This window comes from Lontra canadensis, unplaced genomic scaffold (genome assembly GCF_010015895.1).
Source record: "Lontra canadensis isolate GAN:19392208 unplaced genomic scaffold, GSC_riverotter_1.0 scaffold20, whole genome shotgun sequence".
Classification (NCBI taxonomy): domain Eukaryota; kingdom Metazoa; phylum Chordata; class Mammalia; order Carnivora; family Mustelidae; genus Lontra; species Lontra canadensis.
Genome location: NW_022631014.1, coordinates 18,090,107 through 18,219,999, shown reverse-complemented (window position 1 = coordinate 18,219,999; position 129,893 = coordinate 18,090,107). Strand labels below are relative to the sequence as shown.

Here is a 129,893-nt window from a genome sequence, read left to right as displayed (position 1 = left end):
GGAAGTGCTCAGACGCTTCCTTTGTGAGATCTGGTACCTTATGAACATAGAAGTAATGCTATGGCTTTGATTTGTTCTGGTTCTGATCTTGTGAGGAAACTAAGATTTTGCTTGATGAAGGACTAGGTAGTTTTCAAGAAGACAGATTAACTTCCTAGCAGCAGGACTGGGTTTGATCATGACCTGGCACAAGTATTTCTCCCTCACAGGATTGGTCCCTTCAGTTGCCTTCTTGTTGCAACTCCTAGAGGGATAAGAGAATTGTCCTTCATCTTTATTTCGATTCTTGACTGCCTAGGAAAGGAGAAGCAACAGAACTGTGTTCTCTTAGCTACATTCAAATATATGCCTATAAGTTTCAGAGGCTTCTCTTTTCAAACTGCCACAGCCTGGAAGTGTCCAGTTGAGCCAGAGGTTGCTGGGTGAGTCAGGAACACTTAGCTCTCCCTCATTTTGTCAAATAGTCACAAATTCTTTCATTCTCAGTAATTGTTGAGGGCTTACTGTGAATTTAGCACTACTAGATGTTGTGGAAGATGGTGTGGTGTAGAAAGAAGAGCAGTGGGCAGAAGTCAAAAGACTGGAGTCCTAGCCACCAGCCTGTAATAAACCATGTTTAGTCTTTGGGTATTTTCCATCTCTGGACTTCAGTTTGTTCATCTGTACAAGGAGGGGATTGGTCTAGCAGTATATTGAGGTCCTTTCATTTTGACAAGAAACCAAGTTTCTTGTTTTGGAGGCCTTTGAGTCTTCTCAGGGAGAAAAGAAACGTTGAGAGAGCTGCCTTTATGAGAGAGGCAGTCGGTTAAATGTCCAACTCTTGATTTCAGCTCAGATCATCATCTCAGGGTCATGAGATGAGATGAGATTGAGCCCCGTGTTGGACTCTGTGCTGGGCATGAAGCCTGCTTGAGATTCTCTCTCCGGCTCTCATTGTCCCTCCACCATGCCCATGCATGCCTGTGCATGTTCTCTCTCTCTCCAAAAAAAAAAAAAAAAAAAAAAAAAAAAGGAAAGGAAATAATTAGAAAAATAAATAAGGGTTCCAATGGGTGGTTCTGGCCATGGGGTTTTAAAAAGATAGACAAATGCCTTAAAGTTTTAAAGAAGGGAGGGGCCAAAATAGGCAAGAGAAGCTCAGTGAAGGCTTCCTGGAGGAAGTTATTTGTAGAGCATCTTTATGTTGCTCATATGTTTCACAATATGAATCTCCATGTTCTAGCTTAAGAGGCGTTAAGTATGCGCTGGGTCTGGAATCCTGAAGAATATGCAAATGCTTACCCACTGGGTGTGCTGAATGCTCCCTCTGGGGCACTTTCTGGCCTTGGCTAAACACCTTTTAAAAGCAGAGGCACCTGTATGAGACTTCTTTTCATGAAGAAATTCTATGGCTGTTAATCTTCTTAAACATTAATTATTTTAGAGCCAAATATGTTTCTCATGAACAATAAGCCTCCTTTTTCTTTGCTAAATTTCTAAAGAAAAAATATGCAAATTCTGACAGGTAGAAATGGGTTTTGGACAAGGTTCTAAGGCAAGAGCACTGTGAATATTATGTAAATGCCAACCAATATAATGCAGCCCATCAGTTTATTCCAGGGAAGCAAAGGGTACTCAGAAAATCCATTGCTGCTGCCCAGCTCCTGACATTGAAGGAATTCGTCTTTTGTCCACAAATCACATTGTGATTTGGTCCTCAATTGCTGCTTCCAAATGGCAAATTCTGACAAAAATAGTTTAGCTCATTTTAGGCTGCCACGTAAATGTCACTTCCTCAGAGAGGCCTTCCTTGATCTTGCCTTTCTAAATTAGGAGCCTTTAAGATGATCTCCCAAAGAATCCTGGTCTTTCCTGACCCTTGTCGCAGTTTATAATTATATTTATTTGTGTGTTTATTTAATATGTGTGTGCACCACTAGACTGTCAGTTCTGTGAGGGCAGAAACAACTTTCTTCTGCCCATAAATCTGTGTCCCCAGTGTTTGGCACCATACACAGCATGAAATGTTGTCTTTAGGTAAAAGTGGGGTCTCAGTGAAATGTTTCATGATCATGTAGCCAATGCTTGTGTTTCAGACCTTTCAAAATGCGTTGTGTGATTGCATCTAATATTTGCGTCCTCTACATTTTTTTTACACATTTTTACACTTATCGTATCTCTAACCCAATATAACAAACTACTTTCCACTGGCTAAGAAATCAAAATGTATAGTGGCAACAGAGTGTAATGGTTAAGTTCTTGGATTCTGGATCTGGGCTTAAATCACCACTGTGCACATTACTAGCTGTGGGACGTTGGGAAGTTTATGTAACTTCTCTGTCCTCGATCTTCTCATCCATAAAATAGGCATAATAATAGTACTATGAGGTGGTCATCAGAAAGAAATGAGTGCTTTGAACAATGCCTACAACTTTAGAAACGTTATATTAATTTTGTTGCTAATGTTATTTTTCCCCAAGGGAATGTGATAGTTTTAAGAAGCTGACGCAGAGGTGTCACACAATCAGGCTGATTTCACATCATACAGTTTTCCTGGACTACAACCATCTCCACCAATAAAGAATCTATGACCCAGGTGGATAATGGATCTTATTCAAGGACTTTAGCTAGAAAAAGGCAGAGTTGGGACAACAACCCAGATTTCCTAGTGCTTTCCATATTCCGATATCAATGCTATCAGTTGTCTCGAGATTCCCTTTCTCCTGCCCTCATCCTGATTTCCCACAAAGCTTGAACAGAATCCACTGGAGCAGGACAGACAGTGCAGTGTCTGGATGAGCACTGAGCCAGTGGGCCAAGCAGGACATGGTGAGTCCCTCCTCTCCCCTCACTCGGTTACAGCTGGGCACTGAGCCAAGAATCAGCTAATATTTTCTGAGCACCCTGATCTGTGCATGCCTGTCTGCCAACAAGCTCTGAGGCACCCTGAATGCAGCCTCTGAATGACGCTGACCCACACTTGACCTGTGATCACCCACTGAGCCAGCCAGTACTTAAAAAAAATTTAATCACAACTTCATTTGTTCAAAAATTGAACAAAAAAATGATGGTCTTATTAATAAACATGTTTTCTTGTTTACTTTGTATATGTGGGGCTCAGTGCTGGGTATTTCACATACATTGTATCATTTAATCCTCACAGGATCACAGATGGTCTACCCTATTATTAACCCATTTCCACAGACTAAGCACTAAAGCCTTGAGGCTGGCTTAGCCAAGGTCATAGCCTAAGTCATTATTCTTCTCTCTTCTGTCCAGAAGGTAAGCAATATAAATATGAACACAGATTACTCTTGGGGAGTAGAATTATTGCTGATTTTTTTAAATAAAGGGAGAATATATGTCTACAAAATAAATGAAGTGCACTAATCTTAAATTTGGAGTTTGATGCCTTTCCAGTGGCTGCTCTGGCTCTGCCTGAGATGATCATTATCGTGACTGCTGCCGTCAGAGTCAGCACTTTCTAGGTGTCTCTGAGCCTTTGCCCATGTCACCACACCCAGGGCACAACAACCTCCCCTCTCTTCTCCATCTCTCTAAAGCCCATGCTCAAGTCTTCCCTGAAGGATCCTCTGATTTGTCCTATTGGTCGTCTCTGAAACGACCTCAAAGTAATCATGATAATTAATAATAATCCTAATATCACAATTCACTCCACTTGCTTTCACCTAGGACTGTGTCTAATGCAAGGTCAAGTTCATAGCTGACACATTCGTGCAGGGCTTCTGTGTCTTGGCCCCTCCCTACAGAATGTGAACAAGGCATCTTCAACAGCTAGGAACAAGGTAAAAAGAATGACCATGGGCTCTAATGAGCAAAATGGAACAGAGTAACATCTTGACTCAGAGGAGCCTCCCAGAATTGTTGCCAGTGAGGAAGGGAGGTGAAAGAAGGTGTTGTCTGTCATATCTGAAACTCTTTCCCATATGATCCAAGACAAAAAACCATGATTTTTACTTAGGAAGCACTTAGTGAACTGCTAATATGTACAAAGTTTTGATGGAGGTATAAAAATCAAGGAGGCTGAGACTCTGTCACTCATAAATTCAGTTTGGTGGGGGCAGACACCAGCAGAAGCACCACTCTAATTGGAGATGTGCTCATACACACAAACATAGATGAAAAGGTGGTGCCAGGGCAAAGAAGGGAGAGGGGGCATGAGGTCTTGTGGAAGAATGAGGTCTCTTCAGGACTTTGAAGGACAGGTAAGGTCTGGGCAGGAAATGACTATGCAGAAAAGGTGAGCCCAGTGGATGAAGGATGTATGAAAAAGGATACAGCAGCCCCAGAGGGTGATGGGAAAGTGTGTCTTTCATGGGTTCAAGAGGCATGGACTCTAAGCTCATGGTATTTGTTTGTATATGGGACCCTGGGCTCAGGGACTCTGGGAGGGAAGGAGAGAGAATGGGAAGCATGGGGCTGCTGCTCTTGAAGGAGCTATGGTCCCAGGAATCTTTTGGACCTGATAGGCTTCTGATATAGGGAATGCATGGCCGGACACCTGCCTAGAGTCAGTGGTCACTGGTTTTCCTCCTCCTAGAACTGCATTACCTTGGCAATATTTAATTATGAAAGACTCTTTCTCCACCATTTATGATTACAAATATCCTCAGGGTCTTTTTCCATTTCCTTCTGATGAAGATTTTCTCAAAACCATCTTTTTGCATGTATGTTCTTTCATGTGACAGTGCTTACTTTCAGTGCCCATTCATTATTTTTATTATTATTATTATCAATATTAGCTGACTACTAAGTGAGTGAACAGGAAACTAGGAAATTGCTTTTTAAGACCACTCTAAAATCTTCCTAACATTTCAAACCAAGTTTATGCCATTTCAAAGCAAATTTTTCCATCAGACTAAAAGCAATTCATTTCTCTGCGTCATTTCCACCTTCTTTCCACACCATGTGGCTAGAAAGTCCAACTTTTGGCATCTACTGTACAAAAATACATAAGTGCAGTTGACTCTTCCTGCTTCATTTTGCAAGTCCAGGGAAGGTGACTAAATCTACATTTAAAAAATCATAGCATACTTTCTTTTTTCTGGCACTGATCCAGTCAGGTAATCTCAAAGAGCAAAATCATGATCAGGAATCAATTTCTACTAAGTGCACTTGAGTTATGGGGGAAAAGCCAGAACCACAGAAATCTCATCTCTCAACCAATCATTCTTTTGGATTTCAGAGTTAGGCTAAAAACAAAGGATAGATGACTTTGGCCCTACCTGTTGTCACCTTTCTGGACATGTATCAATGCTCCCTGCAGGAGGAAAATACCCTTGGTCACCTGGATTTCTCTTGTTTCATCACAATATCTTTATAAACAGGTGTCCCTCAAGCTTGTTGCCCATTGGAGTTTTTGGGAAACCATTGAAAAAACATAAGTTCTTGGCTGTCAGCTCTGGACATTTAGATTTAGGTCGAGACCTAGAGTAGGGTCCAAGAGTCTGGGTCTCTAAAAGCTTCTCCAATATATTCTAATGTGTAATCCAGAGTGGGAACCACTGCACTCACTCTTATCCACACTTTTCTAACGAGAGTACTTTTTCCTTGAGTTTGAAGCAAAACTTATCTCTGAAGGAGTGTATCACCTCCTACCTGCAGACTATGCGGACTACCACAGACCGTACCTGTGTTTTCTGTGTCCATTTTTACTTAGATATAACATTTTCGTCAATACTTTTAGGATATTTGGCCTCTGTTACCACAGCTTTGGTAAACTATCTGAAATAGCAACTGCTAATAAAACATTTCTTTGTATCAATATGACTCTTTGAAGAACATAAACTTGACATTGATTTGGCATGTAGAGATTGCTAGTTTTTGGATTTGACTATAATTTTCCCCCTTATCTTTCAGAGGATGGGAAATAATGGGAGTCTTCTATAAAAATAGATTAACAATACTAGTTTTCTAAGAACTGTGGGTGTTTCGGGAAGGTCATATATTCAAAACAGCCCACAACCGTGCTTTGTTTTGGCTCACAGGTAAAACCTCTAATTCTTCCCATATAACCCCAAGCATATATCTTTACACCGTTAGCCATGATTGGCCCCCAAGTCCCGCAGCCAAACCTTTGCTTGTTCAATCTTGCTTGTCTTCCAGGTAAGAGATCCTCTCTTCTATCCCAGCTCTCCTCCACTGGAATCCATGAACTCCTAGAACACACATTCAGCTTAACATTCAGGCAGAGCAAGAAGAAACTCCATCTGTCCCCTCTTCTGCCGGAGAGGCTAGTGAGTAGTTCTGGTAGGGGAGGTCAGTCGGAGACCAACCCCCACACCCCAGCTCTGCAAAGACTTACACTTGTTTGTGCCTTCAGTGAACGCGCTCCGGCCTGTCTGATAAGAACCTCCCTGGTGTTCAGGGAACTGCAAAGACTCATGCTTCCTTGGGTGCCATTCCCATTTCCCGTCACGAGTCCCACCCTGGCTGCTGGTGCTCCAGAAAAGTGCACTCCTTGGACGGAAGCAGGGCGGGGGTGGGGGAGGGGGTGTGGGGAGAAGCTTATGTGTGATTAGATGGTAAAGTAACAAATGTGATTTTAAATGGTCTCGTGGGAAACGCTGAAACCCGAGGAAGCAAAGAGGCTGCACTTAGATAAGGATGCCTCCAGCATGCACAATAGACTACCAGCCCAGAGCAGGGCTGCCTAAGAGAGCTGGATGGGCTGTTTCCCACCATTGACCCGAGAGAGAGCGCAGAGCTGCACCCATTCATACAGTGCCTTCCTTGTCTCTGGGTCCTTGTTCCAAACACTCACGTCTATTAAAACTGTTTTTCCCTTTCCCTAACAGAAACCTGAAAAAAATACATTTTTTTTGCATTTTGGAAAAATTTAATTTAAAAAAGCTTGAGTAATTTTCATATTCTTCATGCATACTCAGTAATAGACCAGGTCATATGAAACAATAGTTTGAAATGAAATTGTAGAAAAGGTCTCAAACCCCAGATCTGATAGAAGAAAAGAGCAGAGGAAAATGACCTGTACACATGGCCATGGGACCAGGAGGGAGGGAAGGTCTGCAAAGGGTCACCGCCTGTCCTGACCCTCTGTGTCTGCGTGAGACAATGTGGGCTGGCACAGGAAGTGTCCCTCAATGCCTTTGTATCACAGAATGCTAACTCACTGGATGCTTTATTGTATTACAACTCTATTTATTCAAAATCTCCCAAATCAAACCAAAAGCAGCTTCTTCAGTTCAGGATTCAGATCATATGAAATGTTGACCTCTCTCTGCAGGGACCACAACTTTCAAAGGGTCAGGCCAAGAAGAGCCAGCACGCCTGCTCCAAGGTAGAGCTCGGTAGAAAGGGTGGAGGCTGGAGGGTTTGGGCACTGAGACAACATCATGGGAGGGAGAGGAAGGACGATGGTGCTTCCTTGCCAACTGCTCAGTGCAATAACCTCAAGACGCCTCTTCATGTGGTCCACCCAAGCAATGGAATCTGCAGTGCCCCCAAAGAGGATGCTTCTGAAATACAGTTATCCTTGAACAATGCAAAGCGTTAAAGGTGCTTGACAACCCCTCTTGAAGTGGAAAGCTAGGTGCAAATTTTGACTCCCCCAAAACTTAACTATTAATAGCCTGACTTGAAGCCTTCCCAATAGCATAAACAGATCATTAACACATATTTCATAGTTATATGTGTCCTATACTATATTCTTACAATAAAGTAATCTAGAGAAAAGCAAATTTTATTAAGAAAGTCATAAGGAAAAGAAAAATACATTTATAGTACTGTATTGTATTTCTTTTTTTAAAAATTCCGTGTGTAAGTGGACACACGCAGTTCAAACCTGTGTTGATCAAGTGTCAGCTGTATTTATGGAAGGAATGAAATGCTATCTGGGATTTGCTGCAAAATAATCTAAGGGGAGTGGGTACAGTGGGGTGAAAAGGAAACAAGATTGGCCATGCGTAAATAATTGGGAAATGGAGGAGGTAGGGACTTACCACACTATTCTCACCAGTTTGGTATGTGTTTAAATTTCTACAAAAAAAAATTTGTTTTTTTTTTTTTTTTAAGATTTTATTTATTTATTTGACAGACAGAGATCACAAGTAGGCAGAGTGGCAGGCAGAGTGGCAGGCAGAGAGAGAGGGGGGGAAGCAGGCTCCCCCCACAGCAGAGAGCCCGATATGGAACCTGGTCCCGGACCTGATCCCAGGACCCTGAGACCATGACCTGAGCCGAAGGCAGAGGCTTAACCCACTGAGCCACCCAGGAACCCCTACAAAAAAACACAAAAGGTTTTAAAGCCAATGCTCATGCAAAGGCATTAACTCTAAGCTCCTATGTGAAAAGTGGATTATGATACTATAGTTATCCTAAACTTTATGAACAAATACTCTAGCTATCCGCAAAAAATATTGTCTGGAAGGAAAGACACCAAAAGTTTATTTATTTGGATATATGTATACTCGTACACACACACACACACACACACACACAGTGGAATTAGGAGTGATTTAAGCTTTTCCTTTTTTAAACCTCTCTTTGTATAATTTTTCCTCAATAAATAATGGTAATTAAAGACAATATTTAAAGAACATGGTTAGGGTTCCAGCTCCCAGGGTCTCTATTCTGCAAGTCCTGGTCTGGCAGGTAGGAGGGAGGGGCTGCTGGGAACGCTGGCTGGAAGAAGGAGGTCCTTGCACTTAGGGGGTGTTCCCTGAGCACCCCAGGGTGTTTGTTAAACCTTGTCATCACTATGGGAGAGCATCTTCAGCTCTCTCAAGGGTGTCATCGTTAAGGGGAACAGCCCTGGGGTTGATGTCAGGGATGTTTTGTGTCCTTAGACAAGTCACCCAATTTCTCTGAGCCTCATTTTCTCCACTACTTCTTCCCACCCTCCAGTACACTCTCCACACAGTAGCTAGAATGTTTTCTGTAATAGACATCTGATCAGAAATCACCTCCGCAGGAAACCCCTGAAGGCAGGCCACGGCTGTTACAATGAAGTCGCAGATCCCAGACATAGCTTGTGAGCTCTCTGCATTCTCTTGGCTTAGTGGCAACAGCTAAGTGGCCCGCCCACCGCATCTCCGTGCCCCAATGATGCTGGGTTGCCTTCAGATGCTTGAACACAACACTGCCTTTGAGCTCAGGAGTCCCAGCTGATGCTGTTCTCTCTTGTTTCCTTGCATTTAATTTCCTCCCCTTTCCTTCACTTACCAATATCTGGTTATCTTTCAGTCCTCAGACTAGACATCCGTCTCTGGAGGATACATTGCCTGATCCTCCAAAGTTGGTACGCATAAGTAGATACTCATCTTATACCTTCCCATGAATTCATTCTTTCAGTCATTCAACACATTTTTATTGAGAGCCATCTAGGTGTGCCAACAGCCCACAGTCCAGGGTGGGAAAGAAATATTGAACAAATAGTTCTGATAATGACCATGACAATGCGTCCTGTGATGACATATCCATAATTACGCAAATTCAGACAGCAATGGGGGGTTGGCTCTCATTCTTAGCAGCTGGCTCATGAGCCTCATGATAATGCATCACACATCTGACCCGAATGGACTTTTGAAGCCTCACTTAAGTCATTATGGCGGGATTCTACTGTGCAACCAGTTGTAATAGGAAAAAGCCAAGGGAACGAGCTGCTTAAACGACTGAGGATATAAAACACTTTCAAGCCATTTGTTTAATGTCTATCTTCCCTACTATTTACTTACTTAACCAGGGCTTAGGAGAACCTACTCCATGTCTATGCTGAGTGCTGAGTATACCAAAAGGAAAGGATGAAGTTCCCCTCTCATGCAGCTTACATTCTAGAAAGGGAAGTAGAAAATAAGCAATTTAAAAATTAACGAATGCAGAGTCAAAACACTACGTTGTTTGTGTCAGACAACTACCACAGTTATTTCAATCATTAACAGGAGGCTCAAAAAATTTAAAAATTGTATTCAGAAAAAAATTAATGAACACATGCATGATGTGGTTTAGAATAAATACATACATGGCCTTCCCCTGTTTCTGGCACAGAGCTCCTGAAAGGCTTGGAGTTTCCAGTGATGAGCTGTTACCATGTCTTTTGGAACTCCCCAAGGGTGGGAGCTGGTTGCTGGGAGAACCTGCCAATGAGTGGAGGGTGGCAATTTCTGTCCCTGACCTCTGGGGAGGGGGTGGTGGATCTGGAGGTCGAACCAGTTGCCAGTGATTTAATGGCCAGTGATTTGGTCAGTCATGCCTGTGTAATGAAGTCTCCATAAAACCCAAGGGGTGAGGTTGAAAGGCTTTTGGATTGGCAAACATGTAGAGATTTGGGGAGAGTAGTGTGCTAGGAGAGCATATGGGAGCTCCATGCTTTTTTCTGCTTCCATGTACTCTGCCTTATGCACTTCTTCCTTCTGGCTGTTCCTGAGTAATAGCCTTTTATAATAAGCTGGTAATCTAAAAAGTAAACAGTTCTGTGAGTTCTGTGAGCCACTCTAAAAAGAAGGGGTTTGTAGGAACCTTGGATTTATAGCTGGTCCATCAGAAGGACAGATGACAACCTGGGCTCACGATTGGCATCTGAAGCAGAAGACAGTGTTAATAAGGAGAAGGGAGGTCCACAATGGAGTCATTTTTGTTAAACCCCACATCAGCGAGCCGAGACTTACCACCTGACCTCGCTGCAGCTTCAACCCCTCGGGAGTGCAACTTTTAGCCAGTCAACATGGAGTTACCTGGTCAGCACTAGTGAGGAATTTGCCAAGTAGAACCTTTCTGTTCCCCTTAGGAAATTGACCTTGCCTGAAGCAGTGCATTCTTTGCTAATAATTTCCATTTCCTGTGCCCCTTGTTACCTTTAAAAACCTTTCTGGTGGAGGAAGTGTGGTGGTGGCAGGATAGGGCAGTGGAGATCCTTTCTGTCTGTGAGATGGGATGCCGCAGTACTCATTGTAAGGACCTACTTAGCAAGAGGCTTTCATTAAAGTTAAACTGTCCTGGAAACCAGCTCCAGGTAACAAAGCCCAGATACAAGGGTGGGTCAGGCCAGGTGGAGACATCCCATCAGTGGGGGGATGCATACTATCTCCCTGGTTACCAAGGAGTATGGGCCCCACCCTTTGGGATCCTTTTGGGCGCCAATCCTAACCAAGGTGTGATAGATTAAATCAAATGTCTACTAGGGTAAATTGTAACTCAATTGGTCACCTAGCATCACTGTGGAGTTTCCTGTGTATGTCACAATCTCATTGGTCACCTGTGCGTGGCCAGGCCCGACCACATGGCCTTTGCCCTTAAAAGCCAGTCTATGAAACAGAGAAGGGTCACACTCTCTTGTAAGAGGTGCGTCCCCGAACGTTCGGTTAGATGCTTGATGCTTGGAGCAAAATAAAGCTTTGCTTGACCTTCGCTTTATATCAGTCTCGTTCCTTTAATCACGGACCCGTTATTGGGGCATAACACTCATGAACTGTTGAATAAAGCCAATTAGATCTTTAAATTGACTGAGTTGAACTTTTGTCCTTTAAAATCAGTCTTGGAGGTCTGACCCCTGAGCTGTGGAATCTGCTGCCAACCCCAGCTACTGTTGAACTGAGCTGAACTGTGGGACACCCAGCTAGTGTTGAAGGCTTGCCTTTTGGACGTAAGGGAGCCCCCCAACACACCCACACCCAGTTGTTGGAATCGGGAGCTCAGGACACTCTTAGCATATTAAAGGAAGAGAGTAATTTTCCAGAAAGCAACATATTTTGAGAAGATTTCTTCTGCCCCAGACAACAAAGAATTATTTGGTGATGCAGACCCATTTTACTTCCTTTTACCCAAACTTCTCTACCTGTGCTTCAGCCTAGGGACTTTCCTGTCCCTAGTAAAGACACCCCTGAAAGTCTTCTCCCCAGTAAGTTACAACTGCCCTCTGTGTCTTGTAGGTGTGATAAGTTCTTTTCGTGCTTCTTGAGAAAAGCGTGTCCATGCCTATTCTGGCACACCTCATAGTGCTAGGTACACAGTGCACCAAGAAGGAAACCTGTGCTGCTGGGACTTCCTCCCAGGAAGGACCCATGACTTACCTGGGTCACCAGCACCTGGCACCATGCTTGTCTAGAGAGGCACCAAGCTAACACTTAAAAGGAATTGTTCTTTTTAATCCATCAACTATTTGCCATGAATGCATTTATCTCATTCTCTTGAATACAGTAGTTATGGTCTTAGAATGTTGTAGCAACAATCCCTTATCTGTAAAAGGGCTTTAAAGCTTACACTTCACTTTTGCATAATGATACCTGATAATGTCTGGTGGGGGAAATGGTCCTCATTTTATATTATGTGGGGAAACTGGGATGAGAGTGGTTGAGAAGCTTCAGCCATGCAGTATGAAGACAAGGAGGAGAACTCAAAGTCTCCTGCTCCAAGGCTCTTGGCAACATAGATATCCCTGATGTGACTCTTGTCTCCTTTGATTACTACTCCTGGGGCAAGCCAACTCTTTTCAGGCAGTAACTGTCCCCTGGAATCATGGCAGTGGTCAGATGAGTGGAAGGGAGATAATCATTGCCAAGCTCTTGGTTCCTCTGCTTTCCCTGCTCCTCTGAGCTCCTGTCATCCATCTCTGTGCCTGTGATGTGCCCTGGACACAGGCTGTGTGGGCGAGGGGGAGCCTGGGGCGAGGGTGCTCTGTGGAGTCTGGCCTCCTTGTCAGAACTCCAGGCACCAGGAAAGGCGAGCAGCTTGGTTTCCATGGCAACCTGCCCACCCGGTCCCTGCAGTTGCAGCCCCTCTCCAGCCCTTGAGGGGGGGGCTGTGGGTGGCCCAGGCAAGCCCTGTGCCCACATCAGCCCCCACTGGGTTCAGGCCCCAGGCAGGCTGTTCATTCTGAGCTGGAGCTTTGCCTGACATGGTTCCCATGGGGACGGCTGTGGGCACATGCTGCCTGTGGTCAGATCCCCAGATCCAAACTGCCTTGCAGTTCAAGCAGCTCCTGCTCAGAGCCTTTGGAAGAAAGACTGAGTTTCAGGTGCCCTTGTCCCCCAAACACAGGTAGATAGACTTAAGAAGATGGCACAATGGGGCTTTCTCTGCCATGCATGGGGCATTCCCCCATGCCAGGACCTAGGGGCACCAAGATGGCAGTGGCATAGTCCCCACCTTTAGGAAGGAAGGACAATGGCCCATGGGGCTGGTGAGTACAATGCATCTTGGCCCGGCGACAGTGGAACTAGGAACAAGAGACAGGAGGGACTGATCAACTCTGGGGAAGCTTCAGAGGAGAAGCAGTAGGCATTCCAAGCACAGAAAGAATATGCTCTACGGGATAACAAAATTTGCATGCTGTAGAAAGAGGGGAAGGTGGAGGTGGGGCTGGAGGAATGTGCAGGCCTCCCCTGTGGAAGGCTGCAGAGGCTGGTTGTGTCCTGTGGTAAAAGAGGAGGCATTCCACACAGGAAGTAGAGTGTCTGGTCTCTCGCATCTGGGTCTCTGGGTTTCTTGATGCAAAAATACCAGAAGGATAGGAAGGGTGGGGAAAGATGAGATAGGATGGTTTAGAACAGTGGTGCTCAGACTTCAGTGTGCATTAGCGTCACCTGGAGAGCTTGTTAAAACAGATTCCTGGACCCATGCAGTGATCCTGTCTCCAGACATTGGAGGAGGGGCTGGGTGAGGGTCCTCATTCCTAACAAGTGAAGCAGATGCTGATGCTGTAGATCCTGACTCTACTGTGAGGAACACAGGTGTGGTGGCCTCTGTGGGGTCCTGCTAACTCTGCCCTCCCAGCTTCCTAAAACTCTGCAATGAGCTTCCCCAGTAGCTTCCCTCTCCCTAAGGATGGCTGCTGCTGCCTCAGGCAGGGAAGAAGGGGCCCCTGTTGCTTCAGGAGTCTTGATTGAGAGTGGCTGCTATTGAGTAGATGCTTTTGATGCTGACTTACAGGTAGTAAGCCTGGAGTTCAGAGAGGTGATCCCAGAGTTTACATAGCCTGCAAGTGTTAGAGCCAATATTAAATCCTGGAGCTTAGCTGAGACCTGAAGGCATAAGGCATAGACAGGGACTCATCCGAGACCTACCATGACCTAGAATGCCCATTGCACTCAGGAAGGATATAAAAAGACATTTGTTCGAGAGGCCTGGGGCTCTGTAGGCATGAGATTCATTGAACCACCTCCCAACCCGAACTCCTGACGGTCACTAGAGTGAAAAAGGAACTCTGCACAGTGGTCAAGGGGCCATCCGGAAAGAGATGGAGTGATACCATGGCTTTTCCTCCTTGTGGTTCTAACTTACCAATATACGAATGGACCAAGTATAATAAACATCATGGAACTGTGCATGAACAGGCAGCACTATGGAAGAACGACATTCTTACAGGAAACAGAATGGGGCTTGCAGAGTTATGTGAATTTGAATATTAAAAGAGATGTGATTTTTATTTTCTACCTCAAGCTCCTTGTTACAATAGGACTGAATGCGGGTGGTGCAGGAAAGAGGCACTATTACTCACATTATCTTTGAAATAGATTCACATTTGTTTAAATGACAATTGTTTTAGAGTCATAATGATACCCGTATTCATAACTTCAAAGTGAGAGAAAAAAAAAGATGGAAGAAAAGTTGCCTAAATCAGCAGTGGCAGAGAGACCCGAAGGTGCCATGGTGAGATGATAGCATCTCATTGGACAGAGAGCCATTCAAAGGGAAATGCATTGCCTGGTGTGGGTTCAGGAGAAGTTGGCCAAAGAGATATTTAGAAGAAGAGAAAACATGTGGGATCTCAACTATCTTAGCCCTTGACTGGAGCAAAAATTCAGAGATGGGCTGGAAGGAGCAGGGTGCACTCTAAGAGCTATGCCATGCCCAGGAGAATCAGGAGCTTGGAATACAACCTCATCTAAATGGACAAAGGAAATATGGAATGGCTGTTAATGGAAATCTCAATCCAAGACGAAATAGGAGTCCAAGAAGCATTTCAATATGATATATATTTAATTGAAATGAACTACATATCTTAAAATGATGTTAGCAATTCCACGCAGAATAGGAATTGCTCTGTGACCTTTATTTTCTCCCTCTCGAATGCTTATTTTGGGCGAGAACACTTAGCTCAAGTATTGGCTGAATGAAGGATTGATTAAATGAATGAATGAAGTTGAAATCGTCAGAGGTTCTTGAAAATGAACTATAATAATGCAGTTAATTTCCTGTGCTTTCCAAGATTTCTACGGTGAGAAGATATTAGCTTGATCATTAGAATAAGGTTAGAATCGGGGATGGGAGGCTGGTCAAGAGCCTGTTCTCTTAGGTAAGAGTTTCCTGAGAGGGTTGGGGGGATGTCTGCCCTCCCAGGCCCTTCTCTCCCATGAACCAACACGGGGTGAAAGATGAACGCAGACACTGGGCAGCAAGACTGGGGCAGTGAACCAGCTGGGCCCGAATCTGTGGGTGTCAGGAGTTGTGTGCAGAATTGGCATTTCAGGGGAGGACACTCAGATGGCCCATCCCTCAGTAAGCCCACGGTTTGGGCTGTGGAGGTTCATGCACTGGGCACATGTAATTCTAGAACAATCTGTGCTTGGGGCCACTAAAGATGGCAGTGCCGTCTGAAGCTGAAGAAGGATGCCTAGCAGGTGGTAGAGACTGTGTGTACTCAGAAACTACTATTAATGCAAAGGAGAAGTGTGCATCCTGGCCCATGACTTCTTTCTCTGGTCAGAAAAGACTACAACATGGTAAACCATTTTAGGTCTCCCAAGGCTGTGCTTCCTGGCACTCAGAGCAGAAACTTCATCTGAGCATTTCACTGGAGGTGGGTCAGGGTGGGCTGGAGCCTACGTGGAAGGGGCAGGGCTCCTCCATACAGAGAGGGTGGACAGGTAGGATGGGAGCAGAGCAGAGGGAGACCCAACAATGTTCGGGCAGAGGGTGGCCAAGTGTCAGTGGCAGGAGAATCCTGTCCAGAAGCCCCTGTCAACCTTAGGAATTGCTTTGGGTGATCCTAAATGCATAGTCCAGAGCCCCATTCCTAGAGATATTTTCTTTTCCTTTCTTTTTCCTTTTTTCTCCCTTTCTCCCTTTCTCTTCCTTTTCTTTTCTTTGTAGGTTTGGAGTAGATTCCAAGAATCTGCATTTTCCCCAAGTACTCTGGATGATTCTGGAGCAGGATGTGGACATTACATCTCGGGTAGTGTATTAGTGTGGGCTGTCATAAAATACCACAAACCGGGTGGCATAAACGACAGAAATGTATTTTCTTGTAGTTCTGGAGGCTGGTAGGTCCCAGATTACGTCTGGCAGGGTTGAGCTGCTGGTGAGACCTCTCTTCCTGGCTTTTCCACAGCCACCTTGTCACAGTGTCTTTACACGGCCTTTCCGCTCTACACACAACCTCTGGTGCTCTATGCACCAGATCCAGTCCTATCAGGTGAGGGCCCCATCCTTATGACCTCATTTTACTTTAATTATCTTCTTAATTACCTTCTATCTCTAAACACAGTCACATGGGAAGTCAGAGTTTCAGACTATGAATCGGGGGGTGGGGTAGGGCACGATTTGGTCCATAGCAGATGCCACTCCATAGAATAGTGGGGCCTGACTACCTGGTAGAGGGTGGTGGAGGACACTCAGTGACAGGGGCCAAGACTCTGGCGAAGGATCTTGTGTAAGTGAGAGACCGATGCCAAGGCTTCCTGTCTCAGATCACTGGAAAAACTGTGTGCAGCAAGCAGGGCTCTTAGTGCGCCACAATGCTTGGGACAAGTAATGCTACATTAATTTAGTTTTCTAGAATTTTCTAGGATTAAATGCCCTGTGAGCCCCCATCCACCCAGGAAATGAGAACCCCATCTCAGTCATTCCTGGGGCTCTTCCTCTCTCTCTACATCCTCCCAGGACAGAGTGAAGTTCTCCAGGCCTCCTTACAATGTCTGAAACACCTGGGGAACGTTCTCCAGCCTTGGTGACACACCTGTCACAGCAGCCATGCTTATCATCTAAACCGCATGGTCTTTTAGAGGTGATAGGTGGTTGCTTGGTGCCCTGCCTGTTGGGACATCTTCTGCCAGGGCTGAGGCACCCAGGGCTTGGAATGCAGCTTCCCTGTGGTATCATGGCTAGTTTGCTCTGGTTCTGTCATCTTTCCTGGACACCAGCACTACTCCTAGCTCAAAACTTCTCCCTACGGGGCGCCTGGGTGGTTCAGTGGGTTAAAGCCTCTGCTTTCAGCTCAAGTCATGGTCTTGGGATCCTGAGATCAAGACCCACATCAGGCTCTCCCTGCTCAGCAGGGAGCCTGCTTCCCCTCTCTCTCTCTCTCTCTCTCTGCCTACTACTCTGCCTACTTGTGACCTCTCCCTTTCTTTGTCAAATAAATAAGTAAAATATTAAAAAAAAAAAAACAACCACACAAAAACCCTTATCCCTAGCCAAAGTGAATTAAAAGGCCCAAAGTGTTGAGTTTCTGGCAGGCAAGAAAATCCTCTTCCTAGTTCCAAGCAATGCCTACTTCATCCCTAGACCCAGGCAGTGGGTGTACCGCCCTATGCCTTCCTGCTGTGGGAGAGGCCCAGCAGGCCTGAGATGGAGCAAAGCTGATCCTCCTTTTGGAATCGGGTGGGGAAGAACAGGGGAAAGCTGATGACTTGGTACCCTGCAGTGTTTAACGGCCCATCCCTAGCAGATTCCTTGGAGAGTTCAGGGTGTCTGGAATCTGGAGCACAATACGCAGATCAACCAGGCCTGGAATACAGGGAAGATCAGGGGGTATATCTCCTGTCTGAAAAGTAATGTGGCCAAAAGAGATCCACAAGAATGTCTCCCCAAGAGTGAGCACATCATAGAACATCAGTGCCCAGAGAGGACTGAGAGTTTGCCTCATCAGTCTCCTTGTTTTGCAAATGAGGAACAGAGATCCAAAGAAGGGAAGGGACCTGCCTAAGTTCCAGGGAAGGAGCAGATCCCTGAGACCACCTTCACTCTGGCCCAGCTCTTCTTCTCATCTGGTGTGGGCCTGATTCCTCTGCTCCAGCTTAGTCTTATAATTTACATAGTTCTGCTAACCATAACATTGCCAGGAACTTCATCAGAAAACCCGTCGTACTTCTAGAAATCCTAGGGACACATGCATTCATGCCCATGCAGGCACACATGTAATATGCACTCACATACACATACTCTCCATACTCCAAGGCAATCCCCGTTAGCACAAGAACACTTGTTTTCCCAGAACATGGGCAAAACACCCAGCTCAGAGCTCTGGCAGGCAGCTAGGGGAGAGAGCTTTCACATTTGCTCCCCACGCTAATGAAGTGTGGAGGTTGCAGCCAGATTTCACTGAGCTCAGAATGGGAACGGGTGTCCGTAAAGGGACACGGTCCCTACGGACATGGTCCATAAAAGGCCACCAGACCACAGAGGGTGTGGAGAAGATCCGGAGACTCCCTTTGAGGAGTGCAGAACCCACTATGCTTGGCCGAGAGTCCATGAGCCATCAGGAAAGTGGGGAGCCCCTTACTGCCTTTGAGATCCTGATCTGGGCATGCTGCCACTGTGGCAGGGTGGGAAGGGGGCCTGGGTGCAGCTCCGCATTCCTTAATCAGCACTGACCCTCTGCAGCAAGCTTTTCTGACTACGAAGGAAGGTGAGAGCAAGGGAGGACCGCACTAACACTATAGCAATGCCATGGGCTGACCCTTGCTGGTGCTTATTAAGGGCCTCATACGGATCATCTCAGTTCAGTCCCAGAATGAGTGTGGACAAGGTGGGGGAGCAGCAGATGAAGAGAGGGGGCTAGATGAGTGCCTTTGGGAAGGCTGGATTGCCAGGGCTTGCTGTGGGATCAAGTAGAGCACAAGTGAGAGGGAGGATCCAAAGCCCCTCTGATAAAATATGCTAAGTAAGTTCTGGGTCTTCCCCTGAACTTGGCCCTGAACTCTTCAGCCACTACCCGGCAGTGACCCCTGGTAAAGAAAGCAAGTGCGTCCGTGTCCTTCCAGTCGCAGCTCTGCAGCAAGCGTGGAAAGGGAGCAAGCAAAGGGCGCTGTTCTTGGGACCCCCACCCTGTCTAATTCTGGCCCCTGGAACCATGTTCTCCCTCCTCCTGGTATCCACTGGCTTCTTTCTGACCTGCTGCTGCCAGGAGAGGCTGCCTGTGGGAGGCGGGAGACAGAAGGAGGCAGCTCTCGGAGAAGAGGGGAAGAAAGGCTCACTCCGTCCGGTTGTTTCTCTGGAGTACAGCTCGTGTTAGTCAGACAGACCTAGGAGACTCAGATGTCAGAGGCAGCCGTTGCCTTCGCTGCCTTGCAGAGCATAAACTCCCTTAGTGGTGTCAGTGTCCGTTTGTTATAATTACTTAGACAGCTCCCCCTCTTCATGCTCCCCCAGAACTCTGGTCCAGCACCAGGGGCCTACTCCCGTTCTCCATGGCCAGCCTGCAGGGAAGCAGCTGGTGGGGCTGGCAGGCGGACCCTTCAGACAGAGAGGAGTAGAGAAGGAGATCCAAGTGGGGCCACACTCCGCAGACGGAGGATGGACACAGACCAACCTCTTCACCTACAAGTCTCATTGAGCTCTGACAGTAGCCTGAGAGCCTAGAGGTTTCATCTTTCCCATTTTAATGCCACTCACTCAACCTGGCTGAGTTAGGGGCAAATTTTTCCAAGTCACAAAGAGAGAGTTCAGGCAGGATAACTAAGGTGGCCACTTCCTTGAAGATCTCTGCACTGTCGGGGCAGTGGAGAAACCCATTTAGAACTCACCCTTCAGAGTCCCAAGGGACCGCTGGCTACAGAATCTGGGAGTCTGGAGGCTTGGGGGACCAGGCGCCAGGATACAGGCTCCCCCAGGGGGTCACCTCTTGGGCAGCATCTGAATGATTTCTTAACAATCAAAGACGTACAACAATTCTCTTCAAGGCATGAGATTGGGAATTCCTTGAGGGAAACGGGACTACCCTTTTGTCACCTTTGTACCCACATTCTGACTCTTTAAAATCTAGCAAATACACATGCAATGAATATAATATGTAGTAATAATAATAAAAATTGAGCCATACCCATCTAAGGATCACAAATATCTCACTAAGTAGGTGTGGTCATTATCAGCCCCATTTTTTAGATGATTGCAGCTTCAAAGAGATTGTAGAATGGATCCGAGCTCACCCCAGCTATTTGGTGCCTGGATATGAGACCCAAGCAGCCTCCAGGGTCTGCCATGTTTGGGGCCAAAGAGAAAACAGAGTCCTCGCAATGAGGATGGCGTAGGGTTGGGGGAAGACTGTACTCGCAGACCCAGTGGCACCCTATCTATCTCCCACCACCTACATTTAACCATCTGTGGTCATTTTATTTTTTATTTTTTTAAAATATTTTATTTATTCATTTGACAGAGAGAGAGATCACAAGTAGGCAGAGCAGCAGGCAGAGTAAGAGGGGGAAACAGGCTCCCTGCTGAGCAGAGAGCCTGATGCAGGACTCGATTCCAAGAAATCTCGATCCTGAGATCATGACCTGAGCTGAAGGCAGAGGCTTAACCCACTGAGCCACCCAGGTGCCCTTAAGTTTTTGTTTTAATTCCAGTTTGTTAGCAGTGCTCATCATAATAAGTGCGCTCCTTAGACTCCATCACAGACTTCCCCCGTCCCCCAGGCTCCCCTCTCCGCTGACCATCAGTTTGTTCTCTATAATTAAGAGTCTGTTTCTTGATTTGTCTCTATTTTTTTTCTCTGCTTGTTGGTTTTGTTTCTTAAATTCCACATATGAGTGAGATCATATGGCATTTGTCCCTCTCTGACTGGCAATTTGCTTAGCGTTATGCTCTCCATCTCCATCCATGTTGTTGCAAATGGCAAGATTTCATTATTTTTTATGGCTGAGTAATACTCCGCTGTATGTATTTTCTTTATCCATTCATTTTCTTTATCCATTCATCTATCAATGGACACTTGAGCTGCTTCCATATCTTGCTATTGTAAATAATGCTGCTCTAAACAGGGGGATGTGTGTACACCTTTGAATTAGGGTTCTTGTATTCTTTGGGTAACTATCTAGTAGTGAAATTGCTGGATCATAAAGTTCTATTTTTAACTTCTTGAGGAAACTCCCTACTGTTTTCCACAGTGGCTACACCAGTTTGCTTTCCCACCAACAGTACAAGAGGGTTCCTTTTTTTCCACATCCTTGCCAACACTTGTTATTTCTTGTGTTTTTGACTTTAGCCATTCTGACAGGTATGAGGTGGTATCTCATTGTAGTTTGGATTTGTGTTTCCCTGATGATGAGTGATGTTGAGCATCCTTTCATGTACCTGTTGACCATCTGGATTTTTTTTTGGAGAAGTGTCTGTTCATGTCTTCTGACCATTTTTTTTTTTTTTTTTAGTACTTTGAATACAGTTTTACACTATCTTTTGGGATGTTAATTTCTTTTTTTTTAATTTTTAAATTTATTTTCAGCATAACAGTATTCATTGTTTTTGCACCACACCCAGTGCTCCATGCAATCCATGCCCTCTGCAATACCCACCACCTGACCATTTTTTAATTGCAGTATTTGCTTTTTGGGCATTGAGTTTTATAAGCTCTTTGTATATTTTAGATATCAACCCCTTGTCAGATGTGTCATTTGCAAATATCTTCTCCCATTCCGTAGGTTGCCTTTTAGTTTTGTTGGTTATTTCCTTCACTGTGCAGGAGCTTTTTATTGTGATGTAGCCCCAATAGTTTATGTTTTCTTTTGTTTCCCTTGCCTCAGGATCTGGTCATTTTAAATCCAATTTAAGCTCCATTATTTTGTTCTGGGAATGGAATACATAGGAAATGTTGTATTACCCTTCAAGGCTGATGACAGAACCATTGTATCAGTTAGAAAATTCCCACAGTTGCTTGAAGCAGAGATTCACTAAAGAGCGGTTTGAAGAATGTGTGGATCCTTTTCTCTATTGTAATGGGATGTGCAGAAGTAGGTGATTCTGAGCCAGCACAGCAGACGAATGAGTCCACTGGGCCTCACATTTTTTGCATCTTTCTGCTCTACCATCCTTAGGGTTCCATTCTTTAGCATGCCTCAAGGTCACAAGATGGCTATTAGAGCCACACCATCACATCTGTATTCCAGGCAGGAAGAAGGAGGAAGTGGGAAAGGATAAAAAAAATTACATATCAACTGAGTTAACCCCCTTTTAAGGGAGCTTTTCTAAAAGCCTCATCCAGTATTGGTCACTTATACCTCAGTGGCCAGAACTTAGTGCAAGTCCACTCTTAGCTTAAGGGTGGGTTGGAACTGTATTTGTTTTAAGGTGGGCAGTTCGGTGCCAGTAATAAGATCTGATTTCTTTTACTAAGGAAAGGAGATAGTGGACACTGGGTGAGCCCCTTACACCATTGGCTATAACTTTACTTTGTCTTGGCCTGATTCAGGTCACAATGGTCAAGGACAGCCATCAGAAGCCTTTTTAAAGAGATTAAACTTTAAGTGACTTGACCATCAGAAACTTTGAGATGAGCGTGGCCAGTTCTAAACTCTTTCCAGCAGCGTCCTCAATAGCATAGGTTGTCTGTGGCCTGGCCTCAGGTAGGAAAGCACCTAGGTATGGGGGGAAAATATGTTTGGGGGGCACCTGGGTGGCTCAGTCGGTCAAGCATCTCCCTTCGGCTAAGGTCATGATCCTGGAGTCCCAAAAGTGAGCCCTGCATCAGGCTCCCAGCTCATCAGAGTCTGCTTCTCCCTCTGCTCCTCCTACACACTCATGTTCTCTCCCCTGCCAAATAAATAAATAAAAATCTTTTAAAAAGGAAAAAATACGTTTGGTTTGGCTAAGTCCTGTCTGCTATGAGTCTCAGGGGAGCTAATGCACATAACAGCACCTCATAGAATATGGTACTGCCATTGTCCAGGACTGCACTACTAAATGGGGTCTAAGAACCAATAGCATTGGCATACCAAGAGCTTGCCAGAAATGAAAATTTTCAGCCCCATGCCAGCCCTAATGGCCAGAATCTGCATTTTAACAAGGTTCCAGGTGATCCAGGTGCATATTTAAGCTTAAGAAGCACTTCTCTGAAGAGCTGAGTGTTTGTCTCCTAAGGGAGGCCAGGTGACCAGAGACAAGTCAGCTCGCCCAGGACACTTCCTCAAGCCTAGTTAACTATCTTGAGAGATATCTGAGCTCAGTCCTCCTGCCTGTTTTAACAGCAGTACACATCAGACCTTTGCTCTGTGAGGCGTGGTCTTGTACCAAGAGCATCACCTTCGCTATGCAGAATGCAGAATCTCTGGTCCCACGCCAAAGTGGGTCATCCGCATTTTGGGCTGAGCACAGATAAACTCCCTCTGAAAGCTCAGTGACCAGCAGATCACAGGGTCAGGGAGTGTAGGGAGCCCCACCACTGGTACTGTAGATAGATGCCTAGGCTATGTCAGGAGCAGGCTCAGCCGGGGGTTCCTCATCTGGCGCTTCTCCTCTGGAGCTGGATGGGTACCTGGAGATTGTGGCAGGAGCTGCAGGTAGGGCTCTGGAGATGGCTCTGAACCATGACTCCCTCTTCCCTTTCTCTCTTCCAGGGTAGGTGGGCACAGCCGAGGGGCATGGATGTGAAGCGTGCACACCACTGAGTCAATGCCACTGGCTTTCAGCAGCAGAAGGAAGTGGAGCCTACCTTGCCAGTCTTCTTGCCACTCAACACTTGGTTATTAAAAAGAATCCTTTAGGGCTGTTTGGTGTTTGGGACTAAATAAAGCTGTGTTCCCACTCCAATTGAGCTTATAATGGAGTCTAATTTTATAAAGAAGCCGATTAATGGCTTTGTAAATATAAAAGAAAGGATCCCTGCTTTTTTTCTTGACCAGAAGGCCCCAGAAGTTAGTGCTGTAAAAATGTCAAATCTTGCTTTAAAGAATGGCAGGACTTCTCCGAGGAGAATAACAGGAAATGACTCACAGAGGGCACCCCGAGGCAGCTTCACTCTATAAAGGGGCCCCCTGCACAGTAATGTGAGGCTGCTCGCAGCTGCAGGAAGAAGGTGCCCCGCCCGCCCACGGGGGTGTGTGTGTGTGTGTGTGTGTGTCCATGCCCATGCTGTCTTCTGTAGGCTGTGTCTGTCTGTGGCGCCTGGGAACTGCTGGCATGCTGATCCACAGAGACAGAGCAGCGTGTGAGGCTGACAGCCCCCACACACAGCATTTGTTGGTTCAAGAAAACTCACCTAGAAATAATGCTGTAATAACCACATCAAGCTGCCAGCCCACACTCTTACCTGTAGTAGACTCTCTTTGGCTGTCACCTTGATCCTATTTGATGAGCAGGTGGAGACAGGGAGATGACTCTCCTGGTTTCTTGTGGATTAACTCAGGCCTGAATCTTCTATTCTGTCATCTACCCGTCCCTCATCATTCTTTCTTGCCCTTGTCCTATTGCTGCCTCAATCCCTAGGCTTGCCTTGTCCAACATCCTCACTGAGGACCACGGCTCCACCCCAGACTTCCGGGTCTCAGGTGGTGGGTGGAGAGAAAGATATTCAGATGGAACATGCTGGTACAACAACAGCATTGTTAAGATATTGAATTTTGGGGCACCTGGGTGGCTCAGTGGGTTAAAGCCTCTGCCTTCAGCTCAGGTCATGATCTCAGGGTCCTGGGATCGAGCCCCATATAGGGCTCTCTGCTCAGCGGGGAGCCTGCTTTCTCCCCCTCTCTCTGCCTACTTGTGATCTCTGCCTGTCAAATAAATAAATAAAATCTAAAAAAAAAAAAAGATACTGAATTTTTTCCATGCCAGTTGTTAAGTGGCTACTGGCTTGAGCCTCTCTATTATCCAGAAAGCAGAATCCACCTCAGATGGTTCAGGAAACATGATTAGAGCAACCATTTATGGAGGTATGGATGCCTTTGTATTAGTTATCTACTGCTGTGTAACAAATTACCCCAACATTTTCCAGCTTAAGCCAATGAACATTCATGATCTCACAGAGTCTCTGAAGGATGAGAACCTGGGAGTGGCTTAGCTGGGAGGTTCTGGCTCAGGGTGTCCCATGAGAGGGCAGTCAAGCTGTTTGCAAGGCCTACGTCATCTCAACACTTGCCTGGGCTGCAGGGCCCATGGCTAGGCTCCCTCATGGGATTGTCTGTCGCCAAGCCACAGTTCCTTGCTGGCTATTAGTTAGATGTGGGCCTCTCCCTGGGGTTGCTCATGACCTGGTGGCCTACTACCCACCGAATGAGTGACCCAAAGAGTGCAAGCCAGAGGGTACCCAAGACAGAAGGCTGCAGTCTTTCACGGTCTATTCCCCAAAGAGGCATAACATCACTTCTGCTTATTCTGTTGCCCATACAACACAAACATGGCACAGGGTGGGTGGGGGGTACTCAAGGCAATGAGTCCCAGAAGGGAAAGGTCCCTGGGGCCATCCTGGAGGCTGGGTCTGCAGGCATTAACGATGTTGAAGCACTCAGAGCCCCGCAATGGCAGGAAGCTTTTCTACCCCCAGACCCAAAGGGGTAAAGAGGAGCTAGATCTGTGGAAGGAGCATATAGCAGGACACAGCCACTGCTGGCAACATAGCCTGGAGCAAGCAGGAAGCAGGGGAAATAGCCTGACTTCTTCCTCTCCCTTCCCCTCGGTCTCCTTCAGGTACTTTGATGAAGTGAACCCAGCTGGAAGTCAGGCGGCAAGTGAGTCCAACTGATGCATCCTGAAAGGACCAAAGAAGGATGGCAGAGAGTGATCTAAGGTTAACATGTGGATAAATGGATTCTAACCATCACCCCCCAAGTGTTTTCTGGCTACCCCCTCTGCCCCAGCTTCTTCCCTGTGACCCCCAACCCCAGTTATGTCCTGTGATCCAACAGTTCAAGGGTTATGCTGGCCAAACCTCTAATCCCTACACTCACTGCCCGCACACTGACCATTCTCAAGGACCCTCTAGGACTTTGTGAGATCCACTCTGTCTGGTCAGTGCCCAAGTCTTACTGGTGTAAATATTTTGAATACCGCCTCTGATCAGGACAGACAGCAAAGGAAATAACTGGAACCAAAGCAGAGAATGATGGCCCAAGGAGAGTTCAATGAGGGAGTTCTGTCTAGAGGAGGGGGAGCCTCTGGTTCACACACTGTCCCACATTTCTGAAGCAGCCTGAACCCAGAGCTGAATCAGGCTGTTGAATCCCATGGGGAAGGGCTCCCCCGGCTCAAAAGAGCTGCTTTAAATACATAGAGTGAATCTCTCAGGACCACCAGGGCATTTTACCCATTGTGGGGCCCCAGAGATGTGATGGAAGAGCAGAAAAAGCCTCTGCTTCTGGACAGAGCCTCCTCCACACTGTGTCCGAGCTGTTTCCTGCAGAGTGATGGCATACATAGAGTGTAAGGATAGGAATCTTCTAAGGCATCTTGAAGTTAGGCAGAGAGGTTTTCTGAGGTGGAGCCCAGAGCTGCTTTGGAAGGGAACAAGAAGGGGAGGGTATTCCAGTGCAGAGGATGAAGGGGAAGAGGATGTGTGGGGCAGGAACCACCAGGATTACACAAAGGCCAGCTGAGGGATGGCAGGGCACAAACAGGACGTAATGAGTGGGTAGATGAGAGGTAAATTCCTCATCATGGTCTGCACAGGAAGACCCAGGCCCTGGGGACTGCCTGAGAGTAGCCCATGCCGGAAACCAGCTGTGGCACACCTGGGGCCAGCTGATAAGATGTCTGGGATGGCACAGGGAGTTAAATGCCATAGAGGAAAGGTGGCCAGATCACTGTAACCTGGACTGTGCTTTGCATACATCTCTGCATGTTAGTTGTAATGTGTTTATCCTCGAAAAGAACAGAAACCCATCCAGAATTTCTCCCCATTTCCCAACACTTCTGTTTTGTGGCATTTCTGCCCCTCGCCATTCCCTTCCTGATCTCTAACCAGATGGGTCTTCCCTTTCTTCTCTGCTCACCCAGTGATGGGGGACTGTGAGAATGACCAGGTGAGCACACGTCTCAGAGAGCATCCAAGGCAGCCCTTCGTTTTTACTCACATCAAAGTTAGGCCCACAAAGTTACTTGCTCAAGTTCACATAGTGATTTGGCGGCAAAGCAGAGGTCAGGACCCTGCTGCATTGTGAAGAAGGGCAGGGAAGTTTTCTCAGCATCGTGTAGAGGGAGCGGGAAAGCAGCTGCAAGCCCCAGTGGCTCTGAGAAAAGGCTGCCGTGGGGCTCATCAGAGCATTCTTAAGTGTAATTGACTTTTAGGCATTAAATTTTTACCAGAATGATCTCACAAGGTCTTTAGGGAGAAGGAAAGTGCCTGGCATTTCCTGCCTCTTGGGGCAGCGTCTGGGGTGCAGAAAAGCTCATGCTCAGGGCTGCAGTATGGAGCCGTCCCCTGGGAGGGAGAAAAGGGGTGAGGACCCAGGAGAGAATGTAGACCAGGATATAGGGTCAGTGGCCAACTGGTTCTCATTAACTCCAGGGGCGGGAGGGAGCATGGGAACTAAATGTCCACCCAACAGCCCTCTAACAGTCGTGCCTGTGCAATGGGTGCCTACGGCAGGGGTAGGGGAGAAGAAACAGGTAACTCGGCTCCTGCTCATGGGGAGAATCCCTCCCTCCCTGACCATGCTCACCCACCATTTCTTCCCTAAACCTGTCCCACCATCAGTCATGGACCTTGAGTTGGATCACTACCAATCTCAGGATAATGACCTTTTCTGATCTACACATAGTAATGACCAGTTTGTCAAGATGATGTCCGGAAGTTTTTTGAGCTTTGTCATTCCTTAACGAGGGGTTATCCCTGCTCTTATCCCAAGAGCTTCTTTCCAGGTATTGAGGCAGCCGCTCCTCCCCCCCGCAGTCAGGGTGTCACTTCCGATGAGCGGGCGCCAAGGCTTAGCAGCCACCGCTGGAAGAGCAGCAGCCACTCCCTTCAGGCTTTAGTGCTAAAATAAAGATCCAGAGGCCTATGGAGATTTATTTCCACTTAGATTCAAAAAACTCAGCTGTGTTTTTTTTTAAACAGACTTATTGACATATCATTGACATACCATGAATTGCATTTTTAGAGTGTACAATTTGATAAATTTGATATGAATTATTCACTTGTACAACCATCACCACAATCAAGATAGTGAACATATCTATGATCCCCCAAAAGTTTCCTCATGAGCCTTTATCCACCCTTTTACCAACCCTTCCTTCCCCCAGTCCCAGGTTGCTACTGATTTACTTTCTGTCACCACTGTTCAGTTTCCGTTTCTTAGAGTTTTATATAAATGGACACATACAGTGCATATCTGCTTTTATCCAGTTTCTTTTGCCTAGAATAATCCTTGGAGCATCATTCATGTCCTCACTTGTATAAATAGTTCACTCCTTTGAATCGAGTAGTACAGCTTTGGATGGATGTACCACAATTTATTTATCCATTCGCCTGTGAATGGACATTTGACTTTCCCCATTCCTTTCTCTTTTCATTTTTCTAATAAATGCGAGGTGGTATCTCACTGAGATTTTAATTTGCATTTGCCTATTGACTAATGACACTGAACATCTTTTCATGTTCTTCCTTATCCGTCCTTCAAAATCACTCACACATTTTTATTAGATTGCTTTTCTTCTTATTATTGAGTTGCAAGAATCCTTTGCATATTCTAGGTGCAAGTCGTTTGTCTGGTATATGTTTTTCAGGTACCTTCTCCCAGTCTGTGGCTTGCCTTTTCATTTCCTTTTTTTTTTTTTTAAATAAGTTTCTTCATAGCATTTTTTGTTTGCCTTTTCATTTTCCTAACAGTGTCTTTTAAGAACAAATGTGTTTAAGTCTGAAGTCCAGAAATACTATATCCAGCAAAACTGTTCTTCAGAAATGAAGGAGAGATAAAGGCATAAACAAAAGTTAGAGGAGTTCATCCCTAGACCTGCCATAAGAAATGCTAAATGGAGTTCTCAGGTTGAAATGGAGGAATGCTAAGGGCCAACAGGAAAACATTTGAAAGTTTAAAATTCACTGGTAAAGGTACATATATAGTCAAATTCAGAACAGCCTAACACTAACGGTAGTGCATATATCACTTTTATTTCCAGTATAAAAGTTAAAAGTCTGCAGCAGCTTTCTGTCTAAAGGTCCTGTTCCTATGCTTTAATAAAATCACCTTTTTTACACCAAAAAAAGTTAAAACTCAGTACTATTAAAAATAATGTAGCTATACTGGGGCGCCTGGGTGGCTCAGTGGGTTAAAGCCTCTGCCTTTGGCTCACGTCATGATCCCAGGGTCCTAGGATCCAGCCCCGCGTCGGGCTCTCTGCTTAGCAGGGAGCCTGCTTCCTCCTCTCTCTCTGCCTGCCTCTCTGCTTACCTGTGATCTATGTCAAATTAAAAAAAAATCTTAAAAAAATGATGTAGCTATACTATTGGGTATTTACCCCAAAAATAACAAATGTAGTGGTCTGAAGGGGCACGTGCACCCCAATGTTTACAGCAGCAATGTCCACAATAGCCAAACAATGGAAAGAGCCCAGATGACCATTGACAGATGAACAGTTAAAGAAGATGTGATATATATACATATATATATATATATACATATATGTATATATATATGTGTGTATATATATATATTAGTTAGCCTTCAAAAAAGAAAAAGAAAAAGAAATCTTGCCATTTGTGATGCCATGGCTGGAAATAGAGGGTATTATGCTAAGCAAAATAAGTCAATCAGGGAAAGACAATTATCATATGATCTCACTGACATGTGGAATTTGAGAAATAAAACAGAGGTTCTTAGGGGAAGAGAGGAAAAAATAAAACAAGATGAAACCAGAGAGGGAGGGATGCCTGGGATGCTCAGTCAGTTAACCATCTGCCTTCAGCTCAGGTTATGATCCCAGGGTCCTGGGATTGAGTCCCTCATCAGGCTCCTTGCTCAGGAGGATCCTGCTTCTCCTTCTGCCTGCACATCCTCTGCTTGTGTTCTCTCTCTTTCTCTGACAAAGAAAGAAAGGAAGAAAGAAAGAAAGGAAGAAAGAAAGAAAGAAAGAAAGAAAGGAAGGAAGAAAGAAAGAAAGAAACCAGAGAGGGAGACAAACCATAAGAGGCTCTTAATCATAGAAAACAAACTGAGGGTTGCTGGAGGAGAGAGGGTGGAGGGATGGGGTAACTGGGTGATGGACATTGGGGAGGGTATGTGATGTAATGAGCACTGGGTATTATATAAGACTGATGAATCACAAACCTGTGCCCCTGAAACAAATAATACATTATATGTTAATTAATTGAATTAAAATTTTTTAAATGATTAAAAAAACAAAAACAAACAATATATTGGATGTATACTCAGATACAGTGAGTCGGAGATTAGTGTGGTATTTGTCATTTATTTTATTATAATGAACAATTTAATAAGCATCTTTTAAAAAATGTGAATAGGCTATCATTTGGAATGGTAATGGAATACCATGTAGCCATGAAAAAGAAGGAAATCTTGCCATTTGTGACAACATGGAAGAAACCGGAGGGCATTATGCTAACTGAAATAAGCCAGACACAGAAAGACAAATACTGCATGACCTCACTTATATATGAAATCTAAAATATGTCCAACTCATAATTATCCTTAGGTCACAAATAACTACTACCCCACATACAACTAAGCTTCAGAGTTGATATTAATAGAAATTATTCCAAAATTATCCTTAGAATATGTCCAACTCATACAACCAGAAAGTAGAAAGGTGGTTGGTTACCAGGAGCTGGGGGCGTGGGGGAGTGAGGGAAACAGATGGTATATAAAGGTATAAGATGAATAAGTTCTAGGAATTGAATGTACAGCAAGGTGACTATAGCTAATAATACTGTATTGTATACTACAAATTTGCTAAGAAAATAGATCTTACATTTTTCTCAGCATGCCAAAAAAAAGGGGGTTGGAAACTAAGGTGTTGGATGTGCAAATTATCTTGATTGTGTTAATCATTTCACCATGTATACATAGATCATATCATCATGTTGTACACCTTAAATATATACAATTTTTATACCTCAGTAAAGCTGGGGGGAAAACAGAGTACGCATCCTCATTGTGATTTGGATCCAGAAGAGATTTTTAATATAGAAAGAGCTTAGAGGAGGTGAAGTCACCTGAACTAGCAACCGCTCAGCAGACACAGTGGTTTCGTCGGACCGTATGCTCCTTCTGGGTGGTTTAGGGTGGGGGACTGACAGAGACTATGGCAGACTAAATCCGCAGGGCCCCCTTACATCTCATGTCACCGCTCATGTCACCACTATTACATTAGCACACTTGAAGCCTGCCTTAATAGCTGTACCTATATTGTCCGAAAAGAGGGGAGATTCTGCTCCTGCCCCCTGCTAGAAGGGACCCATGTTCTACTCTCTTTCTACCAGCTGTGAGAGGGGTTTGCCTGGAGGAGGCAGAGAATGATAAAAGGATGGAAACTAGGTCAAAATAGTAGGGAACTGAGTACACTGGCAGAACTGAGGATGCAGAATTTGCAGAGGGGCGCCCCATCTGCATCTCCCCATGTAGTGGATGTTTCCACAGTGGTAGAACTTCGAAAACATGCATCATCTCCAGAGGAGAGGAGATGGATGGTGAGACAGTCACAGAACGTTACCAGGGGAACTAGATGTCCTCCTTCAATGGCAGTCACTCTAGCCTCTGGTGTCTGGCCAGTGGGGTGTCGTGGTTGATAGCTTGAGCTCTGTGTCCAGACTGCTTGGGTTTGAACTAGCCTCTTACTTCCTCCACATGCCTTGGTGTTCTCAACAGAGCAATGAAGATTAAAAATAGTTTATGTCTAATAAAGCTGTTGTGCAGATTAAGGGGGGTAGTCCTGCTCAAGTGGTAGCTGAGTCCAGAGTAAGTGCTCAATAAATGTTAGCAACTGTTTTCTCACTGCCTTTATGATTACTCCTTGTGCAGCAATGGACAGGATTGCCCAATGAATGACCCTGGAGCTTCTCTCTGGGTTGCCAGGCAACAAGCTATCTGGGACCGGTGGCTTCCTCTCCTTGAGCAGGAGGAGATGTACAGGATTTCAACTTTCCCAAGGGCGCTGAGCACTAGTAGCTGACATTCCAAGACAGCTCCCCAGAACAGCTGGCTCCTACGCCTGGGTTGTTTATAAGGCAAACTCTCATGCTTGCTCAATAAAAAGGCAGAAGATCTGCTCCCTAGCAGGATCCTTTCCTAGAACACAACTACACTGTGTCCTGGCTCCTTGCTGCTTCTTGGTGGAAGGGATGAAAAGGTGGGACCATGTCACTTATCTTGCTGGCTGTGATTTCTCATGAAGTCTGCTCCATGCCCAAACTACATGTCATGGTATGTACCTTCACCTATCTCCCCACACCCTTCCCTGAACTGTCTCTTCTCCTCATCTTTACTCTCTGAATGCATGCCCCCAGGAGAAGTCCTCTCCTTCTAGATCTGGGTATGCTGCATTCCCCCATAATTTCATCTGCTCCTGCTGTTTCAAATGTCATCCCTGTGCTGAGGATTCCTGTTCCTGTCGTATCCTCAAGTTCTTGGCTGGATACTGTCACTTGGACCTGGCATCTTAAACCTTCAAAATGTTCCAAACTGAAATTTTAAAATTTTCTTCTGCTATAACCATGGAAACAAATAAACTCTTGCCTTCCTATACTCATTAACTTGGTAACTTGTACTGCTATCTACCTTGTCACCCTGACAAAAATCCCAAGGCTTCCCCAGACCCTTCTGCCATGGCACAAACATCCTAGGGTCACACTTCATTGTCCCTGCCTCTCTCCTCACTCAGTGCCTCTTCCCCTCTAGGACCAGTATTCTGCTCTCTTTCCAGCGCATTCCACCCTACATATTCTGATTAATTTTTCTCCCCCTTTCAAATACCTTCGATGCCTCCCTATTACCTAAATATATAACTTCTCACTCTGGCATTTAAGGTTCTCCATAAAACAGCCCATTTCTAAGATTCTGTTGGGGCTGCTCCACTAACTGTACTTTTAAGTCCCAATTTGGAGAGCTGGTACCTCTTTACACTTTCTCCACTCTCTCCTTATACTCCTTACACTCTGCCATCCCCTCTACTTCAAACCTCTCAAACAACCCCTCTCCCAGTCACATTCCTGCACATCTATCTCTCTCATCTGAGGTATCCCACTTTCTTCCATGAAGCCTTCCCAGGAGCCTACCTACAGTGACACTCAGAGCAGAGGGGTATCCCCGGTTTACTGTACCTGTTATGTTGCATTGTGTTATCATCACATGATTGCTTATCTAATACTCTTCCCAATCAGCATATATGCTCTTAGGTTAAGGACCATTGATTGTAAGGGGTTTATACTCAGCATGGGACTGCACCAGCCCTCAAGAACATGTCTGTTGATTGAATTAAGCAGGGGCTGATTTGCCTGGAAATAAGACTCTGAAGACAAGACAGCTGGTTTCTTATGCCTGTAGGGCTCTTTGCCCTGGACATTCAGTGTGGCCCCAGGAGGATGCAGCTCAGTCTATCATCTCTGAGTCTTGGGGGGACGCTGGATCCTCGCACAGGAGGAGTGAGAGCTTTCTCAGACGAGGGAGATTTCTTGCACCCATCCATGATTTAGGTAATTCACCACTTCCTGCCTTGGCTTTCCTCCCTTAGCCCTCTCTTTGAGGGCCAGGCTCACACACAGATGCTGTGCAGTACTCAGAAAAGAGCATGTTGAGCATTTGCTGCCATCTAGTGAAGGGAGTGTGGCTCAGTTTCTTGCTAAAGCTAAGAGGATCCTGTGCTCTCCCTGAGAGCTGGCTTCGGGAGCGCAGTCTCAGCAAAAAGGGACCATCTGGGGATGCACAGGTGTGTATGGGAGAGACAAAGCTTCTGCACAGAACAGATCACACCCAGGCCCCTAAACTGTAACCTGGGATGGGCAAGACCATATCCTTCCAGAGCCTCCCCTGCCTCCAGCTGGAAGGTATCCCTACTGGAATGATGGCCAGCCACTTTGCTTAGAAAACTTGGTAAGCATCTGTAAAACATCCAGTGTTCATAATCAGAGGCATCTTTTAGGGAACTAATCAGTCATCCGAAGTGCCTCATGTGGAACTGGTCATGACTTTGGAACTGGTGATTTTTACAAGGCCTTCGCAGCCCTGCTGGAGAGCCCCTATGGCCCTGTCTCAAAGGTTTCTTGGCTCTGGGACCACCCATTCCTCTTCCCCAGCATGGCACAAAGGCTCAGGCTCCACCAGGTGAGTGACCGCATGTTCACTGGGTTACTGTGAGGTACAACTGAGAATATTCATGACAAATGCTCAGCCAATGCCCAATGCACAGCAACCACTAAGTAAAAATTAGGTATTGAATATGATTGGATAATGACAGTATTGCTATTTTGCCAATGCTCCAGAGCATAAGGCTGCCTACAAAACTCATAAAAATTCAAATCCTGGACTGGACATGAATACACACTGAAAATAATCACCAGTTCAGTGCACCGGAGCACCCAGTGCTGGGCAAAGAGGAGCAGGTCAGAGGTTCAGAGGCTCAGAGCTCAGACGTTGGGCTCCTGATGGCATGCCAGCCCCTCCAGCCTATCTGCGGGACTGGTTCGCACAGGGTTTTCCTCCACACTACAATTATCATGATGTAGGTTCTCCACCCCCAGTGCAGCCTCTTGCCAGGCCTGATGTCTTGTTTGGTCTCTGGGCATCTCCAGTTTTTAGGGAAGTCCTAGGTCTTTTGATAGGCCTGGGTTGTTCTCTGGACTGCATTTCACGCAGACATTCAGCCAGAATTGAAAGGGTCATCAAGCTAAGGTTGCTGGCTAACCAGTACATTCTCTGGCTCTCCAACCACAAGGTTCAGGTGTAGCTAAGAAGGTGCTCTCTCAGTCCAAGGTGGCCAACACAGATCTTTTAAGTGAGGCTTTCTTACTGTTTCCAGCCCGTGGTGGGCTGGAGCCAGCTAGGGCCAGCTCACAAGAACTAATTGGGCATCTCTTCCCAACTTCACATTCAGGAATATCATGGTGGTAGCCTGAACTCAGTCCTGATGGGAGTATTCACCATAGAAATCGATGCATGTTACAAATCATGGCACTTTTTTTTTTTTTCTGAAGAACCAGTTGTTATACACTTATCCCCATATGATGGGCTCCCATCTTAATTCCAAGCAAAGCACCACTTTTGAATGGCTACTCATGCAGCCACCAAAGAAGATTTTTTGAAAGAAAGGTACCGTCTGCATGAAATACATCTGAATGAATGTACCATCTGAATGAAAATATAAACTGAAAGTCTCATTTATTTATTTTTTTCCAAATGTATATAACAGAGGTTGTAGCTGGTGAAAGGGTGATAAATGACAAGCCAAGATCATGCCTTTTGTTTGAAATACACCCAAAATACTAATGTTGGTAAAAATATCTGTAATAAGCTATTTATTTATTAGCAGGTTTTGAATTTTTACTCAGCATGCAAGAGAGTTACATGTGATAAGCCACATATGTGCATTGGGGAAAACATTGAGCAAAGGTATTAAACAATGTACCTAGAAACAATATGGAAAAACACTATTTAAATTTTTAACAAGTTTTTTGTTTCTTATTCTTTTTTTTTTTTTTTATGTGACTTGAACTGTGTTTCAATCCTAACATTGGTGTGTCCTCTATAGCCCTTCTGGTGTCCTTCTCCTTGCTAAAACAGTACCAGTGATTCATAGTGAGGCAGCCTTATTTTCTAACCCTGTAAGACCTGTTTGAAATATACACTTGAAATACCACTTCTTTTAGGCAGAAAAAAATGGGATGGCCAGTTTGAGGAGTCGACTGCTTATTCACACACTGAGCTGTGGACCCCTGGAGCTCAGACGCCAGAGGCCAGGTGATGAGCCTGTGAGTGTGAGGTAGGAGTGGAAGTAGGGGCTTAGTCATAGTGGACCTTGCCCTCAGCCCCAGAGGCAGACAGGTCTCCATTGCAGAGTGTGTGGAGTGGTGAACAGGGCCTGTCTCCCAAGGCACTCATGGACATCCTCAGCCTGTATTTTCGAAAGGCCTTTTGAATAACAGCAGCACATCTTTCCTCTTCCTTCCTCTTGGTGGTGGTGACTATGGGTTCATATAACTTCTTGGAAGGGTTGGCTTCCATGAACTTCTCCTCCATCATCACTTTCATGCTGTCCAGGCCATCGGAGTCACCAAGTACCCTAGTGGTGAATGCGAAGAGTATATCCAGGCAGTGGAGACGATCTCCACTCACCATGGGCAAGTCCATCATGAGAAACTGAAATTTATTGGGCTTTGCCACCCGCAAAGGCTCAGGAAGGGCATCAGCAAAGTCAGAAAGGGCAGAATATTTGATGAACTGTGTTGCTTCTGGGTCAAACTTTTCCCAGACTTCATAGAATATCTCAAAGTCATCTTCACCCAAAGGGTCCTCACTTTCTTCAGTGGCTATGTTGAAGTTCTCTAAAATCACAGCAATGTACATGTTGACAACAATGAGAAAGGAGATGATGATGTAACTGACAAAGTAGGTGATGGCTATGGCATGGAAGTAACGGTTGTCTAAATTGGGGTTTCCTGAATCCTTTGATTGCAACATGGGCTTGAGGAGGTCATCCCAGCCTGCTGAGGTGGTGATCTGGAAGAGACACAGTATGCTGCCAACAAAAGTTTTAAAGTTGAATATGTCATCAATTCCATGTTCTTCCTTCACTCTGCAAAAATAGCTCATACCAAAAATGGCATAAATAAACATAACCAGAAAAAGTAGAAGACCAATATTGAACAGAGAAGGAAGAGACATCATCAGAGCGAAAAGGAGAGTCCTAATTCCTCGTGCTGCCCGAACAAGTCTCAGGATCCGACCAATCCGAGCCAAACGGACAATCCTGAAGAGTGTTGGAGGAAAAGGAATGTGCTGCTGGTTCTCCAAGGCAGAAATCATTGCACCTTAGGAGAAGGAGATAGAGAAATTAATTTCCAGTAGACACCCTGCTTTCAGATCTAGCCTGTCTCTCCTGCCTTGAACTCTTACTGGGACCAATTTTTAATCAGTACTTTGTAATCTATGTGCCGCACAAATTAAGAACTTTCTTTATCAATATCAGGGAAAATGTCTATGTGTGCCTTAACTTAGAAAATAAGTTCCAAGCACCATACAACTTTAGATGGGACTTCATATAAAATAGGATGTCTATAATATTGAAGACACCCAAGGAAAGGAAAGAAAATGCCATTTATGAAAGGCTATTTTGTGACCTATCTCGTACACTTGAAGTGTGTTATCTGTGTTGGGTATTGAAAGTCACTGATGGGATAACAAATGTAATAGTTTTCCATATTTACTGGATACAAAGAACGGAAAGCAGATTAACTATATGGTCCTTCAAGTTAACGGAAGGAGAAACTTCTGACACTGATTGATGGTTGGCTTGAGCCTGAGCTGTCAGTGGAAATTGTGAATGTCTAACCCCAAAACTCCTTAAAAAGGGAGGTTTTTATGTATATAGGGGAATTTGAACACAGCTTGCTATAGGCAAGGACAGGGCAGGGCTGGAGGGAGATGGTGTTTTGGGGATGTTCAACTCTATGTGGAAGCTGCCACAGAGCTCTCATACTTGTCAATGTGCTCATCCCGAGGAAGGACTCCTGAGGTCCACTCAGAAGGCTTAAGGGACTAAGTTGGAAATACTTTCCTTATTGTTATAGACACCTCCAAAAATGGGATCTCAAGCAGAGGTCTCTGCAAACAGCTAAATATTTGACCTAAAATGTCATCCTGTTCTCTCATTGCCTATTCTGTAAGCAAGTGATAAAAGATTTGAAACTATTCACATTTTGGCCCAAATATTATAGAATGGCTGGAACATGTTTGTCTTGTGTAGACATGGCCTTGCTCTTCCTCTGGGTGGGGGTGGGGGGTCCTCAAAGGCATTACGGGAGATGGGCAGCCAGAATTATTGGCTATCACCTAATGACTAATGACTAAGAGAACTAATTCATAATCTATTTCACCAACTGCCCAACTGTGCCCATGAAGTAAAATTCACATGTTAATTGGGCAGCCAACAGTAGTGAGGTGTGGAATTTATTCAGTTCCAACTTAATAACACTTGGAGGAGGTCCACCCTTTAAGGCTACCTCCTTCACAAGTATTTCTTTGACTAAGGGAACCCACAGTAATCTATCTGTTATCTGAGCTCAGTTTTTCTGTGTACCATGGGATTTGGTGTGCAGTTAATTTTTCTATCTTTTTCTGACTCTTTAAGTACTTAAAAGTTAAATTTAATACTTTAGTACTTAATACTTAAACTACATAGTTAACTCCTAGAGAAGGATTCACTTTGACTCACACTCATTTTGTATTTCTCTAAAAGCTTAGTAAAGAGCTTGGGAAAGGGTAGAGGCTTAGCGTTGGGTGGCAGATCTACTGGCAAAGGCATATAAAATGCTGCCTACATTGGTGAGTAGGACTTGGCTCAAGGTGTGGATTTTCTCATCCACTGGAGCAAAATACTATGCAGTGCTCTGCTGTGTAACTGCAATTGCCTAGCAGTTGTTCAAAGGACAGAAATAAGAAATATTTCCACAACCTGCATGATGGCTGGCACTGCCTGGAAGGAGTTCAGTAAGTGGTAGAATAAATGAGTTGCTCTTTGCATATTGGAGGAAGGGGTTATTCAAGTTCTCAGAGGGCTGTGCCAGAGTCATTCTACCATCATTTTCTAAGCTTAATACTGCTGTCAGTTTCACCAGGACTTGAAATTAGAATTGACTGATAAAGTTTAACAATCTGTTTCACTGGAGGTGTGTGGAAGGATCTATTGCTAAACTTTATCTACATCAAATTCATGGCTTAGAAACCAGAACAGACTATGAGCTGTACCCTTTTCTTGTTCTTGGAAACATCTGCATTGCTGCTGTAGTGATAGGAACAAAATATTTTGATCTCACATATCTGTTTAACACATCCTTTCTGAAATAGTACAAAAGCTTCCACTTGTGAAATCAGTTTTCATTGTCTCCATTGCTTTTTTTTTCCTTCCATTGCTTTTTGAACTATGAGAATGACCCCTGAGTGGTTGCACACAATTATTAACAACAACAACAAAAAAAAGCAGACTGCAAAAACCCAAGGTGTAAACTCTCATGGCTTAGCCTTGAAGAATTTAATTTCAGAGTTGGAGTGTGTGAGTCTGTGTGTTATAAAAATGTAAATGGAAACAACCCTTTTTTTCTCTATTCTTCTTCCACAAATCTTATCCTGCCTATGTTAAGAAAAATATAGTGATTATGGAATAAGACTGGTTGGTGAATGGGGTCCAAGCAGTTGAGACAAGCAAAGTTCATGCTGTGGTTTAAGTTAACATGGGATACAGAATAAAAAGAAAGCACTGCTTGTCCTCATGACACACTCTTGGAAGTACAGTCTAGGCTGGGCCATGGAGGTCCTGCATAAGAGGTGAGAGAAGGCCTAGCAGTGTCACAGGGGTGCAATAACTGTGATCTGATAGCCACATGGATTCTGAACTAAGGAAAAACAAGGGAACTAAGCATCAAATCCTTAAGACTAAAGACATTCATGAGAGCTTATAGTTGCACAGGAAAGGTAGAACTCTGACTCAGTTATGGATATCCCAGATATCCCCATAGACACTTTAAGGTCATCTTAATTTTGTCTATCTCCATTGAATAAATGGATTCACATAGTTATTTAACTCTCTATTTCAGTTATGTAAACAGTCAAAGGAATGAAAATTGCTCTGTATCTCCTAGCAACTTCCCAGTAGAGAATGGCAGCAGTACACCTGTCTTTTTTTTTTTTTTTCCAGAAACCACATTAAACCCAATTTGTTGCTTTGTGGATAGTTTGGACATAGTTCCAAATGCTAAGATTTACTTCTAGCTCTCAGATTAAAGCCCCTCAGGCTTCTGATATTACTTACTAACAATAGAAAGAACCACGATCACACAATCAAATAAATTCCAGCCGATGGTGAAGTAGTATTGCCTCAAAGCAAAGATTTTGATGAGACATTCAATTGTAAAGATGACCACAAAGGCCAGGTTGAGACGTTCAAGGATGACTTTCGTGGCCACAGACTGGTCATCTGATTCAGCCATCATGCAAAGCATGTTGAGCAAAATGAGGATGACAATGATGATGTCAAAGACCTGACTTGTGACTACATCAAACACGAGACCCTGGCATTTATTCTGAGAGGGAAAAGAAAACAGGAATCTTAGATCATTTTGCATTGTCAGAATGAAATCACATACATAAAAAAGGCACATACAACAGAATTTGTCCTCTCTAACAATTGAAGCAGTTTCTTGAAAAATGCATACCCTTTTTAAACAACAAGAAATTCTTGTATTTACATTTTCATTTAAATTCAATTACATAAGTGTTTTGAAGTTGTAGGCTTATAGCTTTAATTCCATTTTAAAACAAAAAAATGTTTGGTAATGACATAACTTTGATATGATGGATGATGTTTTGCTGAAATAAAACAGCTCGTGTTGGATTTAATAATAAAAAGATGAACTTCAGTTTCTATATTTCATCTGTTTCTTTATTTGAGCTTCAATAATATTAATGCTGAGAATTCCTACTCACATAATTATGTTGGACAAAATGGAATTAACATCCCCAAGCCTCCATTTGTTAATTCAGAATAATGAGGCCTAAGTATACTTAACCAAAACTCTGTATTCAAGCACTTCTTAAATGCCAATTTTCTAAATCCTGTTCACTTGAAAATAAGGTTAGATAAATGGGACTGTGATGTAATGATTACTAAAAACAGAAAAATTGATTATTTCATTTTATTATTGATGGTGAACTTACATATTGGTTGGTACATAGATAGTCATACTGCTCACAAAGTAAGTATATGGTAATTGCTCTGGTACAGGCTCTAGCTCAAGTTCGCATGCCTAATCTACCATGTACAGTGAAATGACTCAGCCATCTCACTGTATTTTCTATAATTTAACAGCTATGAAGCACTACTTTACTTACTTAGTGGAAAATTATTCTTACACACAAACTCAGACACTAATATCGTATGACATTCTTGACTATTAATTGATTGTTTTACAATATAAGTATACATTAAGGTATTTTATATTATATTATCCTCTAATCAAAATATACATACAGTAGTCTATTTAGAAAACGCCTAAACTCCTGAGAACCACTTTTAGAACCCCAGCTATCTGTAATGGTAATCGGGCAAAAGATGATGTTGGTTTGTGGTGATAATAGTGGAGAGAAATGTAAACTTTTAGATTTAAGAGCTAATGTGGAAGTAGATGCAGAAGTCAGAGACTGTTTGAATGGAGGTGGCTATGGGAAAATGATGGCCTGAGGCTATAGTTTCTGGCTGGTAGGGCCTTTCAAGAGAACAGAGAATGAGGCATTGTGGAGGAACACGATTAAGATCTGCCTTGAGAACACTGAGTTCGAGGGGCCACTGGGGAATCTGAGGGCCTTGGGCAGGTAAAGGTATGGGTTTGGAGCTCAGGTGCAGAGCTGGAATGCCGATGTGGAGTTCAATGGCACCAATACCGACTTGAATTAAAACCATGAGAAAGGACGGTATCAGTCAGTGAGAGCAAAAGCAGTGAGAGAGGGTAGGGACAGCACTGGAGGGATACTACATTTAAGTTTGTGTTTTTCAAATTTTGTCCCACAATCATTAAAACTTTTAGGAATCTGGAGAAGAAACTTGCAAGTCAATTGCATTTGCTGTGTGAGAATGCATCTAGGAAGTCAGAAAGGACCTGAAGAAAAGATACTTTTAAGGGTGCTCTCCAGGAAATCACAGTGAGTGGCAAGAATAACAGTGAGGGAGAGTAAGCCTAGGCCTGATAGTTTAATATTTAGAGAAACAGAGGAGATCAAGAATACAAGTTCCCTAAACTGAGAGATATCAAAAAACATTGGGTATCACTTTAGAATGTACAGTGAGCAATGAATCTTGGAACACTACATCAAAAACTAGTGATATACTGTATGGAGACTAACATAACATAATATAAAAAATAACATTACATAATAAAAAATGTAAATAGGGCGCCTGGGTGGCTCAGTGGGTTAAGCCGCTGCCTCCGGCTCAGGTCATGATCTCAGGGTCCTGGGATCGAGTCCCGCATCGGGCTCTCTGCTCAACAGGGAGCCTGCTTCCCTTCCTCTCTCTCTGCCTGCCTCTCTGCCTACTTGTGATCTCTGTCTGTCAAATAAATAAATAAAATCTTTAAAAAAAAAAATGTAAATAAATGTAAATGTAAAATGTAAATGTAAAAAATGTAAAAATGTAAAAAAAGAGAATGTACAGTGAATTCTACCCAGTATCATTTTTAAATCAGTAATGAAGCCCTCCATGTGGACGGTTCAGAAAGAATCAGAAATGGTTCCAGATCCCTTCCTCTACTGTTAAAAATAAAATATATCACTGCTCAGGTTAGGACAGCTAGATTCCCCCTGTCCCCATGTAGCTGCTATTCATTTTTTCCAAAGGTCAAAAATCATATTTAGATTTTAGAGATTAAAAAAAGTCTGTGGGGAGGTAAAGTTGTGAGTTAAGGGCTAACAGCTGATTTAAAAGTCTTAAGCTCAGGGACATCTGGAATATGTGTTTATCTCATGCAACACTGCTCCCTGGAATATAGAAGTTAAGGTAAATGTGATGCATTAACTGGGGAGATTATACCTGTTTGTTGGAATTCTTCCTTGTGAAGCCCTGACTGGTAAGCTGTAGCTACACAGGGAGGGCTACAGCATGACACCTATTCCCGGATGAACCATGTGATGAACATGCCAGAAGACATAGTTAAAGCATGGAGTTGGAGGCTTGCTTCAGGTAAAGTAGTCTTTGCCCACATGAAGCTCATCCCTTGCAGCTTAGCATGCTCAGGGCGGGGGAGAGACCTAGAAGCTGCAGCTATGTCATTGCAACTTCTCTTTGGCTATGTGCTGCCTTGCTTGGTTCATATTATGAAATAAATGGGTAAATGTGTGGGAACCTATTGTGTCTCATGATTCTTTTAGTTAATTTCAAATCTAGGACCAACTGGTATTGAGTCAGTGGTTGCACAGCATGCACATGTAAATAAAAATTCTCTTTGTCTTTTTTGTTGGCTCAAATTCAAATAAGAGCTCTCCAAATATAGTTGCATCATTAACCTCTTGGTAAAAAATTCTTCATTGTTTAAATTCTAAACACTTTGTCCTAACGTTCCCAGATATTTTTACTGCAACACAAATATTCAATCCTAGTGGGATGGACTCTGAGTGTACCCTAAAACATACTCTTTCATTCAACTAATAATTACTGAGAATACACTTTAGGCTCTTTTCTGAGTTATGGGAATAGCAGTAGACTAAACATACCTTTGATAATTTGGGGTCTCATGTTCAAATGAAAATCTCTAAATCCTATAAATGCTTTGGATATCAAGCTCCTCTTCCATACCGCTTTCCCGAACTTCCCCACTGAACCTTCCTGCCTTGAAAACCTTCGAAATTACTTGTCAGAGCAACCAACTATGCCTAGTGTATTACTTTATAATCTGATGTGATCAAGTTCCAGCTCTTCAATTAGACCGCAAACACGAAGCAGCTCTGGAGTACTTGATAAGCAAGATTCATTGAGAGTAAGGGTCAGCCAACTATATCCTGTAGGCCAGATCTGGCCCACTACCGGTTTTTTGTATAATCTGTGAGCTCAGAATGGGTTTTACATTTTTTAATGTCTGGGAAAAAACTCAAAAGGAAAATAAAATTTTGACATGTGAAAATTAAAGAAATCCAAGTTTTAGTGACTATAAATCAAGTTGCACTAGAACACAGCCATGCACATTTGTTCTGTACGATCTATGGCTGCTTTTGTGTTACATGGCAGAGCTGAACAGTGGCAGCAGAGACCATGTGGCCTGCAAAGCCTGCGATGTTTACTATTTGACCCTTTTTTTGGGTCAACTCCTGATACAGGAATTTTATCATAAATACTGGTGAAATGGAAGCCAGTATGCATGACTTAAGACTTCATACCAGAAAGGTTGGTAAAAGATATTAGATATACATTTTAAATTGGTCAATATTTAGTCAAAACTATAATGAGATATCACCTCACACCTGTCAGAATGACTAAAATCAACAACTTAAGAAACAACAGGTGTGGGTGAGGATGTGGAGAAAAAGGACCACTCATGTACTGTTGGTGGGAATGCAAACTGGTGGAAAACAGTATGGAGTTTCCTCAAAAACTCAAAAATAGAACTACCTTAAGATCCAACAGTCACACTACTGGGTATTTACCCAAATAATACAAAAATACTAATCCAGAGGGATATATTCACCGTGATATATACATCAGCATTATCTACAATAGCCAAGTTATGGAAAAGGCCCAGGTGTCCATCAGCTGATGAATGGGTACAGAAGCTGTGGTAGATATAAGATGGAATATTATTCAACCATAAAAAAGAATGATATTTTGCCATTTGCAATGACGTGGATGGAGCTAGAGAGAATAATGCTAAGTGAAATAAGTCAGAGAAAGGCAAATGGCATATGATTTCACTCATATAGGGAATTTAAGACACAAAACAAATGAACAAAGGGGGTGGAGAGAGAGGCAAACCAAGAGAGAGAGGCAAACCAAGAGAGAGACTCTTAACTATAGAGAATTGATGGTTACCATAAGGGAGGTGGTTGGGGGGGATTGAGGAGTGCACCTGTCATGATGAGTACTGGGTTATGTATGGAAGTGCTGAATCACTACATTATACACCTGAAACTAATATTCTACTGTATGTTAACTATATTGTAGGACTTTAAAAATAAGAAAAAAAATTTAGTTAAAACAAACTAGTAAGTTTACGTCATTACAATGAGTATATACTAAGCACCTATTGTGCGCTCACTAGAAAGCAAATGAAAGCTGTTGCTCAAGTTCTTTTTATTGAATTCAAATGTCTTATTTTCCTAAGGACTTGAGCCAGACACCGGTGTGTCTGGGTCTTTGTTGATTTCTTAGATAGTGTCTGTAAACTTAAAGAATAAAGAACAGCACTGCAAACATCTGAGCTCAAGACCACTTAATGGATCTACGTATTTAGAATGAATCAATTGCTCTCACCAGAGGTCTTGGAATGGGCTTTTGAGGTTTTTTGGATCCTAATTTTTTCATTGCATTATAGTATTTCTTCTGTTCTTCTGTCATAAAAATGTCTTCGCCACCTAAGTATATGGAGAAGATGAGAGCTAATTATTATTAGCAGTTTTTTTGGAAACAAGATCTGAACTTTCAGAAGTAGTTTCAAAGTTATATTACATTCTATCAACAACTCCTAAAATTCCAATTGGAAGCAAAAGAGACTGGACTCTCTATAGGAGGGCTGAAATAAGATTTAAATTAAAGAAAAGAGAAAAAATGTAACTTTTATCAGCTATATATTAGTTTTTAGAATATGAACAAAGATTACACACTCTTTGCAAACACCCACCATTCCTTTAAAAAAACTATATTTTAGTTGCATAAATCAAACCACAATGCAAGAAAAATAGATATTAGTAACAAAAATTTAAACAAAAATATCACCAAATGGCAATTAAAACTCTCCTAAATAAATGAATTAAGGCATATATCATTATTAATAAAATTTCATAAAATTTTCCAGACCCACTCTTATGAAAAAGAAAAAAAACCCAGAGAGCTTTAAATGTTTTCATTATTGAACAAGAACAAAAAGACATATGAATAAGAATTTTCATTTCTGGAAATTTTAGGAGGAAGTAAAATATCTAGAAATGCTGGGCAAGTTAGAACAGAATTCTTTTAAAATGTACAGCTAAACTTGCACAAAAGTAAGGAAGATCTCTGGAGTCTGGAAATCAACAGTGATCAAAGAGTAGTAAATTATCCTGAAGCCACTGCTAGACTAAGAGCATTTGCTAATTTCTGTAAAAACTAGAATCTTGGGACTTAATAATAACTACAACGGAGTCATGAGGAAAAGTCTGTGGGCTTATGCCAAGGTCCCACATGAATCTGAGACTCCTTCTTAAGTGCTGTCAATGAAAGGGTGAAGAAGAAAACAGAATCGGTCAATAGGCAGTGGAAGACAGGAAGGAAACTGTCTTAGTCTGGCCTATGGGTAAACACCCAGTCTTTCCTGACAGTCTGTAAATCCAGGCCTGCCTTGATGACAGTGTGGGATTTGAATTTTCACCACTACCAGTATAGACCAAAAATATTCAGCCCTAGGACAGACAGTCTTTTCAACAATGGTGCTGGGAAACTGGATATCCACATGCAAAAGAATGAAGTTAAATTCTTACTTAACATCATACACAAAAAATAGCTCAAAATACATCAAAGACATAAATGTAAGCTCTAAAACAACAAAACTCAGAAGAAAACATAGAGCAAAACTTCACAACACTAGATCTGGCAATGATCTCTTTCATATAACACCAAAGGCATAGATAACAAAAGAAAAAATAGATAAATTGGACTTCATGAAAATTTTTAAATTATGTGCATCAAAAGATACTATCAATGGAGTAAAAAGGCAATCCACAGAATGGGGAAACATATCTATATATCATATATCTGATAAGGGATTAATCAGAATATATGGAAAACTCTTAAAATTTAACAACAACAAAAAACCCAAACAGCCAATGTCAGAGAAATTACTACCTGTGTTCTCTTCTAGAATGTTTATGGTTTCAGGTTTCACACTTAGGTCTTTAATCCATTTTTAGTTTATTTTTGTATGTGGTGTTAGAAAGTGGTTCAGTTTCATTCTTTTACATGCAGTTAGCCAGTTTTCCCAGAACCATTTATTGAAGACACTGTTCTTTACCCATTACATATTCTCGCCTCCTTTGTCATAGATTAATTCACTATATGAGTTTGTTTCTGGCCTCTCTATTCTGTTCCATTGACTTATGTGTCTATTTTTGTGCCAGTACCATACTGTTTTGATTATTACAGCCTTGAAGTGTATCTTAAAATCTGGAACTATGATTCCTCCAGCTTTGTTCTTCTTTTCTTAAGATTGCTTTGATTATTCAGGGTCTTTTGTGGTTCCATACAAAGTTTAGTGTTATGTTCTAGCTTGGTGAAAAATGTTGCTGGTATTTTTGTAGGGATTGCATTGAATCTGTAGATTGCTTTGGGTAGTATGGACATTTAAACAATTTTAAGCCTTCTAATGTACAAGCATAGAATATCTTTCCATTTGTTTGTGTCATCGTCAATTTCTTTCATTAGTGTTTTTGTTTTCAGGATATAGGTCTTCCACCTCTTTGGCTAAATTTATTCCTAGGTATTTTATTCTTTTAAGTGCAATTGTAAATGGAATTGTTTGCATAGTTTCTCTTTCTGCTACTTCATTGTTAGTGTACAGAAATGCTATCAATTTTTGCATATTAATTTTGTGTCCTACAGCTTTACTGAACTCCTTTGTTACTTCTAGTAGTATTTGGTGGAGTCTTTAGGATTTTGTGTGTATAGTATCATGTCATCTGCAAATAATGGTGGTGTAACTTCTTCTTTAACAAAATGGATGACTCTTTTATTTTTCTTGTCTGATTGTTGTGGCTAGGACTTCCATTACTGTGTTGAATAAAAGTACCAAGAGTGAACATCCTTCTCTTGTCCCTGATCGTGGAGGAAAGGCTCTAGATGAATGTATGAGTATGATATTAGCTATGGATTTTTCATATACGGCCTTTATTGTGTTGAGGTATATTCCCTTTAAACTCACTTTGGTAAGAGTTTTATCATGAATGAGTATTGGAATTTGTCAACATTTCTCCAGATATGTCTCCTGAGGTAAGAGAAACAAAAGCAAAAGCAAGTTATCAGGACTACATCAAAATAAAAAGTTTTTGCACAGCAAAGGAAATGATCAACAAAACAAAAGGCAACTTACTAAATGGGAGAAGATATTTGTGAATGATATATCTAGTAAGAGGTAAATATCCAAAATATATAATGTATACAATTCAACAATCTAATTAAAAAATGGGCAGAGGACCTGAAGATACAGATACATGAAAAGGTGTTCAACATCACTAATCATCAGGGAAATACAGATCAAAACTGCAATGAGATGTCACCTCACACCTGCCAGAATGGCTAAAATCAAAACCACAAAAGCAAGTGTTGGCAAGAACATGGAGAATGCACTATTAGTAGGAATGTAAAATGATTCAGTCACTGTGGAAAACAATATGGAAGTTCTTCATACGATCCAATAATTCTTCTACTGGGTATTTACCCAAAGAAAATGAAAACACTGATCTGAAAAGATATATGTGCCCCTTTATTTATAGTTAGCCTTATTTATCATAGCTACAACATGAAAGAAGTGTCCACTGATGGATGAATGGGTAAGGAATATGTGGTACACATGTGTGTGCACATGCATGTGCACACATGTACACACACACACACACTCACAGAAGAATATTATGCAACCATAAAAAGGATGAATTCATTTCTTTTGAGACATGGATGGACCTAGAGGGTATTATGTTAAATGAAATAAGTCAGACTGAAAAAGACAAATACCATATGATTTCACTCATATGTGGATCTAAAAAGAAATAAATAAACAGACAAAAAGCAGAACCAGACCTACAAATACAGAGAACAATAGATGGTTGCCAGAGGGGAAGGAGGTCAGGGATGGGTAAAAGGGGTGAAGCGGTGGAGGAGGTATAGTCTTCCAGTCATGGAATGAATAAGTCATGGGAACAAAAGGCACAGTACAGAGGTGCCTGGGTGGCTCAGAGGGTTAAAGCCTCTGCCTTCGGCTTGGGTCATGACTCCAGGGTCCTGGGATCGAGCCCTACATCAGGCTCTCTGCTCCACAGGGAGCCTGCTTCCTCCTCTCTCTCTCTCTGCCTGCCTCTCTGCCTACTTGTGATCTCTGTCTGTCAAATAAATAAACAAAATCTTAAAAAAAAAGTATAAGGAATATCATCAGTGATAGTGTAATGGTGTTGCATGGTGACAGATGGTAACTACACTTATGATGAACATACTAGAACATATAACCTTGTCAAATCACTATGTGTACATCTGAAATTAATATTATGTCAGTTATAGTCTAAATAAATAAATAAGCAAATAAATAAGTAAAACAATCTGATTCAAAAATTGACAAAGGACTTGAGTAGACACCTCTCTAAAAAAGATAAACAAATAGCCAACAAACACATGAAAAAACACTCAACATCATTAGTCATTAGGGAAATACAAATAAAAACCAAAATGAGATACCACCTCACATCTATTAGGTTGGCTACGACCAGAAAAAGACAAGACAAGCATTGATGAGCATGAAGAGAATCAGAATTACACTGTTGATGGGAATGTATGTTTTCTATGGAAAACAGTACAGTGGTTCCTCAAAAAATTTAAAAAATGGTATTACCATATGATCCAGCAATTCTACTTCTAGATGTATATCTGAAAGAATTGAAATCAGGGTTTCAAAGAGATATTTGCACACTTGTGTTCACAGGAGCTTTAGTCACAATAGCTAAAATGTGGAAGCAAACCAAGTTCCATCAACAGATGAGCAAAATGTGGTAAGGAAGGAAATTAAAAAATATGCTACAACATGGGTGAAACTTGAGGACATTATGCTAAGTGAAATAACTTGATCACAAAAAAATAAATACTATATGATTCCACTTATAGGAGGTACTTAAAACAGTCAAATTCATAGCAACAGAAGTAGAATGGTGACTGCCAAGTGGGAAGGAAAGTGGGGAATTATTGTCTAATAAGTATAGAGTTTCAGTTTCACAAGATGAAAGAATTATGGGGATTGATAGTGGTGATCGTTGGATAACATTATGAATGTATTTATTATCATTGAAATGTATACAAAAAATGATTAAGGTGGCAAATTTCATGTTATATATATTGTACCACAGTAAAATTAATTTTGTGATTAAAAAAAATGCATCCCTAGAAGTTAACCAGGTTGTTTCAGGATGCTGGCAGATGCAAGTGTCTTCAGTAATTACTTTGCTCATGGTAGTACATATTAATATTATTATTCTGATACTGTTCTATGTGTGTGCTGGGGGATAAAACAAAAAGGAGTAATTATGAAAAATTCTAATTCTATTATTTCTCGTGCCCATGAGAATCAGTTTTCTCAGAGTGGAAAAGAGGAGATACAGATCATTATTAAAGAAGAAGTTAAGTGAAAATCTTGTAGATCTGAACTTGAATGACCAGTATTCATATTTTCATATACATTTCTTTGAAGTCATAAATTTGAAGTAGCTCTGTCCACTGAAAAAGCATTGAAGCAAAGACAATGAGCATTTCAGGGTGTGATCTCGGAATACCACCTCCCCAAAAAACAGAACCCCTTAGAGAAACAGCTGATTCTTGATCTGGCACAAAAGTGGTATGATTTAGACCTGGAGTATCTTGTCATTCCAGAGAGCAAGGAATTTGTCAAATGGGAGAACCTGATTTTAATCCCGACTTAAAAAGAATATCAATCAATCAAAGAATGAATAAATGTATAAATATTTTAAGAAAATGAAAGAGTCAAGGAAATTTGAATGTTGACCTGGTATTTGACAAATCTAGAGAATTCTTGTTAAACTTTTTGGGTGTGGTAATGGAATTGTGGTTACCTTTAAAAAGAGATATGTTTTGAAATATCTGTGGGTAAAACAGTGTCATGTCACTTGTTTTCTTAAAAAAATCTGGTGGCAGGATTGGATAAGGGCATAGGTGCCATGAAGATGTTCTTAAGTCAATAAACGTGTTGGGTGATGGGTCTTGTAGGTTCATTTTAGTATACTCTTGTGCATGATGAAGATTTTCTGTAATAAAAAGTAAAGCAAAACAAAACAAAGTGCCACAGCCTGATCAAAACAGTGATTTCAAATGTAAGCTTCACATCGAAAATCAGAAGGCCTGACATCCAAATTGCAGGGACTGATTGCAATCAAGCTGTGTATTACAGAGGTGACTCTACACAGCACACTTCCAAATGACAGCAGCAATGTAGTTACAGAAGGACAATGAGGGACTTGCCCAGCAGATACTAAGAAGGCTGATCAGTATCAGGATACATTTTGGATAGATTGCAAGAGTTTAAGAAAAATTTAAAAGAGCCATAAAAACAATTAGGAAAACCAAAGGTGGATATTTAGTTACCCCATTTTAGGATTCTGAGATTTAGTTCTTAAATGTAAGAGAAGAAGCCAAAAAGGACAAGATTGGGAATCTGACTCCATAAAACCCCTAATGTCTATAAATTAAAATGTCATTATAGAAATACAAGAAGTCACAAAGTAGACTTAATATTTGAAAACATAAGAAAAGTTGACAATCTCAACTTTAAAAAAAGAGACAAGGGGAGAAATACAGCTATCAATCTATGAAAAAGTGTATAACCTCACAAATGACCAAATAAATGAATTTAAAACAATGAGATAACACTTTTACCATCAAGCTGGAGAAGATCATTAAAATTATAAAAATAAGAATGTTGAGAACAGAGCAAATGTGCATATTTACATCTTGCAAAAGGAGAGTACCTAGCACAGCATTTCTGAAAGGTTATTTGACAATATTTATCTTTAATGCCTCAAATTCTAGAAACTTATCCTAAGGAAATAACCACAGATACAGAGAGAATTTCAAGCATGTTCATGATTGTTTTAGAAAAGCAAGGAATTTGGAAATGATCTAAATGTCCAAAAAGAAGGGAATGATTCTTATAACAAAGATGACTTCATCACACAGACTCATAACTAATGGGGAAGGGTGAAAACTACAAAATTAAAAGTATCATGTAATCTCAATCATGTACAAGGAATACATACATATTTAGTGAGAAAGTAACTGTAAGAGAGTATGTCAAAATGATGAAGCTTAATCTAAAATTGTTACCATTTTGTGGTCACCTTATGGGTGGTTAAAATCTTTTATAATCTTTCTTTGTTTCCACATTTACTATAAATCCCCTATGAATTACAGAATCAGAAAAAAATAAATATGTTTTTACAATGAATGAAGAAAAAAAATCTCCCTAAAAAAACCTGCTGCTTCCTCAAACATCTTCTTTCCAAGTTCAATAAATCTGTTGAGACTTACATGCTGGAAGCCAGGACACAAGTTTGCTGGAAGAAGATAATTTTTCTTTTTATCCTGGATAACAAGGTATACTTGAAAGGTTACTAAAATGTGACTCTAGAGTCATAAATACTAATCCTTGTACTTGTTTTTCTGTTGGGTTTAACAATGCCTTCCATTTAAAAGAGTAGAATGGAAAGTAAAAACAATGATTTAATAAAACCCAGCTGTTCTCAGTCTCTTTCCAGGCATATCTTCAAGAATCTTCTCCAGGTGACTTTGTTCCCATGCAGATGATAAGGTTATTTTGCACAATAATCTAGGTTAGAACTGTGTTCCATCCATTAAAACTGTGTTCCCTTTGGAAAAGAGAGGTAAAAATACCTAATCAGGGCAACCCCCATACTTATCTTTTTCTGCTGTTGGTTGAAGTTGTCAATAATAACACCAATAAAAAGATTCAGAGTAAAGAATGAACCAAAGATGATAAAAGCCACGAAGAAAAGATAGTTTTCTGGTTTCTCCTCAAACCCTGGCTGTAGATCTTCCTGTTAGGGATTTTTTAAACAAGAAAAGAAAACAATTACTGGAGAAAAGTATAAGCCATCTTAACTGCCTTATCTGGAAGACCAAAGTGTTTCTCAGCAGTAGCATTAACTACTCAGGGTCCTGAACAGCCATGGCTCCTTCAGGGAAACCTTCTTTTAGTTTCCCCTAGAGGAGCTTGACTGGTACCATGCAATAGGGAGGACATGTGACAAGAGGGTTAGACTTTTTCTTCTACGCAATGGAGAATCATAAAAGGGTTGTAAGAGAGGGGAATGGCGTGAATGCATGTCTCCTTTGAGAGACTGTCTAGGATGTCTATATGGACACATAACTGGAGGGAGCCAGACTGGAGATGAGGCCACGGGAGAAGGGGTACAGTCCCATCAGGCACAGGTGACTGACTACCAACTCTTGATGAATGATAATGTCCTTCATATTAGAGCCCACTGTTGTATTTGGTCTATGCTTGTGTCCTGTCACTCTTTAATTCTTAGGGCCTAGTATACTTTGTGAACATGCAGATTCTCAATACACATTGAATGAATGTTTGGGTGGATGGATGGATGGATGGATGAGTGAATGAATAGTCAAACTGTATAACAGACACAAAAATGGACTACAACCAAGTTCCCCCAACTCAAAGTATGACCAAAAGCATCCAAAATTCTTTTCATCCAAATTCTTCACATTATCATTGGCTTTTTGCAGGTGGGGCAGAAGGGACAGGACAATTTCTCTTTTCTTTCTCCAGATCACATTCAAAGATAAAGCTATGAGTGTTGATGGCTCTGTCACCTGTTGAATATTTTTATGATATTTGTTATTCAACACCCACCATATGGACTAATGCAATGAAGGTAATATTTGAAAATATTTTTGTCTTTTGCCTTGAAGAGTACATGACCTTAGTCCCAGTTGGCTTGAGATGTCCATTTGTTTGCATTAGGGGAGGCATTAGTACAAAAACAATACAATGGAAAGAATCACTATCAGCATCTGACATTTAAAACAAGATTACATAGCAGGCTAACATTCCTGCAAAGAGAGGTTCAGATAGTAAGAGGAAAGGACAAAAGATCATCCCTCTTGTACCTAGGGAGTTGTCAGAAAAAAAAAAAAAAAAAAAAAAGAAACAGAGACAGAGAACATCAGAGCCACGAGATGTGTATCTTGATTCACCCTCTTTGGGTTTGGAGAATGGACTTGGGACCCAGTAAAATGAAGGGAACATGGGGGTACAAAAGGATATTCTTGCTCAAATTCTGGATTTTTCTAAGAGGAAGCTGCACTGGGAAGGCCTCGAAAATACTGCACAGGCAGGATGACTTAAGAGGCTAAAGACAGAGAGAACCTCTCAAATTTTTCAGTTTTCATGAGGCTTGTACATGGAGTCAATAGCCATAGGCCTGCCATGATAGGCTTTTGGCAAGAGATGGGAGTAGACTGCTGGCCAGGGGACTATGTAGAGGACATGGCAGCAAGTCAGTGCTTGAGGCCAGGAGGAATTGAGTGGGGAGAAAGGCCCATGGTTTCACCAATATTTGAGACCAGCAAGAATCTCTGTGACTACACAGACAAGGGCAACATCATGCTAGAAGTCAGTACATACACACCAGCTATAATGTGCCAGGACCAGCAACAGGAGGGGCATCCCTCCACACACCTCCATCCACCTACCATTCATTCAGGGAACATGTGAGCCACACACTTCTTCCTGAATACATCTGCATAAGATTTCCTCCCCATCTCCACCTCAAGGCACATTGATGCCTAAGTTAAACTAAGGTGAAGGTCATATATTCAAAAGACAACAACAGAAAAAACACATAAATATTTAAAATACTGTCTTTGTTATAAAATGTCTCTACTATTACTATTATAACATTTCTTGGCATGCATGGGTGGCTCAGTCAGTTAAGCAGCTGATTCTTGATCTCAGCTCAGGTCTTAATCTCAGGGTCATTAGTTCAAGCCCCACGTTGGGCTGCACACTGGGCATGGAGCTTATGTTAAAAAAAATAACCCACTTCTCATACCACCTCCACTGCCACTATAAGCTCACATACCTACTATGCGCCAGGCATCAACTCTGCAGACTCTCAAACAGAACAGCATCATGCGTGTGATTACAGGAAAAAAATAAACAATGCTGATTCAATTCTTCATTCAACCATTTGCTTACTCCATGGTTTTGGGCAACACTCTTCCTTTCCAATTCTCAATTTTCCCAACTGGGACACAGAAATGGACCAGATGGTTGAGTACTCTTCCAACTTTCAGAATCCATGATTACTTCTTACTTAACTAGAATTTATTGTTGGCAACCACCAGAAACCCATTTAGTCTCTCAGCCTGGAGCCATCGGAAGGTATCTCTTATCAGACCCAGTCTAGCTGTAAGGTTTTCACATGGTTCAGGACTAGTACTGTTTGAAATTTGGTTTCTGCCTGATATCCATTTGGAAAAGAAGTAAGTGAGGAAAATCAAGGCATTCTGTGATTCTGTTGTTTTTGGCTGCATCTCCTCCATAAGAGGTTACTCCTTGGTCACTATGGAGAAACAGGACTGGACTTTGGAGCAAGATAGGATGCAATACTCATGGAAGGATGAATAGGAACCTCTTTTATCCCTGTTTCACAGTCACTGTCCCAAGGAAAACAAAGCAAAGAACATTGGCTGGTGGAACTATGATATGGGAAGTTCTATACTGTCTATGCAGTCATGATATCCCTGATTTGACCCTAGCACTCTAGAACATGGTAGAACAAAATCTCACCCCTCTGGAATCAACAGCTGCATACATAATATCCATCCAGCCCTTAAATGTTGCCTGTAACAAAAGCAAATAAACATGAACATAATTACAGACTTGCTATCAACAGACAAGTGCCCTCTAACAGCAAGCAAGGCCCAGGACAGAATGTCCAGATAAAAGAACTGTAGAAGGGAATTAAAAAACAGGTGTCTTGGGGTTTTTTTCTTCTTCCTTTGCACAAGATGAAAAGCTTTTCTTAAAAGGAAACTTCTGCTTTAAAAATTTCTAAAGAAGCTGTGTAACAACTGCCAGAAAGAGCATGGCTGAGGCTCTTCTGATACCAGATGTTTGCACTGTCTGTCTAAGACCTAGCAACTGTGGTTTGACCAGGGGATTGAATTCTAAAAGAGAACTACTGCTAATGGTATGGGCTTTGCATCTGAGGCTCCAGTTCTCTCTGGCTGGAGCTCTGGACGGTGTTACCATATAGGACAGGGTAAGATGGAAAGGGGCATTGTTTGGAGGTTGAGGTTGCTTGGAGGTAAAGCTGGAGATGCTTAATGGGGATCAATTCCAAAGGGCACTGGCTTCCACATGGGGAATTGGGATTTGATTCTACTATCTCAATGGAGTCACTGTTTTTATTAAACTGAGAAATGATTTATGCTTCTTTTAAGGTTTCTGTCCTCACAGTGAAAAACATACAAACAGCACTTACCACTTGCAGCAGGGCAAGGTAAGCCATTCCCACATTGTCAAAGTTGACTGGAAGGGTGACCCAAGATAAATTTCCACTTTCACACTGAGTTTTGCTTTCAATAGTGCTGTAATTTATAACTGAGTTTATATCTGTTCTATTAACGCATCTTCCAAAACTTCCAGAAAAGAAGTTTATTCCCAGGATACAAAATATCAGCCAGAAAATGAGGCAGACAAGCAAAACATTCAGAATGGCGGGTATGGCACCTATGAGAGCGTTGACTACCACCTTAAAAAAACAAAACAGAAGAAATACATAACACATGCATGGGATTCATCAAGCTCTGGATCTCAGGGTGGGCCTAACATGTGGGGACTGGATCTCTTGGAGCTCTGTCTTTACTTTCTACCTCCAACCCACCCCAACCCTGCTTCCTATGATAAGCCTTGCTCTTAGCTCCTTACATAATGGGTCCTTTCTGTTGTCACCAAGGATCACTTGAGAAGTGTACTTTGATGACAGTATTACCAATATGGGACACCTGCCCTAGGATTGAAAGGAAACCAGAGCCCACCTTGGCTACCACAGAATGGATGTTATATCTTAAATTTTTCTCCATCTCTGAAATTCTAAGCAGTGGACTGGATGCGAAGGAGCCCAGGAAATGCTTGGCAATTTAAGGGAAGCCCAGCCCAAGAAGAGCAGTTGGTTTTCCACCTCTCCCTGACAGCTGACCTTCCTCCCATCTGCCTGAAGAAGGTACCTTCATTCCTTCGAACTGGGACAATGCTCGCAGGGGTCTCAGGGCTCTTAGGGTCCGGAAGGACTTCAAGCTCGTTAAGTCACTGAGACTGGTCACAGAGACCTGGTGGGAAGAGAAGCCACAGGTAGTGTACCTGACTTGGTTTCCAGGAAAGCCAGTGGGGGACTGGCAGCCCTCATTCTGAGAGCCAGACACACGGTGCCTTCAGTGGATTATCCAGAAACAGAAAGCAGCAAGCCCCTGCAGGAAGTGGGATGGCAACAGAAGATGCTATTTTTCTCCTTGTTTGTCAAACCTATAGCCCATACAAGTAAGGACAATGCATTTACTTTATTTGTTTAATGAAAGACAAATAAAAGCTGAGAAATTGTTGTGAGTTAAAGGAAACCAAAGGGACATGACAATGATATGTCACTTGGAGTCCTGAATTGGATCCTGGATTGGGGGGAGGAGAGGGGAGGCCACTGTAGATGGATGGGAAGGATTAACCATAAAGGACCTTGTTGAAACAACTAATGAAATTTGAAAATGGAGATGGGTTTTGCTATTGAGTCATGTTAAATATCCTAACTTTGATAATTGTGCTGTGACTGTGTAAGACAATATCCTTTTTCTTAGGAAACACACACTGGAATGTTTAGGGGTAAAGGGGTATAGTGACTGCAACTAATCTCAAGCAATTTAGATGAAAAATGGAGAGAAAATTACAAGCAGATGGGGTAAAATGTTAATAACTAATGAAATGAACCTGGAGAAAGAGTATATAGATTATTTCTTGCAACTTTTCTGTAAGTTTGAAATGATAATAATAAAAAGTTACAACAAAATAATAAACTATTTGCTAATAGTTCCCCTCACTCAGATGCCCCTTTTTGGAGGAATTAAATTTTCTCTCCCAGCATATTTCTTCCCAGTGGGTCAGGACTAAGGATGGAAAACTCTACAAATACACTAAATTGAAACTTAAACATGAGCTTAAGTTGAAGACCACTATTTGCAGATTCTAGTCATTCTTACTGATTATGCAGAGCCTGCAGAGGTTCAATTTGAAAGAAGGGTTGTTCAGCAGGACAGGAAGTGAATTATCATATGACTGACTATGCTGATATCAGAGTTCACTATTATCTAAAATCATACCCTTGCCAATCTCATCATAGTGGTAAAATACTAGCAAATTGAGAGAAATTGAGTTAATATGGCAGAATAATAAAATTTTTAAATGTATAATTAATTTTTAAAAAATCACCATCATTTCAAAACATACAAACAGCATTTTTGTTTATAAAGGTTTTCCAGGGGTGCCTGGGTGGCTCAGTTAAGCAGCTGTCTTTGGCTCAAGTCATGATCTCAGGGTCCTGGGACCGAGCCCCACGTTGGGCTTTCTGCTCAGCGGGGAGCCTGCTTCTTCCTCTCCCTCTTCCTGCCTCTCTGCCTGCTTGTGCTCTCTGTCAAATAAATAAATAAGTAAATAAATAAATGAATAAATGATTTTTTTACAAAGGTTTTCTAAAATAGGCTTTTTGTTTATAATAGCATTATCTGTTGGGAGTTATTTCAGCAGCTTTTCCACAAATATCTCCTTCTACCTAGTTCCTAGCCAGAGGGAAAACGATGGCGCAGTTTAGCAGTTCTTCTGGCTTTACCAAATAACTCTTATCACAGGTGGGGAAGAAGGTCCCTAGAGGGACACTGTATACCTTTTCACCTGATAAGGTTATCCTCAGTTTCTATTCCACCAAATTGGGAAACACTAATGAGACATGCAGACATAAAAGTACCCACATTTTTTTCCACTTTATAGTACTCTTAAGGTAGGAAGTCTTCTGCTGATTTTATCTTTTTTCTATCTAACTTGCATTTATTACTCTGTACTATTTTGACATTCACCATTTTGATATATTCTTGTGTTTTGTTCCTTTTAACTTTAAAAATATTACAGCATAGAAATATTCATATTTTATGGATCCATTCCCCCTTGGTGAGTATCTAGGTTATTTCCAATTTTTTACTATTATGAACAACAGACTGGACAGATGTGTGCACTTTCCCTGCATACATACACAAGAATTTTCCATAGATGTATAACTAGAAGTGGTATTTCTGGATAATAAATTGGGCACATTTGTAATTTTACTTAATGTGCAAAATTTTCCCTAAAATAACTGTTAACCAAAGTTGTTAGCAGTGATTAGAGATTCCATTTTCTTATGTCTTTCTCAATATTAGAAATTATCTAACTTTAAAATTTTTGTCAGTCTGATGAATAACACAAAGCCTCTCATTTTAATATGTACTTCTATGCTAACTGGTGATAAATCTAGTTTGTATTTCTTCATATATTTATTAGTAACTTGTGTTTCTTTGCCTGTTTGCATCCTTTTTCCCATTCTTTTTTCTTAAGATTTTATTTATTTATTTGAAAGAGAGAGAATGAGGGAGACAGCATGAGACGGGGGAGGGTCAGAGGGAGAAGCAGACGCCCCACTGAGCAGGGAGCTGGATGAGGGACTCGATCCTGGGACTCCAGGATCATGACCTGAGCCGAAGCAACTGAGCCACCCAGGCACCCCGTCTTTCTCCCATTCTTACACTAAGTTGTCTTTTTCTTATTGATCTGTAGAGAGTTTTTATAGACTATAGATAATCATTTTGTGTTATGCATGTGGCAAGTACTGTCTCCAAGTTCTAGCCTGTCTTTATAATTATAATTCTATTGAATTAAAAAAACCCGAAGGTTTTACAATTTGGAATAGTTGAATTTAGATACATATTTTTTGTGGCTGTGTTTCTATTTTTCTACTTCAAAACTATAAAGATCATTTTATATAATGTTGATTAACAAGCAACATAAAAGGATTATTCACAGGGTGCCTGGGTGGCTCAGTCCATTGAGCATCTGACTCTTGACTCTGGCTCAGGTCCTGATCTCAGGGTTGTAAGATTAAGACCCATGGCAGGCTCTGTGCTGAATGTGGAGTCTGCTTAGGATTCTCTTTCTCCCTTTGTCCCTCCTTGGCACCTCCACTCACATACTTTCTCTAAGATTTTTTTTTTAATTTTTAAAAATCTGCACAATAATGTTCTGAATTAAGTAGCATGATTTATCACTTACTGTGTTACAGACAAAGAAAGCGGAAGCTCAGAGGATTAGCAATTTGTTTCAGGTGGAACTGGGATTCACACCTTGGTCTATATGATACTAATGTTAATAATAGTAACAGTGGACCATACTTATCAAGTGCTTTCTCTGGGATTTGTAAAAATAAATAATTACAAGATTGTTTCTTTTCTTGTTCTACTCATTTTTGTTCCATTCAGTTTATTACCAAGATTATATTTGTCTCATCAAATAAAGTGTACAAGTTTCCTCCTTTTTTATTCTTTGTAACAATTTAAATAAGGTTGCAACTAGCTGTTTATCTTAGTTCAGGAGGCTATAACAGAATATCAAAGCCTGGGTTGCTTATAAATAACAGAAATTAATTTCTCACAGTCTAGAGGCTGGGTATTCCAAGATCAAGGTGCCAGCAGATTCAGTGTCTGGTGAAAGATCACATCCTGACTCATAGATAATTTTCTTCTCCCTGTGTCCTCATATGGCAGAAGGGGTGAGGAAGCTCTGTGGGGTCTCTTTTATAACATCACTAGCCCCATTCATGAGGGCTCTGCCCTCATAACCTAATCATCTCCCAAATGTACCACTTCCAAATACAAACACATTGGTGGTTAGGTTTCAACATATGAATTTTCAGGGGATGCAAACATTCAGTATATAGCACTATTCCTTGAAAGTTTGGTAAAACTTGCCTGCAAAACCATCTGGGCCTGGTGTCCTTTTTTGACAGTGTGGTGTTGAACTACTGTTTTGATATTTTAAATGGCTATTGTTAGATTCATGTTTTCCATTTGTATCTGGTCTAATTTGGGCACTTTGTAGCCTATACTTTCAGTTTTATTAAGGTGAAGACTTATCAAAAGGAGGAAGTATTTTGTCTAAGGTACACAGAAAGAGAGCAGACAAGATAATTTTAGGATCAGTTTCCTGAGTTTAGGTTAGTAGACCACAGTTTCTTAGAATGTAGATACCAATCATCTGTCCACTATTTTATGGGTTCTTCACTATACTATAAGATAACTCTGGAAACTGATAGGGTTTATAGACATGTGGTTATTTTTATTCTTTTTTATTATTTCTGTTGGAGCTCCCATAGCACTGATGCCTTTCTAAAATGCTCGAACCACCTGCCTACTTATGTCCACCAACAACATTAACAACATTAGGGTTCTCTAGTTGCTATGTTGACCACATGGCTTATGCTTATGCATCTGTCATGTCTACTTCTTTAAATAGCAGGGACAAAGTCTAACTAATTAGCACATGGTAGAAAGAATACAGAGGTTAAAATCAAGGGCTTCAGAGAGAGGCTTACTGGGTCTGAGTTTCATCTCCACTACTTCTAGCTGGCCAATTTTTGACACGTTTCTTAACCTCTCTGTTACTTAGTTTCTCCCTGTGTTTATGAGAAAAAGTAGTAGCACCTACCACATGGAGTGGTTGTGATAACAAAGAAAGAATGCTTATGAAGCATACAGCAGAATACCTGGCATAGAGAAAGCACTGAATAAATGTGGTGTACTGTTATCAGCCTTAACATCACACAGACCAAGGTATGAATTCCAGTTTCGTCTGAAACAAGTTGCTGACCATCTGAGCTTCAAGTTTCCTTATCTGTAATGTGGTAAGTAATGTACAACTCTGGTGGGAACATCGTTGTGCAGATTAAATGAAAGAATGTATGTGAATAATCCTCTTATGTTGCTTGACAATTAAGATGGAGGCCAGCCTAGTCTGCTGGCCGCTGACCTGCTTTGAGAAGTCTCGAGAGAAAATAGAAAGTTGGAAGGAGAAGGTTGGGACATTCAGAATTATTCTAGGTACACATTAGACATAAGCAGTGTTTATGGAGAGAAGTGGATGAGTGCCATCACGGAAAGTATTGGGGTAGTGGGAATATGAAGTGCAGTGTGAGGAATGGGACTTAGGACGAGCAGGACGGCTGACAGATAAATGACAACTACTTACAAGTACGGTGAAGAAAAGTATTTTGGAGAGGCACCCAAACAAGGCACACAGGAAAAGCATATTCCCCTCCCTGCCCCCAACCCCTGCTTGCGTGGAAAACAGAGATGGTAAACTTACAATCACAATGACGAAATCAAGCCAGCACCAGACACTGGTGAAATACTTCCTAAATCCAAAGGCCACCCATTTTAGACCCATCTCCAGGATAAAAATGTATGTGAAAATATGGTCAGTACAATTAAGTAGTTCTTTGATATTGGGTCTTTTCTCAAGGTCAACATCTTCAAATACCTGAAATGATAAAGCATAGCCATAGGCCAGGTTGAATATTTGCTTAGAACTACTGGCTGACCTTACTTTTTAAATTTTTCTTCCTTATCTGAATAAACTAGCGTCTCTTTTGGTGACAAGGTTTTGCTCAAAAGGTATTAAGAAGGAAATTTCCCAGTGGAATAAATTCCTTGAGTAAGTAAAACTGGAAGAAGGAAAATCCTATTTCTAGACTTCTATTGCCACAATATCTCCCTAGGCTCTCATCACTGATCCCTGGAATATGAAAATATCTTCCTAACAGATCACCACATAATTTCCTGGTCTTCCTGACCCTTTCAACTCTTGCTAACAATATCATGCCAACTTTTCCAGAATCACCCAGTGGCATATTCCATCTCTATCATCCTCCTAGTTACCTTAGTGGCTCTATTCAGTGGCTCTCCATTGCTCAAAACACCTTAGTTCCAAACACCTTAGTCTACAGTTAGATTTTACCAACCCTGAGGCCAAAAATCTACAACAAACAGCCTTACAACTTACTCCAGTGCTCCCTAAGTATGAGCCCATTTTTGGGGTACCTAGACACACAAAATTTGGGGATGCTCTGGGCTAGGGTTAAATTACTTTGAATATTAAACATTTGTTGAGTGTAATCATGAAAGTGAGACATTCTAGCTTCTGGAGAGACACTTTTTCATGTTACATCCAAACATCCACCTCACCTTAAATGTTTATATGATTCTAGGGGTCTATATAACTAGAGTAGAAGCTGTCCTTTTGGCCTCTACAGAGTTACTGAGAATGGGGGGAAAAAAAAAAAAAGAAGAAGAAGAAGATAAGGGTCCTTGGTACTGAACCTGTCAAGACATTTGGGCAAAAACTGAAGGCAAGAACGAAATTGGTCCTACTGTTGGATATTTAGGTAATCTCATAGCCCCATGGCCCTGGAGGGAAAAAATGCAAAAGAATAAAACAGTCTGACTCCCAGCTCCTAAGTGAACTTTTGATTGGAGAAGGCTCTCTACCTCTTCCTGTCCTCTGCCGGCTCCTCATCACTGTTAAAGTTTCATTTCAGTTAATATTTTCTTTGGAAACTTTCCTTCTTCCACCAAAACAATTAGGTGCCTGCTTTGCATGGCCCCATGTCATCCACTGCTTTTCTGAGTGTACCACTATGGCCCTTGTCCATAATTGTTTGGACCCCATCTGTCATCCCTACTAGACTCCACGCTCCTGGAAGTCAGGGACTTGTCTGTGTGCCTGCTTGAAGAGAGACAAATCTGAATGGTATTAGAATCTCATTTCCCTTCTCATTCTGGAAGCTGAGCAACAACCTGGCTCAGCAGATCTCACTTTGTTCAACTGAAGAGTAGGTCAATATCAGCCACTAAACTTTGGAGGCTCCCACATTATAATGAGACTATTTCCTTGTCCAGAAAGTTCCCATTTTTACTCAGTTGCTCAGATTTTGCTTCCCAAACTCTAATGAGTCCCAAAGCACTTAGGTTCTGATTCAGCAGGTCTGGGGTGGGCCCAAGACTGCATTTCTAACAAGCTTGCAAGTGATATTGAGACTGCTGATCAATATACCACATACAGTGGCAAGGGATTAGATGTTTCTTGTTTCCATTTGTCTACAACTATGTAAAGTGAAATAGGACCTGAGTCCTTCTCCTAGAACCCTCTGCATTGTGTGCTCTGTATTCCTCTGCCCAACCTACACTTTGCCTCATCAAATCGCAGATGACAACTAGGAGGATGGTACCATGTGCCCCTGACCTTCTGACAACACTATTTTCCCCCACTGACTAGCACAGGGCTTGATCATTTGTGGAATAAATGAAAGAACGCTATTACTTGAATAAGAGTAAACATCCAGTGAAAATACAAGTACCCGAAGGCTACATGGAATCCTAGACCAAGGATTAGCAATAAAAATTAATTAAGAGAGTTCTCTGGCATGGTTTAGAGATTTACTTTTTTTATTTTTTATTTTTTGCATGAGAAGTAATTTACCTGCAGTAAGTAGATAAATGAAGATGTGTGCTGATCATAGGATCTAGCAGCTCACGGTATGTGCTCCTCTCCGTTCACCCAGAGATCACACGAGTGTAAAGCACGAACCAGGAAGGCAATGGTAAAGAAGCAAGACATTTCTTTGTCCCTTCTAATTGTTAGTGACTTACTGTGAAATGCCCTGTGATTCTAAATCAGTAAGGGAGAATCTAAGACTCCACTTACTTACACAACAAATAGTTTAGTTCTACATTATGGCCATTTTAAGGGAAAACACAAGATAGAAGGGGAGAGAGGGAAAAAGAGAGAAACATGTAGGTGATAAGAAAGAAGATGCTACCACTCAAGTAAGGGAGGCAAGAAGGACCAAGAAGTGAGGAGAGAGAGTAGGAAGGAGTTTATGACTATATGCTATGGAGGCATGGATTTAGAGTTATTTCCAAAACTCACTGGGACCACTACCCCTTGATCTGGAAGGATTTGCTATGTAAAATAAAGCAGTATCTGTTTGTCTCTCCTCTCAAGGGACCATGACTGATGGAAAATACCAAGACAGAATATTAAATCAAAATCTGGTCCCTGTAGCCTTCTCCTCCTAATGTTCTACCTTTAGGAAAGCAGCATTATGGTTTTCCAGAAAAGAGAGGTAGGAACATTGCTATCTAGAAAAAGAGACATATAGGATACAGCGAAAATCTCTAGAAATTCTCCAAGAATGAGGGATAGGCATAAGGTTCAGGGAGAGACTCCAGTAGCCACTTTAAAGTGTTGATTTGAATCATGCTTCCCCATAAGTAAAATGTCTTTGGCTTGGGACTTCCTAGTTGGAGCAGGACTCCAGAAGTTGTGCAAAATCCTGCCCTTAAGGGAAACCAGCAGCAAAGATCCCCCTTCTGGTCTCCCCATATTCACAGCCCCATATCAGAATGTAACCTAGACACCCAATGCCCAATGTCCTCACAAGACTGTGTTAATTTACCAGTGCCCCACTGCTCAGCAGAATCACAAAGATAATAAAGCTCTCAAACCAGCTGTGTTTCACTATTTGGTAGCAAGTTTTCCTCAGGTTCCACCAAATGACCCAGGGGGACTTTCTCTTGTCCATGGCACAGCATGGGAAGCAGTCACCCAGGCCTGCAAGGAATGAACAGTAGCATTATTCTCAGTGTCTGTAATGAGCTGAATTAATAACCCTAACTCTTCACCCTTCCCTTTATGCACGTCCCTTACTTCGGCAATTCTTCCCACTGAAGTGGTAGAGTCATTTTCCAACCCCTTGAATCTGGGCTCAGCCATGTGGCTTGATTTGGCCAATAGAACAGAGTGGGAATCAGACACACCAGTTCTGAGCTTTGGCCTTGAGAGGCCTTGCATGTTTCTACTTGCTCTCTGGCACCATCTCCATAAAGAAAGGAATATTTGGGCCAGCCACTGGTTTCAGAAGAAGGAGAAAGGACATGTGGTACAGAGACAAGGGGCCCAGTTAAGCCCAGGCCAGACTGGCCAACTCCCAATCATTACCACTCATATGAATAAAGCCCTCCAAAATCAGCAGAAATAATGAGGCTAGATGAGTGGAGTATTGTATATGCATGTTTATTATTGTGTGCCACTGAGGCTTCCTGGCTGTTTTTCATGCAGCAATTTCTTTTGGCAACAGTAAACAGTTTCCTAAGGACTGAGGGGAATGAAGTAAAGATGGGCACAGGCTCCATGAACCACCCAAACCACACGATCTGATCAATTGTCAAGGTGTTTACACATAGCTAAGCATTTAACCTCAACAAGCACCAGCCTTCAGCTGAATTACATCACCCCATCCCCTCATCACCATCCTCCAAGTTCCATGGAGGTTAATTTCACGGTGATTACAACATTACACTCCTTTCCTCATCATCTTCCTAAGCTACTGTGAGGTGTCCTCAGTCAGCCTCTGCCCTCCTCCATTATTCAGAACATCAATAGGTTAATCTCCCTAAAAGGCTTTTTTTCTTTTATGCCATTCCTCCTTCTTCTAGAAACCAGCCTTTCTATTTTTAAAAAAAATTTTTTAAATTTATTTTCAGCGTAACAGTATTCATTGTTTTTGGACCACACCCAGTGCTCCATACAATCTGTGCCCTCTCCAATACCCACCACCTGGTTCCCCCAACCTCCCACCCCCCACCCCTTCAAAACCCTCAGATTGTTTTTCAGAGTCCATAGTCTCTCATGGTTCACCTCCCCTTCCAATTTCCCCCAACTCCCTCCTCCTCTCTAACTCCCCTTGTCCTCCATGCTATTTGTTATGCTCCACAAATAAGTGAAACCATATGATAATTGACTCTCTCTGCTTGACTTATTTCACTCAGCATAATCTCTTCCAGTGCCGTCCATGTTGCTACAAAAGTTGGGTATTCATCCTTTCTGATGGAGGCATAATACTCCATAGTGTATATGGACCACATCTTCTTTATCCATTTGTCTGTTGAAGGGCATCTTGGTTCTTTCCACAGTTTGGCGACCGTGGCCATTGCTGCTATAAACATTGGGGTACAGATGGCCCTTCTTTTCACTACATCTGTATCTTTGGGGTAAATTCCCAGTAGTGCAATTGCAGGGTCATAGGGAAGCTCTATTTTTAATTTCTTGAGGAATCTCCACACTGTTCTCCAAAGAGGCTGCACCAACTTGCATTCCCACCAACAGTGTAAGAGGGTTCCCCTTTCTCCACATCCCCTCCAACACATGTTGTTTCCTGTCTTGCTAATTTTGGCCATTCTAAGTGGCGTAAGGTGGTATCTCAATGTGGTTTTAATTTGAATCTCCCTGATGGCTAGTGATGATGAACACTTTTTCATATGTCTGATAGCCATTTGTATGTCTTCATTGGAGAAGTGTCTGTTCCTATCTTCTGCCCATTTTTTGATATGATTGTCTGTTTTGTGTGTGTTGAGTTTGAGGAGTTCTTTATAGATCCTGGATATCAATCTTTTGTCTGTACTGTCATTTGCAAATATCTTCTCCCATTCCGTTGGTTGCCTCTTTGTTTACTGTTTCCTTTGCTGTGCAGAAGCTTTTGATTTTGATGAAGTCCCAAAAGTTCATTTTCGCTTTTGTTTCCTTTGCCTTTGGAGATATATCTTGAAAGAAGTTGCTGTGGCTGATATCGAAGAGGTTACTGCCTATATTCTCCTCTAGGATTCTGATGGATTCCTGTCTCACTTTGAGGTCTTTTATCCATTTTGAGTTTATTTTTGTGTACGGTGTAAGAGAATGGTCGAGTTTCATTCTTCTACATATAGCTGTCCAGTTTTCCCAGCACCATTTATTGAAGAGACTGTCTTTTTTCCACTGTATATTTTTTCCTGTTTTGTCAAAGATTATTTGACCATAGAGTTGAGGGTCCATATCTGGGCTCTCTACTCTGTTTCTTCTCCAACTTCACTGTTGACATCCTGTATACACCTCAAGCAACAGTCCAAATATAAGTCAGGATAACTAACAGTAATCTATATCTAGGCTGACCTCTGACCCCATGGGCAGTCTGGGGGCTGTCAGACAACCTGGAATTAGTTTGAAGCTCATTCTTGGTGTCCGTTCTGAGACCAGTCTAGTGTCAAACTTATGAAAAAATTTTTAATTTTAGATTCATTCATTCATTTAAGTCTACCTATCTATCTATCTACATTTGTTGAGCCCATAATCTGGGCAATAGGAAAGTTTCTTAGAGCTTCTACCCTCATTGTTAGGCTGTGTTAGTTGAGCTGACCTAAATCAAGAATTTCCTGAAATCTCCTTTGCTTGGATCTGATAATGGCCCCAAAAATCTATGGATGCCCTCTCTTCACTTCTGTTTCCAGTAGAAGTAGAAATAACACATATAACAAAATCCCAGAGCGTCAAAGAATAAGAGAAACTCATCCAAATATTCTGTAAACTGGATGCAGGAATACTGACACTTACCTTTGGGAAAACATCTCTCTGGTTCTTTTTTGGGAATAATTTTATGTATCTGCCCAAAGGGATCCTGTGGATCAATGGTGCTACATTCTGAGAGCACACTGGTAGTATCACACTTCTGCATATCAGAACAAAGGAAAAGGGGAATCATTTACCAAGACTGACTTTCACAATGGTAGCACCTAATACCTTAGTGTATAACTTTTTAGGAATGAAGCTAGCTAGACAAAGCATTCTAGGTATAGGTATAGCTAGAACGTGCCCCTCTCTTTGGGTGCTTTTTAAAATGCTCTGACTAGCTCTGGCTTTAGGAGAGAATTCTCTAACTGCTCTCCCCTGGCTGAAAAAAGGTGAGGTATATAAAGACACAGTATCTCAACCTTTTCCTCCCTACAAATCATCTCTCTGATAATATCAGAGGCTGTGTGATGAGGTGAAAGCTATTTTACTGAGACTGATTTTTAGCTCTTTCAGATCCTGGAATAATAAGTCTAGACTGGTGATTCTCATTGATTTTGCCCTCAAGTAGACATGCTAACAATATCTAAAGACACTTTCAATTTCACAACTATTGACATCTAGTGGGTAGATGCCATGAATGCTGCTAAACATCCTACAACAGACAGAACAGCCTAGCACAAGGAGGAATTATCATGCCCCAGATGTACTGGTGGAGAGGTTATAAAACCTTGGCCTTTGCTTAAGATCTAATTCTGGCAGTTTGTTCTGCATTAATCCTGATATTTTATTCTTGATAGCCACAGTGGCTATGATGGAGAGTGTATATGGACAAGCTACATGTTCCTTCTGGAACACTCTGGGAAAATTACCTTTTTGGGATCCTGTTCTGACAAACATATATCGTCTTCAGAGAACACATCAATTTCCACACTTTGAGCTCCTGGGCTGATGGACCTCTTGGTCGCCTGATGGAGTTCAAAGGCCTGACACCAAAAAGCCCAGAGTAGAATTAATAGTCTTCCTGGAAATCTCACTTAAGATAAAACAAGTTCAGGGGTGCCTGGGTGGCTCAGTGGGTTAAGACCTCTGCCTTTAGCTCAGGTCATGATCCCGGGGTCCTGGGATCGAGCCCCATGTCAGATTCTCTGCTTTGCAGGGAGCCTGCTTCCCCCTCTCTCTCTGCTTGCCTCTCTGCCTACTTGTGATCTCTGTCTGTCAAATAAGTAAATAAAATCTTAAAAAAAAAAAAGATAAAACAAGTTTAAATTATGACATTATTACTTTTGTTTCTGTTTACTTTTTAAAACTGCTCCTGGAGAAAGTCAACATAAAATAATTCTGGGGAAACTACTATAGGAAACAGGTAATAAAACTTATTCAAAAGTCATATAATCAAACAATATGGTTTTGGTAAAAAAAAATTCACCAGATAATGCAGAGGTAAAATTTACTGTATCCTTTCACTTCAACAGCTAAATAATAAATTATTTAATAAGTCATATAATTAGTTATCCCTGAAAATATAATGCCAGAATATAGTAAAAACAAAATCCATAATGATTTGATACACCGATATAAAAACAGATGAGTAAAAATGTTAAAAGAATAATATGGAAAATAATTTTTTTATTCTTTGGGGTATAGAGGTTTGGCTTAGTGAAATAGAAAAGGGCATAAAGAGAAAAATGAAAATGTATTACTATGTAAAAATAAAAAATAAATTTTGTCTGAGGACTTGCAGGTATATCCAAGAAAGATGTGCAAAGTCATGCCTTAGGTGAAGGTTTCATCTTAAAATCTATGTGAGTGTTCCTGCAACTCTGACAGTGTAAGATCATAATTTAAGAACACTTCTCCCATTTGAACACATGCTTTGATATATTACACACACACACACAAGAAACAAGTGAATATAGCTATGGACCAGACACAGAACAGAAATATAAAGCAGTGACAATCTAAAGCATGTAGCAGGTAATGATGACTAGAACATGCCCCATGTGAGGAAGGGAACCACAGCTATATTCAAGGCTTGAAACTATGGACTGGGCTGAAGTTCTTGCAATTAGGAGAGAAAGCCAAAACAAGTTGTGGCCAATGCTTGGAATTAAAATTATACACAGCTGCATGTCTATGGAGGCAGGAGGAGGTACAGACTCAGAAATAGGCCTGGGTAAAAGAACCCACTGGATCTGAAGTACACCTCGTATCACGAATAGACAAGAATCCTAAATTGTCAACGAAAGACTTGGTTCTGTAGTGGCTGCCTTAGGAAGGTCTATTAAAGACATCACAGAACCTAGACTGCAGAGAGAGTGACAGATCCTCTCACTAAAGAGAAATTTAAACTAACATTCCAAAATGTAGGAAGAGCTAAACAAATTCAGTAGCCCTAAAAATTAACTAGGGGAGGTGACTTTACTTGAGAAAAAAATTAAATTAATATAATAATCTGAGAGTGTCATTAAAATGAGTAAATTTAGGAATTAATGGAAAAGATATATATAGTTTACTTCCTCGATGACAGTATAAGGAGCTCCAAGGACATGATCTCCAGGGAAATAGGCATAAGTGATGAAAAATATTTCTAAAAAGTCATTTAAAGTCTCTGGATATTGTCCTAAGGCATATAGCAAGTGAAGAAACATGTATTCAAAAAAATCTTCAGAATTCAGTAATAGTAGCAGGAGTCAACGGAAACTGAAACATGAGCTTCCCTCTCTCTCCCCATCCTCCAGCTCAGTTTGATAGAAGCCCTACTCAAGCAGCTGCGACTAAGAAGATGAGGCATCCTCTACCCTCAGCCCCCAATCAAGAGATATGTATCTTGGTAGGAGGTATAGATCACCAGCTTTTCTCATCTTCTCCAACTCTGAGTTGAAGAGGCTACATTACTCTTGAATATGGCCAAGAAATTGGACTCTTCTTCCATCCAGCCTCTACTCATAGGACAGAGACTCTATTCCAGATTCAACAGCTTGAAAATACTGGGATCCTGATTACCCTCACCCCAGCTAGTTTTTAGGAAAGAGGTTCCATGCAGAAAGAAGGAAGCTGAGAAGATGAGAGGCTACTGCCCCTTCAAGAACTTGGATTCTTAGCTAAGAGATTTTCTCTATGGTAGGAGGCATTCCATAAGAAATAAGAACTCTGAAGTTCTCCTGAAAAAGAACTGACTTTATACTGGAATAATGTGGGGGTTCAAGCCTAAGGGTATTCTTGAAAACAATGGAGACTTTGATGGTAAACAAATAATAAGAGACTAGTAGTTCTTCTTCATTAAAAGCAACAAATTAAATCACAGGTCAGCAAGTTCACTACAGAAAAACATGGAAAGAGACAGCTAAAATAAATCTCCCTGGGGTCAGAACAAATCTCGAAGACTGGCCTTAAAAGTGTCCCTCCCTGAAATTAATTAGATCAGACTGTGGAGGAATTAATGCCCTGTGGTATTGTCAAAAACAAAAGAGCAATTAGCCAGCAATTAGTTCAGCCCCAAATCTGGGTGTGATACCAAATAAGGCAGACAGATTAATAGGAGACCCTGGAAAGAGATAGTCAAAGAGGGCCCTGCTAAAATAACGATCACCCTGCAGTGACTGTCTGCCAACCCAAGGGTGTGCCCTCTAAGAAGCAACACCAAAGACTTCACATTTGTGTGTGTGTGTGGTGAGGGGAGGTGGGGGAAAAAAGGAACAGACTTCACTAGAATAGTCTAGCCAAGTCACCAAACAAGCCCTAGAGAGGAGAAAAGAGAATCGGTTCCAGATCTGCTACAATATATTACTTAAAATGTCCAATTTTAAACAAAAATGATAAAACATGGGAAAAAACTAGGGAAGTGTGACCTACACATAGGAAGAAAGCAGGCAACATAAGCTTCCTGTGAGAGGATCTGGATACCAGAGTTAATAAACAAAGAATGCAAAGCAGTCATAAGTATATTAAAAGTATTAAAAATATTTAATAAATAAAGGATGCTAGATAACAATGTATAATCAAATACAGAGTATCAATGAAGAGACAGAGACTATTTAAAAAACAAATAAAAGTTCTGGAGTTGAAATGTATGATAACTGAAATGAAAAATCCACTAAGTGGAGCAACAGTAAATCTGAACTGGCAGAAGAATGAATCAGTGAACTTGAAGAGGGATCGGGAAAGATTATGCAATCCAAAGCGCACAGGAAAGAAGGAAGAATGTAAACTTAAAGGAAGCTCAAAGGAATGTAAAACACCATGAAGCATACCAATACTCATTACCCTGAGATTACAAACCATGTGCTCTATCGGCTGAACCATAGAGGCACCCCAACAACTAACTTATTATTAGAAACAGTGAAGACTAGAAAACAATGGAATGAGATACCATGAGTGCTGAAATTAAAAAACAAATGTGAACCAAGATTTTATTATCCTGCAAAACTATCTTTCAAAAATGAAAGTAAATAAAATAGTACATAAACAACAATGGAAAATTCTTTGCTAGCTGACCCACTTTACAAAAAATACTGAAGAAGATCCTTCAGGCTAAAAGTAAATGATCCTAAATGGTAATAAAAATCCACACAAAAGAGCAAAGAGCACAGGTAAAGATAAGTCCATAATTATAAAAGATGAGAAAAATTCATATTTATTTTCCTTTCTTCTCTATAGCTGACTTCAAATGAAGTTGTCTAAAACAGTTTAAAATTGATGCCTTGTTGGACATGTAACATAAAAACATAAAATATATGTGGTAACAACAGCACCAAAGAAGTGAATGGGAACAAAGTTCTAGTAAGTAAATGACACTTGAAGTTACCTCAAATTCACAGAAACAAATGGAGACAGCTGGAAATGGTAAATAAGAAAATTAATAAAATGAACTCTATAAATATAATCTTGCTTTCTTTTCTCAGCTTCATTAGTAAGCATATAAAGATATGAAGCAATGATAAAAACACATTGTTGGGATTTTAACATATGTGGATGCAATATGTATAATAAAGAATAGTACGAAAATGTGGTAGAGGGAATAGAACTATACATAAGTGATGTTTGTTTCTATATTTCACTAGAATTAAGTTAACTTAACAGACATCAATTCTGATAAGTTAGATGGATGTGGCATCCCCTAGAGCAATCAATAAGAAAATGACTAAAAATATATTGTGAAAAACTATTAGAGGAATTAAGATGTTAAATTAGAAAATATTTAAATAGGGGCACCTGGGTGGCTCAGTAGGCTAAAGCCTCTGCCTTCAGCTCAGGTCATGATCTCAGGGTCTTGGTATTGAGCCCTGCATCAGGCTCTATGCTCAGCAGGGAGCCTGCTTCCCGCCCCCCACCACCCCTCTGCCCGCCTCTATGCCTACTTGTGATCTCTGTCTAATAAATAAATAAAATCTTAAAAAAAAAAAAGAAAATATTCAAATAATGCAAAGTAAGGCAATGAAGAGGAATAAAAACACATAAAACACATAAAAACAAAAAGTAAAATACTAGAAATAGATAAACTAGATCAATAATAATGGAAATTTTTATGGGAAGTAAACAGTTAAACAATCTAACAAAAAGGCAGAAACTGTCAAACTGGATAAAAAAACAAGATCCAATTATGTACTATTTTAGGAAACACATTTAAGATTCAAAGATACAAACAGTTTGAAAGTAAAAGAATGGAAGAAGCTACCATTCAAGCAGAAACCATAAGAAAGCTAGAATGACTATATTAATATCAGAAAAAATAGACTTTGTGTTTTCTTGTTTGTTTGTTTGTTTTGTTTTGTCTTTTAGAGAGAAAGAGAGCACACAAGTGCAGGACTCTTAAGCAGGCTTCATGCCTTGGGCAGATCTTGAGACGGGGCTCCATCTCATGACCCAGAGATCACGACCTGAGGCAAAATCAAGAGTTGGATGCTTAACCTACTGAGCCACCCAGGTGTCCCAGACAAAATAGATTTTGAAACAAAAAAATTTACTAGAAATAAAGAGGGACATTTCACAATGACAAAAACATCAATATATCAGAAAGAACATTTATAAACATATATGCACCTAACATCAGAGCCACAAAATATATGAAACAAAAACTGGCAGAATTAAAGGGAGAAATAGACAATTCAGCAATAATAGTTGGAGGCTTCAATCATGCACTTTCAAAAATGAACCTAACAACTAAGTAGAAGATACAAATAGAAGGCTTGAGCAACATTATCTATCAATTATACCTAAAAGACACCTGCAGAACTCTCAACTCCAAACAGCAGAATATACATATGTGAATTGAAACTGTACAGAGTGTGTTGTCTGATCATAATGAAATAAAATTAGAAGTACAAAAAGTCATTTGAAGAACTCACAAATAGGTGGAAATTAAACAAAACATTCTTAAATGCCAAATAAGTCAAGAATAAATCACATATAAAAGAATAAATCACAAAAGAAATTAGAAAAGACTTTAAGATAAATGGAAATAAAAATATAATATGCCAAAATTTGTTGGATACATGTAGATAAAGTAGTGCTTAGAGGGAAATTTATAGCTATAAATACCTATAATTTAAAAAGTTTCAAATCAATAACCTACACTTCTATGTTAAGGCATTAGGAGAGGAAGAGAAAATGAAATTCAAAACAAGCAGAAATAAGGATACAGTAAGTATATGAACAGAGATTAATAAAATAATAGGATCAACAAAATCAAAATCTGATTATTTTAAAAGGACATCAAAATTACAAAATACAAAAATACAACTTGTTGTATACCTTAAACTTATACAATGTTATATACCAATTATATCATAAAGCTAAGGGTAAAGAGAATAGAAATAGAAACTTTAACAGGACTGACCAAGAGAAAATGAAAGATCAAATTACTAAAATCAGGAAAGAGGGGACATTGCTATCAACCTTGCAGAAATCAAAAGAATTCCAAAGAAATACTACAAATAACTGTATGTCAACAAATTAGACAGCTTCAGTAAAATTGACCTATTTCTAGAAATACAAAAACTGCCAAAACAGACTCAAGAAAAAAGAGAAAAATCTGAATAGTCCTGTAATCTTTATAATAAGTAAACAGATGGAATTTGTAATTTAAAAACTTCCCATAAAAATTTCCAGCTTCTGGTCTGACATGTAAGAAGCCTGGAAGTCTCTACTCCATCCCAACATGTACAAAGCTAAACAAACTGGAAAACCAATTAACACTTCTTAGAGCCATAAGAGCAATGAGGTCCAGGGCAAACTGCTTCCCCCCCAAATTGGAGAGGAAGACAGGCTAATACTGAGAACTACAGTTTAGCAAAGCAGAAACCCAGGAGCAAAAAGCTCCATGGGAACCAATTCCAGAGTAAGGAAACCTGAACTATAATTGACAAACTCCTGGACGCCCAGTGTGGACAAGTCTAAGAGATAAAAGGGCCGCCCCAAGGGTACCCCCCAGGCTGGGGGGAACCGACTCAACAGGGGCCCCCACAGTTTTTTGAGTTTTACTTCTTGGAGCTCTACCAGGTTCTCACAGTGAGTATGGCAGGAAAATCCCCAGTTTCTTCCAGCTGGGGGAGAATAAAAGGAACCATTTTGAAACATGCACATGCATTCTGTTCTTCACAAGACCTTCCCTCAAGAGAAACTAATTAACCAGAGCCTAACCTGTTAGGGTTTTTTTTTTTTTTAATATATCTATGTATTTATTTATCAAATATATGTGTTTTATATGAGTCAAATCACATTTTAAATTCAGAATAATGCATAATAAATCTTTCCACTTATTCAAAATTCATTTGGCTTTTTTATTTTAAGGACAATCAAATGATAATAGATCAAACATTTTCACTAGTCTAATTATAACATAAACCGCCTTTCCAAGAATTTTTGAATTTGAATAATCTCATCCTGTGTATCATACTCTTCAGCACATTATTTCATTTGACATTTGCATCAAGCAGCTGACCTATAAGTCAGTAATGAATTGGGATAAATTTTTTCCTTTGAGATCATTTAACACAAAGCATTTTAATTAAGATTTTTTAGTTAGTTCTCTTACATTCTTACTGTATTTTCACAACTAGCCATGGCATTCTTCTCTACCACCATTCTCATTTTTTTTGGTAGTTTTCTTTTTATTATTATTATTTTTTTAATCATTTTTTAATTTATTTTCAGCATAACAGTATTCATTGTTTTTGTGCCACACCCAATGCTCCATGCAATCCGTGCCCTCTCTAATACCTACCACCTGGTTTCCCCAACCTCCCACCCCCCCACCTCTTCAAACCCTTCAGATTGTTTTTCAGAGTCCATAGTCTCTCATTATTCATCTCCCCTTCCAATTTCCCCCAACTCCCTTCTCCTAACTCCCCATGTCCTCCATGCTATTTGTTATGCTCCCCAAATAAGTGAAACCATATGATAATTGACTCTCTCTGCTTGACTTATTTCACTCAGCATAATCTCTTCCAGTCCTGTCCATGTTGCTACAAAAGTTGGGTATTCATCCTTTCTGATGGAGGCATAATACTCCATCGTGTATATGGACCACATCTTCCTTATCCATTCATCCGTTGAAGGGCATCTTGGTTCTTTCCACAGTTTGGCGACCGTGGCCATTGCTGCTATAAACATTGGGGTACAGATGCCCTTCTTTTCACTACATCTGTATCTTTGGGGTAAATACCCAGTAGTGCAATTGCAGGGTCATAGGGAAGTTCTATTTTTAATTTCCTGAGGAATCTCCACACTGTTCTCCAAAGAGGCTGCACCAACTTGCATTCCCACCAACAGTGTAAGAGGGTTCCCCTTTCTCCACATCCCCTCCAACACATGTTGTTTCCTGTCTTGCTAATTTTGGCCTTTCTAACTGGTGTAAGGTGTTATCTCAATGAGGTTTTAATTTGAATCTCCCTGATGGCTAGTGATGATGAACATTTTTTCATGTGTCTGATAGCCATTTGTATGTCTTCACTGGAGAAAAAGCATTTGACAAAATCCAGCATCCGTTCCTGATTAAAACGCTTCAAGGTATAGGGATAGAGGGAACATTCCTGAACTTCATCAAATCTATCTATGAAAAACCCACAGCAAATATCATCCTCAATGGGAAAAAGCTTGCAGCCTTCCCGTTGAGATCAGGAACACGACAAGGATGCCCACTCTCACCACTCTTGTTCAACATAGTATTAGAAGTCCTAGCAACAGCAATCAGACAACAAAGAGAAATAAAAGGTATCCAAATTGGCAATGAAGAAGTCAAACTCTCTCTCTTCGAAGATGACATGATTCTTTATATGGAAAACCCAAAGACTCCACCCCCAAACTACTAGAACTCATACAGCAATTCAGTAACGTGGCAGGATACAAAGTCAATGTACAGAAATCAGTGGCTTTCTTATACACTAACAATGAAAATACAGAAAGGGAAATTAGAGAATCAATTCCATTTACTATAGCACCAAGAACCATAAGATACCTGGGAATAAACCTAACCAAAGAGGTAAAGGATCTGTACTCGAGGAACTACAGAACACTCATGAAAGAAATTGAAGAAGACACAAAAAGATGGAAGACCATTCCATGCTCTTGGATCGGAAGAATAAACATTGTTAAAATGTCTATACTGCCTAGAGCAATCTATATTTTTAATGCCATCCCAATCAAAATTCCACCGGTATTCTTCAAAGAGCTGGAGCAAATAATCCAAAAATTTGTATGGAACCAGAAGAGACCCCGAATCGCTAAGGAAATGTTGAAAAACAAAAATAAAACTGGGGACATCACGTTACCTGATTTCAAGCTTTCCTACAAAGCTGTGATCACCAAGACAGCATGGTACTGGCATAAAAACAGACACATAGACTAGGGGAACAGAGTAGAGAGCCCAGATATGGACCCTCAACTCTATGGTCAGCTAATCTTCGACAAAACAGGAAAAAATATACAGTGGAAAAAAGACAGTCTCTTCAATAAATGGTGCTGGGAAACCTGGGCAGCTATATGTAAAAGAATGAAACTCGACCATTCTCTTACACCATACACAAAAATAAACTCAAAATGGATAAAAGACCTCAACGTGAGACTGGAATCCATCAGAATCCTAGAGGAGAACATAGGCAGTAATCTCTTCGATATCAACCACAGCAACTTCTTTCAAGATATGTCTCCAAAGGCAAAGGAAACAAAAGCTAAAATAAACTTTTGGGACTTCATCAAAATCAAAAGCTTCTGCACAGCAAAGGAAACAGTCAAGAAAACAAAGAGGCAACCCACGGAATGGGAAAAGATATTTGCAAATGACAGTACAGACAAAAGATTGATATCCAGGATCTATAAAGAACTCCTCAAACTCAACACACACAAAACAGACAATCATATAAAAAAATGGGCAGAAGATATGAACAGACACTCCTCCAATGAAGACATACAAATGGCTATCAGACCTGTTAGGGTTTTATCAGGACCTGACTGACCTGTGGTGTGGGAGATACCCAATTCTGGCCAGGTCTAGATTTCCCACTGGAGGGAGGTAGATCTCCAAGTCCAGCTCACACTAGCCATACTGACAAGCACTGTTCACAGTCCGGAAGCACAGGCTCATTAAAAGCCTGAGACCTACTCATAGGAACCATAGAGCTACTTCATTCTCCTCACACTTCACCAACACATTAATAAAGACCTATTTAGAGCATTTCCATCTACCCAGTACATCATGTCTGACTCTAAAGAAAAAAAATCAGAAAACATACTGAAATGCAAAAATATAGTTTGAAGAGACAGAGCAAGCATCAGAACCACATTCAATATGGTAAAGTTGTTGAAAATGTCAAATCAGTAATTTAAAATAACTATGATTAAAATATTCATGGCTCTAATGGATAAAGTAGACATCATGCAAGAACACACAGGCAATGCATGCAGAGAGATAGAAATTCTAAGCAATGACAAAAAAATGCTAGAGATCTAACACATTGTAACAGAAATGAAGAGTGACATTGATGGACTTATTAGTAGACAGGAAAGAATCTCTGCTTGAGGCTCTCTCAATAGAAACCTCCAAAACTGAAAACCAGAGAAAAAAGTATGGAAAAGGGGTGCCTGGGTGGCTCAGTCCATTAAGCGTCTACCTTCAGTTCAAGTCATGATCCCACCAGGTTCCTGGGATTGAGCCCTGCATCAGGTTCCCTGCTCAGCGGGAAGCCTGCTTCTCCCTCTTCTACTCCCCCTGCTTGTGTTCCCTCTCTCACTGTGTCTCTCTCTGTCAAACTTATTTTTTAAAGAAAAAAAGTATGGAATTAAAAAAAAAAAACCAGAATAGAATACTCAAGACCTATGGGGCAACTACACAGGTGAAACATACATGTAATGGGAATACCAGAAGGATAGAGGGATAGACCCTGAGGACATTGTGTTCAAGTGAAACAACTCAGCGGAAGACAAATACAGTGTGATATCACTTATGTGTGAAATCTGAAAAAGCCAAATTTACAGAGACAGAAACTAGAATGGAAGTTAACAGGGGCTGGGGGTTGGGGCAAGTAGGGAGATATTGGTCAAAAAGTACAAACTTACAGTAAGAAGATGAGTAAGTTCATAGGATATAATGTATAGCATTGTGATTATAGTTAATAATATTGTGTTATATGGTTGAAAGTTGTAAGAGAGTAAAACTTAAATATTCTTACCACAATAAAGAAATAATTATGTGACATGCTGGAGGTGTTAGCAAATGCTATGGTGGTAATCATACTGTAATATATAAATATATCAAATCAACTTGTTGTATACCTTAAACTTATACAATGTTATATACCAATTATATCATAAAGCTAAGGGTAAAGATAATAGAAATAGAAAAGAAGGATCTCTAGACTCATTTAATGAGGCCCATATTAACCTGATACCAAAATAAGGCAGACACATTAAAAGGGAAAAACCTATGCAATGCAAAATCTTTAATGAAATATTAGCAAGTTGGATCCAAATATATATAAAAGGATAATATACCACGACTGAATAAGGATAATCCAAGGAATGCATAAATGATTGAACATTCAAAATAAATGATATGACTATCCCAATAAATTTAGGAGATACATTTCAGAAAAATCAATATATATTCATAATTTAGAAGAGAAATAAAAACTCCTAGCAAACTGGGAATAAAGGGAATTTCCTCAACTAAGTTCTTACTTAATGGGGAAAGGCTTTATGTTTCTCCCTAAGATCAGGAGTAAGGCAAGGAGTACACTCTCATGATTCCTATTCAACATTATATGAAAGGTCCTAACCAATGTAATAAGGCAAGAAAAAAAAACCCATACAAATTAAAAAAAAACAACTGTTTTTATTTACAGATGAAATAATTACATGTGTAGAAAATTCTAAGGAATCTACAAAAAAGCTATTGTAATTAATAAGTCAGTTTACCAACATTGCAGGATACAAAGTCAAAATACATTCATTTCAATATACTAATAATGAACACTTGGAAACTGAAAATTTAAAAATTACTTATACAATATCATAAAAACATTAACTTCTTAGGGATAAATATAACCAAATATGTCAAGACTCATACACTGAAAACTAGAAAACATGCCTAAGAAAAATTAAAGAAGACCTAAATAGGTAGAAAAAAGCTGTGTTCATGAATCAGAAGACTTGATGTTGTGAAGATACCAATAATTTACAAAATAGTTAGTGCAACACCAAACAGAATCCTAACAATCTTTTTTTATGGAAAGGTAACACACTGAATTCTAAAATGCCTAAGGAAACGTAAAGGCCCTACAATTGCTAAAACAAATTTGATAAAGAACAAAATCTTACAACGTGCTTTCAAAACTATTATAAAGCTACAGTAATCAAGATAGGGCAGTACTGGTATAAAACAGATGGATAGATTAATGAAACAAATTAAGAATCCAGAAGAAGTTCTGAGACAGATAGGTAGATAAATAGATAGACAAACAGATAGAGATTAATATAGATATAGCCAATTTGATTCTGACAAGGATACCAAGTGATTCAGTGGCATAAGAACAATCTTTTCAATATATAATACTAGAATCATTTAGCTATATATACAGGGAAAAAATGATACAGCTCATTGAATTAAATTGATATGGATCACAGACTTGATCCTGAGAGGTGAACCTATTAAATTCTCAAAGGAATAATACTGATAAATTATACTTCACCAAAATTAAAAATTTCTGCTCATTAAGATAGCATGAAGAAAGTAAAAGACAAGCCACAGTTAGAAAATATGTGTGGTGCACATACCAAAGGACTTGTATCAAAATATGTAATAAACTCTTACACCTCAATCATAAGAAATCCCTCAGCAAAAATGGACAATAGACACTTTAACAAGGAAGATATATTAGGCAACATCATTATTTTTCAGTGAAATAAAACTTGAAACCACGGGGCACCTGGGTGGCTCAGTGGGTTAAGCCTCTGCCTTTAGCTCAGGTCATAATCTCAGAGTCCTGGGATCAAGACCTTCTCCAGGCTCTCTGCTCAGCAGGGAGCCTGCTTCCCTCTCTCTCTCTCTGCCTGCCTACTTGCAACCTCTCTCTCTGTGTCAAATAAATAAATTCTTAAAAAAAAAAAAAACCTGAAACTACAAGGCACCACCACAAACCCATTAGAATGATTAAAATTACTGCCAGGCTATGCAATATGTTACAACCATTGTGGAAAACTCAGGACTATACAGACAGCTGTGCTGCATCCAGAATGAAGTCTGTAGTTATTTATTGGGGTATCTATCATACCTCCACTCCCTGACAGCCCTCATCTGCCACCATTCCTCAACCACTGGTCCCTTCAGAGGCTGAGCTTGTTCCCACCACTGTCTCCTTTTCTATGCTGTTCAGTTCATTTTCCTCACCTTTCAGTTAATCTAAACTTCATACTTCTTGTAGGGCTCAAACAAAGTCACTTGGTTCCCGTTGCCCCAGCCTACTCTGATCTGGCTCCCCTCTGAACTTCTCTGCCATCTCCCACCTCCATATGTGCAAAACCATGATTAGAACCAGCATTGGGTTCTAAGTGAGTGAGTACTAAAGGGCAGCCTCCACATTTTATACCCTTCCTGCATGGTGCTCAGAACAGGGCAGGCAACCAGTGTCTCATGGCAGCTCTAGGTTTGTATGACCTCCACGTCTGTATATGAACCTTCATACCTGTTTTTCAGCCTCAAGTTGTGTGACACGCTGTGCATTATTTTCACCAGGAGACTCAGAACCATCCTCTTCCTCTGCAAGTGGGGCCAACCAAGTCCGATCATACTCCTCCCTCCTCTCTGGGCTCTTTTTCATCTCTGTGACCAGTGGAATGATGTCTTTGCTTTTGGCAGCAGGGCCCCCTGTCACCTCTTTTTGCCTTGGCAAGTTTTGACTCCTGCACCACTTGTGACAAAAATGCTGAAGAGTGTGTATTACAAAGCAAAAAGCCCGGCGGAACCGAGCCAGGGCTATCTGGACTTTGGTTTTTTTGGACTCTCCATCCAAGTTTCCATCTCTCTCCTCATTACTGAAGGAATTGAGCAGCAAGGCAATAAAGAGGTTGAGTACCTGGGGTGGGGAGAGGGGGACACATAAGTTGAATGGGAATTATAGCAAAAGGAAAGATAGAGTAGGTTTCCAGAACAACTTTTCCACCAAGACCCAAAACTAAGTCAAATGAGATGCTATGTCCTCTGTCTCTTGAGAAAATTCACCTATAAAATGAATAAAAGGAGACAAGATTGGGGAAGACAGGAAGATAAGATGAAAGAAAATTTGAAGTGAAAGGGTGCCAACAGCCAAGACCAGTTTGTCCACATACAAGCAACAGTCAAATAGTGAGCTTGGCTTTGCTGGAATGGGCTATGGGTCTGATGCCTAATACTGTCATGGGGTCCACCCCTGCTGGCACAGCTTGAGAGATGATGTGCTTTGTGCAGGATCCTTAGCTCCTGTTTCCCAAACCACAACAAAGTATTGGAGCTGAACTGGAGGGGTCTGGATCAAATCTGCAACTCTTCTGTTGAAGCAAGGATCACTTTAAATTCAGATCATCTCATCAGCTACCTACTTGGATTTTTTTGCCTACATTGACACACCCTCCAATTCATCATCTTTACCTCCACAAATTCCTTTGTTTGTGGCTGTCACTGGCTCAAAAATATACAGCCTTCAGGGAGAAGTGTCTTATGAGTGTGAATGGGTCTAGTTTCCCACAGCTTCACCACAAGATTTCCAGCTGCAGACCTTGGCTCAAGCTTTTCTGTTTGCCAAGTGCTCCTTGCCTCTTTAGCTCCCTTCTCAGGTACTCTATCTTCCACGTATCCTTTGTTAACACTTTCTTCCCACTCCCATTGGTCATATTCTGATATTCTGCTCTTCTGATCTTTTGTACCACTTACTGTCTATCTAACATTGCTGGTCAGTCACATAAGATAAAGCCACTGTGTGCATGTGGATGGTTCAGTATATCTGCATGAGAGCACCAACTTGATTCTGAAGACCTTGTGCTCAGGTATCCTGTGTGTCTTCTGTCTTTGCATACCCTTACTGGGTACCCAATTAGCTAATAAGATCTGTTTCCAGCTGCAAGTGACAGACTCAAGCAACTTACACAAGAAGAAAATGTAACTTAAGAAGTTTGAAAATAGGGGCGCCTGGGTGGCTCAGTGGGTTAAAGCCTCTGCCTTCAGCTCAGGTCATGATCTCAGGGTCCTGGGATCGAGCCCCGCATCGGGCTCTCTGCTCAGCGGGAAGCCTGCTTCCTCCTCTCTCTCTCTGTCTGCCTCTCTGTCTACTTGTGATTTCTGTCTGTCAAATAAATAAATAAATAAAATCTTTAAAAAAAAAAAAAAAAAGAAGTTTGAAAATAAAACAGAAGGACCAATTATGACACGAAGTTTGGTCTCTTCCCCTTTTCCCTCTACCTTCCTCAGCTGGCTTTATCTTGGGGTATTTCTTCTCATGCTTGCGTTATGTTTGCAGTTCTACAGGAATCATAGTCCTAAAAAGGTCCGGAGAAAGTAAAAGGACCATTTTTTTTAGCTCATCCCTTCTTTTTTTTTTTTTTTAAGAACAAGCAAACTTTCTCACTAGATATCCCTTTACAACTTATTGATCAAATTAAGTCACAAACTCCTACCTCAGCTATTCATTCACAAAGAGAATACAATTATCTTAGAATAATCATCTGGTATAAAACAGATATTGGGGTATCAGTCAATATGAGAAGTATGTGAAAAGAAGGTTTTGTTTCATGCTTTTTAGAATTTCCTCGAGTCAAATTTAAATGCAGATTTTAATATTATAAAACATTAAATGTGCAATATCATATTTAGAATAATAATTACCAGTAAGTAAAGTAAGTAAAGTATTGCAAAAGAAGCTAATACATTTGTGTAATCCATATGTTAAAAAAAAAATCTAAGACACTCACCACAAGTTTTCCTATCACCATGATCAATAGAAAGACGACAACGCACAGTGTTTGATTTGTTGCTTGCATACATTCCCACATGTTTTCAATCCATTCCCCACAGAGGATGCGGAACACCACCAGAAAGGAATGGTAGAAATCCCCCATGTGCCAGCGTCGTAAACATGGGACTGTAGGGCCACAGGATGTTTTATTGCTCTTTACAGAACTGAATTTAGAGCCAAAAACCTGCATGCCAACCACTGAGAAAATAAAGACCACAATAGCCAGGACCACAGTGAGGTTTCCCAGGGCTCCAACGGAATGGCCAATTATCTTTATCAGTGTGTTTAAAGTTGGCCAGGATTTGGCTAACTTGAAGACCCTCAGCTGTAAAAAAACAGACAATAAGCAAAAGAAGAAGAAAAGCCAGTTAAAGACAAATTCCATCTGCTAAGCTATATAGCAAATGACATGCTCCCAAACCATAGCATTTATGACTTTCAAAAATCTTTTCAAAGTCAAAACCATCCTAAACATAGTCATCCACTCCTTGGCCCATGATAATACCTAGACAGGGCCAGAAATGAGGCAAAGTAGAGTGTGTGACAGACACCATGAGAGGCAAAACTTTTTGTTTTGAAAATGGAAATTTTTTGTTCTAATTTTTGTTAATTGATAAAGACTTTGGAGTCATGAAGATAGAATTAAGCATACATGTTTATTGCATGAAGTTAATGTTTTGGAATCCTGTATAACATATCAAGGGTCAAAAACTATAGCCCAAGGGCCAAATCCAGCTCATTGCCTATTTTTGTGTGGCCTAACAAACTGAAGGTTTTGGGGGGGGGTGAGGGTAGGGTGAACCTGGTGGTGAAGGAGGGCATGTACTGCATGGAGAACTGGGTGTGGTGCATAAACAATGAATTTTGAAACACTGAAAAAAATAAAATTAAATTAAATTTTTAAAAATGGTTGGAAAATAATCAAAAGAAGGGTATTTCATCACATATGAAAATAGTATGACGTTCAAATTTTTGCATCTGTAAATAAAGTTCTATTGCAACACAGCCACACTCATTCATTCTCAAATGTCTATGGCTACTTCTGTGCTACAACAGCAGAGTTGAGTGCTTTCAACAGAGACCATACAGCTTGTAAGACTGAAAATATTTACCATCTGACCTATTACAGAAAAAATTGCTAACTCCTGTATCATATAAGTCAGGTCACAAATTTGAATCTAAACTTTCTAACAATCACAGGAGGAATACAGTACTTTATATCCAAGAGAGAAAAAGCAATCAGCTACTCAAAACACACACACTTTTTTCAGAAGTTTTTTCCCATGGAATTTTACAGACCCTATGGGAGACAACACAACAACCAGTTTCATAGCTTATTTCTTATATTAACTTCCAACATAAACCAGTGGTTTCACTCCAAAGTACAACCCTGTTAAGTATCAACTATTTGGGGGAAATACTGCAGGTCAGTAAGACTTAAGACCCAAGAGAAGGAATAGCACTGTGTCCTCAGAAGGGAACTTGGGGCGCCTCAGGGAGAAACCATGCTTCTGTAATACACAGACAATACTGTACAGTTCCTCCCCTGAGAGCATGGCTGTAATAAGCCTAAACAATTGTAAAGCAAATGTAATTTTGCTCACCTGAATGCCAGTGAAACTCTAGGAGAGCAAGTTAATAATTTCTGACTTTGAGCAGTATGAGCGCCTAACATATCCCAAGTATAAAATGTATGCCTAGGTAACTGAAACAAATGCCTTACTCTGTAGGCTTATCCCTGCCAAAAGAAAAAGTAAATCTCTGAAAGAGGACCAAGGGTCTCCTTTTATGGCTCCCCGATTCCCCTATCAGGTGTGGTTTCCCTGTAGTTTTCTATCTATGCCTCTCACAGGGTCTGTCACACACTCTACTTTGCCTCATTTCTGGCCCTGTCTTGTCTCATGAGTGCTCCTTAGCTCAGCTCCTCTCAAGTGCATCTGCAAAGGTCACCAAAATGGGTCCATGGTCAGCAGATGGAGTACAAAGACCACAGGACAGGAATGACACTGGAAGCAGTCAGGAGGAAACTACTGAGACAGCTTCTGCCAGCAGCGCCCAGCCCCCTCCTGGACTCTGTAGTCTATGCCCCCTTGGTAAGCCCAGATATGAGGGTGCCTGGCTCAGAGCTCAGGTATGAGTGGTGGGAAAGAGATCATGGGAGGGGGCTACGCTGAGCAAGGAGCAGAATCTTAATTACCAGAACACACCATGTCACATCAGGTTGCCTAAGGAGTCATCGTGGGGTGGGGGAGGCAGGGGTTCAGCTGGAAGGAGACCTCCTGGGACTCTCCAGGAGTATGCAAACCTGGGAGGGAGGAGGAGCTCAGTTCTGATTCTCTGGTTAAGGTAGGATGAGTTCAAGTTTAATGCAAAATAGCCACTGAACTTAGTCAAGACTCTTGTCAATTCTGGCAGCTAACATAGTCAGTAAAACGAAATAGTAAGTGCCTTACCACTCTTAAGGGACGGAGAAACAGCAGATTTTTTTTTTTTCCTAAAACTATACTGTTCATCACATCTGCAAAACTCAGAAGAGCAACAATGCTGTCAAAAATGTTCCAGCCCCGGCGAAAGTAGTTGTAGGGGTCAAGCGCAATAATTTTTAGGCACATTTCTGCCATGAAAACGCCAGCGAAAACCTACGGTGAGATACGAAGAATGAGAAAAGGAAACTATCTCTCCTTGAAGATACACTTCTCAGAATGGTCCAAGGGAACTGCAGAGATCACAAAAAAACAAAACGCATTTTTATTTACTTTGCTCATCTCATCCCTCCCCACCAAAGTGCCCATTACTATATTACCAAGCTCACAGACATCAGGGTGGAGAATAAAATATTATTTCCCAAGGCACAATTGGATTTTGATAGAGGGCAGGGTGATAGAAAGTGTCAAGCAATTCCCCCTCAAAGTTCCTTTAAAATGCCAATAAAACCTCCCAAATGAGGGGAGGGGCAGGATACATAACAGCTCTGAAAACTGATGATAAATATCCTCTATAAAGCAGAATCACTCAATCTCAACACTGATCAGAAAAAAAAAAAAATTAAAAGGGGCCCAGAGCAAAGAACTGAAAAACACTGCTAGGAACAGGAAAACATCATTAAGCAACTCAATATATAGGCTTACCCTATATGATGAATATCTTGGGATAAATATCTTGGTTATGGCTGAAAGGAGGGTTAGTGAGTTAGGATATAATCCTAAGTCCTATTATTCACCCACAGAATGCAGGATTTATTATTCCAGAACAAAATGCCAAAGCATTAAAAGGAAGGGCAAGAGTTAAGAAAGTGTTAAACTATGTGATTTCCATGGGCACAAATAAGTGTTTTTGTTTTTGTCTTTGAAAATTCGATAAATACAGGCTTAAAAACATTGCACAATGTTCAATTAGTGGTAGCTAAATTCAAAACTAAATCTATCATCTACATCTTTGTAGAAGATAAAACAAAGCATTTCTTCATAGCAAATATCACATTCTGACATAGACACAACTAAATAGATATGAGAAAACAATAGTATGAAAATAATAAGGTAATAGTAAAAAGGTTGTCAATAATAAGGCTGTCCTCCACAGTCCTGGAAAAGAAAAATAACTCAGAAATGATTTTTAAGTCTCCATAATGAAAAAAAAATCTCCTTATTAAAAGTAACAGATGATCTGTTTTTATAAATAATTTGGTGACTTACTATTTATTTTAAAAATCCCTAAAATAAAGTGACACAAGTTAAAAAAGGATAGGCAAAGACAAATCCAAGATAGACAAAGAGAAAAGAAGTCAAGGTGGCAAAGAAAACCCTAAGCTTGTATCTATCTTTTTTTTTCCCCTTTAAATATCGCTATCTGCTTCTGCTCAGAGCCACAACCAGTGCCTAAAATCATGCAGTGTTATTATAGTTAATTGTGCTGGACAGATCCCTGTCCCTTTTTGAGCTACTCCTCTCTCTCCTGTCTCCTTCAAGCTTTAGGGGTCTAGCCCTACAGTGTACTCCTCTGATTTAAGCAATACCAAAGCTTAGAGAGTCCATTTCCAAGTCCAGTCCCACAGAACCGCACAGGCCAGTTGAACCCTGGTCCACCTGTCAGAGGAGGGAGGGATGTGTTCTTGGGAACTCAAGGCTCCAAAACCTCCCTCCACCACTGCATACTGCTATGGGGGTACAGAAGATGAGGTGGCTACCACCTTTGTATTGTGTGTTGTCTTTTTTTTTTTTTTAAGATTTTACTTATTTATTTAAGAGAGAGAGTGAGAGATAGAATGAGCTGGAGGAGGGGGAGAGAGGGAGGAAGAAGCACAATGTGGGGCTCGATCCCAGGACGCTGGGATCACGACCTGAGCTGAACACAGCCACTTAACCAACTGAGCCACCCAGGCTCCCCAACATATTGTGTTAGTTTAGGGAATGGGGCACATGGAACGGAAGCACAGGCTACAAGGCCAGTTCTGCCTGTTTCTCATCAGTTTTCAGGGCTTGAAGCACAGCTGCTGCCTGTGAACTCAGACATCAACAATATCTCTGTGCCTCCTTCTGTACCATTTCTGGGGAGAGTGAAGAAGAATGTCACTTAATTATCCAGCTTCTGACTGCAAAATGCAGCTTCATCTCAACACCCAGAATACCTAGTCAGTGGGAAATCTGAAAGGTTGGCTGTGTCACTTTCCACAGCTGGATCAGCAAATGAAGGGATGGACAGACCACTTTTGCAAACTAGGAAGCCCTGCCTAGGGGCAAGATTCTGGGTACTTTGGGTATTCTCTGGAATTTAGCTAATAAATCCATCTACCAGGAAGTGCTGAAACATAGGTCTGCTGACTCTGCTGAGGCAGGAACCTGCAGGCACAGCTTTCTGTCTCCAAGTGAAATAACACTGTCAACGCATTTCTGGGATACATCACCCAGAGAGAGCTGAATACCCTGGCCTTCAGCCCAGAAAATACCAGCCTGTTCAAAGGTACCATGCGTGTTAGGTTTGTCGTGCAACATGAAATCTAATCTGACCCACACACACCTACAGAGCACTTCTTCTCAAGGGCAGTTTGGGGAAAGAAACTTAAATGCACACTTTCTGTACAGAGAACCACTCTAGCCATGCACTATGGTCCTGCTGTATCCCTGCTTCTCCTGAGAGGGACACAGAACTGAGGAGGTAACCTCAACGTGATGCACAGAAGCAGCTCTGTGGACCAGCTTCTGATTCAATAGGTACAGTGGGTTCTGATCAGTGTAAAATAATTAATTAAAAAATACATGCCTACATATTGACTAGAAATCCTCTGCAATACTAAAAATGATAATCTTTGCTAATAGGACCATAGGAAATAAGTTTCTTCTTTGTATTTCCCTTATTTGTACTTTCCTTTTTTTTTAATTTAAAAAAGCATGTATTGCTTCTTAAGTTGGAAAAATAAAATAAAACTTCAAGAATAAATGGTTAGATGTCTGGTAAGATTAACTCATTAGCTAATTAAGGTAGAACATTCAGTGGATAATTATTTGTTATTTCTGATATTTGGGATTAGTTAATCCTCAGGGGGAAGGAGAGAATGCCTTCTCCACAAACAATAAATTGAATAGTTCATGGGGGGTTCTGCTCTCCTATCTTAGTTTTCTTAGTTTAACTGGGACTAGATGCATCCAATGAGAAACCTGTTGAAGCAGGCTAAAGTCTAGAGGCTCCCCTACTACCCCATAAGCTCTGTACAACTCCTCCTGGGAAAGTATGCCTCCCACAGCTGCCAGGCCCTGACCCGCCTTTCTAGGGGGAATAACACCTAGTATTGGTAGTCACATTATTTTGTGACAAATGGTGTCATCCATATCACCGGGGACCATGGGACACATTACCAAGGTCTCTGGATATGGTTAACATTTTCTTGATTATCCCAAATGGCTGAACTTTTAACATGTCTGCTGGCTTCTGGGTTCCCACAGGATGACTAAGGAGATGCTAAGGCATACCAGAGGGTCAACACAGGCCCCATGGTAAATTATTGAACTGGGTAAAAACAAAATCCTAATAGTCGTCTTTTCCCTTTACTCTACTTAAGGGGACCAAAGACCTAGGCTAGGTTCGGCCACTCACGACAGGTTTAGACTTTGAAAGAATTATAATTCACAGTTTGAAATATTTTTATCTTTTAAAAAGCCTAAAGTTACCAAATTCCCTATATGCAATGTAGAAGAAAAACTCTTGTCCATTTTGTAATGATCCATGGCCAAGAAGATAGTGTTGATGATGATACAGATGGTGATGGCCAGCTCAGTAAAAGGGTCAGTCATCACAGTTTTCAAGGCCTTCTTAATGCACAGCCACTGGGGGCTACAGTTCCATACAAGATATCTGGATGCCAGGTTTTCCCCACATGGGAGGCAAGGCTCCTGTGATTTTTCTTGTTCTGGAGAAGAATGAAAGAGCAATTGAGTAGTTAGCTCTGAATCCATCTGGCTGCTGTTGGCCTGAGTGCATTTCTTCTCTCCACGTCCCTAGGGTCTCCTATGAACCTGATCAACCAAGAAGAATGCTGATGGGTATAGCTGGAAAGGTTTCTCAAACACAACTTCCATGTGGTATAGCTATGTACATCTAGTCTTTATACTTGTATTGAGCATCTGGAAGCTGTGCTGCACTGCTAGATAGAGATATAGAAGCCAACACTGGATGCGAACCCATGATAGAGAGAAATAGAAAATCAAGTTATGTTCATTCAAGGCAAAACATGGTGAGAGCTGTAACAGAGGTGCACAGAGCTACCAGGGCTCAAGGGAAGGAGAAATATTGAAAGAAAAAGTACTCTCCAGCTAGTTGAGTTCAGCCATCAGGCCACTGGACCCCTGATTTCCCTGGCACCATTTCAGGGACCCATGCAAGCCAAATGAGGTGATATGACAAGCTCAAAAGTACTAAGGATCAATCGGACCCCATCCTTGTAAGGACTTGAGTCCTGCCTTTGATCACCAAACCCTTAGTGGGATCCTGGTTACCTGCCATGATTGAGGTCCATCAGATGGTTCCAGCCTAGCTACATGGTCTTCCATTGTCCAGGCCAGATTCCTAACTCTAACTTCAAATATAACTGTCTCCCACTGGACACTTCTGTGTCTTCTCTTCTTTGGTTACTATAATTGTCATTGCAACCTCCTGTGACTGCCTGGCCTGATTGGGAGGTCCTGTCTGTACTCTTGGTCCCAAGTCCCATCCCAAGGCTAGCCAGTTCCCACCACTACCCAAGGGCCAACTCAGGGTGGGCCCACTTCTTCTGAGTCACTTAGCTTGCATGCTCAAATGAGACAGAAGAAGTGACTCATCAGGAAGTTCACTAGGCTTCAGAGAGCTTCTGAGGGAGGAAAGGAGAATGGAGGGACATCACGGAAGTTCAGCTCTCCCTGCGGCGGAAAGGCAGAGCTTACCCTGCATGGTGATGGTGAGGATGCTGACAGCGCTCAGGGCCCTCTGTCTTTGGAAGGGATCCCCATGCTCATCGAAGTAATCCACTGACAGATTCTGGGATAGTCGTTTGGTTTGCTCTAGGATGTGTGGCTGTAAGAGAAGGCAGACATGGTGGACCTTCAAAGCAAAGGGACTGCCTCTCCTCAAAACTTCACAAGCTACTTTGTTTCAATGCCACACGCCTCAAAGACACTTCATATCTCATAGAGGTCCACTCGCTTCCATTTCATGGCACGCTAAAGATTCCGTTTTTGTATTTCATATTTAGTAGATAAGTGCAATATATTTTGAACATTCATATTTCTTATGCATGCACATTTATAGGGTCCCAGTGACAGAAAATTTTCTTTCTCTGTGATTTATTCATTGTCAACAAAGAGCAAACAAAATTTTACAAAAACTAATGAATAACAGTTCAGAACACAAAATCAATAAAAAGCTGAATTTAGAAACAATGTTTTTGAGTGGCAGAAGTGGGGGATATGTTAGGAAGGGTGGATTGGGGTCAGATAGTGAAGTGCCTTGAATGGCTGCCTAAATTGATTTCGAAACAGTCAGTAACTAAAAAGAACAGCCAAAATAAATACAACAAAATCTATATACTAAACGTCAAGCACTCTTTCAGGCTGTGCCTAGGAGCTTGATTCTCACCTTACCTCCAATTCTTAAGTTTCTGGAGATGAAAAGACATAAATCTTCAGAAACCTAGAAAACTATTCATAATGATTTATTTCCCCAAAGTTCTGACCAACCAGGGCCCCAGAGCGAACTATCCCTTGCGATAAGCTATTTTAAAGGCAACCTATAGTCTTTCTATAGCTATTTCTCTTTTGGTTTAAGACTTCTTATTAGCTGTCTGGTCTTGGTCTATTGTTTTGTGAAATGAGGAAAACCCCTCAAAACAGCTGGCTTCATGGCCTTTTGTGATGATCCCATCTTACTGCTACAGTTTCTCACCATTTCTCACCAGTTTCTCACCATCACCCTCTAGCTTCATCACATACACACATGCGCATGTGCACATACACTCCCAAGTGTCCCACTGGATCATGTTCTCCAGCTCTCCTTTGCCTCCAGGCCTTTGTATGTGCTGTTCCCTCTACCTTTGGTGCTCCATTCACTTTTTTAAATTTTTTTTTTAATTTTTTTTATTTTTTATAAACATACAATATTTTTTTTCTATTTTTTTCCCCAGGGGTACAGGTCTGTGAACCGCCAGGTTTACACACTCCATTCACTTTTTACCAAAGGATGAAACATTAATTCACCCTCTCAGCACAGACACTGCTTCCAATCCATGCTTCTTCTCCCACTTCCACCAATTCTGGGTTGGTCGTTGGAAGCAGATGCTGCTGTTGGCTGAATCTTTGTCCCTGGGTCCTACCTGAGGCTTTCTCTGGCAACCTGACCACCCTCTGCCCCAATGCATGCCAAGTCAGAAATCCACAAAAATGATTATCTCCAGAACCCAGCAGTCTGGAAATAATGATGGACCAATGTTGGCATATAAATACTCTAGCGTCCTCACTCCATGAAGATTAAACATCAACTACTTTCAGTGGTAACTGGCTTGATAATGAACCTTAACTGGCCACCTTTCTCTTCCATGTATCCTTTCTTCCCTCTCCTCTTGGTGCTTCCTGAGATCACTTCCCAAATAATCTACTTGCACTCTAGCATCTCAGAACTTCCTTTGGAGGGAACCCCCACCACAACACTGCTCCTTCTGTGTTCTCCCATAGCAATCATATGTCAGTCATCACACTGAACAGTAACTGCCTCCTTGTTAGTGTGTCTTCTGCTGTCTGTTTCGTACATCTCATGTATCCCCAGTACTTACCCCAATGCCAAGCAGAGAGCAAACACTGTCAAAACTTTGAATGATGCTTGTAAATAAATGGGTATTTGAATAGACACATGGACGTGAGGATAAATGGATGAGAGGGTAAATGAGTAAATGAATGAAGGAGTCCTTTCAATTAGACTGACAACTTGACCTGTTCCCCTAACAGTGCTATAGTATCATTAATTCCTGGGCTAAGACTTGCCTTTTTTGTGGAATCTTCCTCAGAATCTGATCCTGGAGGCTGGTCTTTCCCAGAGTCTCTCAAAAAAAAGGACTTTCTTTTACTTTTACCAAAAAGCTTTCTCTTCTTTGGGGAAAAAGATGACACTTCAAGGGAAGTAAGTGAACTTCTGTCAATTCCCATGGCAACCAGAGCCTTAGAAAGTGAACAAAAGCAATTAATAAATAGATCATACTTCCCCAAAGAATTCTGCAAATGACCCGACCTTCATGAGTGTTCTCTCTTTTCTTCTGGAAGCATCATACCATTTAGATTGCTCATCACCTACATGGAATATGCTAGCTTTGTTATTATTTATCAGGGGCACATACCCTGTTTGTTTACCCACAGAAAATGCAATCTCAGAGGCAAGGTTAACTCTTCCATAGCTCTATCACTAACCCTTAGTACAGAGTCTAGGATGTGCTAGGCACTCAATAAATGTTTGTGCCTGACAATGCAGGTATTGAACTTGATGGACTCCCCACTGACAAATCTCTGTGCAGGATGAGAAAGAGTATAAAACATGTTCCCAAAATCTTAGAATTGGGAAAATGATACCAAAGAAACAATGAAAATGGGCTATAAATATGACAGGAATTTCAAGAAGGGAGAGGTGATCACAGCTGCTGTCTTTAGAACACCATTATTGCTTTCCCAAGCCCTCCCAGGCAAAGACCTGGAACACAAACATCTCCAGATTCCCATTAGTAATCCTGCAGCAGAGCCTTAGTTTACGCATATGCACATTTTTCTTCTAGCCAGCAGTCTGGGGTCTGTCCTAGAAGGCCCGGGTTTCAGAAAACCTAGGGTTCCCGATTCTTAAGAGCTCTGTGCCTGGACATTGTAGTGAGATACAGCAGCATAGCCTGTCTTCACAGGTCTTAAATTCTCAGAAAAGCACCAGTAGAGAAAGCTCTGAGACCAGGTCTCACGGCCTCTGCAGTCCACCCCCCCGCAAGCAGACCTCACTGTCTGACACTGCGTGCCCCTACCTCCTTCTCCTCCTTCAGCAGCTGCTGGGCTTCCTGGAACATCTTTTCCTTGGCCTCTGTCTCAGCAGCTACATTTCTGTTCTGTTCCTCATAAGCCATGGTGACAACAGCCAGGGTTAAGTTAATCAGGTAGAAAGAGCCCAGAAAGATGACCACCACAAAGAAGAAGACTGAGTAGAGCCCTGAGGTACGCAAGGTCTGCAAAAGACAGAGCACACACTTGTTTCTCCAGCCTTTCTCTATAGAGGGGTGACTGTCACCTCAAGGGGACATGATACAGTAGCAACAGATCCTCCCCCAGCAGTGCTTGAGTCAGCTGTCCACAGTATCGTCTACAGCCTCCCATCACCCAGGGACTCCTGACGACCGTCAATGAGCAGAGGCCAACCCTACATTCCCATGTAAGGTGTGGTACTTTGTTAGGACTTTCTCAAGGGTAGTTGCATTTTAGAATTTAAAAGGCAGGAGAAGAAGGAATGCTTCATGAAAACTGAAGGAAGCACTGGTAGTAGAACTATGGGTAGAAGGGAATCCAGAGAGGGCTAACATTTCTAGGAGGAGGAGATGGTTTTTGATGTTTCTTTTTCTTTTTTTTTTTTAATTTTTTTTAAAGATTTTATTTATTTGACAGACAGAGATCACAAGCAGGAAGAGAGGCAGGCAGAGAGATAGAGGGGGAAGCAGGCTCTCCGCTGAGCAGAGAGCCCGATTTGGGGCTCGATCCCAGGACCTTGGGATCATGACCCAAGCCGAAGGCAGAGGCTTTAACCCACTGAGCCACCCAGGTGCCCGGTTTTTGATGTTTCTAACGGAATATCTAAGGTAGAATTTAACAATACAACTATTGAGGATGAGGAACAGATGACAGAGAAGGAGGGTAGATGGTAAGTTATGAATAAATGACAGAAAGATAGATGAGCTATGGAGGAGGGGAGGAGGAAGGGAGGAGGGAAGGGGAGGAGAACAAGAGAGAGAGAATAATTAAATAACCTGTTGATAAAGCTTCTCCCAGGAATCTTGGGTCATAAGCCGAAACATGCCAAGAAAAGACCAGCCAAAGTTGTCAAAATTGGTGTAATTATAGTCAGGATTCCTTTTGGTGTGTGTGCATTTAAAATTTTCAGAACAGGCACTAGATGGAAACAAGGGAACAGAGGAAGAATTACATTCCCTGCAGGCTGGCTTCCCTCCTACCCCCACTCATCCTAGCCAAGGCACAGGCTTTTCTGAGGGCCGTGAGGTCATATGGAAAAGCCCTGGGTGCTGAGTATCTGTAGAGGGACCATGCCCTGCCTGCCAAGCCTTCACTCACTTTCCAGATGGATCAATTAGTAAGCTCATATTCTTAGTTTTTCATTAAAAATTAAGTGCAGTGATACAGTGAACAATTAGTGGTAATGACAGGCAAGAGAAGCACATATGTACCAGTACACATCTTTTATAATACATACATGGGAGTGTGCTTTGACTACTCTCTTGTGTCTTGCTTTTTTCATGGAACAATATAGCTTGGAGGTCTTTCCACACGAGCATACAAGGAAATATTTCTTTTCATGTCTTACAGTTCTATGATTTATTTAATTGCTCAGCTAATGATGAAGATGTAAGGTTTCAGTTGTTAACAGTCTTTTGTTCTCATAAACATTTGGGTCTTACTTTACAAACAGTATATCGCTTGCCCATAAGTCTTCACCCACATCACCAAAGCACACATCATTAAATGCATTTCTCAGATAATACTAAGGGTAGGTACTTTCTTCATTTTTGATAAATATACTATTTTGATCAAAGTAATACATGCATGTGGTCTAAAAATCATGTGGCACCAACAGGCTTGTAATGAAAACCATTCCATCATTCTTTAACCATCATTTACTTACTGCAAAGTCAACAACTTGGAACTCTTTTATGTCCCTATCTTTAAAGATAAGATTTATGCTGATATATACCAACTTTAGTCCTTGGTGATTAAGTTCCTGCTAAGATGAGGGTTAGCTCCTCAACATCCCATCCCACTTCATCACTACTTATATTCCTCCTCCCAAGGAAATACTGTGGCCTGAGTCTATGCTTTCTGGGGTTGGACACATTTTTTCTTTGTTTTTACGTGTTGCTTTTTCCAAGTTTTACTATCTCATTTTTCTGGAACAAATCTCAAGTGGCTTCTTAAGAAGATGGGGTGATCTTTGCATATATGAGTGTATCTTTATTCTATCTTCAGAACTGATTAATTGATTGGCCAGAAGTAGAAATCTGGTTTGAAAATATTTTTTCCTTAGAAATATGAAGGAACTGTGCAGTTATTATCCTGTGATGCTATTGAGAATTCTGATGCCATTTTGATTTTTGTTCCTTTGTGGGTGACCTTTTTCTCTTTGGTTTTAGAATCTTTTCCCTGAAAGGCCACAATAAGGCACTTGGCAGGGACCTTCTGCACTCATTATATTGGGCACTTTATGGGATGGTGAGGGACTTGCATCCTCAAGCTCAGGAAAATTCTCTGTATTGTGGCATTGCTAATTTTCTCCCTTTTTGTTTTTTCCTGTGCCCTATTTCAGGAATTTCTATTTAGTCAAAAGTTGGAACTTCTGGTTTGATATTTATTCTCATAATTTTCTGTCTCTTTTGTTGCTACTTTCTGGACTATTTCCTCTACTTGATCTTTTAATTCTAGTATTGATTTTTTGTAATCATGTTACCAAAAAAAAAAAAAATCGGTCTTGCTTAGTGACTTAGTGAAAAGGAACAGTCATTCCTTTTTCATAATGAGCTATTTTTATTTTTATGTATACAATATCTCTCTTAAGTTTACTGAGGACCCTATTTAAAGTTTTAAAAGTCCTTTTGAGTTCTCTCTCTGAACTGTTATTTTGTCCACAGCTTTTAGGGCCCGAATGTTCGGATCCTTCTGAAATTCTTGCATTGCAATTTTAATCTCCAGTGTGATGCTGTTGGGAGGTGGGGTCTGTGGGCGGTGATTAGGGCGGGAGGGTGGAGCCCTCATGATAGGAGTCACACCCTCATAAAAGAGACCCCGTAGAGCTCACTTTCTGCCATTTGAGGACACAACAGAGAAGACTGCCACCTACAGCCCAGAAGAGGACCCTCATTAGAACCCAACCAAACTGGTGCCCTGATCTTGGACATCCAACCTCAGGAACTGTGAAGAAAGAAATTTCTGTTGTTTATAAGTCACCCTGTCTACAGTATTTTGTATTAGCTGCCTGAACTATGACAACATTCATTTTCCCTATTTCTTTATCTCAGCCCCCTTTATGCCAAAGACTTCCTTTAGCTATCTGGTGAGCCTGGGCTGTTCAGTAGCATTTAATCAGAGGTCCTGACAAGTTGATTGGGAATTTGCTTGGTGGGCAGAGTAGCCCTCAGTGAGTGGTAGGCTTTTCATTAGGGTGATTCAGAAGGAAGACATCCATTGTGTCCTCTTCCCCACCAGACCTCAGGGACACCCTGAGAAATCCCAGCGCCTTTATCTTCAAGGAACCTATTGGGGCTGAACCTAACATACTTAATTTATCTTACTTCCTGGTCACCATTCAAAGTATTAGCTTGTTTTGCCCAATATCCCCTTGTCTGGATATGCCTTCCTGTCAACATACACATGTGATTAAAGCTCTCCTCCAGCATTTCCATCTTGGCAAAGACATCACCAGTAACTCACCCCAGAAGCAAGAGAAACACCTCTAACAGTTTTCTCCCCTCAAAACATCCCACCACACTCCCACACATGCACTTGTGCACAGTGTACATCTAACCCCCTTCTTCAATTCACAATCTTGTTTTTTCTGTCTCCTAAATGCATTTGGAATTCATCCATCCCTTTCTTGTCATCTCTACTGCACTGTTTTATGATTTTCATCTGTACCAACCTAGTCTTCTAAGTGGCTGTCTCATCCACTCTGTGCATCCATTCTCCATGTAGCAGCCATAGTGACTTTTATAAACAACTAATCTGCTCAGGTCTTGTTTCCTTGGTGATCAGTGTCAAAATATTTGGCACTGATGGGCTACCAGGTCTTGCAGAGTTAGTTCTTGTAAACTTCCTCTCTGCCTAACAAGCTGCTGGGCTTCTTACTGACTCTGATCTCATGGCCTCATGCCCAAAGTCTTCCCCCTTTCTATTCTAGGGACTGAAATTGTTCACTCTATCTCCTCACCTACCAGAACCCCCTACTTATGCTTTAGATCCACACTGTGGTCACCAGTCACCACACTGTGGCTCTTAGGGAAGGAGGCAGAGAGTAAAGGCTGAAAACCAGGCCTGGGCCCTAGACAGACAGAGAGCTGCCTATGAAGGTGACCTATGACCTTAGACCTGTCATCTTCTTGGAAACCACCATGTTATGATCAATGGGGAAGGTCATTTTCTAGGAGTTCATCTTCTATACAACTCCTGAGCTTTGGGACTACACCTAGATTAGAGAGCTATGATTGTTACACAAGCTTAGAGAGATGAGGACACAATAAGGTCCAGCTGGAAGCCAAGGCTACCGTGTCTATGTGTCCAAGTGGCCCACCCCACCTTGGATTTTGCCTACAGTAACTGTACCTACCCTGTATGGAGTCAAGGAAGCACTGTATATGACAGCTGTTGGTCCCCTCATTAAATGAAAGCACCGTGGAGGCAGTGTGTCTGTCGAGGATCATTTTAGAGAATTCAGTAGTCCTTGTATTACACTAAACCCTATGATGTCTTGTGAGTTTGACCAAATCTGAACCTATGACCATCCCAGGTAGCATTAGAAGACACTTCCCTCATTTTACAGACAGGGTTATACCCTCTGTTCAATTTCTCTCAGTACCTATATGTCTCTCTTAAAACACTCATCACACTTTCAAGGAGTAAAAAATCTCTCCTTCCTGTGAGATGCCAGATTCAAGAGAGAAGTGATCTCTAGTTCATATTTGCATTCTTTGGGCCTAGCACAGGGTTTGACATGCTCTCAGCCTTTGATACATATTTGTTATTGAGGAACAAATTTTTAACCTATTTTATCAGAGTGACTTGCATATTATCTTGATTTGAAATGTACTCATTAAATCATTCTGAATTGAATTTCTCGCCACAGAGAGCACTGATACTCTGGAAGAAAGAAGGGTGTCCCTAAAGGGCCAGAGAGCTATGAATCACTGGGGTGAACGTGTATGAACACACATATACAACTGTATATGAAATTAGAGGCAGTGGTGATCAACAAATGATCACATTTTCAGAAGGTTTCTTCAGTTATAAATTCAACATGACTTGGGGAGAAAGCTGCTCTAAACACTTGGAAATAATTATTAAAATATTAATTATAATTAAGTATATCATTTTATTATTAATTTTTAAATTAATTGATTGATCTTATTATTAACACTTATAACAATGAATTATTAATAACTTAATAATGCATGTCTAAACTTGCCTAAATACTGTTTGCCTAATCAGTACTGTTTGCCTACTGCCATCACTGCTCCAAAAGTCATTAGATGAAGACTGTCTGCCACATTACCCCAAAAAAGGTCCACCAGTGCTGTACTTGGGAGAAAAATGGAGATACGAACTTCTTACCTGTTACCCATCCAGGTGCCACACATTCTGAATTCAGAGGAAGTTTTCTTTTCAAAGCAATTTTCTGAGAAGGAAAGAATCATAAATTCAGATTAAAAAAAAAAAAACCTGAAGGGAAAGAGAATAGCAAATACGCCAGATTTGGTTGAAACAAATGGTTTGGAATCCTCAGAAATGATCAAAGTGGATGGCCTGAGAGGAACCAGAGCCTAAGCCCTGAGGAAGGATCAAGGGAAAAGGAGGGTAAGGAGGAAGGTAGAAGGAGATGGAGGAGGAAGCAGTGACACCACCATGCCCCGAGGCCTCTCAGTGCATAAAACTGAACCAGAGGCCATGCCCGGGGGAAGCCTGACACAGACTCAGCCCATGAGAAGTGCATAAACCAAGACAATCATGGAGAGAGAGAGATTAGCCACATAAGATCCAGGACACATGAAATTGCTATAGGATTGACCTCAGTATGGAGAGGATGCAGCAGAAAAAAGCGATATCATTGGAGAAAATACCCAAGGAGGAGGGCTGGGAAGTTGCTGGACAAATCCAGGCATTCTGAAGACTTCTGCAAAACATGACAAAGAATTGCGCAGATCCACAGGGGAAGGGATAGGAGCTGATACCACTTATGTGGCTGTGGCTGCAGGCTTTGCTTTCTCCATGGAAACCCAAAGAACGAAGCAGTTCTCTAAGAAACACATGTGCCCACATGAGAACTCTGGATGGATGAAGTCATCCTTGCTCCTAAGAGACTCTGTAATGCAGATCTATAGACAGTATGAGTGATGACAATAAAAGTTAACCATGCACAGACCAAGGTGTGAAAGGTGGAATATTTACCATCAAGGTTATTGATATTCTCACAGTCCTTATGGATACATCTCTGGTTCAGACTTCCCTTGAAGAGCTGCTGACCTACCAGGGCGAAGATGCTGAGGCAAAAGAGAGTCAGAATCATCACGTCAACAAGCTTCTTCACAGAGCGCAGCAAAGCCCCAACAATGACCTTCAGACCTGGGGGGGAGAAAGACCAGTGTGGGGCAAGTGCCCACTCACACACACAGCAGACACACGGGAGGGGCAGGGAGGGAACAGCCAGGGCCTCAAACGTCACCCGACTGCAGGCTGGAATCAGAAACTGGCCTGGCCGAGGATTCTGATGCCATGGGTTCTGGTTTTAACTCTGCCTGAGAAGCTGCATGGCACTGAGTAGTCCACCAGTCTAGCTCAGCCTTTCCATCCTGCCTGGTGTCTGCCACAGTGTTGCTCTGAAGAGTTAGTGAGAAGACTCCGAGTAGAAACATCCCATACAGACAACTTGATTACACTTGTGCAGACACCTCACAGCTGGGGATTCCATGTAGCACCAAGACCAAAAGGAGGCTCCCCTAGAGGAGACAGACCTGTACTTAATATTCAGTAGTCACTACCTACTGCAAGGTATGCAAGGTGCCGTAAGATAGTGCTAAATTGGGGGGCAGGGAGCTAGAAGGAGGAGCTTTGTCTGGAACAAGAAAATGAGAATATTCTGGGGGGGGGGAACTCAGATTATTACTTAAAATAGTTTTTTTTTTTAATTCAAGAAATATTTACTAAGCACCTATTGTGTCCATGGCACACTGCTAGGGTACCAAGTTACAACATAAGAAAGACATAACCTTGTGGTACAATGGTAAATGTTTAAAATCAGCTTTCTGGGGGTGCCGGGGTGGTGCAGTCAGTTAAGCATCCGACTCTTGATTTCTGCTCAGGTTGTGATCTCAGGGTCATGAGATCAAGCCCTATGTCAGGCTCTGCACTCAGCACGGAGTCTGCTTGGGATTCTCTCTCTCTAACCCTCTGCTCCTTCTGCCCCCCCACAGCTCGCTCTCTCTCTCTCTCTCTCAAATAAATAAGTCCTTTAAAAAAAAAAAAAAAGCTTTCTCTGTTGGGGAGGGGCATGTGTGCCGGGAAAGTCCCATCTATAGCATTTACAGACTTCTTTGCTGAATTTTGTAGTGCAGATCCCTTTTTTTTCCTCCACAGAGCTCTCTCAGCATGCTGGTTTCAAGCTAAACTACACAACATCACTGGATGCAGAGCTGGAAAGGAATATGGACAACCTGCTGCTGAGGTGCCAAAACAAGTCAGCCCCAGTACACCACTGAGTCAGGGGCTCTCTCTCAGCGTAGCTGGAGAGTTAAACAACCAGACAAAACTTACAATCTGTGAGATGACACAAAGTGGCAACATTTCAACTAATCGGTATAAATCATGACTGGTAGACTTAAGAACAGAAAGGGACACCAAATGGAAGGCCAAACCTGCAGCAAATGAGCCTTCCATGAAGTGCAATGCCACACAAGGAGGAGGCTTCAGGACAAGCTGGGACATTCAATCTGGTTCATATTCACAACCCATCCTTAGCTTCATCTTGATTCACAGAACACCTTCCTTACATGGCTTCCAGGATCTACATTTCCCTCTTATTTTCTGGTGGCTCCTGCTCATCCCCTTTGCTGGTTTCTTCCCTTCTCCCCTCACCTTTAAGGTGGTAGTGACCTTGGCCCTCTTCTATTTTTCATCTAGGCTCACTCTCTTGGTGATTTCATCAGATTTCATGGCTCCAAGTATCATCTATAAGCTCATCATTTCCAAAACGATATCTCCAGCCCAAGCTGCTGTCTGGAACTCCAGACCTGTAGACCTCATTACCTACTTGATACTTCTATTTGATGTCTCACAGACATCTCAAACAGAACACGTCCAAAGCTAACTTCTCATCCAACCTCCAGACCTGCTCCTCTCACAGAGGAGCTGTATATCTGTATATCAGCTGTATATCTCACATGGGTTTGGTTTTTTTTTTTTTTTTTTTTTTAGTCCTATGTCTAAAGCTCAACACTCACAAACAGAAGGAAAATACAGGAAAGGGTTCCTCCTCTGACTTTTGGGGGAAAACAAGCTTATTTTTAGTCTCCTGTAAAACTAGTTTCCTGATAAGACTCTGAAATGAAGATTTAATTATTTTTTTAAAGAGATGTATATCTTCTGTCTTCCATAGTCAGGTTATCTGACTTCTTAGAAAAATGCAGGTTACATTTTCTGTGTCAGTCTGCAATGACTCCATCCTTCTAGTCACTCAGACCAAAAAGCTTGACTCATCCTTGACTCTTTTCTTTTGCTCACACCACACATACAATCATCCCATCAGGAAATCTTATTGTTTCTACCTTGAAATTCATAGAGTCAGACCACTGTCTACCAACTCCTCTACCACCAACTGATCTGAGAGCACAACCATCTCTTTAACAGTGGTCTCTTGTGTCATTTTGGGTTCTCTGAGAAGAAGATGCTCTGGGACCAGAAGTGCAAGAGATCTGTTGGGTGACATGTCTGCAAAGAAAAAGGGGAAGCAAGTACAGCTGGCAGGGAAAACATCAGAGTATGACATGGGGCTGACACCTGGGAAAGGAGAGTGGTAAGGAAGCAGGACTGGACAAGAAAAGCCTCAGACTATAGCACCACTGGGAGAGAGTCTTAACCAGGTTCACTCCCAAGGAGCCCCTGAGCTTAAGTCCTTCAGGAATGGGCCTTCACTAGTCCCCCTAACATGCAGGGAAAGTGTGATCTTGGCATGAACATGAATGCAGTTGTGAATCCAGAGATGTGGCAGCTGGGATCATCACTCAGCTATGCTCCCTGCAGCAGGAGATGTGAGTGGCACATTTCCATGATGATCACCAAGCCTCCTATCTCATCTTTCTGCTTCTACCTTTGCTCCCCCACATTCTATTCTCCATACAACAACCAGAGTAGTCCATCTAAAACCTGTCAGATTAATGGATAAAGAAGATGTGTATGCACACAGACACACACACAGACACACACACACACACACACACACACACACACACACACAGAGTGGAATATTACTTAGCCATAAAAAAGAATGAGATATAGCCATTTGCAACAACAATGGATAGACCTAGAGGGTGTTACACTTAGTGAAATAAGTCAGACAGAGAAAGACAAATACTGTATGATTTCACTTACAAGTGGAATCTCAAAAACAAAACACATGAACAAACAAAACAAAATGGAAACTCATAAATACAGAGAACAAACTGGTGGTTGCCCGGGGGTTGGGAGGAGGGGGATGAGCAAAAGGGTGAAAGGGAGTGGGAGGCACAAGTTTCCGGTTTTGGAAGAAATAAGTCATGGGGACGAAAGGTACAGCATAGGGAATATAGTCAATGGTATTGTAATAGCATCATATGGTGACATATGGGAGCTATAGCTGTAGCAAGCACAGCATAATTTATAGAATTGTTGAATCACTATGTTGTACACCTGAAACTAATGTAACATTGTGTGTCACCTGTACTTCCATAAAAACAAATCAAAACAAAAACCCCTACCAGATCATGTGACTCCTCTGCTGGAAGTCCTCACGTGGCTCCCATTTATCTCAGAGCACAGCCCAAATCCTCCTAGTGGTTATGTGCCTCCCCTCCCCTATGTGGTCCTTCCTCTACCACCTGGCCCCTCACTCCATCCTTTCTATTCCTCAGTCTCTGCACTACTGACTGTTACTAGTGCACAGAACACTCTTCCCCATGTATCTGCTTATGAAACTCTCTCACTGACTCCAAATCCACTCTCATCTCCCCTCTCCAGTGACCTCTATTTTGACTACTCTGTTGAAAACTGCATCCTACATCCCTGAATCCCTGTGACTTCCAGTAGCCCTCATATGGTTTACTTTTCCTTTTTATTTTTCCATGGCACATTTCACTTCCTAAACAGGATAGCTAATTACCTCTTAATTACAGTTATTGCTTGGTGTCTCTCTCCCCACCCCAACCCAGAATGTAAACTCCACGAGCACAGAGACCTCTGTGTGTTCACTCACTTCATGGTATACCTCAAGTAGCTAGCACAGTGTCTAGACATGCGCTCAAATACACATTTGTTAAGTAATCAAATGAGTAAAGCAGAATTTGTTTGGTGTTGGCTTATATGACATCTTGAGAAATTTTAAATATAAAAGAACATTCCACCTGCTAAGAGGCAGTGCTGAAAATCAGAGTGATTTACCTGAAACCACTGAAATTGCTTTCAAAGCTCTGAACACTCGGAAGGTACGCAGGGATGACAGACCGAAGCTGTTTTTCCTGGATTCTGGTATGTATGTTGCAAACCTGTAAGACAAAGCACAGGAGAAGTCTGGGCCTACTCTCGGTCCTACAGCCATGCTGTATATCTCCGCAAAGGCCACAAATAAACATGGTGGCATTGGGGGCCTCACCTTCCCAGCCTCACCTTCATCACGGGGTCTGGTAATACCATTCTCTATTGCTGTGGACCACAGATTGCAGAGGAGGCTGTGCTAATTGTTATATTTGGAGAGAGTTGAGGATTCCTTGAAGTAGTATGCAGTTGTGGATACGTCCATTGATAACAAAAATCAATCAAAATACTTATTGACTACCAAGTTCCAGGTCCAGCGCACTTCCCTGAAGTCTCACTATGTGGCCAAGCCCAGAAGAAACCCAGGCAGTCTGACTCCAGAGCCCTCACCACTGCACTACACCACTTTTCAAGAGCCAGCAGTGACCAATCATTGAATTTCAAGGGTAAAATTCTGATATTAATAGTATCTACTCCAAAGGGCTTTTGTGAATATTAAATAGGAAAACATATGCAAAGTGCTTAAAACAAACCTGGCACAAACTAAGTAATGTTAGGTTTATTATTATTGTGCTGGCAAGGGGCCATTGCTCTTCTTGTTCTTTATTTTGCTGACTCTGTTTCACCACTCCTTCAGGAGGAACTTCAACTCTCACGTCATGTCATATACAATATACATAATAGTTAACTTAAAATGGACCATGGACTAAAACGTAAGAGCTAAATCTATAAAACTTCTAGGAGAAAATGGAAAAAAAAAAAAAAACAAACCTCCTTGAGAGCTTGCAGTAGCAAAAGACTTTTAAGACTCTGTGGTTCCTCCTACACGTTCTGACAGCCAAATATATGCCCAATTCCTGTCCTAGCACTCACCCTACCAGACTGTGACGGTTGTTAATTTTCTCTCTTCCCATCTGGACTGTGAGCTTCGAGAGGGTGAGAACCATGTCTGTTTGTTTTGTTTTGTTTTCATTATCACAACCCCTGTATCTTGCACAGAACTTGGCCCATAATAGGCCAGTGTTTGGGAAGTGAATGGTTGAAAGAATGAGAGCATGAATGTGGCCTAGAAATGGATTCACGCTGGAGGCCTCTGGCCAATCGGCTGCACGGTGCTGTTCAGGACCAAACAACACTGCACTCAGAGCTCTTGGCCTTATTAGGACACAGTTACTCACATGGACCCACACAAAGTCCTGGTGGAAGACAAGGAGCTTCTTTCCCACCCCGAGTTTCCTCAATAAACAACTTTGACATTCTTACGCTGTTACAATGACAACGGAGTCCAGCCAGTTCCATGGATCTCGAAGAAAAGAAAACTCATCCAGAATGAAACCTCTTGCTAATATTTTTATCAAAGCTTCAAAAATATAAATCCCAGTGAAAACATACCTATAAAGCAAATCATTCAGAACAAGAAGGAACATGGTAAGTGGTGTGAACAGCAGAGAGCCCATTTGTCTTATCTGGCCTTTATGCAGTTATTCCATTTCAGTGTGATATTCAACATTCTGATTGTCAGCAAACCACAGTTCAGAGTAGTAGGTTCCTTAAAGAAGTTTTAGTAGTTAGAATTTCTGAGAAACAGGCCCACAGATAAAATTGTAAAAGTGCTATTCAATGCCTAGCTCTACAGCCATATTCTTGAGAGTCGTTTTAGCCAACCTGGGACCTTAGGAATGGGTGTTGTCACTGTTATTTTGTCACCACTACTCTAGAGTTGTCACTGTGATGTACTGAAGGGGATGACGGCAAAGGAACCAAAGAGAATAAGTGACAAGGCTGAAAACGGGATCTTTCCATATCCTGTATTCATAGGTCTGAAGACTTAATACTATTAAGATGTTTGTACTACTCAGTCATCTACAGATTCAGTGCAATCCCTATCAAAATCACAATGACATTCCTTGCAGAAATAAAAACATCTATCCTGAAATTCATGTGAAATTTCAAGGGACCCTGAATAGCCAAAACAATCTTAAAAAAGAAAAAGTTGGAGATTTCATACTTTCTTTTATCAAAACTTATCACCAAGCAAAAGTAATACAAACAGTGTGTAGCTGGTATAAAGACAGACATATAGACCACTGGAATAGAACAGAAAGCCCAGAAATAAGCCCTAGCATATATAGTTAAATGATTTTCAAAAAAGATGCCAAGATTATTCAGCAGGAAAAGGAGAGTCTTTTCAACAAATGGTACTGGGAAAGCTCAACAACCACATGCAAAAAAATGAAGTTGGACCCCTACCTTACACCATGTACAAAAATTAACTCAAAATGGATTAAATAGCTAAGGGCAAGAGCAGAAACTATACAACTTCTAGAAGAAAATATTTGCAAATCATATATCTGATGAGAAGTTAATACCCAGATATACAATTTAATAACAACAAAGAATTACACCATATAGAAAAATAAACTTAAAATGGATTTAAAGACTTAAATGTAAGAACCAAAAGCATAAAATTCCTCGATGAAAACTTAGGCAGTAAGCTCTCTGACATTGGTCTTAGCAATATTTGTTTGGTTCTGTCTCTCCAGATAAGGACAACAAAAGCAAAAGTAAACAAATGGAGCTACATCAAAGTGAAAAGCTTTTGCACAGCAAAGGAAATCATCAACAAAATGAAAAAGGCAACCACGAAACGGAGACGGTATCTGCAAATGCTATATCCCAAAGCCCCCACCGGATAACGTCTAAAATATATTTTAAAAACTCCTACAACTCAATATCAAGCAAACCATCTTATTAAAAATGAGCAGAAGACCTGAATAGACATTTTCCTAGAGAAGATATACAGATGGTCAACAGGCACACGAAGAGACACTTAAGGTCACTAATAATGAAGAAAATGCAAATCAAGACCACAGTGAGATATCATCTCACACTTATCACAATGAACATTATCAAAAAGACAAAAAGCAAGTGTTGGCAAGGATGCAGAGAAAAGGGAGTCCTTGTGCACGGTAGATGGGAATGTAAATTGGTTCAGCCACAAAGGAAAACAATGTAGAGGTTCCTTTAAAAATTAAAAATAGAAGTACTATATGATCCAGCAATTCCATTTCTGGGTATTTAACCAAACAAAACCAAAACACTAATTTGAAAAGACATATATACTGCTACGTTCAATGCAGCATTATTTACAATAGCCAACATATGGAAGCAATCTAAATGCCCATCACCAGATAAACAGATAAAGATGTGGTATATATACACAAGGGAAAATAGTACTCCACCTTAAAAAAAGAATGAAATCTTGCTATTCATGGCAACTAAGATAGACCAGAGAGTATTATGCTAAGTAAAATTAGACAGAGAAAAACAAATACTGTATGATTTCACTTATATGTGGAATCTAAAAGGCAAAACAAACAAAACAAAATAGATGCCTAGAAACAGAACAAACTGATGGTTGCCAGAGGGGAGGAGAATGGGAGATGGGGGATGGATGAAATGGGTGAAGGGAATTAAGAGGTGCAATCCTTAAGTTATAAAATAAAAAAGACATGGGAATGTAATGTACAGCATAGGGAATACAGTCAATAATATCGTAAAAATTTTGTATGGAACTAGACTTATTCAGCCTTAAAAAGGAAGGAACTCCTGACACATGCTACAATGTAGATAAACCTTGAAGTCATTCTGCTAAGGGAAATGAACCAGTCACAAAAAGATAAATACTGTATGATTCCACTTAAATGAGGCACCTAGCAGTCAAATACATAGCAAACCAATGTAGAATGGTGGTTGCCAGGGACTGGAGGGGAGTTAGTGTTTAATAAGCACAGAATTTCAGTTTTGCAAAATAGAAAGAGTTCTGGAGATCGATAGTGGTAACTGGTTGCACAATTCTGTGAATATACTTAATATCACTGAAAAATGGCTAAGATGGTAAATTTTATGTAACATGTATTTTACAGCAATTAAAAAGAAAACCCCATTTCTATTCTCTTCCCTGAGTCCTTCATCATGTTTTATCCTCTAATTTATTTCCCTTCTTCCCCTTCCTCCTTCAAAAACAAATAAAATAAGCAAATAAAAAACAACAACAAAACCCCACAATATTCCATCTCTCTTGTTATAAACCCAAGCTGTCAAAAATGCTGGTTCTGCACACATACACACACACACACACACACACACACACACACACACACAGGTTTCCCTTTAGGGACAGAAACAATTCAAACAATCTAAACAATCTATCATTTCACAGTAAAAGAAATGGATCTTTTCTGATAGAATACCCAGCCACTGTCAGTCCACAAGGCTAAAGAACTGAGGTCTTGGGAACTTGAAAAATCCAAATCCAAGAGAAGAAACGGTTGTGAGTGGCTCTCTGCTTCAGTTTTTTGTTTTTTTTTTTTTAAAGCTGATCACCTTTTAGGTGACAAATGAACACAGAAGATTAATTCATATCTGCCCTGAAATACCATTCTTAAAACTGAGGTATAATTTACAAAGTGAAGGGTATTTTTTGGAAAAAGGCTGTAATTGCAGATTTGTGGGATTTTGCAAGTCTCCATCTAGATCTCAGACCATTGAGGAAACAGCCTCTGACTGCCATTTCTGCCTCCCACCTCCCACCCCCTCCCATTCTCTCTTTTCCAGCAGAAGCCTGGCCAATAGAGGGACAGGCAGACCAACATGACATATGATATGGAATAAAGCCATGCCCACCACCAGGAACAGGGCTTGGGAACTCCGTGATAGGGAAATCCCAAACCACCAGGCAAATAAGGCCCTCTGGAGTGTGTCACTGCCAGTTCAAGCATGGTTAGGGTATCTAGTCAGGGCCATGGGTGGTGTCCAGATAGGTTAACAGAACACCATGACCTATCCTAGGGCACTTTGGCATTCATTCTCTGAGAACTATCAGCTCGGAATCAATTTCCCATTTAAAAGTTTTCTAACCAAAGGACACTGACAAAACTAAAGAAACTCTCCCCATCATGGGCCTAACAACTCAGTTACATGCCTTCTTTTATAACACCATTATCAACAGCCTTCTCCCACTCCTACTTTCATGAATCCATTGCTAGTCCCTATGCCACCAGGGGACAGCAGCAGCTTCCCTTCAGCCTAGATGTTCACATGTTTTAGTAGTGAAAATGGTCTTTGAGCAGATTAGCATCCAATTGGGCCACTGCTTTCCATCAACAGAAAAAGAAGACTCATTGTATCTCACCAGAAACGCTAGCAGGGCAGACCACTTCTATGGAAGCAATACCCATTCCTGGATCTGCCTCCTCCATAGATCTCACTTGGTTGACTACAAAGGCTTCCAGAGACACTGCAATAAACAAGGAGCAGCAGCCCCTGCACTACCAGTTAGTTCCTCACATGGAATAGCCAACTCTCTAGAGGGGAGACCATTTTCCCCAGCAATATTGTCAGGATGGTTTCTATTCCCAGGGGTGCCCATGCCCCTTGCTCCAAGGCACAGCCCTGAACTCACTGGCCTTAACTAAATGCCAAGTTCACTTAGCAACAGAGAAGAAGCAATCACTAAAAAGTAATGCAAAGGAAAAAGGAAAAGCTAAAACAAAACAAAACAAAAAGGAAAGCTAAAATAAGAACAAAAAAACAGAAGAGAATTAAAATGAAATACTACATGTACCCGATTAACAAAAAAAAAAAAAAAAAAGGCAGGTATGAAAGAACAAGAGAATCTCAAAGGAACAAAAAACAAATGAGATCAACAGAAAACTGAGAGAAAAACAGCAGACCTGAATTCAAGCATATTCATAATTATATTAAATGCAAATGAAATAAATGTTCCATCAAAAGGCAGAGATTGAAAAATATACTGCATAATAAACAAGAACCAACTATTAACACCAAAGATACACTATAACTACAAAAACACTAAAATACAAAAATACAGTACACTATTAATACAAAAAAGGGTTGAGAGTAAAAGAATGAAAAAAGACAATGCCACGCAAACAACGAGCATAAGAAAGCTAGAGTAGCTATAGTAATCTCAGACAAAACAAATACTTAAAGGAATGCTACTAGAGATAAAGAAAGACATTTCATAATGATAAAAGAATGCATATATCAGGAAGATATAATAACCATAAATCTGTATGTGCCTAATAATAGTGTTGCAAAAATACATGAGGCAAAACTTCCCAAAAAGAAAAGGATAATAGACAAATTCACAATCATAGATGGAGATTTGAAACTTCTCCTCAGTAATTCATAGAAGTACTAATAGAAATGGTAAAAAGATAAAATCTAAATGACACTATCAACCACCTTAACCTAACTGACCATCTTCAGAATATCATATCATACAACTGTAGAATCCACATTCTTTCAAGTCCGTGTGAAAAATTTCCCAGGGTAGAAACATAAAATAAATTTCTCCTAATTTCAAAAGGTTGAAATCTTACAGAGTATATTCTCTACAACTGAATTAAATTGGAAGTTGTCAATGATAAGACAACTAGAAAAATATAAAATATTTGGAAATAAAAAAACAACACTTCTGAATAATATATGGGACAAAGAAGAAATCACAAGAAGAAGTAGGGAATATGTTTAACCAATGAATAAAATAAAAACACAGGGTATCAGTATCTTTGGGATGAAGCTTTAGCACTACCTGGGTGGAAATTTATAGCTTTATACAATTGTGCAAGAAAAGAAGAAAGATCTTAAACCAACCAAGTTTCTACCTGAAGAAGCTAGAAATGGAAAAGCAAATTAAACTCAAAGCAATTAAACTCAAAGTAAACTGAAGGATGAAATTAATAAAGACTTTGAAACCTTCATATGTTGCTGGCAGAAATACAAAACAGTGCAGCTGCCTTGGAAAAGTTTGGCAGTTTCTTATTACTCATATACTCACTATATAACACACAGCAATTCTACTCCTAGGTATTTATCCAGGGGAAATGCAAACATACAGCCACAAAAAGACTTTTATACAGAAATGTTCATAGCAAGTTTGTTCATAATAACCAAAAACTAGAAACAACCCACATGTCCATCAACAGGTGAATGGGAAAACAAATTGTGGTATACCCATATAAAGGAATACAACTTGACAACAAAGAGGGGGAAAGCTAGTGATATAAACAAGAGCACAGATGCACCTCAAAACATGCTAAGTGGAAGAAGCCAGATATGAAAGTATGATATCATAGATACCATATGAGTCCATTATATGAAATTCTAGAAAAGGCAAGGCTAGCCTAAGGTGACAGAAAGCAGATCAAGCCTAGTGTTGGGAGCTGGGGTTAGGGGACTTACTTCCAAGAGGCATGTGGAAACTTTTAGGGTGTCTGGAATGTACTGTAATATTGATTGTGGTGGTTTCTATCACATAATTAAATATGTGATCAAAATAAGAGATCTCTTATTATTCTGTCAATTTCTTATTTAATGTATTCCTGAAAAACTAAAGCAATAAATATGTTAAGCTAGAAAAACAAAGACAACATATAAGAGAATATTTATTAAAATACAGTACTCTCTGAGTTGAAAAATTAACTTATATGTCTGAATAGCCAACTAAAAATTACAAAAAGTTAATATTTTAATTATACAAAAACTCACCAAAATGCACCTGGGTAAAAGCAAAAATGATACATGGTCAAAGATGGGAATACCCAATTCACAAACTAAAACAAAAGAGTCCAACCCATCCAGAAATTAAGGAAATGTAAATATTTTCAACTCTATAAATTGATAACTTTTCCAAATTTTTTTGGAAACTATTTTGCCACCATATATTTTTCAAGCATTAAAATGTAACTTTCAATCCAGCAAGCCCATTTCTAACACTCTGTCTTAAGAAAAGAGTAATTTTTTAAAAAGTAGCTATATGCAATAATGTTGCTTGTTGCAATATTTATAGTAGTAAAATGCTAGAATAGTTAATTATGGTTTATTCACCTGGTAAAATATTATATAACCATAAAAGTAGATTCCTATAAAGACTATGTAAACCCAAAGAAAACCACTTAAAAGCTAGACATAAAATTTGTATGTGTATTGTTTATTATTTTAAAATGTCTTTAAAAAACAATATAAAATATGTATACCAAACTAAAATGGGCTCTGCCAGCATTTGTGCTGGGGAAGTGGGATTATGGGTGAGTTTGTCTTTATATATCTGAACTCTGATGTAATCATAAGTCTTTTAGGTGTATTTTTTTAAAACCTTAGGACAGACAAGCACAGGACAAACACTTACTCAGCACTGTCGGCATTACTGCTTTCCTTACTGTAGGCGGTGGCCATGAACACACAGTTGATGATGACGGTGCAGATGATGAACATGCTGAACAATGTGACCGCTGTCCGTTAAGGCAGGTACACTACAGGGTGGCACATGTCATCAGTCACAGTGAAGGCTGTGGGCATACCTCCAGGTCTCCTTTCCACAGGTGCACCTGTCTGCTTACTGTGAGTGTTGGCAAAGAACAACTTATAGCTGTACCCTCCCCTGAAGAACTGTCCTCAGCCAAATGGCAGCCTCTTCACCTGGAGGGCTACAGCCCCCTTCCTCATCTCTGACAGCCCGAGACATAGAAAAAGCTGGCCCCTTGCTTCCAGGGGAGCAGCTCTGTGATTTATTTAGTGCTCCAGAGCTCCTCGCAGGCTCAAGCTGATGTGGGATCAGCTGAGACCCTGTCCTCACTAGCCTCCTCTTTCTGCTCCATCCCGTTTCCCTCTTTCCTTCTCCAGAGAGCACTCTGCAACTGAATCACTTAAATAAAAATCTCCATCTCAGGCTCTGCTTCTAGAGAATCCAACCTGAATAGTTACCCCTTCCCATGCCCCAGTACTTCATTATGTCTAGCACTCTTGTCTCCCAGTCTAAAACTGTCTGGTGTCCCCACTACCTGCTGCCCACATCAGCAATGCTGACTGTCTTTACTCTTTAACACTGAGGATGGAACCTCAAAGTCTTAAGAGTTCAGGGATTCATTTAAATGGGTGAAGTGGGCGGATGCGGGGTCACAGAGAGGGGCAGAGATGGGGCGAAGCAGAGCTTGCACAACCCCTCTGAAAGAGGCAGTGCTTCCTCACGACACTGATTTTTGCCAGGTAGGAAGGCAGGCCTAGTCTTCATAGAGGTTCCATCTTCAAAAGATGCTGCAAATCTGGACTTTTAGCATTATAGGGTGTCTCCAGAAAGTTTTAAACACTGTGTAGGTCCAGTACAACACATTGAGCAGCTAAATACAGAGCAAAGGCTGATAGTTTGCAACCTTTGTTTGGGTCTCAACTTAGATGCTCCTTTCTCCAGAAAGTCATCCTGAATGCCTCCAAAGCACTACTACTGCCCCCAAACTGCCCATCTCACTAACGAAATTGCCAGCCATTAGGGCCTATCTCCTTCTGAGGTCACAGGATCCTAGCACAGGGCCAAGTCTTGTTCACACATAGCAGTAGCAGAGGCCCTGCCACACAGCAGTAGGCCCTCAGCCAGAATTTGTTTCAAGAATGAGCTACTTCCACTCAACAAGCATGTGAACAATCTGGGGCTCTTGCACTTTTCACATGACCTGGACTTAGTAAAAGATGCAATGAAAAGATATGAATGGACTGAGATTTTGATGGCTAAACTTCGGATTGGATTGAAAGGCCCAAAAATGAACAAGGCACGCTTGGCACTGAAGCGGTAGATTGTTCTCTTTTTGTTCAACACCATAAATGTCTGCAAAAACAAACAAACACAACAAGAATTACATGCAGTGACAAAACAATATTTATCATGATTTCATTTAGAGAAAATTTAGTGGAACCACAGATTGAGGTGTGGCTTGGCTCATTATGACCCTGACAGTTTCTGATTGCAGTGCTGTTATGCTGAAGCCCGAGGTACTTTCTGATCAGTCTACACTGTGACTCTGGACACCAACAGATCCACCATGTGGCCTGGGTCTCACTCAGAATCCCAAGATAAGTTCTGGGCTGTGGACTGTTCACCTAGTGTAATACTCTGGAGGCTCCAGAAATGGAGCATATAGACCCTGCAGAAAAACATGGGCAGAGGCTAGTAACCGGGACAAGCAAAATCCTTCATTTCATACTCCATGGTATGTACGTATAGAGATAAGAACTAGAAGAACTTGGAGAGATGGAAGTAGTATTGAACATTCATATTCAGCAGATTATTTTAAATTATTTTGATTATAAATGAAAACTTCATAACAAACCTTAGAACAGTCAAGGACCTAGAGAGCCCATATTGTTGTACCTGAGCTGTTCTACATGAGATAGGCTGTAAGTCAATTCTAACCTTGAGGATCATCAACAAAAGTCATCAAGGTTCCCAGACTTGCTCTCCCATTCTCCTTACAGACATTCAGGTAAATCCGCCTATAGTTCCCAACTGGTGGGAGAGGGCCTACAGAAGGCATCTGGAAATGCATGTGGGTGTTTTTGATTGTCTGTCACAATTACTGGAGGCCCTACTGACCTTTATTGGGTAGGTCCAGGGATGCCCGAACCCAGGACAGATCTGCTAAATGGTATGCTGTCCCATCCAAAATGCCCACTGGGCTCCACTGAAGAATACCATAATTGCACCCATTTCTTCCTACTATGTCTTCCTGGGCTTTGGGAATGAAGCAATCTCCAGACAACAATCTATCACTCACAGGCTTCTAACATCAACTCCCAGACCTCTTCTTTCCATTAAGCCGTAATCTGGCTGTCCCCTTATATGTCCCTAAAGTTATTAGTTACAAAAGTCTTCACAGAATGAGGATCGTCCCTGTTTCCCCATATCTCTGCTCCTTTAAGATTTGCAAAAGTACTACTTGACATGTAATCCAGTATGTTCTTATGCAGAAAAGATAAGCCTTGTCACCCAGGCTCAATATAGCAGGGTGGATGCTGCCTTGGCTGAGGTACCAAAACTTCAGTCACTGCCAACCATCAACCATCCTTCGTTGAGTTGCTGGAACTTACTTGTCTGCTGGCCATCTGGCTGCAGGAAAAAAATGGAGTAGGATATTTTCTGTTGCCTCTATAACAAAAGGAAATGGGCCACTGAGTTCTCTGAAAGTTATGAGCTCAGGAGCCCAAGACCCACTTTAGGGATTCTGGGCCCTTCCTCTGAATAGAAAGATAATTTCAGGGCAGAAAGAAAACCTCTCCCTGAGGTGGGTCACCCCAGATTAATAGGTGGCATGACATGGCTCTGCCTCTGTGTCCCTTGATATTTTATTAATGCCATCTCTGACTGCTTTAAATATTTCAACTAGTGGTGTATTTAACTATACTTGTCAGGGTTTTAATTATTAAAATGATAGGTACCAGCTCCTTCTGTCTGCTTACTGACTCCACCCATTTCTCTGTAGCTCTTCAAAATGGAAATTTCTAAAGATAGGAAGTAGCGTTAGACTACAGAAGGAGCCCTTGGGTTTGAGTCACAACTCCATCCCTTACTGGTTTTTTGGCCTGGCCTAATCCACTGCCCCATCTAGTCGTTATCTCCCTCATTTGCGAGGTGGAGTGCTAACTTTCACGTATATCTCACATGACTTCTGAGAGTACCAGCCAGCCATATGGGGTCATGGGTGTGCAGAGATCTAAAGAATTATCATGTCTTCTGATTTAAAGCAGGAGCCCAAGCTGAGAAGAGATGACTCTAGAACAGAACCTATCCTCTCAGGACTGTCTACAGCACACCAAGCTGCTGCCTGCTCCAGTCTTGAGGCAGAAGACCTCCAGCAGTTAACTCACATTTAACAACTCTGCCTCCAAGAAGACTCTGGAGTTCTGGGGCATAAGAAGGAGAAATACTGGACTGTTTCTGTTCCCTCATCTCTCATCCCCCTTCTTGTTTTTCCCACTCACACCCCACTTTCCTCTATATACACAGTTCCCATTTGGCCTACTAACCCTAGGTCTGTCCCAATATAAGGACATACCAGGCAACATTTCTCTGAAGAGATCAATTTCTTATGGTTGCCAGCAGAAAATGGTCTCAGTATCTCATATTTCTAGGACTTCTCCCCAAATTTCCTTCCTCTCTGAACTCAGTCTGGTGAGGTAGATTTTCCATTCTCTGCTGGGTCACACAGTGAGATGATAATGGTAAGGTCTTCTGAGCTTTTCTTGAAAGGAGAGGACTGTTCTCACTGCCCCAGTCTTTCAAACAGCCATCAGAACAGCCCAGAGCTCACATTTTCTCACTCAGGAGTCCCTTTAGTGAACTTTTACTAGAATTTCCCTATAAGAACTACATTCAGGTAGGTTAAACAGCAAGCCTATCACATATTGGCATGGATTTACATAAAATTCTCCATATGCCCACATGCACCCAAATGTTTATAGCAGCCATGTCCACAATAGCCAAACTACGGAAAAAAAAGCCATCAACAGATAAATGGATAAAGAAGATGTGCTATATATATACAATGGAATACTATGCAGCCATCAAAAGAAATGAAATCTTGCCATTTGTGACGATGTGGATGGAACTAGAGGGTATTATGCTTAGCGAAATAAGTCAATCAGAGAAAGACAATTATCATATGATCTCCCTGATAATGAGGAAGTTGAGAGGCAATGTGGGGAGTTTAGGGGGTAGGAAAAGAATAAATGAAACAAGATGGGATCAGGAGGGAGACAAAGCATAAGAAACTCTTAATCTCACAAAACAAACTGAGGGTTGCTGGGGGCAGGGGGATAGGGAGAGGGTGGTGGGGTTATGGATATTGGGAAAGGAATGTGCTATGGTGAGTGCTGTGAAGTGTTAAACCTGGCGATTCACAGACCCATAACCCTGGGGCTAATAATACATTATATGTTAATAAAGAGTACTTACAATAAAAAAAAAAAGTCAGCATCACCATCAAAATTCATTTGCTAAATACCTAAAATTTGTGATGTTTTGTTGATGATTTATAAATAAGAATATATAGAAGAGATTCCAGTCCCCTAAGACTTTATAAATTAGCATAAACATATTGACTTAAAATAAGATATAAGACAATAAAGATAATAAAATAAGACAATAAAAGACAATAAAATAAAATAAAATAAATAAAATAAAATAAAAGACAATAAAATAAGATATAAGACAACAAAAGAGCAGGCATATTTATGGCAGTAGCACTTTGCTCATTTATTGTGTCAATAAAATGCAGGTAATTGTGAAAAAAAAATTCTCCATATGCCCAGTTGACTGCCATATTCTTGGACTTCATTTATTGAACTTCTATTATGTGTCATGTTGGTCTGTGGCTCAGGCCTCGAAAAATCTCATTTAGCAGCCTAAAAAGCCTATAGTTGAGAAGTTTGCTGAGGAAAGCTCTTACTGCTGAAATGGACATTTTTGGACAGTGATATTCATCTTTCATATAGGCATAATGCTTTACAGTTTATAAAGTGCTTCCATATCATACCCATGTTATAGGAAGCAGACATGATCCCCATTTTACAGATCAGAAAAATGAGGCTTAGTGAAGTGGTTTATCTGAAGACAAAAAGCCAATCACTTAAATGGCCTACACCCAATTTTTCTGTTAGTCCAGTCCTCTTTCCTGACACCATTTTTTCCCTCTGTTTTCCTTTTAACCTTCCTGCTGCTTCTAGTCCTCCTCCTCTTTGCCAAGATATACATTACAGAGAGAAAATGAGGACTGAAAGAGGTTTTCAGGAGTACGAAGGCATCAACTAGTGGTGATAGCAAAGGAGAAAGACAGACATCCCTGTAAGCTCCAAGATCAGTGTTTGGAGAGTCTTGTAACTCTCATTATAACTGCATGGTTAGAACACCCCAGACCCCCAGTCAACTACCTTATGATTTCTGTAGAATGGGTCCAAGTCTTCCAGAGGCCTTGCTATCAGCTCACGGGGAATGTCACCATAGAGTTTGGGCAACTTCCTGGAGACCTTTAGGTCAAGCTGAGGCCGAGGCTGGGGTTCTGAGGTTGTCTGGTCTTTGCACTTCTTTTTCTCCTTTTGGATGGCAATCCTCTTCTCAATTGTAGCCAGGGTTTCAGAAGTGAAGGGACGGAAATTCCGCTCATCTGGAAAGATCACTGGGTAGCACCTGTCATCCATCTTCATCCTCAAGAGAGAGATAAGTGGTAGGTCCTCAGAGAGCTCTGGAAGGTAGAAATCACACAGCCTGTCCTGGAATTCCACTTTCTAAGGATGTTTTCAATGGGCAGCTATAAGAATTAAGTGAAGTGAGGGGACTTGGGAGTTCATTGGCTGTGGAGCAGGTCAGAAGAGGTGACCACCATTGTGGATATAGCAGGGATTTGGGGCACAGGGAAGACCAAAACAGGCCATCATTCCTGGAGGACCTGGATGTAAGTGGCAAGTTAAGTTCAGGAACAATGGGCAGAAGAAGCCCAGTCTCTAAAACTGAGACCCAAGCACTGAGCAAGACAGTAATACCAAACCTGCCAAATTACTAAAGTGGGACCTGCAGATGGTGGCTAAGTGGCCGCAGTGTGAACAGGAGTAGAAAGGATAGGGAATTAAGGGGGACATAGATATGGGTTGCAAAATCAAAACTATAAGTGCATGTGTCTTCTCACTGGTCAGCAAAGGTCTTAAAATGTGGTGGAATGGAAACAAAAAGGCTACGAACACAGGCACAAACATTTACACAAACACCTATGATTCTAAGCCAACTCTCTTACTTCTGAAACCCTGATCTGGCAGAAATGAGACCCCAAGAAAGCAGCAAGGATTTGCCAAAACTAACAGGGTCATTCTGCCATGGGATAATAGCTGTATTGGCCCCTATCCCTGACAGCCCCTTCTATAAGGACTTCCTCTACAACCTGAAGTTTAAAAGTAGGCTCTGAGAAAATGCAGTAGTGCTCAGGTTAAATGCCTTCACTCCCCATGCCAAGCACCCTATTCCTTTCTTATATACCTGAATGTCAATCTAATATTGATTCCCAAGGCACTCCAGAGAATTACAGTGGGTAATCCAACATAGCATTGGTTTGTACATTCAGCAACCATATGCTCAGTGTCTGTTCTAAGAACATGGCTAGGCACTAATGGAGAAGAAACAACAGCCCCTCCTCCTGGTCCTACAAATTATGCTGCCCTGGTGTAGTAGTGGTGAAGACAGATAAAAGATAGGAAATTACAACAGAGTAAGACAGATGTTAATACAGGGAGAGGTAGAGGATGCTATGTTTGTGCATGGGATAGGTGTCTAACCGGTCCCGGGGAATCAGGGATGATCTGCCAAAGCTTTAATGTCCCAGTTGAGACCTAAAGGTGATGTAAGACACAGACAAGAAAAAAGAAGGACATTAGAATGTTGTAGGAGAAATAAACATCATGTACAGGGACCCATGGGTGAAAAAGAACATGGTGTCTGTCAACAGGTTCTGTCTCCCTGGGATGGAGATTTTGTGGGATGGAATTGTCAGATAAGGTCCGTCAGCATTAAGAGAGCATGTGGGGCTATATAATACTTAGTAAATATCATGGGTTTCACCCCGAGGGTAATGGAGAGTTGCTAAAGAGTGTGTGGTGGTGGTTGTTGTTACAGAGGAGTAACACTATCAGGTTTTTTAAAAAAATATCTCTCTTACTGATGAGAATGGATAGGACTTAGTACTGGGGGCTAAAGGAGGTGAGGAGCTGGAACTGAAGAGAATGTTCCAACAATCACAACCACTAAGGATGACGGAATGGAGTGGGCGGATCTGAAAGTCACTTAAGAAATACCCTTGATCAGTGATTTATGGGGAGGGAGAGATTTGAGGGACAGGAAGGAGCTGAGGTTCCCTCTTTGGGCAGCTGGGTCAGCACAGTGCCACCCACTCAGACAGAGAGTACTATGGAAGGAAGAAGCTTTGGGGGAATAAACGGAATTTAAAACAGATGGAACTGAAGTTGTTTGTGGAACCTGCAAGTGGAGAGAAGGAGGAGGCATTTGAATACAGAGCAGTCATAGCTTACACACATTAGCCTTTGAAAAAAGCATGTAAGAAAAAAAGAAACAATCAAACTTCTCTTGAAAATTCCTCAGGAAGGCACCAAACTGAAGAAGCATCCCACCTATGTGGTCAACAAGGTGAATATGGCCAATTTTTCTTCTGGTGCCAGGCTAGTCACCTTTTCTTCAGTTAACCCACAGATTGGTCGGATTGTGTTTAAGGGCCATGATAAAGGCAATGTATATGTCTTTAAACATACTAAGGGTAATTTGAAGCCCACAGTGTGGGTATATATCATATATCAACTGAAATGACATAGGGAATCTAGATTCACTGTATTCTGTTCTATTCATTCAGGGTCAAGCTCTTATGGATGTTCCTGGATGATGGAATTGGCCACACTACTTAGATTAATCTCTCTTTCTTCCCACCCCTCCATTCCCCCTCCCTTCCATTCCACTCCCCTTTCTCTCATAAACATATATGATTGAATTGGTATAAATGAAGTGGAAATATAAAGAGATCCTACTGTATTTGGTTCTAGTGCTCACGAAAGACATTTGAGTCAGGGATGAATTCCTCTGCAGTCAACAGCATATGAATGTTAGGTGATCCTAGAAAATAGATGAGCCTAAAAAGACCCTGGATGGCAAAAACTAGACCTTATGCTAAGTTATAGCAAGGAATGTAGTGCAGGGTTTCTTAAAGAAGAAACTGGACACTCTGACCCTGTTACTCTGAAGCTGGGAATATTTTACTCAATTTCTAGTAGAAAAGAGGCTTGATGGAAATAAGTAACACAAAATAAAATTGAGACCCCCACAAAGTGTGCACATTAAAATTTGTTATAGATGCTGAAATAACTAAAGAACCACGTGTTAAAGTTGACACTGAAAACTACAAAAATTGACCCGGAAATAAGAGGACTTTATAATAAATAAATAAATAAAAATTATCAACTTAAGTAAATCTGATGAAATAAAATCACGTGCAGTAAAATTTTCTTAATAGCTAAAAACACTGATGAAAGAATCAAATATCTTTAATAAAAGCAGACTCAAAAAATGGACTATAGAAATATAGGCTGTGCATGCAAAATTAAATTAATAAAAATTAATATGGTGTAACTGATAAAATTTAGAATGATTCAAATCTTCATTGTGAAACTTATACCTCAAATACTTGATTCTGAAAGTTTTTCTTACAGAAAATAGATTGCATTGCATGGAAAATTGGTTGAAGAATTAAATTGGCTGAATACAATTCTTTTCCAAGCTTCACTAATAATCAAGTATGATGGCAAATTTTTCAGACACTGAATGATTCTTTACAAAAAAATCATTTGAGTATATGCTCCCAAACAATGAAAAGAGAATCCAAAAAATGGAGGATGCTTGAAATCCAAAACATGGGGCACCTAAACCAAGCATGCAATAAAAAAATTCCAGGGTGACTGGAAAAATCAATTGTCCAACTAGAATTAGAAATCAGAGAGCCCTAAGAAAAACCCTTTAGGAAAAGAGTAAATTCTCTGTATCAAAGAATATGATTAAGCAACGGGTTTCTTAATATGTAAAAAAGAAAGGCAATTAGAAGTTCCATCAGAACAATAGCTCTTCGGAAATTCAGGTTTTACATATGAAGCCAACTAAATGGCTTGAGCAGGCGACAGAGGAGGAAAAGAAGAAAGTCCACTTGATGTTGACACAGGACATTCTTCTTCATGCAACAGGAGGTCCATGACATCAGAGTTCATTCCCTTCTCTATGGGTCCAAATATAGTACTTGGTTTTAAAGACTAGAAACTATAAAATCATTGTATCATAAAACTTATATACCAGTTTTTAATTTTAACAATCATCCTACAGATAAAGCATAATTAATTACAGTTATAGAATAGAATTCAAATGATATAAATGTTATAAAATGTTATTACAAGCTAGAGTTGGAAAGCAAAGGGGAAGGGAGGCTCAGAGCCATGAATTTCTTCATCTTAACCATGTGGAGAGTCAGACATGCTATGGAAGGTAAGTGGATCAAGCAATCGAATATAAGTCTAACCCTTAAAATTATGCAGGTACTCAAGGGCAAGACCAAATGAAAAATATACTAAGTAGCAGAAACTGGAGGAACCATGGGGACAGCAGAAGGATTACTGTCAGTACACTAAATTCCTTATCTTGCACAGAGACAATTTATAACTCCTATTTAATCTTGATAAATCAAAAAAATAGAAGCATAAGAGAATCAATTAGAGTTAGCTAGGCACTGACCAGAACACTGAAACACTGAAAGGTTCAAAGTGGGACTGAGAATACAGGTGAAGGTGAGGACATTTTATTTTTCACATGATACCCTTCCCAGCATTCCTTGCTTCTGAGTTGTTTGAATTACGTGCATGTAACTATTACTTTTATAGATTTGCAAAAGGACTGTAAAAATCCTTCCAGGGCTCCAAACATCCTTGGATTTAACACAGTCAAAATATCGGGTACAATGACAGGTTCTAAATCTCCTTGAGTCATAAAGGAAGGATGCATAATCCCAACTTGCTGTCCTAACCAGGAGGCCAGTGACATGTGAATTATGATTTCACACAGGAAACCACAGTGACTGAGAGGCCCACGTGGAGGCCCTGCCAAGCCTCCCCGACGTGATGCACTAGACTTGCAGGGGCAGTGGGGAGTTGCCCAGCAGAAAGGGCTCTGCTCTTCCTTCTCTGAGAACTGGCCTTCAGCAGGCTCACAGGCCCACTCCCGCTGAACAGACAGAAGTCAAGCACTCATCCAGGAAAGAGAGCTGAGGCTTCACTTCCCTAAGCAGAGACACTAAATTTCTCGAGAATTCACTTGCAGTTAAGATTAGGTAGCTACAGGCTTTACTTCCAACCTGCAAGCCTTATTAGACGCATTAGATCTGAACTCCAGTTGCTCACTCATCCATGCACTGGGCGCTGGAAATGCAAAATGGTTTAAAACACCATCCCAATGCAAGTTGGTGCAGCCACTTTGGAGAACAGTGTGGAGATTCCTCAAGAAATTAAAAATAGAGTTTCCCTATGACCCTGCAATTGCACTACTGGGTATTTACCCCAAAGATACAGATGTAGTGAAAAGAAGGGCCATCTGTACCCCAATGTTTATAGCAGCAATGGCCATGGTCACCAAACTGTGGAAAGAACCAAGATGCCCTTCAACTGAGTGAAATAAGTCAAGCAGAGAGAGTCAATTATCATATGGTTTCACTTATTTGTGGAGCATAACAAATAGCATGGAGGACAAGGGGAGATGGAGAGGAGAAGGGAGTTGAGGGAAATTGGAAGGGGAGGTGAACCATGAGAGACTATGGACTCTGAAAAACAACCTGAGGGTTTTGAAGGGGCAACATGAGGTTGGGGGAACCAGGTGGTGGGTATTGGAGAGGGCACGGATTGCATGGAGCACTGGGTGTGGTGCAAAAACAATGAATACTGTTATGCTGAAAATAAATAAAGAAGAATTAAATTTTAAAAATTTTTAAAAAAGTAAAAGAAAAAAGAAAAGAAAAAAAAAAAAAACCACCATCCCAGCCCTCAAGGTTCTTACAACGTGGGGATTTAGGTGAGTCAAGGATAGAGGATGAAACCTCACAGTAAGTGTGGCTGCACTAGGGAGAAATTTAGATGCTGTGGGAACCCAGAGGACACAGTGGTTAATGAAGAATCAGAAATCATTGAGCTGGGAGGACAATGGGAGATGTGCGCATGTGTGAAAACACTGAGGGCAGCAAAGGGCTTTTGTTTCTTATTTATGACTGTACCAGTCATTATAAAATTTGCATAACTTCACTGTGCTACACATCAGCAGTTTGCCCACCAGAACTTTCCCTATCCTCTTCTCTCTGCTCAGAGCCTGTGCAGCTGATTCACATGGGCCCCTTAGTGGGATCCCCTGAACTCTGGCTTCTGGCTAGGTTTGGCTAATGGGAGGCACAAGCAAGAGACCCAGAGAATAGAGGAGAGTGAGGTCAGATTTTTCCTCCCCACCCTTCCGCCCAGTGGCGGCCATGCACCACAGCTCCTTCCATGTGACCCATCCACAGGGCTCTCCCTGGTTCTGTAAAACCTCCCTTCCTGGGCCCCTTCAAATGTAGGTCTCACCATACCTGAAAACTGCACCCTCACTGGTTCCTGTTCCTGAACTCTGCCTCCATTTAAAAAATGTCCCTTTAATAAAATAGCCTCAAAATGCCCAGTTAGAATGTGCCATCTGTTTCCTGCCAGGGCCCTGGCTGATGGAATCATCCATTAAATAAAATTTAGAAAACAAGAAAAGGAAATGATCACCCACAACAAAAGCCACCTAGCATATGCACGTTTTTAACATTTTGGTATATTTCTTTCTGGCAGTCTTTATGTCCATATATTTAGTAGTTGACATTGTCATGCATATGCAATTTGCCTTGATGAACTTGTAATTAATGTGGAATTACAAACATTTTTACAGTGATAGTAATCATTTAATGGCTTCTATCCTGTTTCAGGTAAAATTTTAAGTGTGTTAATGTTACATTATCTCATTTAATCCTCAGAACAATCTCATGGAGAAAAAGAACAATGTCATGAGATAAATATTATCTGTGGGGGGTTTCTGAAAGGGAATATTCATCTGGAATGAAGGTGAACTATTTGTGTCCTTCTTTTAATAAGCAGGGGTTTTAATCTTAGATCTTCTTAGACTACTGTTTCTCTCCAATTTTCTCTGTCAGTAAGAAGCCAAACTGGACAACCTGATCCCTACACTTTCCCTTCACTGGGGAAGCCACCAGAGGTTTGCAACTGCACGACCAAAACATTTCGATGTGGCTCTGGTATACACAATATGAAACTTCACACTGAGATTAATAAGAACTCTAAACTATGGGCTAAGCACTGGGTCAAATGCTTTAAGTAGATTATCTCTCATAATCTCTCTTAACTTCCCAGGAGATCTACAAGGTGGATGTTGTTATATCATCCACATTCTACAGAAGAGAACAGGAGACCTCAGAGAAATTGAGATACTTTCCTATGATCACATAAGGACATGCTAGAGAAACTCAGTCCCAAGTAATCACCACCATGTAATCCACCTACCTGCCTAGTTTTTCCTACTCCAAGCTAAGACACCTCAAGGAGGTGAGAGAAGGGAGTCAGGAGAAGAAAGCCACACAGCTTCCAGCTGGGCTGGGCGGGGTCTATGACACCCTACTGTGTGATGTGCTTCCCAGGACATCAGCCTCACTGCCATCTCTGAATTCACCTGTCACTCCCACATGCATTCCACCGCCCTACCATGACACCCTCCCATACACCCAACCCAGACAGCCCAATGGTAATGTACCCTATAAGATGGCCCTTTGTCCATTTGGGGTGGTTGTCTAAACAACAAGATCTTAACTTTAGTGACATAGAAGCCAGGTCCATCAATGCCGCTTACAAAAAACAATATCCCATAAGAAAATCAGAAAACAAATGAACATGAACAGACTTTGATGCAACTGATCTCAATCCAAAATCAATCCCAGATTGATTAGCTCTTCAGAAAAAAAAAATTTTTAAGTATACATTAATTTCTGATTAAATTAATTGGGCACAGAGAACTCAGAAACTATTTGGAGGATTTGCATGATAGTCTCAGGATGTAAGACTTGAACATATCTTCTCTAGAAAAACCCAATTCCTGACATGAAGCCCAGTGTTGTGAGCACTTACTAGGCCGGTAGCTGTCTCCTGTCCCCATGACCTCAGGCCTTCTCAGAGCACTTGAAAGGAGGAGAACCACCTCCATGGACCCCGTAACCTGAGCCATGCATCTTGTACCTGGTTCCTGACTCTGATTTGAGCAGGGAATTATTACAAAAGGCCTGTACCCCATCCTGATGGAAAAAACACAGCAAGTTCCACAGTGACAGGTCTAGCCTTGAAAGCACATAAGAATAGGGGCTGCCCCAGCCCAGAGGACTTACCTGCCTTGGTTAGGTGGCTCCAGACAGCAGCCCCAGTGGCACCTCTCAAAGCTCTCCACGCAAGTCTCTCAGAGTCTGAGCTCCTGCTCCTGGCAGTTGGAGGCCTTCTGGGAGGGGCGGCTCGGAAGCTGGGTGGAGAGCGTGAGGAAGGCAAATGGGAACACGGCCAAAGTGATTTTAAAGAATCGTGTAGGAAACCCTGTAACCGGAGAAGTGACTGAGATGGTACTTACATTTATACTTTGGAACCATCTGCCTTTAATCAGCGCTTAATCTAACTCTGCAGAAAGCATCATTAATAAAGAAACAGGTTGGTTTTTTTTTTCTTTGACCTCATCCAAGTGGGTGAGAGAACTGCGAAGAGTCCATCTGAGAAGCCATGCTGGGCTTCTCCAAGCAGCGTAGCCTGCAGGCCACCTAACCCAAGCACTCTGGGGTTTTGCCCCCCAGGACTTACTAAGGCCCACAATGTGAAACTGCTCATAAGGTACCCAGTCAGCTGCTCCTCCTTTCTTTTTTCTTTGCCACCAACACTTGGGGTCCCCACTTATGAAAACACATGCTTGCCTATGTAGTTGTCATAAGGGACACCAAGAAAATCCCTTGGCCTCCAAAGCAACTCCAGAATGTATCTGTTCTCAAACCCCAAACTCCCCCGAGTTAGCTTTTGTTTTACTAATTCTCAAGGACAACTTGGATATCTTTGTAAAGTGTCACACCATAAGCTATTTTCAGCCACTGTCACCTTCCAGAGGCTAGCTGACAGCCAACAGGGATAAACAATCCAAGATGGGTGTTTACATGGGGGCAGGAGGTAGGAAGTAGGTGTTTATAGGAGTGTTGGAGTAGAATTACAGGCAGATTTGGGTCTTGCCAGAAGTGGCACTGAACACTAGTCAAAAGAACTGGGCATAAATCCCAGCTCTACCAGTAAAGCTGCATGGTATTGGATAAAGCACTGAATTTCTCTGAGTCTTAATTTTCTTTGTATAAAATGGGATAATTCTTTCAAACCTCCTTAGTCTTAAGAAGCAAATGTGATGATAGCTATACTGCAAACACTGGATATAAGTATCTTCCTTTTTAAGAGGGAAAAGGCCTGGTTGTTTTTATCTCCCAACTGACTCAACACCTAGATCCCACACAGAGAAACTGAAATCACAGACATGGGATTAGTACCAGGCTTGGCACAATGTATATGCCCTCACTTTTTAAAGCAGTGATGATCAGAAATTCTAACCCTCTCTGATTTCAGAGTGATTCTCAGAATAACAGAAGACCAAAGAATAGGAGAAGTACTTAGAGTTAATAAATAAGCATTTTTATATGGATAAAAACGTGTGGCAAGAGGTAAAGGAGGCCTCTAAATCCATTATCTTAAAAGGTCCTGGCCTTTTTAAATATAAACTCTTCGCAAATATTATTTTCCTAAGCTATTAAGTCATTTTCTGACTTCCCACTTTGAAGTTTCAGAGAACATCCTAGCTTCCTCTTCAAGATGAATGCAAATGATTTCAAATGTAAGGGCTTCTAAAGAGTAACATACAAACAAGGGCCAGCCAAACGGTATGGGATTTGCATTCAGGACTTTCCCCAGACTCACTCCTTCCCTGGAGAACTTGTGGAAGGCAAATATGCATTTGAAAGCTGGAGCAGATAAGCAAAGTAAGTCAATCAGAGAAAGACCAGTATTGAGTATCGTAAGATCTCACTGATATGAGGAATTCGAGAGGCAGGGTCTGGGTGGTGGAGGAAGAGAGGGAAAATTGAAACAAGATGGGACCAGGGAGCGTGACAAACCATAAGAGACTCTTAATCTCGGGAATCAAACTGAGGTTGCTGGAAGGGAGGGGGTTGGGAGGGATAAGGTGGCTGGGTGATGGACACTGGCGAGGTTATGCACTATGGTGAATGCTGTGAATTGTGTAAGACTGATGATTCACAGACCTCTACCCCTGAAGCAAATAATACATTATCTGTTAATTAAAAAAAAGAAAAAAGAAAGCTGGAGCAGAATCCCTGTGTTGAGTCCTCATAGTAAGAAGATGCTAATATCAGCATAGGGTCAGGATGCCCATTTGCTTTCTTGGACCCATTCAGCATTGTCACCTCTCTTTGGGTGCTAGCAGGCAGCAAGACCCTGCTGGTTTCAGTCTTGCCATCTGATAAGCTAACAACCTTTGACATCAGTGGCCAAGTC

The 129,893-nt window shown here is 41.2% G+C and overlaps 1 protein-coding gene across 2 annotated transcripts; it reads right to left on the bottom strand.

Annotated features, from left to right (window-relative positions):
* Positions 1-35,795: 35,795 nt before the first annotated feature.
* SCN11A (sodium voltage-gated channel alpha subunit 11) lies at positions 35,796-128,010 on the bottom strand. Of its 2 annotated transcripts, XM_032861164.1 has the most exons (28): positions 127,927-128,010; positions 127,694-127,821; positions 119,589-119,862; positions 115,373-115,491; positions 114,022-114,117; positions 107,070-107,198; positions 105,714-105,817; positions 101,475-101,648; positions 100,641-100,704; positions 96,059-96,200; positions 95,069-95,266; positions 94,056-94,229; positions 91,968-92,097; positions 90,717-90,955; positions 87,009-87,194; positions 84,512-84,880; positions 82,255-82,644; positions 68,950-69,063; positions 68,123-68,237; positions 65,157-65,311; positions 62,006-62,179; positions 56,806-56,907; positions 56,061-56,330; positions 55,364-55,417; positions 52,449-52,586; positions 45,046-45,150; positions 39,844-40,114; positions 35,796-36,847 (listed from the first exon to the last, which is right to left on the bottom strand). In XM_032861164.1, the coding sequence occupies exons 3-28, from the start codon at positions 119,859-119,861 to the stop codon at positions 35,820-35,822; spliced, it is 5,313 nt and encodes a 1,770-aa protein (XP_032717055.1). In that variant the 5' UTR covers position 119,862; positions 127,694-127,821; positions 127,927-128,010; the 3' UTR covers positions 35,796-35,819. The 2 variants fall into 2 exon arrangements, with proteins under 2 accessions (XP_032717055.1, XP_032717056.1); XM_032861165.1 differs by lacking the exon at positions 87,009-87,194 and having other exon boundaries at positions 127,694-127,997.
* Positions 128,011-129,893: the final 1,883 nt, after the last annotated feature.

Bases quoted from the DNA above. Each gene is read 5' to 3' on its own strand.
- SCN11A (XM_032861164.1), bottom strand. From the start codon at position 119,861: ATGAAGATGGATGACAGGTGCTACCCAGTGATCTTTCCAGATGAGCGG. The intron at 100,705-101,474 runs GTAAATATTCCA...TTTCCTTCTCAG, and splicing joins GAATATCAATAACCTTGATG to AAAATTGCTTTGAAAAGAAA. The intron at 52,587-55,363 runs GTGAGATTTTGT...AATCCCTAACAG, and splicing joins CAGCTGTTGATTCCAGAGGG to GAAGATCTACAGCCAGGGTT.